Genomic DNA, 144,179 nt, shown 5'->3' on the forward strand with positions numbered 1-144,179 from the left:
GATCAAGGTTTGTTTGTTTGTTTGTTTGTTTGTTTCAAGATTGCACCTTAGAGAGCATTCTGTACATGGGATGACACTTCTTTCTTTCTCAAGCTACATGTGCAGGGAAATGTAAATGAACCTTGGTTCTTCTTGATTCTCCAAACTCATTAACTCCAGTTCAAGTGTTTGGGTAATTGTTCTGAGTGAGAAGCAGTATTTTGCTGTGTATACTTGTGTACCTAGCTAATGCTGAGTTCACAGACTAGAAGGGGAAGCCACTTTGCCAACTTCCTTCTTTCTTCATAGGGAACTATTTTCTCAAGGCGAGGTTGTGTGTTTACAATCTCTCTCTCTCTCTCTCTCTCTCTCTCTCTCTCTCTCTCTCTCTCTCTCTCTCTTACTACTATTTAATCCACTTTCTATAGAGTTCCCATTCATTGCTTTATTGACTCTTCTGTACTAATGGCATTTACACGTAACCTTGTTAATTAATACCCATCCTGCTTGGTATGACAACATTGATTCCCAGTGGCAGGGAACAAAAATGGGAAACACGTTTCAGTGGATTGCTTAGGATTCCTCCTTAGTAGAGCAGGGTTCTGGCTGGCTTTTACTTTCTTTTTACACCATTCTTTTTCTAAATTTCTATGAGTGTAAAACCAGTCATGTCCAATAGGACGGCATAATGAAGTCAGAGCCCAGGATATATCTATACCAATTGTAAAAATTACCATTGGCAATGCCTTTTACATTTTACAATGTTCTTGCACAGGGATTACCTCACTAGCTTCACACACAACAACACATTCTTATCAAGACACTATTGATGAGAAAGCTGAGGTTCAGAAACGGTGAATGGTCTGCTCAGGTTTATATAGTCAGTAGGTTGTAGAGTCAGGATATGAGTCCAGATATTTTACATCACAAAAGCCATTTTTAAAATGTCTACACAACTCTGAATTCTTCTGAAAGTAGAGTATATGTAGCAATTCTGTAATACCAGTAAGTATCCAACAAGTTCTAAATTCCACCAATAAACAGAGCCCTCAAGCAGACCTTGGAATGCGTGTGCTTAGTCAATATGGGGTAGAGTAAGCACCACAAATTAGCGATGGAGGGGTCAATTATGCAATAAATGGTACTGGGAAAATAAGCTAGGTTTATGAGAAAAAAGAAATCAATTTAGATCTTCCTCTAAAACTAAACATCAACATAAAATCTAGATGAATTAAAGACTTTCATTAGGAATAAAATAAATTGGAAAACATATAAATGAATAATTGCCCAATCCTTGATAAGGCAACATTTCCATGCTTAAAACTAATGAAAGATGTCTCAAAGGGAGCAATCAATATACTTGACTGGGTAAAATTTTAAACTTATTCATGTCAAAGACATAAACAACAAATAATAAAGAGAGAAAACATTTGCAACATGTATGGGATAAAAGCCTTAAAACCCTTAATATATGAAAAGCTCATATCAACCAATGAGAAAGTCACTAAAACAGATAATAAGAGAAAATAAAGACGGAATATAAATGTGTGAAAATGTGTTAAACTATTAATCAAAACTATGAAATCACAGCAAGAAGTTACTATTCAAAATTAGGTATAAAACGTTGTAAAGTTCAGTGAGATAAACATTCATCCCTCTACATCTACAGAAATTGATAGAGCCCTTTAAGAATACAATTAAGCAGTATGTATAAAGAATAGCCACAATATGTATGTTCTTTGGCCTAGTAATGCTGCTTTTGGGAATTTATCCCAGAATAAATTAGAGATGTGAACAAAGATGTATACATCAAGTATCGATCACAACCTAATTTAAGGTTAGAACAGAAAGCCTGACTGTCATAGTCATTATTTTATTCTCATTGCCAAGAATAGGGCCTTGCTCCAGGTAGAATATTTTATTAAAAATATATTTTTATTGATTTCAGAGAGGAAGGGGGAGGGATAGAGAGAGATAGAAATATCAATGATATTAGAGAATCATTAATAGGCTGCCCCCTGCATGACCCACACTTAGGGATCTAGCCTGCAACCCAGGCATGTGCCCTGAACAGGAATCGAACTGTGACCTCTTGGTTCATAGGTCAACACTCAACCACTGATCCATGCCAGCCAGGCTAGGTGGAATCTTCAAACAATTTGCTGAATGCTGCAACTAACAACGGGCTACAATCTAACATAGAATAGTTGAGAAATAGTTAAATCCATGCCAGTATATCCAAATAATTAAACATAACCTTTAAAATCAACAACTTGAAGCATTTTTAAATGGAAAATACTTATTGATGTAACATTTTTTTAAATGGGATACAAATTACACGTGCACCATGATAATATATGCAAATATATACATAGACATATTTAAAGAGCCAAATATCAGACAGAAATGTGATAAGATGCTAACACTGGTTATTTGCTGCAGTTAGAATTATGAATAATTGTCAGTTTTTTTAGGGTACAGTTCTGTATTTTTCAGTTTCCACATAAAGCATGTACCATATTTAATTAAAATACACACGCAAAAAATAATCTGAACAGATTTACATGAAAAGTTAATAGTTATGATCACTAGGTGGTGATACATTTTTAATTTTGTAAATTTTCTACAATAAGTCTGTATTATCTTTAATCAGAAAAAAAACTTACACTAAAAAGAAATAGAAATCATCAGTCAATAGCATGAAAAAGTTAGCAGTAAAACTTAAAAGACTGAACATCACAGAATCAAGATTAGTGATAAGTATGCAGCAGTGAGACCCTGATCATAGCACTGGATGGATTGCTTTATTGTCTGAATTTTTTGCCCTAGCCAGTTTGGCTCAGTGGATAGAGCATTGGCTCGCGGACCTAAGGGTCCTGAGTTCGATTCCAGTCAAGGGCACATACTCAGTTGCAGGCTCCTCCCTGGCCCGGGCCTGGTCAAGGCTTATGCAGGATGCAACCAATCAATGTGAGTTCTTTCTCTCTCTCCCTCTCTCTTCCACTCTCTCTAAAAAAAATCAATGGAAAAAATATCCTTAGTGAGGATTAAAAAAAAAAAGTCCCTCTATCCACTGCCTTTGCTCAGTAACTTTTAGTTAGCCCTCCCCCACTTCCTCTGCACTTGGCCAGATGACTGGCTTTGCAAATATCAAGCAGACATTGAAATGGGCAAGTACTTGGGGGCCAGTTTCCCACTGTGATCCCACTATGAGAACTGTCCTGCTGGCGATGGCAGACTTATGGCTCAGTCACCTTTGTCCCCTCAGCTCACCCACAGTTGACTGCCAGACATAAGGGCTATGGTTAGAACTGCGCCGCTAGTTCAGGCTAAATTCTGAGCCACAGAAGTGCGAGCTACATAAACGCTTATTGTTGTAATCCACCGAGTGGTGGGATAGCTTGCTATTCAGCATTATTGTGAAAACACACTTGATTCCAAGGGGTGTAATGACTGTTGATTGGAAAGGTCACAGGTGCCAGGATATCTGTCTCCTTAGAGGACAATATGAAACATTTCTCTTGACAATCAACTTCCCATTGCTCAAACGCCATTCTCTCCAGCCAACGCATAGCCCACAACTTACACAGATGTCATGGGGGAAATGCTTTTAATAAAACACTTTAACACTCTAGTTCCCAGAAAGGTTTTCATACCCATCTCTCATAGCTATAAGTACACAAGCATTCGGATTAATTTATAAATCTCTTATCAGTGTAGTTAGCATTACAATGTCTCTGTGATGCCAATCAAATTGGGGCAATGGTAGGCTGCTCTTTCCTCAAGGAAGAAGCTGAGAATAGAGTCTGAAATCTGGGAAGAATGCTGTCATTGTATGAGGCCTCCTAGTAAAGCAAAACCTAATTTTTCTCTGGCCCTTGTTATAAACTTCAGGCAATTCTTTAAACTTCAACACCAAACATTAAACCAAATGCATGAATCAGAAGAGTGCCAACATGTGAAGGCAGAAACTCACTGCTTATGAGCTTATTATACACCATTAAGTTTTTATCCAGACACTGTTTCAGGGAGAAAGAAGCCCCTCAGGCTCATGGGCACGTGAGGCTATCAGAAACTGATGTCATCATCTGTGTGAATTACAAAAGCGGTGATAGCCCGGCCAGCATGGCTCGGTGGTTGAGCATTGACCTATGAACCAGGAAATCAGGGTTCGATTCCCAGTCAAGGCACATGCTTGGGTTGTAGGCTCTATCCCCAGTGTGGGGCGTGCAGGAGGCAGCCGATCCATGATTCTCTCTCATCATTGATGTTTCTATCTCTCTCTCCATCTCTCTTCTTCTCTGAAATCAATAAAAATATATATTTTTTTTAAAAAACAGCGATAAACACTGCCCTTTACTGAGTTTCTGAGTGTGTCAATATTGTGCTATCTATTCTCTTTACACAATGCAATCAAGGTAACCCTATAGGGGAAGAGTTAGTCCCTTCATTTTACAGGTTTGTGAAACAAATGCGCCAACTGAGGCTTAGAGAGGCTAGGAAAGGTGCTGGCGCACAGGCTGGACCACACAGAGTCAGGAGTCAGGGCCACACCCACACATTGGGACTCTAAGGCCCGTCCTTCCATTTCCAGATCATTCTGCTTCCCATCGCTAACTTGCGGTGATCAGACACGTTGCTTTCCACCTGCCTTGGAAGTCACATATACCCATCATAAATCAACAGACTGGCATTCTGCTGTTAAAATAAAAGTTAGTTTCTCATTAGCCCAGTCCTCTCCTCGAAAGTCTCTTCCATTTGACACAAAATAAGGGCTTTTATACTGGCCTTTCATCCATAACAAATAATCTTTAAAACACTCCCCCAAAAATATGGAAATTTTCACCTAGCAATTTGTAGTCACTTTAGCACTTAAAGGGCAATGGATTTTCTTCGTTTGCTGCTCAACATATGGTACCTTCTGATTCTGTTAGTAAAATACGATAATTACCAAAGCACACAATTTAATTATGTTCACCAGGCTGTTTGTGGGCTCATGATTGTAAAAACCGAGAAATAAAATCCCCACATAGCTAATAAGCCTTACTTGGCATCAGAGCAAACCCCAGCCTCCCCTCATCCATCCCCCTCCTCTCTTCCATTGTCCCTTCTACTCCCCTTCCTGGGTCAGCCTTCTGGTCAAATGGATCCCATGCAGAGCGATGCCAGCTTCTCCATCAAGCCCCATACCCAGTGAGCTGTCTCTTGGAAAGATTTTCATAAGCGCCTCACATTAAGACATTCTTGTACAACTGCTTAAAATCTTACCCTCTCTGGACTACATATGTTTAAACAGGGTCTGTGATTAACTTAAAAAATGAAACTCAGGCAGAAGAAATCTTAGCACCAAATCAAAGCTATGAGTAGAAACACCTTCGGAAGTGAATCTTTCCCAGTGCCCCGGAGCTCACATTGTGTGGGTCTTGTTTCTTTCAGTGGCAAAGCATTTTCTTATACCAACATCCATAGCTATAGGGAGGCTGCAAAAAGTCACCCTTTCCCAAAGCCATTAAGACACCAAACTTGAAACTCAGAACTTTAGATTACATTCTAAGTCAGTGGTTCTCAACCTTTCTAAAGCCGCGACCCTTTAATACAGTTCCTCATATTGTGGTGACCCCCAACCATAAAATTATTTTCGTTGCTACTTCATAACTGTGATTTTGCTACTGTTATGAATCGTAATGTAAATATATGTGTTTTCCCGATGGTCTTAGGCGACCCTGCTAGCGGTTCTCAACCTGTGGGTCGCGACAGAACCACTAGCAGGGTCACCTAAGGCCATCGGAAAACACAGATATTTACATTACGATTCATAACAGCAGCAACATTATAGTTATGAAGTAGCAACAAAAATAATTGTCTGGTTGGGGGTCACCACAACATAAGGAACTGTATTAAAGGGTCGTGGCATTAGAAAGGTTGAGAACCACTGTTCTAAATGCTTTCCTACAATTTTATCTTCTGAAACTCAGAACTTTAGATTACATTCAACATGCTACAATATGAATGGACTTTAAGAATATTATGCCAAGTTAAATAAAACAGTCACCAACAAGACAAGTGCTGTATGATTCCACTTTAAAAATATATATATTTTGTGCTTGCTTCGGCAGCACATATACTAAAGTTGGAACGATACAGAGAAGATTAGCATGGCCCCTGCACAAGGATGACATGCAAATTCATGAAGCAATTCATATTTTTTAAAAAATGTTTTGCTATCAAAAAAAAAAAAAAAAATATATATATATATATATATATATATATATATATATATATATATTTGTTTATTGATTTCAGAGAGGAAGGAAAAGAGAGAAAGAGATAGAAACATCAATGATGAGAGTCAGTCATTGCATTTAATGCTATGTAGGGTTCCTTTTAAGGAACTTGACTAATTGGAACTTCATGAGCCATCATAACATTTCATGAAAAACGTGGCATTTGAAATGATATGAGTAAAGAAGTGAGGAAGTCTTTTCAGGAACAAAGATCAAAATAAGGAAATGTAAGAGAGACAGAAAGGTAACAGTTGTGTTTGGGAAGTGGCAATTAGCCCCGTTCCTTTGATTCAAAAGGAAGAGGAATAATGGGGGGTTAATAAACAAAATAAATGGGATGTAGATCATGGACAGCCTTGAAGTCATTTCCAGTTCACTTGGTAGACAATTTGAGAATTCTAATGAGCCCCAGGTGTGACTAACCCGCCAGTCCATGATGCCTGTAGGATTGCCGTTTTGCTTTATTCATCTGTGTATCCCTGGCACCTAGCCAAGCACATCTTGTCCGATGTTCACAATGCATTCATTCTTGAAAACATGGTGTTATTGAAGACATTTTAGTTAAAGACTAAGGTGTTAAATTCTCCTTTGGGAAGATTTAGAAAATTTGTTTGTAATGATGATGAGTAGAAAAAGAATTTAGAGATGAGAGTTAGCTGAATGGGCTGGAGCAATTGAAGAAGGCTTCATAGAGAAGGTGTGGCTTGGCTAAAAAATAACTGTTTCCTCTATGAGCTGTCTTAGGTAAGCCTCATAATAACCGAAAAGCAAAAATATAAGGAAAAGGAGAACAGATCACACCACCACAGAAACTCAGCAGTTTACAAAGGTGGGCAAAACAGAGAGAAAAGAAAAATATAAAACAACCAGAAAGACATTAATAAGACTGCATTAGTAAGTTTCTAAATATCAATAATAACTCTAAATATAAATGGATTGAATTCCCAATCAAAAGGCACACAGCAGCTAGAGTAATTAAAAAAAAAATACAACAATATGCCACCTACAACAGAATCACTTCAGCTTTCAAAGGTTCAAAGTGAAGGGATGCAAAAATACATTTCATGCAAGTGGAAATCAAAATGAAAGTGGGATAGCTATATTTATATGAGACCAAATAGACTCTAAGGCAAAAAAAAATATGGTAACAAGAGACAAAGAAGTCATCATATAATGATAAAGGGGCCAATTCATTATGAAAGATAAAACAATCTTCCATAAATATAAACACACACAATATCAGAGCACCTAAATACATTAAACAAATACTAATGGATCTGAACAAAGAAATAATTATACAATAATAGGAGGGGACTTCAATACCCCACTTTCAGCAATAAATAGATCAACCAGACAGAAAGTCAACAAGGAAACATAGGACTTGAACCATGTTATTTCAAATGAAACTAAGAAACATTTATAGAACTTTTCACACATCAGAAGTTAAATGCACATTCTTCTCCAAGTACCCATAAAAAAATTCTTCAGGATAGAACATTAAAAAGACATAAAACAAATCTTAGCAAATTTAATAATATAAAAATCATACTAAATATCTTTTATGATCACATTGGTATGAAACTAGAAATCAACCACAAGAGGAAAGCTGGAAAATCTACAGATATGTAGAAATTAAATTACACACTCCTGAATAACCAATGGGTCAATGAAGAAATCATATAGTCCACGCTCAAAGAGGAAGTTATTCTGTGTGGGCTGCACAGAAGGATTTCCTTACTAAGACTACAGGGTGAAAAGGGCTGGGGGAGTAACTCCACCATGGAAAACCTGGCAATCACTATGCCAAGCAGGTGGTCAAAATTAACATCACCTGTGTAAATTACATTGCTAGTATGTACCTTGACTTAATGTCATGAGAATGGCACTTCACTTCCATGGCCTTCTTCCTCATAATCCATAATCCCTACATAATCATGAGAAAATCGTCAGACAAATCTAAATTGAGTGATATTCTACAAAATGCCTGACTAGCACGCCTCAAAACTGTCAAGATCCTTACAAGCAATCCAAGTATGAGAAACTGTCACAGTCAGCAGGAGTCTACAGAGACCTGGTGACTGATTGCAATGTGGAATCCCAGAACAGAAAAGTCATTAGGCAACAACGAAGGAATCCAGAAAAACGTATGGGCTTTAATAACAATGCACTGATGTTGGTTCATTAATTAGGAGAAATGTACCATACAAATGGAAGATGCTAACATGGGAAACTAGTGGTGGGGTACACAGAAACTCATTTTCTCCTTCTAAAACAACATTCCATCTTTTCTCCTTTGGGTTGAGAAATAGCCTTTATAATTCTCTAAATCCCCTATGCATTTGTGTCTGTGTGCATCTACTCTGTTCCATTGGTCTATTTATGACTTCGTAACAAGCTATTTATTTGCCACAATTTTACAGGGTTTTTTTTTTTAATATGGTAAAGAGAGTACATCCTAATTATTCTTGTTTTTAAGAAATTTCTTGACTCTTGCCATTTGTTTCTTTTTCTGTATTTACATTCTAATCAACTCGACTAGTTTCACAAATATGTAACCAATCAGTATTGTTAATGGGTTATTAAAATTATGTTTCAACTTAAAATTGAACTCTTCTGAACATTGGTTCCTTCTGCACAATAAGACGACATATAGTTCTGCTTATACAAGTCTTGGTTTACAAACCTTAGTAGAGTTTTAGTTTTAATCAGATTCTGCAAATGTATTACATGTTTTGCAAAGTATTCTTATCTTTTTTGACTGATATCGTTCTTTGTAGCTCATCTTGCATTTATTTCCTAAGTATTTTTTGCTTGCATTTATGTTTTTATAATAAAACTGTAGCCAACCACCTCTTGTATTTACTTAACATTACAATTAGTTTTTCAGTTGACTTTCTTGAGATCTTCCAGTTTACAATAACTCATATACTTGAAAATGATAATAAATGTCCCTCCTTTATTCTAAGGACCCTCCATCATCTAGACTGGGTCTTGCCCAGCTGTCAATGGAAGGTCTCCCTTCCCCCTCACCCTGAGCAGGTCATTCCCGATCTAATCTTTTCTCCTACCTGGTTTACTCCCTAGTTTTAATCATGCATACAAACTGTAGGAATTGTCTGGTAAACAGTGTTCGGGATATACATGTTCAAGATTTTGCATGTCTAAAAAATGTCTTTATTTTCCACGTACTGACAGTTTGAGTGCTACTGAATTTGCCTTTGAATTTTGCAGGCATTTACCCATTGTCCTTTCACTTTCATGGTTGCTATGGAGAAGTCCAATGCCATTTTTTTTTTTTTAATGTACCTTTGTTGTTGATGGTATTACAGATGTCCCCTTTGTTTTGGTTTTTCCCCCTCCACCCACACCTGCCCCTCCCAGGCCTTCACCATTCTATTGTCTTTGTCCATGGCTATGCATATGTACATATAAGTTTTCTGGTTAATCTCCCCTGACCCACCTCCCCACCCCTACCTTCCCTCTGAAATTTGTCAGACAATGCCTTAAAACAATTTTTTTTTTGTATGTGATGGCTTTTTTACTCTCTTTGAAAGGTTCTAATAATTTAATTTTTCCTTTTATCCTTGAAATTTCTGTATGTTGTGGCTTGGAGCAGAACTTCTTTCGCAACTCAGAGTGCTGAGGTAAATAGCTTAGTGTCTCATTTCAAATCAGAATTTATGTTCTTCAACTCTTGCCCTTTTAAAAGATAACACTTTGCAAATTTCCTCTTTACTATTTTGTTTGCTCTTTTTTTGAAACTCCTTTAAGTTGTATGTATCACCTGCTGTATTGACCCCTGCATGTCCTTTCTCATTTATTTTCTTTTGTCTCCAGTTGCTGTCTTTTGACATTGTCTTATAGTTATCTTCCAACCCTTCTAGTAAATATTTTATTCTTGCTATCATTAAAAAATATTTTCGGCATTGCTTTTTTCGTAGCAACCTCTTCTTCTTTCATAGCTGCCATAAAGGATCTGATTACTCCAATGATAGCATTTTATTTGATTCCCCCTTCCCCCCACACACACCCCACACCCTTTGGCTCCAAGTACTGTCTCTATGTCTTGAAAGTTCTTTCCCTCTGTTATTTTTGATTCTGGCTATCCTGTTAGAAGTTTCCTTAAAGATGTGAAAACTACATGTTGTATTTATTTATAAGTAAGCCAATAAAAGCTCATTGGAAAAAATCCTACAAGTCCGGCCAAGGGTGAGAGTAAAAGCTGTACGTGGCTACAGTTTTTCCAGGACTAAAAAGAAAAAGACAGCAGCGACAGGTTGGAAGGGGAGCCTCGTGACTTGTTACACAGATGTTTGCTTTAATCATTTTGTTTCCACCGTAGAGCCTGCTTCCTCTAGCCTCTTGTTCAATTTCTCCAGAGGATAAATTTCTTACCTATTGCCAAGGGAGGAGAAATTACTGGCAGCTCAGGAAATAAAGAACATCTAGGAGTCCACCTCTTTCCTCTAAAGACTTAAAACAAATCCTTCTTTATTCAGCCCTATACTTTATGCTCTAAAATATTTAGAGGTACCTAATGCCTCCAGTTCCTGAGATTTTCTGCTGCTCTGTGGGATAGAGTCAGAACGCACCTTGGTATTCTTAACTAAAGAAGTTATGCCCAAGACAAGTGGAATATCTGTTTGTATAGAGCCTGTTATGTAAGAAACATCCATACCTGTAAAGAACTTTGAGAGTTTATTTGAGCCAAACAATTTTGGGGAAGCAAAATCTCAACAAATTAAGATAATGCTTTGGAGATTGGTGTTTTTTGTTTGTTTGTTTGTTTGTTTGTTTGTTTTTAACCTAGTTTTTATACATTACAATCAAAGGAGGAGATGTACGTGGGTTACATGAAATCCATTGGTGATAGGTTAGTGAGGCGGAAGAAAGCACTTCTGGGGAAACCTCTGGGATTGGATAAAAAGTAAAATGATAGACACATTCTTCTTTTACGTAGGTGGGTACAGGATACTTAACAGTCAACAATGAACAGATAATAATAACAATGAAGGAATGTATGAACTCTGCCCTGGTGCCCTGGCTCCTTGGTTGTGCCCTGAGGGGTCTGGAAAAAAGGGAAGTGACAAGTTACCCTGACATTCCACAGATATGTTATCTTTGATGCAAGAAGACAATAGGCTCAGTGAAGATCAAAGTTGATCTTTGCCAAGGAAGATACTGGCCTAAGACTACCCACTATAGATGGCTTTCAATTAAAGTTTTAATTTCAGACCATTCTTTGTGGTTACTTTAGGTCACTTGAGTTTGCAAGGCTGCTACGCAGGCCTTTCCTGAGCTAGTCAGGTTAGCATGTGGCCCCTTTTTGTCCACGGGCCTGAGAGAGAATCCTTTGAGAACATAGCGTAGGAAATACAGAGCCAAGCACAAAGAACTTGACACAGGAATCCCAAACCCATAGGTTGGAAAGCAGGGGTTCTTACAACCAAAGGACAGTTGCCACTGAAACCCACAATGGCTGACTCCCCTGAGCGCATGTCTAAGTGCTAGGAGCAAAGCAGACGTTAAAGTTTTAGAGATCTGTTTCACTGAATTCTATAATCCAACTAGAGGCCCGATGCACGAAGATTCATGCAAGAATGGGCCTTCTTTCCCCTGGCTGCCAGCACCACCTTCACTCCAGCCAGAGCCGCCTTTCTGCCTTCCCAAGCTGCCCAGAGGCCCGGAGTGGCTGGAGCAGTGCGGAACATCTGTATTGTCGCCATGGCCATCTTTGTTGGGTTAATTTGCATACTCACTCCTGATTGGCTGGTGGGCGTCGCGGATGTACGTTAAATTTGCATCTTTCTCTTTTATTAGTGTAGATGATGTGGAAGCAATAGTTGTTCAGGACCTTTTTAAAGGACTGCACCTCAGATGGAAAAGAACATTCTCCCCACTTGAACATAAAGTCCAACTTGAAATTCTGATGGCCTCAGGGCTCTAGGAAGCTGTTATGTTTTAGGAACGGGGATGGGTACAGTTCAGAGACTGAGGGACTGAGGGGACAATGGGCAGGGACATGGTGGTAGCTGGCAGCAGCCACACTCAGTGAGCACTGCCATGACCAGGGAACACAGCTGATTCTGACAGAAAAGCCCAGAGGATCAGGGGTATCTGAAAGTGCAGTCCACAGCAGAGGTGATACCCGGCAGAGTGGCATCGGTGCCAGGGGAGTAGCTTTGACCTAAACAGTCATGCAACAGTAACCTATGCTCTTCCAAAAATATTTGCAAGAGACTTAGCCCATTAGGCAAGACCAGAAACAGTTTGTGCTACATGACAACAGGTATTTGGACTGCAGTGTAGACACAATCCCTGCCTGTAGCCTCATCCCTAATCCACCTGGTAACCAGTCCCAGTTAAGGGGGTGGTGCTTTTGCATCTGAACGTGGCACAGTAAATGCTGTGGAGCCGCCTGCTACCCAAAAGGCCCTGCTCACGTTTGGCCCTTTGGTGAGCAAGCGTTCTTCACAGAGGGAGTGCATGTGTGGGCCTTCAAAAAAGGTTTGCAGCCATTAAAGAAGGAAAAAGACATTTTTTTTCTATAACCCATTTGCAGGAACGAGCCAAGCCGTAGGTCAGACTCAGTGCGTAGCAAGACCTAATGGGCTGTGCTTGATGGGTATGCCGATGCTGCAGGCGGTCCTCCTGCAGGTCCCCTGACCACTGCCTCTCCTCTTTCAAGCCCAGCTTCCAACTCTCACATCTGTCCGCTTCAGGGCACCAGCACTGCTGGATTGTAGTGCTGATAGCTAAAGGAAGTGAAGGAGCAGCAAGCTGCAATGTATGGTTCAATTATGTGCCCCTGCAGATAGAGTGGGCTGCTTTAAATGGGAGGAAAATGACGATCGGAGGGGAAAAATATAAATGCAAAAGTCTCATACATACACACACACACACACACACACACGCACGCACGCACGCACACACTTTGATAATAAAGTAGAAATTCTGCAACAGTGTCGTGGGGAAGAGAACACCTTAACTCACCATGTGGTGAATATGGTCCTAACCTTGTTCTTCCAAATGGAATACTGACACGTACCCAGTGAGAGCGAGAGGGAGCTATTAGCAGCTTTGGTTACTACACTGTATTCAGGCCCGTTTTCTCTGCACACAGATGATCTCACTTGCCCCAATGACAATAGACACTCGCAGTTTAGCCCATAAACAGTTCAGTCGATCATGGAGGCTAGGGGATAGGAACAGACACCAGTCATGTCCTACCTCTCAGAGCTCTTAAAGATACACAGACAAAATTAGTCAGGGATTACTTATTAAAATGTCAGGATAGGTTTTCTTAATGTATATTATTACTATAGAAATATGAGGTGATGCATAGAACAACAATTTTTGGCTCAGAAAGTTGGAGGTCCCACAAAGGTAAGTGTCTTAAAATACTCATTACATTTAAAAATCAGCATCATGTTTATGAAAAATCTAAAATAGCTCCAAAATAATGAGGATGTCTTTGAACACTGCACTCATGGTCCAACACGGCAACGATGGGAAGGATCTAGAAATCACAAATTTATTTATACAAATGTATAAGATTGAAAGAAGATGGGTCTGTTTGGATCCAAGCACTTAATGATATTAAAACCTGAAATGCAAGGTTTGTTATCCTAAGCACCTTAATAGAGGTCCAGAAATTGGGCTTCCGGATTGATTCAGATGATTGCCCACCTTAGCCCACCCAGGGACCAGCTCTGCCAGGAGGGTGCCTCCAGGGTCAGGGTTCCTTCGTGCTAGAAAAGTGGCCTCTGCCTTCCACACTAGCTGGCTCATACTGTCATTATAGGTCAGTAGGATTGCCACACATGTGAGATATTTCGTTTTGTCTGTTAGATACCCGGGGTTATGCTTGTTCATCGGTCACCCATTTTATCCTTCCATATATCGAGATTTTTTTTTTTAATGTGAAGAATGCTTCACCTAAAGAGCTTTTTGCTCACATGACTCTTTTTTTTAAAGATATTTTTATTGCTTTCAGAGAGGAAGGGAGAGGGAGAGAGAGATGGAAACATCAATGATGAGAGAGAACCATTGCTTGGCTGCCTCCTGCATGCCCCCTACTGGGGATGGAGTCTGCAACCTGGGCAAGTGCCCTTGACCAGAATTGAACCTGGGACCCTTCAGTCCGCAGGCTGATGCTCTATCCACTGAGCCAAACTCGCCAGGGCTCACATGACTTCTTTGAAGGTTTTCATTCCGCATTCTGGTTGCATAAGGATCACCTGGGGGATTTGTTCAAAATGCAATTGGAATCCTTCCCTAGGTCTCTAGAAAATGCCGAATGAGGCTGATTTAAGGGACTTCCCCAGGTGGTTCTGAAGTGTGCACCTTTTGGTTTACAAGGGGATAATCTGCAGTCCCGAGAGGTGAAGTAATTTATTTCACATTCCACCAGTAGCTTATGCACACGCCAGGACCAGAACACAGGGTTTCTTTCTCCCACTCTTCTTGGAGCAAAGACAGCTGGCTGTTTCTCCCACAGGACATCAGGAAGGTGGTGGAATACACTGGCTCTTTCTGCCTTTATGTCCTGCTCCTTAGATCTCAACCAACTTGTACTAGTCTCTTAAAGTATAACATCTTGTTTGGTCTTTTGGAACATAACTTCCCAGGTCTCCGTGCTGGGCTCTTTCGTTTGACCGTTTATCAGGCGTTTTCTGCTGAGAGCCAATGACTTGGCTCACTTCTCTACCCCACCCCAGAGAGCTTCATTTGCGCTGATTACCCTACATTTCACATAGAAGTCATTAAGAATTCTGTTTCAGTGAATAAAAGAATGTAAATGAGGTAATTATGAGCTCCACTTACCTTACTAACCCCGTGTATTGTGTAATCATTAATGCTTTCACATGATCTGTTCCCTGGCAAAATCAGGAAGATGGAAAGCGATATTCTTAGGATAGAAAATACTAATGAGGTTTATTCTGTGGTGGATTATATTTCCTCTGGGGGAAGTTAGGGAGGGTCTTTTAATGTAAGCTGTGAGCTAGACAGCTTGAGAAATGGCTGTGTATTACTGCTTTTAACTTCCACCTACCTTTTGCATAAATTAAATTCAAGTTGCAGAGGTTTTCTCATAACAACATTTCACACTTGGAAAGCAGAATTCATCTGAAAAGCTCTTTAAGATACATCCATATGATTGTTTTCACTTACTGGGCAAATGCATCTTCCTACATAACATAAGTTGGCTGTTGAGTGTTAGAGAGCATTTGGCATAGAGTGCTTAAATGATACCATGGACAGGGGGCAATGCAATAGACAAATCTGGCCTTGGCCAAGCTATTCTTCTTTTCTACCTGTGGTGAGAACATTGTTTTTGTTGTCTCAGCGGTTGTGCCTTGTGAACCTACGTCCAACTTTCATGTCATATTGATATATCTATCAAGGTGTCCCACCACCCTTGCTACAAGAGTAGGTACCACATGACCCAACTCATCTAACGATATGTATTCATGTCCTTGATCAACATGAGCTGTGCAGGTGGGAGCATGTGAACCCAGCAATTTCACTAAAATGGCTATTTGGATAGATTTGATATATGGATATGGTGGACAGATGGTCGCTCTTCCTTTTGGATTGCAAGACATAAAAAAAAAAAATGTAGACTTGGGGCTGCCAGAAACCATCCTCCCTGTCATAGGGACAGGACCTGACTGAGAATGACTCCAGCATGCAGAGCCAAGAGACAGACAAAGTCAGCATCCTGGTGACATCCTTTGCATCATGGAACTGACTGTATCCATGGATCTCACTCTGAATCCATGGATCTCACTCTGCATCCATGCATCTCACTCTACATTCTGCATCTCACACTGCATCCTGCATCTGAGTCTGCATCCATGCATCTCACACTTCATCATGTATGCATCTCACTCTGACCAGGCTTAACATCGCTAGACATCCCAGTAAAGTAGGATAATACATTACAATTTTTGGATAACCAGTTTCATTAAAGCTTTAAAAAATTACAACCAAAAGGATTCCCATTAATATAGAAATTTGTATTTCCATGTAAAATATTGCAAGCCATAGAGCCTAAAATAGGAATGAGGTAAAGGTCAGGGAGGGTAGTTTTCCATTCTCAGCTGGAAAATAGAGACTCTTGCCCTAGCTGGTTTGGCTTGGTGGATAGAGCATCAGCCTTTGGACTGAAGGGTCCCAGGTTCGATTCCAGTCAAGGGCACATGCCCAGATTGTGGGCTTGATCCCTAATGGGGGGTGTGCAAGAGGCAGCCAATCGATGATTCTCTCTCATCATTGATGTTTCTATCTCTCTCTTCCTCTCCTTCCTCTCTGAAATCAATAAAAATTTTTTTAAAAAGAACTAGATTGTTAAAAAAGAAAATAGAGGATCTTTGTCAGAGATAATCTTTGTCATCCAGGAGTGAAGTAATTGGTTAAACTTCTTATTTTTTTCTAACTTGTCCTAAGTGTTACTGAGCATAGATCACTGAGATATTGGATATAAAAAATTGATACACCAAAGTCTGCTCTGACCTTTGGTAAGGTGAAGAGAAAAAATTTATAATATTGGTCTCAATTGACCCGTTTGAAAAGGAATAGTGTGTGTCAGAATTGCTTTTCCTCCTTATAGCTAATAACACACACATTACTGCTAAAGGCCTGACGATAATAGATCAGCACCAAATTCTCTGAAGTGCAGTGCAGTTGATATGAGCAAAGGTAAGAAGCTGGAAAACAAACCAGGAAATAAGATTTAGAACCAGAAGAAATGGGAGAGGCCAAATACACAGGACCCTCCCCGAACTTTCTGTGTGCTTGAACTCATAGTCTGGTAGATAACATTCCGCTGCAAAACATCCTCCACTGTAATCTAACCCAGTGGCAGAGGACAGATGGTCTCTGCCTTAAATACAATGTGATCCCAAGATGGAAATGTTAATGGAAGGTTTAGGTGGTGGTCAAGGCCCAAAGGCTTATTGCCAAGAATATAGAAATTGTAAGGATAAATACCTCCCCACTAGACATGGGCAAAGTAGTTACTTTTACAGTTTTCAACAGGCATATTGCTAGATTTCTTCCCTTGTCAGGTAAACAAAGATGTGTGACCGCAATCTGAAACCCCATGAGTCACCACCTCATCCTTGGGTCTTGTTGTTAAGAACAACAAGCCTCAGAGAGCCTCATATTATAGAACTGGGCTCAACCAGACTGACTAGCTGACATTCCAGATTGTGTATATGACATCCATTATACTCTCCTGTCTTCTTCCTAAGAAAATCTTAATTTTGTTCCAGTATTCCTGCTTTCTCCACACAGAATATGATTCAGAGAATGCTGAACACCCTTCCAGATCTATCAGTGTGAACCAACCATAGCAAGTAATAGCATTGGCTATGATTTACTTAGATATGGGCATGTGTCCAGTTCCTGGAAACTGAATTTATTTATTTTTTTAAATTTGGTGGGTGGAATGAGAGTTATGCTGGGAAAATTCTAGAGAAAACATTTTTTATTAAGAAAGTGGCATGAAAAGATAAAGCTTCTATGGACTTTCAGACAAATAAAATCTTAAGCTATGCCTAAATGTGACACCTGAAATTATGGGAACCATCTTTCTAGAAACCTGAGAATGAAGCCATCCCTCTGAGATTGGCAAAGTTGTGACAATGGCATCTAGATCTCTCAGATACTATGACTACTTATGATTTCTTGTTTTATTAAATCATGAATTCTTTACTGTTTAGATCAATTCCCGTTAGGACTTCCTTTTTTTTTTTTAACTGTTGAAATCTTCATAATTGATAAATTATCAAGAAATTCATTCCACTTCCAAGGAATATAATCCTTGATTTCTCTATCTAGTGTGAGCTAATAAATTCTATGAACTGTTGCCACTTTCTCTTGTGATATCTCAACTAGATTTATTTTACTTCTCTCCATCACTATCTGTTGTGAATTAGGAAGTAAGTGATGTTTTCATTTACTCATCCATAAATAGCTAGATGCTAAAGAATGAAATCTATGTTTCATGAATGCAATGCACCACACTCAGAGATTCTGCATATGAAACCGAATGGAATAAAATAGTATGTCTTCGATTTCTATTTGGGAATGGAAAGGGAGCGGATGTTTCTGTGTGGTGGTGGTTTACACTGTGAAAGATAGTTAGAAGGAACTAAATGGAATTAGGCTTTATGCAGATGATACTTCAGTTTGCCAGATGGCATTCCTAGAGGAAACAGCCATTCCCCCACTCCAGGGCTCTCCATCTCAACTCTAATCCTCACTCTCACCACAGGCATGAAGCCTAAGCTAGACCAACCATTGTTCCATGAATAGAGTGATGCGTACCTGTAGATGTAGAGAGATATCCTAAGCAGGTCCAAACATAGTGCTTATTTGGGGATATTTAATATATAGATATTTGAAGACAGAATGCCTATTCATTTAGCTCAGCAGGCAATATGGGGATAGGCTTGTAGTTTTGTGCAGCCATCTTTCCTACCATTTGTAGAGAGCCAGCCTAAGGATAAATATAGCATAGAGAGAGAAGTAGAGCAAAATAATCATCATGACATTATTTGTGCTCCGGTGTGCATCCATTGCCTATTGGTCTCTAATTCTGTGGTTATATGAGACAAGGCATCCATTGTTTGGCCTGAATTACTTCTGGTTGGATTTTTTGAAACTTAAGAAAAGACAAAAACAGCCCTCGCTGGTTTGGATCAGTGGATAGAGCCTCACCTCGTGGACTGAAAGGTCGCAGGTTCAATTCCAGTCAAGGGCATGTACCTCACTTGCAGTCTCGATCCCTGGTCCTGGTTGGGGCTCGTGTGGTGGCAACCAATTAATGTGTCTCTCTCACATTGATGTTTCTGTCTCTTTCTCTCCCCCTTCCTTCAACTCTTTCTAAAAATCAATGGAAAAATATCCTCAGGTGAGGGTTAACAACAACAACAAAAAGACAAAAACATATACAGTCGTAACTGATATAAAATGAGTAAAATGCATGGGGGAAATGTCAAAATAATGACATAATGTTAAATGGAAGATCAAATAATGTTTTATTGGCTTTGATTTCATCCTCCAAACTCAACTCTCAAGTCAATAACGTCAGTAACCTGAGCTGAATGAAAGGGAGGATTATGTTTCCTTTGATAATTAGATACACACCAGCTTCCGCTGGCTCACCTTTCACTGTCAAATACAAGCATCCAATCCTGGCACTCTGATTCACAGAAAGACCAAATTCAATGCACACCCATCACACAAAGTTAAGTAAACCCAAAGAGAAGCATTTTCCCCATGTAGGCTATTTACAAGCCCAAATCATCCACTAGAAAATTTGAGCAAATAAACATCTGTAAATATTGCTCCTTAAAGGAAGAGGAAATGAGGAGCATCAAAAAAGGCTACCTGCTCTGGAATCTAACCTAGATGTGGAAAGCAGAGGATGGTTCTGATTCCTATACAAACACAAACCTTGTAGAATGAAGATTGGATCACATATCTGCCCAGACATCACAGAAATGATGGTAGAGATAAAGCCTTTGTTGCACCTGGGCTTGCCCTCTGTATTTATACATTGGAATCTGGATTCATCAAAGAGGAATCTTTGGAAGTCCTTGATTCCTCATCTGATTAAAACAAGAGAATCTACATAATCCTGTGTTTCAAAATTTTATATTCCCCTTTTGAAATTCCATATCTGTGCGAGTAAATGATTTGGTAACTAGACCTGGGAATTTTCTCAAGTGTTTTATCCCTTAATTCCCGTCCAAGATGAGCCCCATTGTTTCCAACCCCTTATCTCTGATACTTCAGCCTCTCTGCAGGCCTTGTTGCCAGGACATTTGGTGTGGAGGCACACAGGCAGGATGCTACCAGTACGCTGGGCTTTCTGCAGTGACTCATTCAAGGATTAGCAACATTACCATTACATAATGCTCCAAACGAGAAAATTCTGGTGCCCTTTTCAACGGCACTTTTCTGTTTAATAACCTCTGTTAACTTCCCACTGTTTACTGCATTCAATTTGTCTTACAAAGTCTGCTAACTATGCCCCAACATATAATTTCATTCTCATCTCTTGCCACCCACAAATGTCATATCCCTGCCAAACAGTTTCCTTGCCATATCAGTCTCTTTCACATTCGATTCTCACTACCTAGCATTTCTGTTGGCCTTATTTCTCTACGAAGGAAATGTCTGTTTGTCACTCAGAAGGCAACTTAAATGGCACCTCCTGAGTGAAGCCATCCTTCCCTTCACAGTTAATATTAGATTCTAATTTAGAAATTTACGTGTATTTTATGTGCCACGTTTACTGCAATTTATTTATTTACAGTGGCTTCCTCAATGTCTGCAGGATTATTTTATTTTTGTCTTTGCATCAACCTGTGTGATATTTGGCCCTTAAGAGAGACTTGATAAAGATTTGCTGAATTAGTGAATAGGTGAATGATTGTAAGAATTTGTGAAATACATAAAGTTTTGGAAAGACATCAAGGGGCATGGCTAACCACACAGAAGCTGCAATGAAAATAAAATGGAGGGAGATGATCCAGGAAAAAACAGAACAAAAAACATGCTTAAATATCTTCGAAAATCTTATTATCAAATGAGCCCAAAACAGTAGTTATTGAAACCTTCTGTGGGGAAGACATTTTTATTTGCCGTAAAGTGTCATTCTCTGATAACTTTTAAATTTTGTCATGGTGACCTTATTTAAGGGCATTGTAATGGAACATACATGCTAGTTGTTCAAAATAGAGAAATCAGCAAGAGTGAACATAGTCAGAATGTTATGGTAGAACTTGAGTTATAGATGGAGAGAGAGACAAGTGGATCTACAGAGAATCATTAAATAGATATTATTAAAGTTGGAAAGACCTTTAACAATTCTCTGAAGTGTAAGTTCATGACCACAGAAACTCTATTGCTTGCTGTTACATTTCTTCCATTTTCCAGACTTACACCTTCATATGGTAGATGCATAAAAAAAAAAAAACTTGCTGAAGGAAAGAATGAAAATAAACCACCTAAGGCTCTCCTTTATCTGTGCTTAAGCTAATGTTCTAGCATTAATGAGATTATGGGTGATTAGAGCAATTTCTTGAGTTAGAATACCTGGGTTCAAACTGCAACTTCACCACTTACCACATCTCTTCAAGCCTCAGCTTTTTAATCTATAAAGTGAGTATAGCAATAGCCTCTATTTATCAACATTGTATGAATGCGTATGCAGCACCTACAGTGTAGTGGACACTAAATTTATTAATGTCACAATGATAAGCAATGGCAGAACTGAGCTAGAATCCAGGTCTTCTGATTCTCAGTTCAGATAGCTTTCAAATAGAGAAAGAAAAGGATATCTTTGTGAGGGAAAAAAAAAAGGTTTTGATTGGGTTGGGTAGTTATCTATCGAGATAGTTCCTATTTGAAAACTAGAATGGAACTGCCCATTGAACAGAAATTCTACCATCCATAAGCCTGTGGAGATGCTGGATCATTTTAACTTCAATTCATCTCATTTTGTTTCTTTCATCCCTGACCTGCCTCTTCAAGGACACAGTGGTACAGACACAGTGATGCCCAAAGAGCAGCCAGAGGCCAGGGGTGGAACCAAGGCTGAAGTAAAGAATGAATGGAAGAGAAATTGAATTAAACCCAGTGACTTGACCTAAAAATTGTGAAGGTCCTAGGCACCCTTACTCAAATATGAACTTGAGATTTGAAGGCACCATGATATTGTGCACCTGATAATGAAACTATGGAAATGTCTGACATGAACCATAAGGCTGAGTTTCATATTTGTGAGAAATGCCCAAAGGAAGGGGAAGATAGATGAAAATGATGAGGGAAAACATAACAGCAAATGCTTTATACATTTGAGGGAATAGATTTTTATGGGGGAAAAAATAGACATTGAATACAATTTAAATTTATTGCTGCAGATTTGAGCTATGCTTACTTTGCATACTGAGAGAGATGGTAAGCACTCTACAATTTCCTGTTTTTTTAAGGAAAATGTAGTTTTTAAAAAAGCTCATTAAAAGGTAACCTAGTCTAGCTGGACATCAGAAAGCCCCCAGAAGCCAAAATGTTGATGATTTAAGCATAAATGAGTTAGAAATGTGTGGTTGCAATTTCATTTCAAATGAATGGGGGAAAAAAGTGCTTCTGGCAAAGCCCATTTTGCAATTCTGCTGGACCAGAACCTCTGAAAAACGCTCTGAGGCACAAATCACCTGGAGCAAAGCAAGGTGCTGGCCGAGGAGAGAGGACAGTGGGAGACAGTTACTTTGCTATGTGTCTTTCATTAAATTCTCTGAATGAGAGACTTATTCTGATAATAGCTATTTTTTTTCTACCTAACAGGAATGTGACCACATAGAATTGTTAGGTATTTTGCAGTTTTGTGGGAAACATGTTTTGAATGGAGCTATGGAAAATGCAAATTCTTAATAGCATTACTGTAATACATTATTAGAGGGCCTCGTCTTAACTTCAGCCTTCTAAAAATCAAGAGAATTAGTAACAGTTCACTTACTTTCAAGTTGGTATCTTAGGAACTTTGGAAATTATTTCTACAGCCAGTTTAAGAGACTTACTTAGAGGCACTGGGAGCCTGTCGGTAATTATCCAAATTGGGAATGGAGTTTAAAAAAAAAAAAGTTTTCGTTTTCTGTTTTCTAAATTGATTTGAGTTTTTATGGGAGATTGAAACGATATGATCCTCATGAGGTTGTGAGAGTTTATCTAATTGGATTTGAATATGATTCTGATCAAGAACCATATATTTTCCCATTTGGAGGTCAGGACTGTGGAGAATTTCAGGAGATTGAGAGTACACAGTGATGATTTTCAACAGGCACAAAGGGATTAGTACTGAGGTTAAACCTGTTCTCCGTACAGTATTTAAATGAGTTATGTGATGAAATTAGATCCCAAAGGGCATCTTAATTTGCTAATAATGGAGAGGCACATGGAGGATCAACCACAACCCATTGACATTTGAAAGGATTTGGCAGGATTTGTGCAGATTAGAAATGGCAAGTATCGAGGAACGAATGCCATTCCCTCCCAGTTTCATCAACAGGAAAAATTAAGTTCTGATATAAGAAGGCATGAGAATGTCAGTCTTGTGGTGAAAGGGTAGGGAGAGAGAAGGAGAGATGAGGGTTAAACTTGAGAAATAGAAAAAAACATATATATGTATTACGGTATCCAATTAACATCCTTTTGATTCCTCCAAATATAATATGTGAGCTATTAGGATTGTAATCTGATTTGGTATTTTGAATCTATTTTTCTAAAGAAAAACTGATAAATTAACAATCTGGTATATAGTTAGCACTCAATAAATATTTGCTGATGAAATGAGATTTATAGGATATATTTTAAATTTTATTTAGCTTTAGGAGGACATTACGAAGGATTCTCAGGATGATTTTTTTATAAGTCAAGTGGTATGTTGTATTAGTTAAGGTACAATTAGCTGCCATAGCCAGCAAACTTCCAGATTTTAAGATAGCTAGTAGCCTCATAGAACTTTGAATCTGAAACAGGTGATTGAAAGGGGGCAGCTTTCCCAGTGGTTGATATTGATTGCCCAAACTTCTTTGATTTTTTTTGTGTTTGTTTTGACATCTCTTAAGGCCTTGCATCCATTGCTGAGTCTCCTCCATCCAGGTGGCTAATGGGAGAGGAGACAGTGGAGAAGTAACACCTGCTTGGTGTCCTCAACCTGTAATTGGCATACTTCACTTCTGCTCACATCCCACAACACTAGGTACATGGCCCACATGAAGCAACAAAGCCTGGGGAATATTTTCCCTGGGTGGGTAAGCCACTTGCCAGCAATTAAAAAACAAGCAAACACAAATCATCGGTTGACATGTGTTTGTCTCTGCCACAGTCATCCCTTTGGCCACCAAATATACATGTATATGTTTTCCCTCCACACATAGAATACATGATTCACAAAGGGGAAAACCCAAAATCAAATCCAATTTTTGTTTCCTGTTCAAAGTGCAGGATTTTTCTCTCAGGGCCACATATGGCTTTTCTGACCTGGCAACTTATCATCCAAAGCATATCTTTCCCTTGAATAACTCCTAATATAAAAAGGTGGAGCAGGACCAATATAATGAAATAAAAATTCTTCTTTTTAAAGGAAGGAGGAATAGGAGACACAGAGTCATCACTGATCTATAACAATGATAAAGTCTTTTAGGGCAGGCATTCTAGAAGTAGAATAGCACCTATTTTTAAATTTAATATTACGTTACTTATCATTTGATGCCAGAGATAAATATCTGGATATTTTGACATTTGAAATATGACTATGAAGAAGCCAGTAAGTCTCCAGAATACAATACTCCATTAGACCAAATCACTTTTCAAATTAAATTGACACACCATGCACACACACACACACACACACACACACACACACACTGCATGTGCATGCGCACACACACACAGACATTTTGATAGCACTGAAAAACAAAGGAAATCTAACTGCATCATTGGTTATTGGTCCAATTTCTAAATAAGTCACTTAGGTGGATAAAAAGGAACATGCAATTTATAATGACAATGGAACCAGAAATATATGTTGTCATGCTAATCTTTCCTCTTTGTTATGCTGGGTTCTTTCACAAGGGCAAATGGGAAGCCTCTTGCTAGTTTAGTAACAGGCATTTATTCCAGAGGAATTTATACCATGGCTATTTCTGGTTCTTCGGTGCTGAATTGGCCAAGAAGCTCTTGAAAGACAAACACATTTTTATATCATTTCCAACTTTCCCCTGAAATTGGTGCCAATATTATTTGATTATCTGCCCTAACAAAATGGAATAGGGATGCAGAGAGATCCCAATGCCATTTATTTTTGGCTTTAAATATAATGATAACTTTTCGTTTTTTTTCCCCTTTTCATGTGATTTTATGTAGCCTAATATTCACATAAATCTGTGTCCCCAGAAAGGCATGCTGATTGGGTGTCAAGAAGAAATGTAGTTCAGTATTAAAATTTTGTGATAGATAATCTACAGTGTACAAAAGCTACCACAAGAGAATCAAGAATTGATAAGCCTAAACTGATTTTTTTATTGGGAGAATAAATTCCGAGCTCCTTCTGTGAAAATTGGGTCCGTGATTTGACTGAGTTGAGTCATCATCGCAGGGAAAGTCAGAGCCACCTCAACATGAACATGTCATTAGAAAATGTCTTAAATTTCCCCATCTGTTGTTGATTTGCACAAAGAAATTGAGAAATTTGAATTTTTCCTGAATTAGAAAGCAGAACAGCAGCTATCCCTCAAGGAACATATAGGTGACTGCTCAGAACGTCCTATTTTGGATAATCTCTGTTTGAATCATGTCAAAAGTATAGGCAGAGGAGTAAGAGCAAAGTACTCTGTAGATTGGCTCATAGAAGAGCAAGTTTTATCCACACAAGTTCTCTACCAATTTTCACACAATCAGTTCTTTTGAAAGGGAGAGTCTGCAGTGGTTGCCCAAGTGTCTGATTTCTGGGGTAGGGGGATGTGTCTTTCAATCATGGAGTCCTCCATTAATGCAAGAAAAATAGGACTGTTGAAGAAATTTACTTGGGGGATATGTGAAGGTTGAATGTCTTGAACATCTAGTATTACTAATGTCTGTTTCTTTCCCTAAGAGAGGTACCTTATAATATGGCTTTCTGCTATTGTTATGGCAGAATACCAGATTCCCTTCACACGTGCCAACCAACTTTTAGTTCCTACTGCCTAGTGGCTCAGTGGTTGAGCATTGACCCCATGAACCAGGAGGTCAAGGTTCAATGCCAGGTCAGGGCACATGTCTGGGTGTGGGCTCGATCCCCAGTAGAACGAGTGTAGGAGGCAGCGATGATTCTCTCATCATTGATGTTTCTACTCTCTCGCCTTCTCCCTTCCTCTCTCTGAAGTCAATAATTAAAAAATAAAAAAAATAAAATAAAATAAAAAAGCAAAGACAAAGTGGGACTGGGAAACCAATTTCTCCTGTTTCCCATTGGTATTTGTACTTCCATTCTTGAAGTTTTCCCAGTGCCTGTACAGAGTATTGCACACAGTATTGCATACCCTTAAATAGGTTAAAAACGGAAAAAATAAAGTAAAATGTGAGTAGTCATGTGTGGCTGTTAGCCAACTTAATACTAAGTTAATAAGTCTTATAAGTGCATATCCTATCTTCATAATGGGAGAAATATCAATGACTAGACTTCTAGTTTTTGAAACCTTATTTAGGAGTAAGGGAGCTCATTGTCATTTTTCTTGGTCTATCACCATCCATATTCATTTCAGCACTAATTCAAGAAAAACTAAAGCTGAAATGTTAACATTTAAAACCAAGAAAATGCAACCAAATGGAAAGTATGCAAAGGGAAATAAATTATTCACACACCCTGCAGTTTGCCTTTCTTATTTCCTAAAAAAGAGAACTTTCTAAGGAATGCAAGTTGCTAAACATTGGAACAGATAATAGAGGTGGCTGCAGACGCTCTTCAGGAGGCCATTAGGCATGGATGAATTCTTCCTGACCTCACAAATTTGCAATGTGATTTAGGGGCTAGAATAGAGAACTGTCCAGGTCCCTCAAGCTATTTACTTGTTAAATTTAATAATATCTTAGCCATTCCACCTAAATTTGATTCAATGTGTGTGTGTGTGTGTGTGTGTGTGTGTGTGTGCTGTTAAAGGGACCTTATGTCAGGGCTGGAGTGGCATAATCTGTGAACGGTGGCCAGGAGCAGAAAGAAACCAGAAGGTAACTCCCAGAACCTTTAGCACTGGCGTTTGAGACAGATCGTTAAGAGAACTATCCAGTGCAAGGAATATTAGAGGAACTGGAATCAGAAGACCCAAGTCCAGAAAGAATGTGAGCCCTTTTAGAGCAAAGGGGAGTCTTGGGTGACCTCCATGTGTGAGCATTGGGTCAATGATACACGGATGAAGCAGGTTAGACATGTTAGAATCCCCAAGAAAGACAAGGAACACCTTTTAAGTACCACACTGCAAAACTTGAACTGAACACAAGCCATTTCTCTACAAGTTATGTTTTCAAAGGATCTGTTCATTGTACTGCTGGGGTAATGCAGGGGGAAAATAGGACATGTGTGTCAAAGACCTTGGTGGCATAGTGAGTATTTTTAGCAGTGAATGGGGGACAAGAAACATATTAATATAAGTCCGTCAGAAGAAAAGGAAAACATATGACTCAAGAAAATATGTGAAAAGACAAATGGGAAGTTGAAAATATTTTGGGGAGTCCCAAAGCTAGAAGTACATTGACACAGCCTTCTACAGTAATGAGCCTTGGGGGATAGCTCTAAAGAATATGAATTTTTTTCCTACAAAGAAAGGAAGGTAACCTACAGCTAAAAATAAGCCAACCAGTGAAAGATTAAAAATAACTAATACTTAACAGTGTTTTATTGTTTATACATGCTCTAAAATACATATATTTTTTACTTTAGGAACTTGCAATTCTTGTGCCATGTAGGCAAACCAGTATCCTTATGGTGACTTAGAGATTTAAGTGAGTTGCCCAAGGTCATAGTTGACATCTAGTAGAACTGGGACTTAAGCTCAAGGCTGTTGACATATTCTTTGCTAACGTGTGTGTGTGTGTGTGTGTGTGTGTGTGTGTGTGTGTGTGTGTGTGTGTGTAAACACACATGATATGAACACATTGAAAGATAGAATTCATAGTATTTCAACTGGGATGTACTGTCAATGGTGCCAAAAGATACTGCTAAATAAAAAATTTTTAAAAAAAGGTTCAGTATCATTAAGAATTTTGTTGTTGTTGTTTTCCAGGTAAGTTACATACAACTTATAAGTAAAGGAACGTCATGCCCATATGGTAACCACTTTAGCTGCTTACAAACACATTGAACCCCAGGCCTCTAAATCTGGAATTGGAGGTGGCATGGCCTTGAAATAAGATGCAACTTAGAAAGAAAAGGGCACCTCTTCTTCCTTGATGGCCCATTCATAGAAACAGAAACTCTCCATCATGGCTATGGCCTGACCCCTCCTCCTGGCAGGCAGGTCCACCCACAGATAACATGAAAGATCTTCCCACAAGTGGGTCTCTGAGCACATAAGGTGTCTTACCATATGCAGTATCAAAACACAGTGTGTGGAAGTCTGGTCTGCTTGAATGTCAGAAGCTCAGAATTTTTAAAAAATGTTGTATTTTAAAATTTGCATCAGTCAATTTTTGGCGTTTCTGTCCTTCATATATTTTAACATTTAAATTTTACTGGGCCATTGATCATTGGTTTGAATCCCAAAGTTTGGCTTTAACACAATACATATGGAGATGGTTATATGTACGAATGCATCCTTAAATGCCTGGTATAGCATATTTATTTGAATCCTTTTTAATCCTTTTAGTAGACTATTTTTACATTTTATTTATTAGCTCATATAGTTCATTTAAAAATGTAAACACAATTACAAGTTTTGTTCTTCTCTGAACACTACTTACTAAGCCTAATTATCAATTTATGGAGAACAAAATAGAGTTTCCATAATTAAATATAGGTTCAGAGAGAATGAGAAGATTCTATCAAAAGTTCATCCCAATCAAAGCATAGAAGTGCCTGTAATCATTATAAACAACTCTACGCATAGTGTTATGTTCAAACAGAGGTTTGACCATTGCTCTCAGAAATGCTCAAGTTAATTTATAAACAGATGAGATAAATGAGTGCTCAGAAGTACAAAGAACTATTAACACTTGTGTATCACCTTCCAGTCTCACCATTTATAAGGTAACAAATATGTTTATTCACATGACCATTGAAGGCACGCTGGTGTATTAGTTGGACTGATCATATGAAACTATGTCCATCTAACCCTGAGGAAACATTTTGGATTCCTGTGAATAGATATAAAACAATTCCACTTGTTTTTCAATGGCTGTGTAAGCCATGGCAAATTTGTGGTGCATGAGCCTTTCAAACTTAATGTAGTATTAGTATTTTTCTACATCTCTTCATTTTAATTTAAAAAATCAATTAGAGTTGACCTGAAATATTATGTTAGTTTCAGGTGTACAGGAAAGAGATTAGACATTCATATAACTTATAAAGTGATCACCCTGATAAATCTAGTATCCATCTGACAGCATACATAGCTATTACAATATTATTGACTATATTCCTTATGCTGTACTTTATATCCCATGACTGTTTTTATAACTGCCAATTTGTACATCTTAATAGCATCATCTTTTTTACAATCTTTAACATTAATTTTTTAAAATAGGTAAACATGTAGATATAGGTTTATTTTTTTTAATGACAAGGTGCTAAAGGCTTTTAACTATGATAACAACAACAAAACCAACATCCTCACCCATTGTTTGTGTCCTACACAGGAACCTAAATTCAACTTTTTAAGTGGTTTTCTTGTTTTTACTTTAATATTTGTATCCATTATGATTATACCTCAATCTCTTTTATTAAAAAAATTGGGACATTGGCAGTAAACCACCTATTTGTGGTAGTTTTATTAAAACTTCCTTCCACTTCCTCATTCCTCATTTGGTTAATTCCATATTCATTATTTTGCTTTTTATTACCATGCAAATGTTATTTACTGTGGAGTCTTGTTGTTGTTGTTGTTGTTGTTGTTGTGTGTGTGTGTGTGTGTGTATATATATATATATATATATATATATATATATATATATATATATTGTTTATTATTTACTCAGGCAATTTCACTTAAACGTCAAAGTCAGAAGAAAAGAAAAATGAAGTTGACATTAGTAGTTCTGCCAAGCAAAGGTATCAAACCTCCTCCAACCAACCCAGCAGGGCATGCCTCTAATTCTTGATCACATACAGGATTCTATAGGGCAAATCAACTTGCTATCTACACTAACAAAAGAGAAAGATGCAAATTGACTGTACCTTCATGATGCCCACCAGCCAATCAGGAGTGAGTATGCAAGTTAACCCAACAAAGATGGTGGGTTCATTTGCATATGCAGGCGCCGAGCTTTGGTGTTCCACATGGCCCCAGCAGCTCCAGGCATCAGGGCAGTGTGGGAAGGTGGAAAGGCAGCTCTGGCCAGAGCCAAGGCGGTGCCGGAATCCAGGGAAAGGAAGGCCCATTCTTGCATGAATCTTCATGCATTGGGCCTCTAGTTGTTAGAATATGTCTTTGTAGGCACTTAGGCTTGGTCTTCTTCTACTTGTCTAAGATATTTATCATTTACCCAATTTATTCACAATACAGTGGTAGGAAGTGTAAGAAATTCTCAATATTTAGAAACAAGTCTTTGGAGATTTTGTGACCCGAAATCTAATTGAAGCAAGCTGATCATGTCACACCCACTCCAGCCACACAGATGCCATAGGCTTGCCTCTCTAGATTATTCCTGACTGTTTCCCAGCTTTTCTGGTGCTATCTTATGTCTAGTTTTGAGGATGTATTTTTGGTTCTTGAGCCAAGACTCCAGGTAGAAGATGGAGATGAAGCTGAATTGGCTTTTTCATATCAGGCAGTTTGAGAACCCTCAAAGAATAGAGATTCTATACCAGTGGTTCTCAACCTTTCTAATGCCGTGACCCTTTAATACAGTTCCTCATGTTGTGGTGACCCCCAACCATAAAATTATTTTCGTTGCTACTTCATAATTGTAATTTTGCTACTGTTAATGAATCATAATGTAAATATCTGTGTTTTCCGATGGTCTTAGGCTCTACGGTAGTGACCCACAGGTTGAGAACCGCTAGCAGGGTCACCTAAAACCATCGGAAAACACAGATATTTACATTATGATTCATAACAGTAGCAAAATTACAGTTATGAAGTAGCAATGAAAATAATTTTATGGTTGGGGGTCACCACAACATGAGGAACTGTATTAAAGGGTCACGGCATTAGAAAGGTTGAGAACCACTGTTCTATACATATAAATCTACAAATATGAAAAATATTAACTATATTACAATCATGCCCAGTAGGTATCTACTAACTTATGATACTGAATATAATAGAAGATAAGATAATCATATTTAAAATTGTTTTAAAGATTTAAACTGCAGAATTAGTGGATTTTTACAATAGCCATATATATTTCCTGGTCACTCTCTGTCCAATGGAAACTGAACATTAAAAAACAAAAATAGGCATGATTGTTTCCATCATATTGAGGGGCATTGGTGAATTTTTCAAAAATATTATATTAAGTGTGATTTGAAACAATATTTTTTCCTAAATTTTCAAAGAAAACAATGAAAATTTGCCAAAGACTTTGCTAAGGAGATAGTGGGATTGTTCTGTTTATCAACCTGATTTCCTAGTCATCACTCATCTAGCCTTATTTTCATGCAACTATTCACAAACTAACACAGAACATAAGTGATACTGACTTGAGTTGTCACAACTTATAGTTCCCATTCCTAATTTGATTTGTGTTCATATTTTTCTAAAGTTGGGAGTGAAAAGTCATTTTAATTAAAAGTATTTCTGCATAATAATCTCCAGACAAAACAAAAAACCAAGGCATGGATACATGGATTAGACTGACAGCTGTCAGGAGGAGGTTAAGGGTCTGGATGAAAGAAGGTAAAGGGATTAAGAAAAACAAAACAAAACAAAACAAAACAAAGCATATATGCATAACACATAGACACAGAGAACAATGTGATAGCCAAAGGGAAAGTGGATGGGGGGTAGGTGGAGGTAGGCAAAGGAGAGAGGGGGGAGGGGGGAGTGGAAATGGGGATGGAAAGAGACTTTGCTTGGGGTTATGCAGTGTGCAGATGAGGTTTTACTGAGTTGTACACTTGAAACCTGCATGATTTTATGAACCAAAGTCACCCCAATAAATTCAATTAAACAATAAAAGAAAAGTATTTTTTCGATGGATGATTAATTACTTTAAAAAATTAAAAAGAATGAATAGTAAACAAAAACTTTTACCTTATTATGTCAACAAATTATATAAAAATATTGTCCCCCAATAAAAAAGGTCATGTTGAATTTTAATGTAAACAATTATATTACTAATTAATACCCAGAAATTGGCAAAAAAGAAATTATTTGCAGGGCATGGTAAACTGTTTAGTTGTAAATGACATTTAAAAAATCCAGGGGTCTGCCCTAGCTGGTTTGGCGCAGTGGATAGAGCCTTGGCCTGCGGACTGAAGGGTCACAGGTTCAATTCCGACCAAGGGCACATGCCTGAGTTGCGGGCTCAATCCCCTGTGGGGGATGTGCTGGAGACAGCCAATCAATGATTCTCTCTCATCACTGATGTTTCTCTCTCTCCCTCTCCCTTCCTCTCTGAAATCAATAAAGAAATATATTTTTTAAAAATCCAGAGGAGGAGAAATTGGGGGAAGGCGGTTAAAAGAATACAAATTTCCAGTTATAAGATAAATAAGTACTAGGAACATAGTGCGTAACATGGTGACTTCAGTCAACTCTGCTGCATGAATTGTAGGAAAGCTATTAAAAGGGAAGATCCTAAGAGTTCTTATCAAAAGGAGAAAATTGGTTTCTTTTCCTCTTATTGTATTCACATGAGATAATGGATGTTAAGGAAAACCATTGGGATAACCACTTCACAATATATATAAACCAAGTCATCATGCTGTTTGCCTTAGACAGTGATGTATATATTGATTATTTCTCAAGAAACTCAGCAAAATTCCAAATACTTAAACAAAGGACAAATTACCTTTGATGATATAACTTTATCATTTGTAATTGATATAGTCAGTCCTGGCTCCATCTTGGGTATAGTGATGATGGGGTGTGCTGGAGAGGGGTGGGAGCCTGAGTTAAGCTTTTTTCATTATATTATTTATGTTGAATACTGAACCGTCCTACTCCATGAATACAAATACAAATAATATACATTTTATATATGCACACACATACATATACATTACTCTCAGTGGTGTTTCTAAAAGTGTGGTGCACAAATGACCTGCATCAAAATAGCTGGAAAATAAACAAAATAAACACTGATTCCTAGGCTCTATCCCTGCATGACCCAGTTATAATCTCTGAGCCCCAGGCCAGGAATCTGCACTTAGACAACAACCCTGGGTGGTTATTACGTACATTACATTTGCAAACCACCTGTGGGACAGGATAGAGGAGGACGGGTGAGCTCATCAATAGAGTTATTTTATTTGCTGAGGTTAAGAAATCCTGAGAAAGCGAGCACAGAACATGCAAATCCCTACAGTGCATCTAGACAAATTGTAATCTCTTCCCCTGCGGACATAGTTTCCTTTCTCAACAATGCTGCCTGCTGTAATCCGGAACCGTTCACACAGCTGTCCCTTCTGTGTTTATTTATTTGGGCCTATCAGCTTGGTGGATAGAGGCGCAGGCTCAGGACACAGCCACCCATGACCTACTCTGCAATCCTAGTCTTTTCTTGCCTTCACTTTTACCAATGGGGGAATCTACAGTGGACCATTAATTTTGAGTCGGTAAACACTAGAGATGGCAAAATTAGTCTTAATTTAGCCTGTGTAACCGTATTCAGTACCGATCAGGAAGGGTGTTGTGAGATACAAATATGTTTGCCATTCATATTTCTAGTTACACTAAAGATTTCAGGTTACCTCCATCCTTACTCTATACCCCCCACCCCCCAACAAACAACATCCTTGAACTTGAGTTAATTTTCCTTAGAGAACATTATCTTTTCTCCTCTTATTTTTAGCTATGGCCTCTGTTATCGAACTTGTGAATTACTGTCTCTGAAGCAATGGGAGCTTTGGGCCTTCACTGAGAGTCTCTTTACGGCATTCTTACACACATCCATCCTCACTACACCTCGTTTTTCACATTTCTAGAGCAAGCGATGTCCATTCTTGTCCTAACGCCTCCTACCTCCCTGGATTTTGCATCACTTAAGTTCATCACAGTTTAGCCTTAGGATGTATTTCCCAGTGAAATTTAAAAATGGACAGGCCATTCAATTGTTGTTAAGCAACCAAAATTTGAACACTTGTCTAAAGAATACTTTCAAAGTTCTTCTTTAGTATTGGCAGGAGGGGTGGGGATAGATGGCTGTTTTATAGCAATCGAGGCAGAAGTGAGATGAATTGGGTAAAATTTTTATTAAGATATACTTGACATATAACGTTATATTAGTTTCAGGTGTACAACAAGATGATTCAATATTTGTATGTATTGCAAAATGATTACCACAAGAAATCTAGTAAACATCCATCACTATATATAGTTCAACTTTCTTTCCTTGTGATGAGAACTTTTAGTATCTACTCAGCAAATTTCAAGTATGCAATGCAATGTCCTTAAGTCTGGTTACCATGCTGTACATTATATCCCTATAACTTGTTTATTTCATTGCTAGAGGTCAGTACCTTTTGACCACCCTCACCTATTTCCCCCACCCCCACCCTCCCACCTCTGCAACCACCAATCTGTTTACTATATCCATGAGTTCAATTATTTTGTTTTATTTTTTAGATTCCCCATATAGGTGAGATTATATGGTATATGTCTTTCTCTGCCTGGACTTATTTCACTTAGAATAATGCACTGAAGGTCCATCCATGTTATCACAATGGCAAGATTTTTTTTTTTATGGATGAATGATTTTCCATTGTATATACTCTATGCCACATCCTCTTTATCCATTCATACATCAGTGGACACTTATATTGTTTCCATATTTGTATGTAAAAAATGCTGCAGTGAACATGGGAGTGTAGATATCTTCTCAAGTTAGTGTTTTCATTTTCTTTGGATAAATCCCCAGAATACGCTGGATCAAATAGTGGTTCTATTTTTAATTTTTTGAGAAACATGCATATAGAAACATATATTCTAGAGTGGTGAAAACAACTTACATTCCCACCAACAGTGCACGCATATTCCCTTTTCTCCACATGCTCCCAAACTCTTTATTTTATTTTACTAGAGGCCCAGTGCATGAAATTCATGCATGGGTAGGGTCCCTAGGCCTGGCTGGTGATCAGGGCTGATCAGGTTCCCCGTCTCCCTGCCTCTTCCTTCCCTTGTTCCCTCAGTACCCCGCTGACACCACTGGTCACCCACCATGTTCTGCACCGTGCCCTGGTGGTCAGGGCAAATCATAGTGAGTGATCGGTCTCCTGGTCGAACTCCCGAGGGGACACTTTACATATTAGCCTTTTATATAGAGAGATAATTGCCATTCTAACAGATGTAAGGCATCTCACTGTAGTTTGAATTTGTTTTCCCTGATGGTTAGTGATACTGGGCATCTCTTCATGTGTCTCTTGTCCAGTTGTATGTCTTCTTTGGACACTACCTATGCATATCTTCTTCCCATCTTTTAAATCAATTTGTTGGTGTTTTTGCTATTGAGTTTTGCTGTTGAGTTGTAAGGAATTTATATATTTTGGATATTAACCTCTTATCAGATATATGATTTGAAAATATTTGATCTCATTTAGTAGGTTGTTGTTTTTTATTTTGTGGATGATTTCCTTTGCTCTTCAGAAGCTTTTTAGTTTGATGTAGTCCCACTAATTTCTATTTGCTCTTACTGTTTTTGCTTTTGGAATCAAATCCAAAAACTCACTGCCAAGACTAATATCAAGGAGTTTACTGCTAATGTTTTCTTCTATTTAACATGGTAAAACAGTTCTAATCTACAAAAAACAATCTTTTAAAAGTTAGGAATTAGAAAGGGGAAAATAATTCTGATTACTTATAGGTGGTATGATCACCTTCAAAGAAAACAAAAACAAAACAAAATAAAGCAGAATGCAAACAAATAATCTTAATTAATAAAATAATTTAGCAATTTTGACATTAAATTTAAGGACAAAATAATAATCCATATATCATTTTATGTTAGGAAAAAGTTTACAAAAGGTAATGAAGTTAGGAGCTTAAAAATAAATCTAATAAATATATTTGAGATTAATGTGATATAGGAAATTATAAATCTTAGTAAAAGATATTAAAGAAGTCCTAAATAAGGGGAGAGATAAATTGATAAATAGAAAAAATCAATATAAAAATATCACTTCACCTCAAAATGACCCATTGATTAAATTCAATTCCAACCAAAAAATCCTTAAATATTTTTATGAAACCTACAAGGTGATACTAAAGGTTTTTTTTGAAAAATGAAATGCCAGGACTTAATTCTCAAAAAGAAAAATAGTTTTCCCTCCTACAATTTATCATGATCTATTTAGAATCATGGACAAGTTGGCTAATGGAAGAAAAGAGAGAAACAGACCTTGCTGATATAAACTTAAAATATGATGAGATGACAATGCAGAACTTACAATATGATTTGATTACATGCAGGGAGATGGGACATTTAATTATTATTCTTTGTAATCCAGGCGAAATAAGGACTACAATGTGAAAGGCAAAGCAGTAAAAATGTAGGAGGTAAATTGATGTCATATGGATAGGCAATTGTAACCAATTCCTCAAAACACGATCCTAAAAGAACATGAATTAATTAACTACATTAAAAGTAAGAACGTATTTTCATCCAAAGTCACCATGAAGAGAGTGAAAAAGCAAGTCAAAAACAAGGAGAAATGTTTGTCACATGCTAATGACAAATGGCTTATATCTAGAACTTGTAAATAATTTATCAGGGTAAATTTTTTAAAAGGCAAGCAACCCGACAGAAAAGTTTAGCTAAAAGTCATCCTAGCCCTAGCCAGTTTGGCTCAGTGGATTGAGCGTCGGCCTGCAGACTGAAAGGCCCCGGGTTCGATTCCGGGCAAGGGCACATGCCCAGGTTGTGGGCTCAGTCCCTACTGGGGGGTGTGCAGGAGGCAGCCGATCAATGATTCTCTCTCACTGATGTTTCGGTCTCTCTCTCCCTCTCCCTTCCTCTCTGAAGTCAATAAAAACCAAGGCATTTGCGAGGTGGTAGAAATACTCCCCCTTTTCCAGGCCTGATGAGACAGGATGAGGTCATCAGGGGGTGTTCTTATGAAGCTGCTCTTAAAAGTGCTCAAGGAACATCCTCAGTGTGTGATGAAGCAGTGGGCAAACGAAAAGTGGCTAAATTTATGGATTTGTGAGATGACAACATATTTTTTTTAAAAGTATAGTAGGAAGTATTGTGGTGAGGTCAAGAGAGAAATAAATTTACAGTCATTTCACCCCGAGTCAGGAAAAGGTTTAACCCTTCTCAGCTGGTGTGGTCTGGCTTGTACTTTACAAAAAAAAAAAATGTGGTGTGTAAAAAATTTTTAACTTGCAGGAGAGGCTGGTTCTGCTATCAGGAGGCTACAGAAGAATTTTTAAAAATACCTGCTAAGTGTTATAAAGAAAAAGGGCATGTAGAAAAGTATGGGTGTTTTTTTAATGTGTGTTTTTGTTTTTGTTTTTTTTAGATTTTTTTCCTGCTTGGCCGTTTGTCTAAACATCTGTCTCAGTTTTCCTCATTCCATTTGTTGAAGAATTTTTCTAGCTTCTTACTAAACTGCCTCATATCTGTAATATAATATAATATAATATATATATATATATATATATATATATATATATATATATATATATATTACACTATATATTTCATTACCCCTTAGTACCTCCGGATGCATTTTCAAAACACAAGGATACACGCCTAGAAAGCCAAACTATTATCATCAAAGTCAGAAAATCAACATTGGGATAATACTACCTTCTAATGAGACCCATTCAACTTTTGCTGTTTGTCTTCATAAGGCCCTTACAGATTGATGGTTCTACCCAAAATCCTGTGTAGTACGTAGTTGTCAAATCTTACCTAATAATAGACAAACATGTAAATTGACCGTACCTCCGCTACGCCACCAGCCAATCAGGAGTGATATGCAAATTAATCAAACAAAGATGGCACTTACTTTGCATACTCAGCCGCCAAGTGACGGGGCAGGACGCTTGTGTCATTGTCATGGCAACGACGCAGGCGTTCTGCCCCACCCCCGGTCTCTCAGGGCCTCTGGCAGCGTGGGAAGGAGGGGCCAGAGCTGAAAGAGGCGGCTCCAGGGCCTGAGTGGAAAGGGGCTGGGCTGGAGTGGAAAGGTGGTTCTGGCAGGGGCTGGGCTGGAGTGGAAAGGAAAGCCCATTCTAGCACGAATCTTTGTGCATTGGGCTTCTAGTTTCTCTAATAACCGTCCTAGCTGGTATGGCTCAGTGGATAGAACTTTGGCCTGCAGACTGAAGGGTCCCAGGTTAGATTCCAGTCAAGGGCTGTGGCTTGATCCCCAGTCGGGGGCGTGCAGGAGGCAGCTGATAAATGATTCTCATCACTGATGTTTCTATTTCTCTCTCCCTCTCCCTTCCTCTCTGAAATTAATAAAAATATATTTTAAAAAATTTTCTCTAGTTACCTGTACTTTGGAAAATACGTTCAGTCATTTGCTTGTTTTCTCTTACCGTGCCTTTCTTGACTAGTAAAGAGCAGTATTTGCAGAGGAGCTCTCTGTTTAGGTTTGTGGAAAGTTCCTAACCATCAGGTTCAGGTTATGCAGCTTGGTAGGATGCCACCACAGCGATGCTGGCTGGTGCGATGCTGGTTCCGCTCAGGGTGTCACATTGGAAGATACTCAAGGACATACTGTGTCATTACACTCATGGTGAAATCAAGTTTGTTCACCTATTTAAAACTGTGGCTGCAAGGTTTTTCTACTCAAATATTACCTAGTAAGCATTTTCATTTGTAAGTTAATATTATTTGATATTTTACTGCCCGGCAGACTTTTCCTTTCTCCTAAGTTTACTTATTTATTCATATCATTGTGGGCACACGAGTTCCTGTTTTATTCAATATATCATAATCTTTTCAATAATTCTTTATTCGCATGGTCACATTGCCCTGTATTTGGTTTTCATACAGGTTTCCACATCCTTTTGATATGTCTGCTTTGTTTTATGGGGCAAAGCAGATGGTTATTTGTTTCATTGTAGGACCAGAGATTGAGGGGAAAGGAGGAGCAAAGGTTGGAAATGTGATCCGAATATTTCATATAGTAGAATTTTTATAACTGATCTTTTTCTGACCCAGAGCCCACACCTCCAGGTATAGATCTTGGAGCATCACTGGAGGTCTGCCTGGAAGAAGTGTCACCTCTGCAACCATCTATTTTTATTTTCTACTGACATTCTTGCCCAACGCTCTGATTTTGAGGTTTGTTTTTTTTTCTTCTTTCTTTCTATCTTCCAGAAATGTTCTGTTTTTCTTCTGCAGAGGCTCTCTAACCCATTTTTTTTTAATTGAAAGTAAACAAAACAAAACAAACAGCTACTTTTGAAACAGGGTTACTAGTAGTCTTGGTATGCAACATTGCATCATAGCTTCACATTGACATAGCATGTTTTACCGTTCCCAACGGGGATCTTTACACCTGTCTTTATACAGGTACTCTGATGAAGAAAGAAATAAAAGTCATTATTTCAAATTTAAAAAAATAAAGTTTTTTGAGATGAAATATATTTATTATATTTCCAAGTTCATAAAATAAGCAAATGATGCAGCCAGGCCCTAAAACCCATGGCTTCTGACTTTGACCTCTCTGGGCTTCCGTTTCTTTGTTTGTTGGAAAATAAGGTCAGTGTATGGTCTCCACTCTGAGGTCTTATGAGTGAATGAGTTCTTAACCAGCTATTTCCCACTCACGGTGGGCCTTCTTAACCTCATTTTTTTAAATAAAGAAAACCAGGGTTATCAAACATCTTTGGTAAGGCATACACATTATTACCCAAGTAATGTGTGTTTATTGTAGAGTGGTGCAAATTCAATAACATGATTTCAATATTCTCCTATGTGTCAAGTCAGAGAGGGGTTCATCAGGCTCTGAATCTGGCCCAGTTATTAAATTATTAAATACTGGAAATGGCTCTGTGCTCAAATGTTTGCAGGCACAACCCAATGCAATGGGTCTTCAGCCTGAACCAGCTGAGGTCAGGCACATGGTTCACCATCTCATAATACCAGCAGAATGCAATGAAGTTTGTTTTTAAAGATTAAAAACTGTTTTATCCAATAAGAAAAAGCCACACTGGTAGTGGTTGTTCTCTGGGTGTTAAAAATACTGTTCAAGTTTCAATGACGCTATTTATTATCAATAATTATTCACTGGTGCATTGGGGAAGGGGGAGATGAGAGTAGTTTTTATCTCATTAGCATGTCTTCACTGGTAACTGTTTAGAATATTAGTTCTCTTTGATCTCCCGTTTGATTATAATGTGCAAAGCCGATATCATCTGTTATTATTTCCATTAATAGCTAAGTATCTCTTGTGGTTGACAAGGCAATTTGTTATTATCAGGCTGCCTTTGTGCAGTGCAAAGAGGTTTGCACCCACTCCCCCACCCGGCCCTTGTAAAACAACAGGCGTTATCTGCTCCCGCAGCCTCCAGATGCTGCCGGCTTCACCCGGCTCTGTGAGGGCTGCAGGACAAAGACAGGGAACACTTTGGCGGAGAGATGGAGAATGGGGGGCAGCGGGGAGAAGATGCTAATCTGGACACAATTTCTACCGCAGAGGCTTTAGCAAATTGGACAACTAACCCCGAGCATATTCCGCTGACCCTGCTTTGCTTTCTTGAGGTTAAAGTTGGGCAAGAGAAGGGGCGATAAGGCCCGGATAGTGCTGCTGATGTTCCTCTTGGCAGCAAGCCAAGTGGATTTTCACGTCCTGTCCTCAGGATTTCAGGCTTGTGGATTTGGGTTTTGGCAGTTTATGAAGGTGAAAGATTTGCAACTCAGGAGGCATTATTGTCAGATTTCTATATTCGTCTTGAATTTCATGTGTTTGCCATCCTCATTCCCAGAGACGGTGAGATCTTTGACAAACTTTGACACATACCTCGGATCATTTTTTCTTCCTCCTCCAAAATGACTCCACCTCCGAGAATAAGACTGGGGTTGATTAATTAAGAGAGAAAAGACTGTGAGGGGAGTCAGTTTGGAAGAGATGACAAGTTCCTATCTTTTAAGCAGACTGGGAGCATTTCAAAACACAAACTTTTTCTAATGGATTGATTTGACACCTTGACTGTGACATATACCAGAAGTTTCTTTTTTCTCTCTCTCTCTCTTCTAAATCTATTGGTTTACATGGCAGCTTATATTCTTGGAAGCCTCACCTGTCTTATGAATATAACCAAACTGCCTCTAACAACAGCACCGAGAGGGTGAGGGAGCTATTTAAAGTGGCAGTGTCATTTGGAGGCAAGGCTTTGTCTGTAGATGAATGTTCTGCTGCATATTAGACACTGAAGACCTTTGCAGGCGATCATGGAGAGCCATGCATTGCTATGTTTGGATATGTTAGAAAGGACAGAGAGAAAAGAATGAATTAGGAATGTCAGATGGTCTTGTCAGGTCCTTTCTGGCCAGCGTTGCATTATCCTCTGCCACTGGATGCTCTTTGGACCTAGAGGTTACTGAGTGCTTGGCAGAGACCCCTCGTGGTCACATGGGTAACTGCAGTTTCAGCAGGTCTGGACCCCACACGTTACAGCTCTTTCATCCATCCCTGACCATGTCACAGTTGGTAGTGCGCCCTGGAGGCTAGGTTAGAGCAAACTAAACTCCCTTCCTACTGAGGGCTGGCGCAGTGAGAGCTCCTTTGAAGTAGAAGGGTGGGTTGCTTGGATGGTACCTGGCTGTGCTGAGAAGTGCTCACTCACCCCCTATTAGTAACAACCCAAGAAATAAATGGAAAGCACCTGCCTTTTCCTTACCGCCCAATTGGGGGGTCTTCACTGAGCTCGAAGCGTTACTCATGCTTTCAGTTTGTGCTGTGATTCGGGAGGACTCTGGTATTCTTTCTATTTTAAAATCCAGCAAGAGGCCAACATTTCAGGACTCTAAGAATCAAGACGAGTTAACGTGTTTGTTTGAGGAAACTTGGTCTTATCTATACAAAACGAGATCACACAATATTTAGATTTGATCCACATTGATTTCAGCCACTGTAACTGTAAGGTTTGTTCTTTGTCAAACCTCCAAGTTTCAAACTACCCACTTTTATTTGCGGGGGGGGGGGGGGGTGCCCACCAGAGATTTGTCTGCCTACAAGAGTATCTCAGTATTCTGACCTCTGTTACCATCTGCCTGGAGACAGAATTGATTGGCAGCTTGAGGCTCCTTCCTGACTCCTTTCACTTCCTCTCAGGGAAGTCAGTCAGCAGATCCCTTATTTACCAAGAAACAACATCACGCACTAAGCCGGGGCTGCACGTTCTATTTGTCACAAGGTGTGGAGTTGATCTGGGAAAGCGGCACAGAGTTCTTGATGTGACTCCCTTTATGATAGAAACCAGCCATGATTTGTTCATTTCATTTGTCCCTTCACAGGAAAGGAAAAATCATTAATTTGTGCTGCTGTTGGCTGACATTTTTCAGCCCAGACACTGAAATTTGGCCAATGTTCTTCCAGAATGCCGTCTTGGGAAGTAGATGCAATCGTTTGAAGCACCTTTGAACCCAAAGCTGAGATTCTCCATGCTGGCACATATCCCCCCCGCACCCCCTTATTCATTTCTTTCTTGAAAGAAGAGAAGAAAAAGCTACAATTTAGAGCGAATTAGGCTTGGGGTGATTTTTGAAGAAATAGGCTTTTGGACATGAAACATCTAACTTTTAGTGGGTTGAATCCTAACCCCTGTAGGAGGTGTCAGAAAGACTGAGCAAGACTTAGGCTAATTATTAGATGTAATTATTGTGTTGAGCTGTTCTTATTCTAAATGCATGTTCCAGAGCAACGTTTTAAATCTGTTTCCGTATATAATTGGTGAAAGCTGATTGATGTAGCCTTATTGTTTATCGGTATGAAAACACTCATTTTTAGCTTTGAGATGTGTACTCTTTCACCACTAGGAACATGAAGAATATGGGCTCTTAGAAACCATCACCACTTGGAAATATGTAAATCGGAGCTCCCGAATCTTCTTTCATCATGCCCCGCCCATGGAGAGCCTGAAGGAGCAGCCTGGCTACCCTTCAAGTGCCCCGTAAATATTAGTTCAATCTGAATCTATTTGCAAAGCAGAATTAGGTTATGTAACATTTTTTTTGGGGGGGTAACTGATTAGAGGAGCTTTTTTGGCTTTCTTTTACTTGGCAACCAAATGACATGGGTTAGCAGACAGCAGCCTCGAAGTTTAAGGAAAGCACAGAAGCTGCACGCGTTCATGTGACAGCCCAGTTGTGAGAGGACGGATGCAAAATCGTAAAACACTGAGAAAAATAATGCATCCTGGCTAAGCTGGGCCCAGATAGCCTTCCAGGAGCTCCTGTTATTAGCCAGGCTTGTCAAGAACTAATCACCAGCTTTCAAGTTTTGTAAATCCACTCTGAAGGTTTACTTTAACCTTACCATACACAAAAATGTTTGTATTGCTACCCACTGATAAGAAAACTATTAGCATTCACTAAGTAGAACCATAAATCTCTCCCTCTTGGAAGAACAATAATGCAGCCTTCCAGCTGCCATAATGAATGCCCTGTTTAATCTCTCCTTGGGAGAGTGTCCTAACTCCAGACCTCTACTAGAGTCAGACGCTCTGTGAAGAGCATGGCATTCTGGGAAGAACGTTGATGACAAAGGAATTATATATACTCTTGCTAGAATTTAGATCTGGAAAGCCTACAAGTTATAATTAAGCACAAAGCCTTATTTTTAAAAAGAAAATGAAAGCAAAAAAATGCCTTCTGCAAGAAGGCGGGGAGTTAGAATCTGTTGAGCACCTACTGCAAATGACAGGGGCTATAGAAGGGACTTTGTATCTACGGTTCATTTTTCCCTCATCACTACCCTCCAAGTTGTTGCTCTACCAATATTGCTGGGAGAGATTGACTGAGCCGTCCAACATCAGCAATAAAATGCAGCCTAAGCATCGTGGTAATTTGAATTTACTTATCTCTGATTCCAGAGCCCAGAATACTTAATGCTAGTGGATGCTGACCTCAGAGCAGTGGCTTATTTCTTCATTGTAGAAATCAGACTCCTCTGGTGAGCAGGAGTGTATGACCTTCAGGGTAGAACATGGAGGGTTGCAACCTCATTTCTGTTTCAGAGAACATCTCTAGCATATAATGCGAAGCCCGCTCTGTCACGGTTTGCTGACACACTGTCCCAGGGTTCCCATTAAAGAACAGCATCGCTGGGTTGCAGTCATCTTAAACACACTTCCTCTGTGAGCTCTGCCTTCCACTGCCAAATTCCCTGGATGGAAAACACCTGGTGTCCCATCTGATGGGTTGTGGCTGCACAGCTGAGTTAGGGAGCACCAATGGTGCAGGAACAAGGGAGGCTTTCTTTCTCTATCGACCGATAAGAAAGATACCATCTGACACTGAGCTAAACTCCCAAGGCCCAGGCAGTTGAATAGCTCCTGTCTCCCTCCTCCATTAGCTTCTTCCTCAGGAATCTAGATTTCCAACATTGTATACCATGAGTTTCTTGAGTAGATGGCAATGAATGATCTCCAATACCAAGGGGACCTGAAAAAAAGTAAAACCAACTATTCCAAGTGTGAAAATGCAACCTTCCCTAAGGCACTGTCATGTAGTGACCATCCTTACCTTTTATTGGCACTTCCCACTCACAGGAAGTAATTAAATTCAGAGGCTACCATATTGGAATTGTTGAGCCTTGGGAAGTGCCACTTTGATGATTTCATCTGGAAAAATATTGAAGGTCACCTTAACCATAGCTTCAGTCTAGAACAGCATTGTATACATTTGGTGGACATTTGCCTTCTAGTTCAATGACAAGGGAAACCAAGCCAAACCAAAGAAACAAAAAAAAACTTAAAAACTAAAAACAAGCAAATGAAGTGGCTGGGTAGTTCCAAAAGCTAAATTGAAACTGGTACCTGATAAACTTACTGACCGACCACATTAGAAGGTGGCCCTCATCTCTAAGTAGAAAGGTGGCTCAGGGATTGGGACGGTCTTCCAAGGTGACTCCATACACGGGGAGGTGGCATCTACTGGGTTCGTTTTGATTTTGTTTGACTGCCAGTTTGCACCTGGTTGAGTCAATTCGTAGAGAAGTACAAACTTTAGACAAGCGTCATGTGAGATCACTACAGTTGGTTTAATGCTTTATTTAAGCTTTTCATGTCTAGCATGCTTGAATTCACTTGCACAAGCCTTCTATTCTGTGAAAGATAGAAAAGGAAATGGAGCAATCCCAGTTAAGAGGAGCTGTTCTTATAATTATTTCATTATCTCTGCCATTTTTAATTCTCTAACTTAGCCATCATATATATATATTTAATTTCCCAAAGAAAGAATAGGGTTATCTATGCATATATAGAGAGAATATGTGGGATGTATGTGTGTGTGATGGGGTTGGGGGAGGGAGGATAAAACTCTCTCTTCAAATGAATTAAAAATACAATCTGTGCGATGTTATCATGTTGTAATAAACTATGGAAATGGTAGTTTAGTCTCAGTAGGAGTTTAACCATTTGCCTGTGTTTTCAGTTCCCTTAAGGCATTTTTAAAAAATAAGTGAATAAAAGAAGATGATTACTTTCCTCTCTAGGAGAGAGCTGGATAGAGTCCCCAGGTTGGGACGTGAGAACTCTGAAAGATCAGTGACTGCAAAGGGGCCCAGGAACAGGTCCCCGTTTCAGGTTTCTTTCCAGGTCTGACACCTGGATCCGAGAGGGCCTTTCTTCCTGTGGCTTGTGTTCCTGCTTCTTTACGGATATGCAACATATGGTAAAAAAAGAAGGACACTTGGTTCCCTCCTGTGTCCTGAGATTTTGTGAGCATTTCACAGTAGCCATCTTACCTAGTAAAAGAGAAACATGCAAATTAACCATCACTCCGCTATGCCCACAGCCAATCAGAGTGAGTATGCAAATTAACCCAACAAAGATGGAGGTTAATTTGCATATGCAGGCTCAGAGCAGTGTGAAGCCTGGGACCTATTCTTGCACAGATATCGTGCAATGGGCCTCTAGTGTTATCATAAACCTAGACAAAAACAAAATGTTTCTCGGCTCACCCCTATTATACCAGTAGAGATTTCTGTTGAGGTTTTCAGGGGCCAGAAGAAAAGCAGAGTGCTGCTGTTCAGCAGGAGGCAGGGATTTTTTTTCCAATCAACAGAGTCTATCCAATACCGGAGACAACATGGATTATAGCAGCCAGCCCCATGGAGTGCTGGGAATTGCTCCTAATAGACTTAGGCTGTGGGTTGATACTCATCAGGTAGCAGCAGCCATCATCTGATAGTGTTCTCAACCTTGAAATGCCTCTGATATGGTGTTTTATTCATCCAATTAGTTAAAAACTCTGAATATTATTTTATTTGCATTTCCTCAGAGAGCAAGGAAAGTCTGTGGAGTCAAACATTGATTTGGTTTAGGTTAGTTCAAAATATTCCCTGAATTTATCCAGTGTTACTCTCAAATCAAACGCTATTTACATTACATTTCTTATTTACATTGAGTTAATCTAACGTATGGATGATACTGAGGTGAAAGAAAAATCAATATTTGAGTACTTTCTCACATTGTCTGAATAATTCTAAGTGGCAAATAAGGTCTGTGATTCAAAGTGGTGGCTTCATAATAAAAGTGACAACAAGATGAGATTAAAAATAAGTTTCCATTTCCCCCCACCCAAGTCTTCCTTTATTCTGTGTCCAAACTTTATGGAAAGCTTTAAAATAATTACTAATGATAATTAAAAGTACTATTAAAGAGACAAAAAATATGTGCTATGGTCTTTGTTCTTTTGTATCAAAATCATAAAACTGATATTTCAATGCATGCTCATTCAGTGATAGTTTTTCAGTCAGTTTAATTTACTTGGTACAAAATATTCCTGGCCTGAAATCCTGCTAATAAATGTACATATTTGCTACCATTCTCTCTTTTGCCTTTTTAAACTGATTTATTGAAAGTATATACTAATTAGACCGGATGACTTTCCAGATGAAGCCAGGGCTGTGAGGGAAGCCTGGGTCCCGGTGCCAGAGGGAAGCCAGTGCCTGCAGCTGGGGGAAGGAAGGCCTATTCTTGCACAAATTTTGTGCATCGGGCCTCTAGTTGCTATATAAAAATTACTCAAGCTTAAACTGTACGATCTAATGTTGACACAAACATATACGTACACCTTCAAAAACATCACCACTATCCAGATAATGAAATCTCTATCACTCTAAGTTTCCCTGAGCCCCTTTGTAATCTTTCCCTCCTGCCATTCTCCTTAACTCCTCATGTCTAGGCAATTACTGATTTGCTTTCTGTTACCATAGATTTGTCAATATTTTAAAATTATTTTATATGAATGAAATCACACCTTGTATTGTCTTCCTATCCATTTTCTTTACTGCAGAGTAGTAATACATAATACAGGGTTTGGCAAAAATAGGTTTACAGTTGCTCATATGGAAAATAATACAATCATTAATAAAAAATAATTTAAGAATAAACCTATTTTTGCCCACCCTGTTTTACTCCAGCCGGTTTGTTCATCCACTTCCTATTGGATTTTTTATTTGTATACAGATTCTTTTTGTCTGATATGAGCATTCTTAAAAACAGGTCTTTGTATGGATATATCATTTCATTTCTCTTGGGTACATACCTAGGATTTGAATGGTTGAATCGTGTTAGGTAAATTATTAACTTTTTAAAGAAACTACCAAACTGCTTTCCATCAACAGGAATGAGTTAGTGTAACAGAACATCCTCTGCAATACCTGGTATGGTCAGTGTTTTAAATTCTAGATATTTTAGCAGGTGTGTATGCCATTGTGGCCTTAATGAACATTTCTCTGTTGATTACTGAAGCTGGGCATATTTACATGTGCTTACTTATAATCCATATATCCAACAGCAAGCTTTGAGAGCAAAAGTCAGACACAATGTTTATCTCACAACTTTGTGGCATTCTTTTTCGTATTCCTGGCCCCACAAGTCCCGGGTAACTTGTCAGCCATGATCTCTAATAGTTTGTTTTCTCTGTCCCATCCTATTTCCAAAAGGCTTTGTCTGTGTGTTGCTTTCCTTCTGTGTCTCATGCTATGCACTGAAAAACCCCCAAATTGGAAAAGCAGTGGAGAAATGTTTTCTCAGCTCGGTCTGTTCCGCTCTGTCCGGTCCTTCTAATCCAGCTTTAACAAGTTATTCTCAGATGAAGGATTTACTGATACAAAATACTCCACCATCCCCCAGAGAAGAAATCTGTCATTCTTTCTGTGTAATGCCATTTGATCTCAGTTTTTCTGAAAGAAACCATGTATTGTCTGCTTTTTATTTGGTTGTTGTGAGAGTTAGGCCAGGACCTTGAATCTCCACTCTATCCAGTTGCCTACTGTTTCGGAACCTAGAAGACAATGCATTCAGCCACAAGCTATTTCCAACCAACCCCGCCCCGCCCCACCCCGAAAACTCTGGCCCCCATAGGATTCAAGGCATGTCTGAGTGTTCTTATGTAAGCCTCCTTTTCCTTGTTCCTCATCCTGGTAATCCCTTGACTTTCTCTGCACAGAAGGCTCCACCCAAGACAGAGGCACCTTCGCTTTTAAAAATCAACTGCAAGGAATTTAGAAAGAGAGGCTATTCCATGGGGGTTTTAATAAGAAGAAAACAACAAGCGCACCCGATTCATTTTAGAATTTTAAACCCATGAAGCTTTATTTTCATACCTAAGGCCTTCTTCTATGGATTCATTTCAAAAGCATCATGAATCGTGCACCTGTCAAAATCCCTCTTCTCCTTTTCCCTCCTTCTTTTTCCTCTTGATTATCTTAGTGAATAATCTTTATTAGGAATCCAAGTGCGTGGGGTTGTGTAGATATTATACAGGAAAAGTTTCCTGCTCTTTCGTAGCATGTGGTCTGAAAAAACAAATGTGAGCTTGTGGGTAAGGACCCATCTCCATATAAAGGAAATGGAGCGATTGGCGAGAAAATGCGATCCCCAAGATCCACGCCTGTGATTAAATGAAATAATTCATTGTACTGGTAATAAATTCAGTGTTTTGGCTTCACGCTGAGAAACCGAGTAGGGCCTAGATGAGGAAGTAAATTGTCTCATTGGGGAAGGCTTTCGACTGCGTGAGACGTGGGCATGAGTCAGCCTTGGAAATATTTTTTATTTTTGTCTTTGTATTTCTCAGTGCTCGGTTTCCTCGGCTCCCAATCCACCCGCAGCTCTCTGTTCCCCTGCCCACTTTCATATGCAAACTCGGATTCCCCCCTTGTACAAGTTCATTATTAAGTGTGCAGAGCCGTTTAATATTAGTTCCTGAAGAGGGCTTATATGTCACATTGTCCAGGGGTGAAACGTAGGTTTTATCTCCGGCAGCAGCTCCCATGAATCAAAAGAGATTATGTGGAAAGCTGAGTTGAGAGGGTTTTAATTCCTTGTTCAAGGTCAATAGAAAAGAGTGGGTAATGATTTATAACAATACCGGCTCAGGGATTAGCGTCATGTTTGCTAAGAAGTTGCCATCCCAGATTTAACCCAACCCTTTCATTTTCCGAGTAAATAAAATGGATCCCAGAGAGTCACATGACTTCTCCAAGTCATATCGTTATTAATGGTACTATGAAAACCCAAACCCATGTCCTCTTTCTCAGTTTCTCAGTGGCACGCTCATTCTCTCATCCTTCACCTTGCAAAATAGTAAGAGGGTAAAAGCAGGCGTCAAGTGGTTGCAAACCCAGTCTATCCTGCTTTGTGTAGAGTAGATGATTGGTACTTAAAAACAATGTGATTGCTCATATTTGGATGCCAGTCTTGACACTTTCTTGCCTAATAGTGCTGGAATTTGTCTGCAAATTGAATTTATTGTATGAGTGAAATTCAGAGCACTTGGACCTGGACCTACCTTGTATTAAGTGTCCAGTACGTGTTTAGCCACAATGACTAGGTTATGGCTGAAATACTACACTTATTCAAGGTGATACTTTTCAAAATAAATGGAGTCTAAAGCCAGGTGCAATAGCATCAATTTTGCCCCTATTGAGGTCCTTTAATCTGTAAGCCTTCACACTCATCATCATCATCATCATCATCATCATCATCATCAGAATCATAGAGCGGTGATTCTCAGAATCCTGTGCTCCAAGAACCATTTTAAAGAAATCAATTTCCCACAAACATCAAGAATCCAGCCATGGACTTAAGAAAACAAGGGATTATATTTTAAAATGTCTTTTACTAGGACATTATTATGTTCTAAGAAATTGTTCTGTAGAATACTTCTTTATGTTCTATAACAAGTCAATTTTGTAAAATTATCATTGAAATCTCAAACCAAATCAGAACTTAGAGTGAGCCTTTGTGTGTATGTCCATGGTGCTTTAAGTATCAAGTACAATCAGCGCTATCATCTCATTTAATTCTTGCATCAGTGCCGTGTAACATGAAATATTGTCTTTCTGAAATCACTTGCACTATCATTGGTAGTGCTGGCAGTTTAGGTCTGATCTTATAACGTCTAGTATCACTAATAACCACACTGTCTTTCTAAGAAAAATATTTTCTTTTTTTTTTTTAAATTGACAGTTATTTTATTTATTTTTAATATATTTTTATTGATTTCATAGAGAGGAAGGGAGAGGGAGAGTCAGAAACATCAATGATGTGAGAGAATCATTGATCAGCTGCCTGCTGCATGCCTCTTACAGGGGATTGAGCCCACAACCCAGGCATGTGCCCTGGTGGGAATCAAACCCTGACCTCCTGGCATGGAGAGCGGCTACAGTGTTTGGACAGGTTTCAGCCTTGGACTAATGAGAGGGCACAGTCCTCTCATGGCCACGTGCAAGTCCCAGCTTGGAGAGCAGGGCCCTCCCAGCACAATGATAGCCAACAGCTGTAGTTGTAAGCTTGAACCTATGGTCCAAATACGTGGCCCCACCTGCCTGAGTGATGGGGGCTTGATAGAGTTCAGGTGCATGTAATTGAATAGGATCGAAACTCATGAGAATGTTGTAAACACCTTGACCACACCCTTACTTTGCCTCGTGGAATCTGCTATAAAATAAAGGCACCGCTTGTGGGCACTCTTTATCTCCATCAGAGAGGGCAGCGTCCCACCGAGACCCAGCTTTCATTGTCTCGTCTGTCTTTTCTCAATCCTTCACCGCCGCCACTCGGGTTCACCCATGGCCATGCTGGCGTGGCACATCCTGGTTCATAGGTTGACACTCAACCACTGAGCACACCAGGAGGGTGATAAAGTTCTTTTATATAATTCATCACCTGTGGGCTTCCTAATGATTGCCAGGATAATAGAGTGGGCATTATTTCCATCAGCAGATGCAGGTAAAGTTTCTGCTGTGTTTTTTGTTTGTTTTATTTTGTTTTGTTTTTAACTTTCTGGGCCCTATGCCTTATTTCATTAGGAAGATTCTCTTTTACACTGTAATTCATTTTCAGCTTTTTTATTATTATTTTTAACAAGATGTAGTATTATCCTAAATAAATAAATCAGCAGGTGCTTAGAAATTCCTCTTGTATGTTTGATTCTGAATAATATTAAAATGATCTAAAATTGTATTTCCCAGAGTACATTTCCAAAGAAAATTGGCATTCAGTTGCCCTGGAGGGAGAGAAAGGAAAATAAGTTCTCTATCAACTTTGTAAAGATTCACAATAGTACCTTAAAAACGATGAGAAGTTCTGCAGTAGAAATCTGTTTATACTCCGGAATGTACCCCATTGTATATACATATACATCAATTAGAAGTATATGTCCCTTCTGTAGGGGCTCATGACTAATGTATAATAACTCAAGGACACACTACATGAAGGTTGGTACTGCACCGTGTTTCGGAGTATCCTAAAGCCTCATATGGCCCAAGCTCATCCATTACCTGATATGTGGCTCCTCGCAATTTCAGTTCACTGAAGCTGCGAGACTAAGATAGCAATAATGACCATTCTTCCAGAAAGGGCAACCCAAACAAGGATTTGTGTTTCTCTGTTGAATGTAACATATTATCATGTGTAGTTACCTCGCTAAAGGCTAAAGTTAGCACCACTCAATTAGCAGTGTAACAACCAGGTGTTTTGAATAAACCAATGTGCCATCCAGCATTGCAACATGTTGCAAGATGGGCTTCTGTGAGGTAAGTTAGTTAAATAGATGCTAGTCATTGTTGTTATTATCATTATTAACTGTAAATTATTATATTATTTATGATCTGTAAAGATGTTAACTTCATTTTATACCATGCATGTGTTTTGAACATTTGAGTGATTTATATATTTCCATAAATGAAATATATTTAAAGACTTGAGTGTGGCTGGATGCTTAAAGGAACCAAGACTAAAACTTTTGCAAAATTAAAATGGATTATTATGTGCAATATGAGTATAACCCCATACCAAATAACTCTATACATTTTTCTATTACTTTGGGCATTCTGAAAATGGGAGTATAACAGAACTGTGACAGGGTGGTGTATGAGGTTCAAAATGGAAAAAAATATTCAATGGATAACTGACTCTACAGTGACAGAATTTTGTGGAGAAGATGAGAAGCAATTATGACTATGAGAGAAATATTAATATGTTTTGAAATTGTTTTCCTTCGGGGAAGTCTCCTGAAATTCTATAACATGTTTTATTGTTGAGGCATTTATTAAGAAAAATATCCCCAATGTCCTGTTCTCTGGATAGTCATGCCCTGGGTTTCACAAAGTCTTCACATGCATGCTATACACCAATGACACTTTCATCCCGGAAATGTATTGTCACCACAACTGAGCACCTGCCACGAGGCACAACATTAGACTCTGAGTGTGCAGTCAAATATCCTAGAGTCGGTATATTAGCCGTTATCAGAACACAGCTCAGAAACAGAAAAATTAATCAAATGTCCTATTTCAGCTTTGCCAGCAACAGCAGGGCACAGCCGACTGCAGAACTGATTAGTTACTTATTAAATAAGAACCGTGGTGACAGTTTCAAAATATCAAATTAGCCTAACGGAGCTCCCAGAACAATGGGAAAACCTAAGCACAGCTTGGGCTGTAGACACGGAGGGGGGCCATAGCCATCGATGAAAAGTAGGAATGATATTGCTGGTACCATTTCTGCAATACTCTTGGGCTTTAAGTTGTTCTAGTTGCTCTGCTTTCTGTCTTCTCCTTTTGGTAAATTTACCCACTTGTTCTGAGATGATACCCAAGAAATCAAGGGTCCTCAGGACCTGGTCCAAAAATGCTTCTCCATTTGGCACAGATTTGGCTACAGAGAAACTGGAGATGCACCCAATCTTGACCAAAAGTAAAGCCATTGGATAGCATCGCCAGATGATGTGACTAGCCTGTTTTTATCAGAGGAGTAAACAAAAGTTGTAAATAGAACCAATCACTTATTCTACTAATGTCTTACATGTACATTAATGGCTGGCAACAAACCATCGACATTGGTTGTTTGGATTGGTTAAGTAACCAATTGGTTGTTTCCAGAGGTTAAGTAACAAGAGCTTAGTATCTGTGTAGCTAGCTGCCTTATCTTGTGAGAAGAGAATCCATCTATATAGCATGCTGCCTGTGAACTCTGAGTACTGGTAGTCAATTTTAAAAGGAGACGCTTCAAGAGATAATATACATTACTTCCTCTAGAGCGAGCATGTCAAACTCAAAGGCTAACACGGGCCAAATAAACGAGGCATGCTCTAGAGTTTAGCATCATCCCAGTCTTGGGGCTAAATGTGTAATGACTAATGCCTCCATCTTATCCTCCCTAGTTTTCTTTGTGAGCATCGTGGAGAATCAACACCTGTCTATTGGCATCAAGGTGAGTCTGACAAGGCAAGTAAAGAAACAAACAAATAAACAAACATAAAACAACCCAGCAGTCTAAGAGTTGAAGAGAAAGTGTCAAGTCAATAATCCCCCTCTGTAATTCCTCCAAATGAATGCATCGTTTTATGAAGAATCCATCTCCAGGTTCCCACATGCCCTACAAGAGGTTGGATGTCTTTCCAAAGCTTTCCACCTATGTAAGGTGTTCATGAAGGGTCTAGGGTGGAAAAAATAAAGGCTGTTTATATCTCAAATTACCTTCTAGTCAAGCCCTTCTCCACAACTAATTGGCATGACTTTGGGTGTGTCTGCTCTTGAATATCCTTGACATCCATCTGCTATGAAGATGAATTAGTCATTTAGGTAGCAATCGGCTTTCCTGGTTTAGCCAAAGTGCATTCATTCCTCTTCAGGACTGTTAAGCTGGGAATGAGCTTTCAAGCTAATGCACAATGCAATCACTACCACTCTGGAGAGGCCGGGAACCTAAATATTTTGTATTCAGTAATGAAAAACTTCTTTCTAAAATAAGAGGCATAGAAAGAAGGAAGGAGGAGGGACGAGGGGGGAAAGTCAATAAAGACTTAGAGTCTCAATTAAGAGTTTAGGTAGCCGCCAGCTTTTATTAGCTCCAACTTTGACTTATAAGGCTGAGGTCAGAGAGTGGTCAGTGTGCAGGCATATAGGGAAGGTGGAGGAATCACATCAGGTCTTTGATAGTGGGAGCATCACGTCTCCTAAATGAGTAACAAGAGACAACTGGCCTTAAGGACGGGAAAAATCAGAGTTTATTCCAGGGAAAGGACACATTTCTCGGCAACTCTCTAGCCAGCCTGAGGGAATCTCCCAGTGCTACATGGCATGTCAGGCTTACAATTAAAATTCTTACTAAGTGACCATTCCCTCTCCTCATCCACACATATCCAGTCCCTAGAGAAAGAAAAGGTTTGTTGTCCATGCCTGACTTAGAAAAAGACATAACCTAAGGTTATGTGGAATTTGTGTTTAGTAACAAAGTTTGAAATAGTATCCAATTTTTAAAGATTTTTAAATTGATTTAGAGAGAGAGAGGAAGGGAGAGAGAGAGGGAGAGAAACATCTATGTGAGATTGAAACATTAACTGGCTGCCTCCTACCAGGGATTAAACCTGCAACCCCAACAATAAAAAAACCACTTCACCAGAATCACTAATGTACCCATGAGGATACTTGAAAATGTAAAAGATAGTGTAGTCATAAAATGAGAACAAATGCTATAAAAAGGAGCATTAATAGAATAAATAATCTTTGAAATGGAGAATATGAAAGATATTAAGTCTTCACAGAGGTATTAAAAATGAAGGCAACTTTTTCAGAAAACTAATAAAAAAAGACAAAGTTGAAGTTATAAAAGAGGAAAAAATTAAATTAAAGCATCAGGCTAAGATGAATAGTAATTCCAGAAAGCCAGAGAATTGAGAAAATTATCCAATTTAAAAAATAATTTGAAAGAGGCACTAAGCAACCAAAACATTAAATACTAAAAGATCCACAACATAAAAAAATTATAAAAGAAAAGCCTATATCACAAAATATTAAGGAATAAATACAAAAACCTTATAAATCTGAGAAAAGAAAATTATGTGCAACAGATCAAGAATCAGAATAGCATAAGTTTTCTCACACCATCATTTAGTTCTAGTACATAATGGAGCAATTATTTGATAATTCTCAAAGGAAATGATTGCTATCTAGAATTTCTCTCCAGAAACACACACACACACACACACACACACACACACACACACACACACACGCAAGCACGCACGCGCAATTAGTGTGTTGAGAAGAAATGCATGTGGTAAAATGTAGACCACTTTGAAGCAGTTTAACTGTGAGAGACCCCTATGCAGGGTTGACAGAGAGGTATGTGTTTGTGGGAGATCAGTGGTACCAATATTTCAAGACCCTCTCTCATTCTAGATCCACAATCAGATGGCCTTTTCTAATCCCTCAGAATTAATTATTATTTTTTTAAATAGATCTTTATTGATTTCAGAGAGGAAGGGAGAGGGAGAGAGAGACAGAAACATCAAGGATGAGAGAGAATCATCAATCTGCTGCTTCCTGCAAGTCCCCCACTGGGGATTGAGCCCACAAAATGGGCATGTGCCCTTGACTGGAATCAAACCTGGAACCATTCAGTTTGCAGGCCGACGCTCTATCCACTGAGCCAAACTGGCTAGGGCAGATCCCTCAGAATTTAGACATGGCCATCTGACTTCTTTGGCCATAACACGAAAAAAGGAAGTGGCATATGTTACTTCTAGGAAGAGTCACTTAGAATTGTTGCACGAAGCTCCACATTCTCTTTGTCTGCAGCATTAAACCTTGATGCCTTGAATTAAAGTGGTGGAGCCTTTGTTACCCACAGTCTCTGAAGGACTAGGATGAGTTAGAGCTTTGGGACTACTCACAATGGACGTGTGGAGTGGGTAGGGAGCCACAACCTGTTTGTCTTTAGACATTAAAATTTTTGAGCTATATTTCGAAGCATAATTTGGAAGCATAACTTAGCCCTCTTGATGAAAGGGGTGTGTTGTCTGTGTTACCTGTGTTTAAGATGGCAGATACTTTTATATGGTTGTATGATCTGAAAGTGCAACTGAAGAGGCAGAGATAGTAAAACAAACAATAAAGATAGAAAAGAAGGAGTGGTTGAAGGATCACAGACTAATGGAAGAATTAACTTTCAACAGGAAGAGAGCTGCCTCATCTTTTGCAATAGAAGAAAATGTGTTCAGATGGACTGTGAATGAATAGGTGATAAAAATATGAGGTCAGGATTCCTTCCATGGGTTCTGTTTCCTGGTAAGTGTGAAATGAGTCTATTTTGTGTACATTGTTGAAATCATTAAGGAGTGGGGATGTTGGAATGATAATGTATCAGGTTAGATGGGAAAAAAGTCACTGTATTCGTTCTAGGAAAACATAATTTTATTTTTAGGAAATTAATGGTTTATGCCGGCGATCTTCAACCTTTTTCATCTCATGGCACACATAAACTAATTAGTAAATTTAATTTTTATTCATTTCACACCAGGTGGCTATTGGGTTGGCTGTTGGCATTTTTTTTTTTTTTTTTTTTTTGCTTGATAATCTAAGGGAAAAGAGGTTGGTGCCCCTGACTAATAGTCAGGTAGTGCATGTTTTAAAAATTCTTGTGGCACACCATTTGAAAAATATTGTAAATGCTGAGAGAATGAAGGAAGGTCAAGTGGCCACATGAAAAAAATCTCAGCCTTCTGTTACAAAACAGCTTTCCAAGAGGTAGTATAAAAATGGTTGGAAGCCTCAGTAGCATTTAGAAAGATAAACAAATATCTAACTTTGCATGAATAAAGGGAGTGGTTAAGAAATTACTACAAATTATGTATCTTACTACACTACACCTCTCCCAGCAGCTGTCTCCATGGAATAAAGGTTGTCTGGTCCTCTCCATTCACCTCACTTGAATGCCTCTCACTGGCAGATACTGAGTGGCCAGAATTATACAGGAAAGGAGATTCTGGGAAATGTAGTTTCCTGTGGTAACTCAGTAAACATCTGTAAAGAGGATATATTGACTAAAAGATGATCAGTATGGCAAGTGTTTTGACCATGGGTAATTTGTGGAAGCATCCCATGTTTTTAAAGGACCTCTCTACATTTTTGTAGTCTCTTAGAGTATCAATCCTGCGTTAGCAGTGCAGAACGTCCCTTAAAAACTACATCTCCCAGCTTCCTGTGCTGTTACGGATGGGGGTCTATGCTTTAGAAGTCAAACATACTGTGAGACTGGTTTGGAATAGAGTTAAGTGAGGAAAGAGGCGGAACACAGAGCATTCCATTTTCCCACCCAGGTTATACCAGAAGCAGCCCAGTTCTGAGCTCGGGTGAGTGAGTTTATACACGGCTGTTTTGAAAGCTACCTGATCATGGAAGAGGCAGCAGCTCCTTTGGTTTTCTAGGCTCACAGTGTGACCATGGAAGTCATTCCTGAACCTCAGCCTAGAATCTGTCCTTCAAGCCTACCAACAACTCAGCAATATTTCTAGTCTTACTAGTATGCCCTGTCTACTTCAATATGGCTGTGTTTTTAGATGCCTTTGACTGAGAACATAGGCCGATATTCTGTAATTGAAGAGATTGCTAAAGGCGTAGAAAAGTTGCTGTTGAGGTGAAAGAAGGAGATGATTAAGAAGATCTAGAGAAGTAGATGAGCTAATGTTGTAATGAGTTGTTCAGTTGACAATGACCCCAGTCTGTGTTATTTCTCTCTGGCAGTTCTTAACAGCTTGGGTTATGGAGTAGAGAAGACAGATGTTTGGGTTCACCAGACTTGTCTGGACTTTGCAGCTGAAAGAATTAAGAACTGGATAGTTGATCCAGAGTCCCAGGCAAAGAAGTAATGGAAATGAGAATTGGAACCATATAAATGAAAGGCCACACATGCTAATACGTCTCTGGAGATGATATTTTCTCTCTTACAAACTTTAATTTCCTTCACTTGAGAACTGAAAGCCACTCCACAGAAAAGAATTCTTTGTCTCAATGATCAATTTAATGCCAGTTGACAACTGCTGCCCCATATGTGTATAAAATCAAGATATTTAATGTGGTTCAAATTTATTTACTGCTTAAATGTTTCATTCTTTGCTATCTGTATTGAAGGAATTGTAGGACTTTATCAAAAATTGTCTGACCTTTCTACCTATGCAGCATCCGTGAAAGTGGGTATCATTGTTTAGAAAGTTGCTAATAGAAAATATAATTGGACTTCTGGGTTAGGAAACCCAAGAGCTAATGTCCACAAAGGAGATTAAACAAACATAAACAAACAATCACATCACATTATCACTCCCTTATTGTATTTGAACTTGAATGTTTTTCAAGAAGATATTTAAAAAGAGGAAATGTGGAAGCTAAAGCATTATCTCTAAAATAAAATACCGTATCATTTTTTATATTCATTCCCATTTCCTCGTTCTTCATTCTCTGGCTCTCCTACATTTATACACTCAGAAACATTATTCCTTAGATGTTTCTAGGTGATGAGGAGGTAGTGGTAAACAATAAGAAAAAGGTTTCTACCTCAGTGAGATTTGCAGTTTATGGGAGAAACTGACATTTAACAAATTATTAAATATGTAAAACGTTCGAAATTGCTAAAAGAGTGCTGGAAGAAAATAAAATCAGTACAAGAGAGCACATAAGCAGCATTATGCTTTGAATTTCGGAATGAAGAAGCTCTTTCTGAGAAATTTATAGATTTGCTAAAACCTGAAAAATGAGTAGGGATTAGCCATTTAAAGGATGAGTATCACTTCATTCTAGAGAGAGGAAACCCCACGTGAAAAGGTCCTAAGGCAAGAAATAATATTTCAGTCCCTACACAAAAGCAATAATTTGAGAAAAAATTCAAACATGTAGTATTTTGACATTATCAGAAACCAAATTCCTGTAATTGCTGTAGTACGCACACATACACATGTACACACACACACACACACACATGCATAGGCGCACACATTCTTGGGCTTGCCTTGTTATGACTGCTAAGAGCTCTTATATGCTGGTACATTTGGAAAGAACAGATTTCAAAATCTCTGTTTCAGGCCCAAGAATAAATATTTTTAAAACGTTAACGAGAGAGAGAGAGAGAGAGAGAGAGAGAGAGAGAGAGAGAGAGAGACTGACTGACTATGCTAAGCTCTGGATCTGAGGAAACTGGATTTGCCAAGACAATGTGTTTTGCATGAGCTGTTTTGCACCTGGCCACCTGGTGGGTAAGCTTTCCTGTCTCCATTGCTGGGTGGGAGCCGTCTGCGTGCTTGTTTCACTTCATTTCAGATCTGCCTGGCCTCGGATTAACCTTCTTTCTCCAGCCCCAGGTTTTCTAACCGGGCAATGTTACTTCAATTGGCTACAAAGGATTTGAGAGCTTTCTAAGCCTCGCTTAAGCAAGTCCATTATGCATACACTTTAGATCTGCAGCCATGGATTGACTTGCCAGAAGTACACTGGGCTTTTAGTGCATAAACAAGAGAAATAAAACACCCCTATATGACTGGCAAAAAAAAGGGGGCAAATCTAGAGGATCCATTATGAAATTACTGATGCCAATTTAGACAAACAAGAGGTCTATGACATCTGCCAGTGAATTATAATTGATGACAAAGAAAAATAGAAATATCACCAAGTGCCATTGTTTCTAAAGCTGGTGCGGGGGGGGGGGGGGAGGGGGCATGAGAGGAGTGGTGGGTGTGGAAGAACAGGGTGAACAAATAACCTGTGCTCAACTCAGAGACCAGGAGAGAGGCGGACTGTTCATTTTATGTAAGTCTTTGAAGAATGGTCGTAGAAATGCTAATTTTGCCATTTTTAGATGTACTTAAAGCTGAAATCAATGGAGCAGAAGCAAAACCCCACAAGGCCAGCCCAGCCTTGTGGTTTGGATAATGCCCATTGTGTGTTCCATGAACTGTGCGTCTCATTCCTCATCTGTCCCTGCCCCCCGAGAGTTCCAGCGACCAGGGCTGGAGGCTCCGGTGCTGTGTGTGAAGGAACTGGGGCAAGCTTCTCCAGAGCACAGCGTAGGGCCGGGCTGTTCAACCTGACAAACCCAGCACCTCCTTTTTATCACAGGCATTTGCAAGACCCATTTACTCCGGTGAAACACAGCTCTTCATGTGCACACACAAATGCATGCTTAATTTCCAGCATAGTTGGGGAGGAAGGACTTGGCAGAAAGAGGCCATATTGGGGGGGAAACCACCAATACCTTGAAAGCCTGGGAAACGGTGCAAAACATAAATGAGAGGAAATTGCTATATAATAATGTACTGAGTATAATCCAAAGTCAAAAATAAAAAGAGCTTTTAACAAAGCAATACGTATTGTAATATGTAAATGTTCAGGTGTAATGACATTAATGGCTTAAAAGGGGAAGCTGGCTTCTATACATCGAAATGCACTGCAAGAAATAGCTCCAAGTAAGAGTAAAGGTGTGTTGCAGGTGATTCAATTACTTCAAGCAGCATTGCTGTCAGCCACACCGCTTTCCAAAACACTGAATAATTCTTTCAGAAACTTCTGAACAAAAGTAAGGGTAATATTTCTTTGATTTACATAGTAATTGTGTTCCAGGGAAATTCAATATATATTAAAACTGTGCAAGAAATCCTTTTTTATTTTTATGTAAAATGGAGTTAGAGTCTAATGCCAGATGATTATAAGTTGTTTTTCCTCCTATGCTCTATAATTATAAACCTCCATGATGGAAACTTGAGTATCTAGGAGTGAGGTGGGGGTGGGGAGGGGCATGGTCTGTGTTCATTCTGGACTTTCTCCCTGATCTCAGTACTCATTCTCCCAGATTCCCACCCAAGTATGTTTACCTGGAGGTCTGCAAGGGCATCTCAAACTTAAACATGGAAAGTGCTCTCTCGACCTTCACTTTTCTTCATCTCAGTAAAGGTCATCTTGGTGACTTAGGCCAACACTTCAGACCCTCTGGTTTCATTCTTTCCGTATGCCCTCCATCCAGTCCACCAGAAAATCCCGTAGGCTCTGCTTTCAAAACTCCCCAGATTCCAACAATTTTTCTATCACCCTGGTCCAAGAGGCTAAGGGCATTCACATGCAATCATTCAACACTCTCCTAATCTGTCCCCTTTTTTCCCCCCTGTCCCTCTAGAGAGGTATCATAGCAGAGTAGCCAATGAGCCTTTTAAATCTGAAGTCTGATCAAAGTTCCTTAACATTCTCTGGGGCTCCCATCTCCCCAGAGTCCCAGTCTAAGCTCTCATCGTCTTTCCCCTGCCTCCTCCCTTCCCTCTCTCATTTGACCTCCAATCTCCCTTCACCGCCATGCTCCAGCCACCAGGCCCCTGGTTGCCCCTCAAACACACCAGGCACACTGCCCCCCCTGGGCTTTGTTTGCACCTGCCCCAACTCTGCCCAGACTGCCCAGGCCTCACTTCCTCTTCCCCTTCAGTGTTCTGCTCAGTTAATATTTCTCATTGGGTCTTGAAGGGCTGAGGAGGAAGGACATGCCTCCATCGAAGTCCACCTGGACCATAGAAATGGCAGAGAACCAATGAGGAGTACAGGGTGACTGTGGTTGAGGGGGAGACGGAGAAATAATTCCGAAGCTGCTACTGTGAGAGACATTTGGAAGGATATTGAATCCTGGGTGAGGAGGAGTTTTAGATTTCTATCCTGTAGTTAATGGGACATTGCAGAAGCTTTCTGAGCAGGGAGTGAAATAATTCACAAAAGTCCACCTGGATCAATAGAGGGGGAGGGGTCACTGGGGGAGAGCTGGATATTGAACAGCTAAGCCACAGCGCTACTCCACTACGAAGTACTAGTGCAACGTATTAGGGCTCTAATACAGAAAATGAATCGTTGAGTTGGTTTGGAGAGACTATCCCCACCAAAATGCAACATAAAATATGTCAACCAGGTTGATTTGGAAGGTAAGTGGTATTTGCTTGGGTAACATCACCTTAGTGAGGCGTTCCCCAAGTATCACATTCATTTAGTCAGCATGCCCTATTCTATTGTTGTGTTGTTATGTTATGTTACATATTAGTGAAACCCCTCACATCCTCCCCACTTTTCGGCTTTATTTTCTCCATTGCATTTGCTGCAAACTGAAATATTATAGACCCGAGATCCACAAGCTTTTTCTGTGAAGGGCTAGATAGTAAACGTTTGAGGCTTGCAGGCCCGATAGTCTCTGTGGCAGCTACTCTGCCATTGTAGCATGAAACCAGCGATAAACAATATTTGATGCACGGGAGTGACCGTGCTCCAATAAAACTTTATTTTCAAAAACAGGTAACGGGCCACATTTGCTATGTATGCCTGACCCCTGCTCCATAGGATGATACTTGGCTGTTTTCCTTATTTGTTTGTAAATTGTCTGTAGCCCCTTCTAGAACGTGAGGACGATGAAGACAGAGACTTTTGTCTGTTTTGCTCATTATTGGGTCCTTAGTCTTTAAAACAGTGTGGGTCCCTAGGCAGCATAAGGTGGCTATTGTACAGCTCCAGTCTCCAGATATCGGGTGCGACCAAAGAAGTTTAAATGCATCCTGCAGTCTTTCTATCCACTCTCTTAGAGTTCTAAATATTTACCACAGTATGCGTGCCTAAATACCCGACCTAAAGAGTAAGTATCGGATCTCCATTGCTGACAGATGAAATTTGAACTTCCTGGCACGGTACACAAAGTGCTGATGTGAAGATAGATACCCATGAGCTGTATGGAGGGACCTAGAGAAGGTTCTCGGCTTCGTATTTTTAAGGATTAGAAGTGCAACTGTGAGTCCAACAAAACCAACTGAGTCAAGCTAACTCGACTCAAAAGGGACCGATGAACAAACTGGAATACTGATATGTTCATTTACATGAGAAAAACATCTATTAGGTGGACTGTTTTATGCACAGGTGCACCCCAGGCTCCAAGAAGAGAAGGCGACTGACTGCTTTCTGCACAGTGTATCTCCTCCCTGTCATGGAATATGTATGAAAGAAAAATTCATAATTCAAAAATTTCACAGGAAAAAATATAGTTTGTTGCAAAATTAATTGCACCATTGCTCTAGGTGTCAAAAGGATACTGACTTCCCTGGAATCAAGGTCCTCCAAGACTTCCTAATCTAAACAGCTCTGCTTTCTTTTCTGTGTTGTATATTGAATTTATGCATGGGATTTCACTGGGAAAAATGGAATTTTTGATGAAAAATGAAACTCACTGAATTTCTTAGTTTTATTATAGTACCAACAATCTCTTCGTTTTCTGATATGCTGATGAATTTGGGGTTCAGACATCCTCTCTCACCTGAATTGTGTTGTTTATAGAATGCAGTTATTTGCCTGTGAGTCTTCTCTCTGTGTAATCTAATGTTTAAACATATGTGAATGGACTTCTTAAAGAAATAGAAGTTAATATAGTTAACCATGTCACAGTCAAGTCTTAACCTTGAAAAATCAGTCTATTTAAATGCTAAAAGGTTAATGTTTATCTGCCTTGTTCCAAATTCTCATTGTTCTCCAAGTTTTGGTCCACGAATTTTTTAAATCTCATCTCCAGCTTCTCTCTTAATATAACTTACGTTTAAGCTGCTCTATAATCTTCACTTTTGCTCAACACAAAGACCCTGTATACTGACATATTTGCAATCTATTTTTCTTTTTTGGTATGCATATTCTCTCCCACACTTTTTTTATTAGTCTACCTAGAACCTGAATTCTGAAGACTGGCTGACTGAATGCATTCCCAGCCAAATGATTCTGGGCAATTTACTTGACCTGTCTCTGCCACAGTTCCTCATCTCTAAAATGGGAACACTAATAATACTAACTTACAAGTTGCTGTAAGCATTAAATGACATATTCAAATTCATGGCATATAGTATGTTCTCAATAAAATACAGCTGTAGGGATTTTTACCTGTCCAAGTCCCTCATCAAATGTTGCCTTCTGTGTGAAGCCTTCTCCAAGGATAGAAAAGATACTATTTTGATATCACCATGACTTAACAATTACACTGAGTGGCCAGATTATTATGATCTCTGAACGCATAATAATATGGCCACTCAGTGTATATCCTATATAATAAAATGCTAATATGCAAATTAGCATTTTATTATATAGGATATACACTGAGTGGCCATATTATTATGGCCAGGAGTTTGACCAGCAGGCAGGCCGGCTAACCACCCACGTTTTATTATATAGGATATACACTGAGTGGCCATATTATTATGGCCAGGAGTTTGACCAGCAGGCAGGCCGGCTAACCACCCACGTCCCCTCCCCCTGGCTAGGCTGGCAGGACCCCACCCATGCATGAATTCATGCACCGGGCCTCTAATATATATATATACATATATATATATACTGAGTGGCCAGATCACTGGGTGGCCAAATTATTATGTGTTCAGAGATCATAATAATCTGGCCACTCATTGTGTATTATTACTGTGGTGTTGAGAAAATTGAGAAAATAATGATAAAAATCAATAAAATTGACTAACCTTTAGCTAGACTGACAAAGAAAAAAGAGAAGACAGAAACAACTAAAATCATCATTGAAAATGGGGTCATTATTACCAATCTTATAGAAATAAAAAGGATTATAAGAACATACTATGAATAATTGTATGCTAATAAATTGGATCAATTAGATGAAATGAATCAACTCCTAGAAACCCACAAATCACCAAAACTGACTCAAGAATAAATAGGAAATATGAATGGATCTATAAAAAGTAAGAAGATTAAATTAGTAATAAAAATCTTCCCAACCAAAAAAAAAATAAAATAAGTTGAGGATCAGATTATTTAACTGGTAAATTCTACCAAACATATGAAGTAGAATTAACACCAAACATTCTCAAACTCTTCCAAAAATTAAAAGATGAAATAATACAGTCTCATTATATCAGGCCAATATTATCCTACTATGAAAGGCAGATAAAGACATCTCCAATAAAAATAATTATAGACAGAAGCCCCTTCTATATAAAAACAAACAAAAAATTGCAACAAAATAGTAGTGTATCAAATATAACTTTATATTGACAATATTACACACCATAATAAAATAGGATTTATCCCAGGAATGCTAGACAAATTCAACATTAAAAAATTACTCCATGTAATACACTACTTTAATAGAATGAAGGGAAAAAACAGACACATGGTTATATAAATTGATGGGGAAATGTGCTTGAATAGACCCAATACTCTTTTTTTGAGAGAAACACTCACAAAAGTTGGGATACAAAGAGACTTCCCCAACATAATGAATATTTATTTAAAAAATTCCTTCCTAACATCATACTCAATGGTAAAAAACTGAAAACTTTCTCACTATGATCAAGAACAAAGATACCAACTTTCACTACTGCTATTAATGCTGTCTTGAAGTTTTGCCAGAACCACAAGGCAAGAAAAATAAATAAAAGGCATCCAAATTGGAAAGAAATAAGTAAAACTATTTTTATTTTTAGATAACATAATCCTTTTGTATAAAATATCCCTTAGTTTCTCAAGAAAGCTATTAGAACTAATAAATTAAGTGAAATTCTAGGGCACAAAATAAACACAGAATATTAGTTGTGTTTCTATACACTAGCAATGAGCAACTTAATAAGGAAATTAAGAAAACAGTTTCATTTACAATAGCACTGAAACGAATAAAATACCTAAACTTAAATTTATCCAAAGAAGTGAAAGACTTGTCTAATGAAAACTACAAATATTCTAGAAAATAAAGGCATAAATAATTGAAAAGACATCTCATCATCATGGATTGAAAAAATATAATAGTCTGCTAATGTTTATGTTGCCCAAAAGTATCTATGTAATCAATGCAAATTTCAATGGCCTTATTTTTATAGAAATGCAAAAGCTGATCCTCAAATTTATATGAAATTTCAAAAGACTCCAATTGGCCAAAACAATATTTAAAAAATAAATCTTAGGATTTACATTTTCCAATTTAAAACTCACTACAAAGTTTTATTAATCAAAACGGGGTGGCACTGGCATAAAATAGACATGTAGAGCCATGGTATAGTATTCAGAGTACAGAATTAAACTCATACATCTATAGCCAATTGCTTTTTAACAGAGGAAGAACAGTCTCTATAGCAAATGGTGCTGGGAGAACTGGATGGTTCCACATGCTAAAGAATGAATATACAAATACACACATATTCATATATGTATACACATATAAAGTTATACACACATGCACACATACATATATATACACATCATATACATCATAACCGATGAACAACATAAATATAAGAACAAAAACCATAAAACTCTTAGAAGAAAAAATAGGGACAAATCTTCATAATTTTGAATTTGTCAATAGATTTTTTAGATATGACACCAAAAACGTGATTAACAAAAGAAAAAATTAATAAAAATTTTGTGCATCAAAGAACATTACCAACAAAGGAAAAGAACAACTTACAAAATCAGAGAAATTACTTGCAAACATATATCTGATAAGGATTTAATATTCAGAATATGTAAATAATTCATACCAAAAAAACCCCCCAAAATACCCACACAATCAATTGAAAAAGTGGGCAAAGGAGATGAATAGACATTTCTCCAAAGAAGTCATACAATTGGCCAATAAGCACATGGAATGATTCTCAGCATCCCTACTCATTAGGAAAATGCAATTCAAAATTATAATGGGGTACCACTTCCCATTCATTTTGATGATGTTATAGGTTGAATTGTGTCCTTTCAAAAATCACATGTAAGAATATTTTGTTGGAAAATTTTACATATAGGTTCATGAGAGATATTTGTCTTTTACTTTTTTTTTTTTTTCTTGTGTTGCTTTTGCTTAGTCTTGATATCAGGATTATCCTGACCTCATAAAATGAGAGAAAAGTGGGGCTACCTGTGGGGCTCCTCTCTTGTTCCTCTGTGGTACTATGGGTAATATGGGTCATTCTAACACTTTTGTTTCGAGTCTACAAAGGCGTAATTACCCATTTGATTTATCTTTACAAAGAAAATGCTTTGGTTTCATTGATATTTTCCATTGTTTTTATTGCTTTGTTTTATTTATTTATTTTTTTACTATTATCTAACTTTCTTTTTAGAAAAATAAAAGTTTATCGACAGTGTATAATCTCATGAATTTTCATTTAAATCCTTGGGATTTCTTTTTCCTCATTTGAAAATATAGAAATTAAAATACATTGTCTTTAAGATTTATCAAGCTTACACTTTCTTGGGAGAGAATTAGATAATATACAGATTCCACATTACAAACTACCTGATATTTGGTAATTGAATTTGAAATTATATAATAATTTTGAAGGATTAATAGGAAGGTAGTAGTTTCTAAGCTTTATAACTTGTATCATCCAATAAAATATCTTATAGGGCAATAAAATAAAATTTATGCTGGGTAAATTGTATGTTTTATCATCAAGTAGATCCATTATTGAAATCTTAACTTAATCACTTAACACCCATATATCCTTGAATAATTTCTCTTTATCTATACACTAGAAGCCCGGTGCACGAAATTCGTGCACGGCGAGGGGTTGTCCCTCAACCCAGCCTGTACCCTCTCCAATCTGGGACATCCCTCTCACAATCCAGGACTGCTGGCTCCCAACTGCTTGCCTGCCTGCCTTCCTGATTGCCCCTAACCGCTTCTGCCTGCCAGCCTGATCACCCCCTAACCACTCCGCTGCCAGCCTGGTTGATGCTTAACTGCTCCCCTGCCAGCCTGTTTGCCCCCAACTTCCCTCCTCTGCCAGCCTGGTCACCCCTAACTGCCCTCTCCTGCAGGGTTGATCACCTCCAATTGCCCTCCCTTGCAGGTCGGGTGCCTCCCAACTGCCCTCCCCTGCTGGCCATCTTGTAGTGGCCATCTTGTGTCCACATGGGGGCAGGATCTTTGACCACATGGGGGCAGCTATATTGTGTGTTGCAGTGATGATCAATCTGTATATTACTCTTTTATTAGATAAGATTGTATAAACTTGGGATTATAGCAACTGTATAAGAAACCCATAACTATAATTTGAGTACAGCTTTACCACCATCCCACAAATAATTTACATTACATATTTTTCAATAAATTCCAAATATATCCTCTCTTAAGACTCTAAGATTTAATCTTAAATTCAGTCTTAGACTCTTGAGGCTTCGTCTTTGAGCCATTGAATCTTTGTGTGTTTTTAAAAGTTCTCTAACTTTTAACCTGTCTATATCATCATATTTAAAGGTAAGATTTTTGTAGACATCATGTCGTTGTTTTGTTTGTTTTAAAAAAAATGAAATATGGCAATCTGTTGTTTTTTTTCTTCTGAATTGTGGTTAGACTATTTGCATTTAACATAATTATAGCTAATGATTAAGTTTAGTTCTACCATACAATTACTAGCTTTCATTTTGCCCTTTTTTCCTCCTGTCTATTCTTTGTTTACTTTATTTTGTTGTTATTTTAAATATTCAGCCATGAGAAAGAAGGAAATCCTGCCATTTGCAAAAACAGGGATGGAACTTGAGGGGATTATGCTAAGTGAGATAAATCAGACATTGAAATACAAAAACTTTGTGGTAGAAACAGAGAATAGAATGCTGGTTACCAGGGCCTCAGGGTTCGGGGATTGGGAAATGTTGGTCAATAACACTGCAGTTAGGAGATTTATAATTTCTGAAGATCTAATGTACACCAGTGTGGTTATAGTCACCAATACCCTATTACATATTTCAAAGTTGCTAAGACACTAGAACTTTCCAATGTCTTCATCATAAGAAAAAAAAAAAGTGATAATTATGTAACATGATAGAGGTGTTAGCTAATGCTAAGACAGTAATCATATGGCGATATATTTATGTATCAAATCAACACATTGCACACCTTAAACTTACACAATATTGTATATCAATTACATTTCACTTAAAAAAAGATGTGTGATTCTTTATGGAAGAAAGACAAGGCTGTTTATAAGGAAACTATATTAACTTTCTTGAAGTTGGAATTAGCGCAGAGTGTAAAAAACGGTTGGTCAGAACACAGATAAAGGACAAGCATGTGAAGAGAGTCATGGTGGCAGATGGGACATAGAGTTCTCCTGAACGGATCTGGACTCAGATGTGGTCTCTCCATTAGCCATTTCACCTCTTTGTGCCACCATTCCTATCCCTGAGAAATGAAGGCATTATGCTCCTTGGTGTTCCTTAGTACCAGCGTTTCAAGAATGGCTGGATCATAAGTGTGACACAACATTACATTTACTTTATTCATTTTTAAAAAGATATATTTATTGATTTCTGAGAGGAAAGGAGAGGGAGAGGGAAAAGGAGAGAGAGACATCAATGATGAGAGAGAATCATTGATCAGCTGCCTTCCGCACACCTGCCACTGGGGATCGAGCCCACAACCCAGGTGTATGCCCTGACCAGAATCTAACCATGACCTCCTGGTTCATAGATCAATGCTCAACCACTGAGCCACACCAGCCAGGCACCCTTTACTTTATTCTTATTTTAATTGAATGCAAACATCATGAAAGCAAGAAATACATCTATCTTCACTGCTTTTCATCTTATGCCTAGAACAGAAATAAATTCTGAATGCAAGCAAGAATGAATGTGTCTGACCTCCTTTAAAATGGCAGCTATGCTGTATTCATTCACCTGCCTCCTTCACATCCCTTAACAGCATTGTTACTTTATGCTAAGGGTTCATTCATTTTCTTCTGAATTCTAAATTTGAGTGCTAACGTCAAATTTAGATGTTATTTCTTTTTCTTCAACTGTCATATTATCTGGTTCACTGGCCCTTTGAGTTGCATGGATAATTGGGGAAGTGATTTGTCAGAAAAAAACATTTTAACTCCTCCACTCCACTGCAGGAGTTTATATATCACAAAATGTATGCAGTTGTCACTGACGGTGCTTCATTTACTGTGTCACTGATGGTGCATCATTACAGACCTACAGTCACTAGGAGAGATGGGCAACCTGGCTGCTCTTCGTTCTCAGGTTCCTCCTCAGAACAATTCAACACAACCATTTTGGAGTAAAGAGCGATCTTTTAAATATCTCCAGGTTATAATCATGTTCAGCCGAAAATGAGAACTGTGTATGTGTTCCAGACATGATATTGCTTTCATAATATTGTGCTTGTCTTTGGCTTGGCCCTGGGCTAGATCTAATCTTTGTGTTCACGTTGAAGTAGCAAGTTCAGGGGCCAGCAGCTTCATTAGCAAATAACAAAGGGTGCCCTCTCCGTGTGTTTGCAGCTTCAAACCAGCTATTCCAAGATTTAGCTGTTTGTCCTAAGCATTTGCTCAAACTCATGTAGACAGTGATGATCCGTAATCAAAGGATTGCAGCACCAGGCCACACAACATGGAGGGGAAAACTGGGCCTGGAGGGTTTGGTGAGGCATAGAGCAAGAATGTCTAGTCATCTCTAAAAGCCTTGCTCTGGCCTGGCCAGCATGGCTCAGTGGTTGAGTGTTGGCCTATGAACCAGGAGGTCACGGTTCAATTCCCAGTCAGGGCATATGTCCGGGTTGTGGGCTCAATTCCTGGTATGGGGCATGTGGGAGACAGCCTATCAGTGATTCTCTCCCATCATTGATATTTCTCTCTCTGAAATCAATACAAAATATATTTAAAAAGATAAAAGCTTTGCTCTGCCCTATTTGAAGGACAGAGAACAAAGAGCCATTAGATAATATTAGCAGACAGGATATTGATAATTGGTACACAATTACTTCACTTTGCATTCCCTGCAGCCCCAAAAATATTGGGCTAGGGTCAGCGAGTGAGCCCAAAGGTGTGGGCAGACTCCAAAGGGACCTCAGACAAGCTTTCCAACTGAGAATACCACGAATGCTATAAAGGCATCACCATCACCAAATCAACCACTCTGGACGATAAATTGCTTCCTAGAGAGACTAAGACTTCCAACCATATACAGTGTTAGTTCTAACAGGTGGTCTGAGGTGGACATCAGAGCCTTGAAGTGCTAATACCTTCTACCTCTTTCTCTTCCCTTTCTTTTCTCTTTTCCCCACATTTTAGCAAGTGTGAAAATCCAATTCTCTGAAACTTTAAGGAAAATCTTGCCATGCCTCGGAGGCCTTGCCCCACCTTATCTACAAGCTTGAAGAAGCCAAAGAGAAACTGGTAGGTGGCATGTAGTGTGAGGCCAGATGGGGAGGAGTTGGAGCTGAGGTTACTCCTCCGGGGACAGTGCCAGCACATCCCATGTCTCCCTCATGATACTGCTTGGGATTAAAAAATTGTAGATGGTGGGTGCTGGGGGTCTTAATCCAACATCTAGAAGGGTTCAGGAATCTGGAGAAGGTGCTGCATGTAAATTAATCAAGAGTCCAGAGACAAAACATAATTTTGGAAGGCATTTTGGGGAGCCAGAGAAAACTTAGCTAAAGGAACCAAGTTCTCTTGTCTCTCTGGACCTCTTGCTTTTTATTAACACAAATTGTCCTAAAGCAAGGTAGATATACAGATGAAAGGGTATACAGAATCCATTGTTAGATTGGGGGAACTGCCTTCAGCTGTTCAGGTGTTTGGCCAGCAGGAGGCAATAACATGTAGATTGAAATGCCCTCAGCTGTCTGGCAGCAAGCAATCATTTATGCATCCTTTTCAGGTTTGGGGAAATGCCCTCAGCCATTTCCAGATGATTCAGCCCTGCTGACATGCTGAAATTAGCTTCCAGCAAGTGGGTATCCATTTGCTTTAAGAACATCTTGCTTTTGTTCACCACCCCCACTCTCTGCCTCTCATCTGGACACACACACACAACAACAAAGTGCTTCATAAGTCTATCTGAAAACCTCCATGAAAGGAAGCCCCTTGAACCTACTACTGATGGTTTTTCTGAAGCTAAGAATGAGCCCCTTTTATTTGAATGAAGCCTGGCAGTCTTCAACACCCCAAGCTCCTCCCCCTTGTTTCCTTAGCCCAGTCACTCCTCTAGGTGTCCCCTCCTCTCCCCCAATCCAGTGCTCTTTTCACTTCCATCATAGGCTTAAGTTACATTGGTGTTTCCACCAGCGGCAGCCATATCTAATGGTGGAATAAGAGGCAACGAGGAGATGGATTTATCCAGATAGAGATCTTCCTGGGGCTCCTGAAGGTAAGCTCTGGATTCCTACTTTGTGTAAAACAGTTGTGTTGTTGTGTTGGCTTTACCCCCAGAGCATTTACTGGGTCAGCAACCTGAGAGAAATGTCTGTATGTTTGAATAAGATTTGTTTCTGGGTAAATATGCAGCCTGGTGATAGGCTAGTGCCGTGGTCGGCAAATTGCAGCTCGTGAGCCACATGCGGCTCTTTGGCCCCTTGAGTGTGGCTCTTCCTCAAAATACCATGGCCTGGGCGAGTCTATTTTGAAGAAGTGGCGTTAGAAGAAGTTTAAGTTTAAAAAATTTGGCTCTCAAAAGAAATTTCAATCATTGTACTGTTGATATTTGGCTCTATTGACTAATGAGTATGTCGACCACTGGAGTGGAATCCCTTGCTTGTTTATTTTGCTTTGTTTTGAGTTGTATTTCTGTTCAAATGCCAGTGATGGCTGGCATATCCTGCCAACGGCCTGGGTGCTGACTTCTTCACGCAGACTTTTAGTGTTCATACCACAGCCGTGTCCCCAGAGCGGTGAGGCCTGAGGAAAATGAGACATTAAAAAACAAGTAAACAAACAAAAACACCCAAGAGAGTGAAGATGTTTTCTAAACTCTGAAGCATGGATGAAAGTGTTTTACGATCCTCCTTTAAAGACCCTATGAGAAAGTTTTCTTCTTCCTTCCTTCCTTTCCATAAATCACATTGCAGTTGAAGTTTTAAGGCACTTTGATGGGAAAGACATGTCATAACTGCCGTATGTTTTGACAGTTTTGAGTTGACTTTTCTGCAAAGATATAAAATGCTTTGGTTTATTTCATGAAAGCCTCTGTATGCATGTGTGCCCATGTATAAATATATATGTGTGTGTAAATAAGCATATCTTATATGCATGCACATATGTATGGCTGTGTACATATGTATGTATATATGCCTATTACGTGTATATGCCTATTATATGTAACATATATTTATATATGCAGTTTTCTTATTAAATAATTTAGTCTTGTTATAGAAACAAGAACAAGCCAAAGAAAAAATAAAACTCACTCCTGGCTCCACCATACACAGTTGCAATATTGGTGTATTTCATTCCAGGACCCAATGATTAAGTCTCTCTTTTTACTTAACATTATAGACTAAGAAAAATACTTTATTTTTGGGTCTTTTTCAGTCAAGTGCCAAGTGTTAGGCTGAGCTCTGAGAATAGGACTGGAATCTCTTTTTGCAACTACAGTGGAGCCATGGAACCCCCGGGACATACATCTCTGTAGGTGACACCTCTTGAGAGCAGCTGACCCCCCTTTTCATGATGAGCCCCGTAAATATTAAAGGGAAAGGGCTTGCATTTTATCTCTTATTTCAACAGAGAACGTGTGTAAGGGCACCTCATTAGGAACCCGGGGGAAGCACTTCAGAGCAGTCCGCACCCACCTGATTGAAAGGAAAGCTTTGAAAATCAGCCCTCTCTGTAGCACCAGGCTAATCTCCCTCACACAGACAGACGCGTGGGTGAAGCCTGCGCAGGAATTACTGCAGGTTGGTGTGCCTGATGCCAAACTGCACTGACCGTCCGGATGTGACAGGATATGGAGGTGCATTCATAATTCCCTCTGAATGGGAACCCTCTCTCTCCTAGGAGCTGACAATCGTTTCTTCTCTTTCCCCCCATTTTGGCTCCATTGCAGGATCTTTTTGGTTTGTTTTTCTGCATTGTGTCAGGTGAGAACAGAGAGGAGATGCAGAGCCCAGAGCATTTTTAAAAAAATCTTTATTGTTGAAAGTGTTACATAGGTCCTCCTTTCCCCCCCCCCCCCCCCCATTCACCTCTTCCAGCCCACTCCCATCTCCTCCCTCCCCCAGGCCCTCACCTCCCCATTGTCTGTGTCCACCGGCTATGCATATGTGCATACAAGTTCCTTGGGTGATCTCTTCCCAGCCCCCCTCACTTGCCTTCCCTCTGAGGTGTTTGGTGAGATTCCAGACACTCTGGCTGCTTGGTCTCCCTGTGCAGACGGGATGAGCTGTGTTAGCCCCTCTAACCCTAATTCGTGGTGAGATGCTTTTCCCTCTCAGCCTTTTGTTGGTGGTGAGGGCAACTCTGAGTGTCCAGTACCAGCTCTGGGTTCCCAGTGTTCAGCCTTGGCCTCTGGCTGCCTTCTGTGTGTCCCGTGTGCTTCCTGGGCCCCTGTCCTCCGACACTCTTGGTTGACTACCCTCAGGCCCGCTCTTTGGCCATGAAGCCAGGGCACTCACAGGCCCTGCTCAGATTGGCCTCACACTCTGCAGTCACCATCTTGAAATTCTTAATACTTTTCTCTTCGAATTTGTGCTGTGAAGTGAAGTAGCTGGGGCAACAGAGGATGTGGAGCTCTGGTTTCTGATTTGCTGCCCCAGCTGCCTCTGTGTCTCCGCGTTAGGTTCTCAGCTGTCTGCTACCGTTCACTTGGTTCTCCCGGCCTAGCGACTCCTGCCACTCTCTGCTCTCCAGGTCAGGTGAGAGGAGGCCCATTGTCAGCCTTCCCATCTGCCCCAGTGGAAGCTTGGATGTGGGTGTGGAAAGTGTCAGGATTGGACATATACCAAAAATCTTTGGGGATGGAGCAAGGTGGGAGCCATCCTGCCCTGGGCTTATAATACCATGAGTTTTTGGCAAGTCATTGAAGGGATTGGGATGGGTGGGGTTTCACAGTATCCTTAACTCAGGTCAAGATGACAGTCCCTTGGGAGTTATCCTCTGCTATGAGTTGGGGCAGCAACCTTGGGGATGGGAGGTTGACTTCCCTGCATTTTTTATTGGCTTCACGAATTATGTAGTCAGCCTTGGTTATCTGGCATCCATTCCCCTCTTCCTGACTCTGACCAGGGCTGCAAGAGTGAGTCTGATTTGCCCAAATGTAATCCAATTTCTCTTGCCATGAGTATGCCATGAGCATATATATATATATATGCCTAATATGCAAATTGTCCCCTCGAGAGTTCGACCAGGAGACTGGGAGTTCAATCGCTTGCTATGATGTGCGTTGACCACCAGGGGGTGGCTCAGAATGAAGGAAGGCCCCGGCCGGCAGCCAGAAGGCCCAGATCGGCCTGATCTCTGGCCAGGACTAGCGACCCTGCCCGTGCATGAATTTTGTGCACCAGGCCTCTAGTAGATTTATAACATAATTATGACCTCAGGAACTTGAGAGAATGGCTCTTGAGAAATTTTAGAGGATTATTTTTAGACACAGCCACATAAAGGAGTGACTTCTCTCTTCTCTTCCCTTGGATGTTGTCAGGTTCAAATATTATGTCTGGGCCTAATGCAGCCACAGTGACAATAGCTGGAGATAAAACTATTCCTGGGAGGGCCGAGCTGAGAGATGCAAAAACCTGGCTTTTTGAGAGTGATGTGGAATTGCTAATCTTCCCCTACATTTGGACTACTGTTGTTTAAGACATATTGAATTGGGGTTTCTTTCACTTACAGTTAAATTTACTCTTTCTTCCTCTTTCCCTTTGACTTCTATTTTTAATCAGTCAATGTCATTTTCCTGTTGTAATGTGAGTTCTCAATTAGACTTATAGAAAGTTATAGGAGACATGCAATGCCTGCTTTTGTTTTTGTTTCTCTAACTGAACTAGTTGGCAGTCTCACCATAAAAGCAGCAGAAAACACACCTGGAAAAGATGAAAATACATACTTCTCAAGTAAATATGTCAGTCAGTTTTCTTATACCTCCTCCTTTCTTATTTATGTAAGCCAACATAAATATAAACCCAAATGTGTGCTTTTTCTGACACCAAACTTCTACCACCTAAAAAGAAATTCTAAGGAGAAAGAATACAATAGTTTGTGAGTGGATACATACAAGTTCTCTCTAGTTGGATTCTGTGAGTGAGCAGGTGATGCATGGGTACATGGTCTGCCTATTTCTCTCTTTTTAAAACTCCTTATATGTTTTTCTCTCCCTATGAAGTGTGACATCATTGAAGGCAGAAATAATGCCTTATTCATCTCTGTAACTCCAGAGACCAAGAGAACTTAGTACATAGAAAGCATCTAGTAATGATTTGTTGGCTAAATTAATGGATCAATAAATGAAACAGCAAATGGATGAACACATTGCATTTACTGTCTGTACATTATGATTTAACATTTTACAACATAACTAGAGGCCCAATGCACGAAATTCGTGCAAGAGTAGGCCTTCCTTCCCCCGGCTGCTGGCACCGGCTTCCCTCCGGCACCTGGGACCCGGGCTTCCCTCTGGCCACCGGCGGGCACCAGGGACCATGTCTTCGCTCCAGCCCCAGCTTCATCTGGAAGGATATCCGGTCTAATTAGCATATTACCCTTTTATTATTACTATAGATGCCATTTTCTACTGGTAAGCTATAGCTCTTCAATAAATTTTAAGTTATTTGATGGAATGGCTTCAGTTTCAAAGGAGTTAGAGTGTTTTAAGGAAAACTGTAAAAGATTTGCTTGGAAATGGCAATGAGGAGCAAGACAATTACCTACTCCAATCATCTGGTCCAAAGACTTGTTATATTGGAGGGAGAGTAGTATTCTAGGATAAGAACCTTCATTAGGGACAAGAGGTAAAAAGAGCATTTAAGGAGAGGTTGAGGATATTGGAATTTGCCAATGAAAAGCTACACATTTCATAATGAATGTAATTTGGGAAATGAGATTTTTTTAAGTGATGTTATACTCATTAAAAATTTTCAATATCTAATTAATGGCTAAATCATTTGAAATAAAAGTTAAAGAGAGAAAGGGAAACCAGAGAAGTAAATAAACAGTATTGAGGTCAACACTATTTTATTACATAAGCCAATACTGTGATTTTATTTTTTCTTTTCAAAACTCATTTGTGTGTTTATACTCGTGTTTATATTTGTGCATCCATGTCTGTGTCTTTGTTTTTTAAAAGCTCTTAAAATTTTGAAATAGTAACATGGATGCCTAGGCATTTAGGAATGTGCAGTCAAGGTCACAATCTGTGGCTTGCAATGCAGTTCAAGGTCATCAGTGCTCCTGATGATGTATATGGGCAATTATGAGTATTGTAAGGTGAAGGCACAAAAAAGGAAATGTGAAACAGCATACAATTTCTAGCTTTGTCGGTTATGCAATTGATTTTCTTTAACAAGCTAAGTAAAATTTATTAATGATACTTTCTAAGTCACAGATGCACTCTGTTGTTTGTCTAGACTGGTGTGTAATGTTTGAATAGATTGTTAAAAATTCAGATTCTAATTTAGTAGGTGTGAGATAGGACACGACATTAATGACATTTTTATTCAGCTACCATGTGATGACAGAACTGCTGACCTAAGGGTCATGCTTCAGAATCCTGTGGGAACGTTTGTAGGAAGGCTTGCTTTAAGACACTTCCTTAGTGTTTTCCAGGATATTTTCTTAAAATTACATTTTCTTACTTCTTCCAGGACCTCATTAACTTTACAGAAAGGAATTTCTTGTATCTAAACCTAGGTTTTCAAACTGTAGTAACTCATATGTTCCCCTTGTATTTCTTAGTGAAGACGGCTGGTGGCTGATTCTCTTTATCTTCTTAGTTTAGTTGAGGGTTGTCACAATACTACCCTACTCTGCCCTCTGCTCTGCCCAGTTATATGCCTCAAGCTTTCTCCCCCCCCCTCTTTCTCTTTCTCTCTCTCTCCTTCCTTTCCTTCCTTCCTTCCTTCCTTCCTTCCTTCCTTCCTTCCTTCCTTCCTTCCTTCCTTCCTTCCTTCCAAGCTTAGTACATTTCCAAGTTGATTTGGAGATATTTCTTGAAATACTTTCTTCAAATTTCCCAAATCGGTTGTTTTTTCATTGTTTATCTCTTGCCTGTCTTGGATACAGGACATTCCACCGTTGAGGAGATTCCCTGGTGGACAATATCACAAATATGCATCCCCAAGCTGCCACCATTTAGGGACATAAACATAGAAAGATGTGGAGTTTCTTTATTTATTAAGGGCACTGGGAAAATGCCAACATGGGAATGCACTGTGGTAGCATTCTCCAGATGTTGAAAAGTCTGTCTTGGTTTCGGAGCTGCTGGTAACTATTTTCTTTCCTAATGTAGTCACAGCACCTAAAGGGAATCTTGGGTCCCCAAGCATGAAAGATGCAAAGAAGTGGTGAATTGAAAGGTCCCTATGGGTGCAAGTGTATGTTGGCTGACTGTGACTGTAACGGTGACATTCATTTTCTGCCTCCTGCCAGTGCCAAAATCATTGTTAGACAGAAGAGCAGAAGTTAATTGCCTCAGGGAAAAGGTCCCTGTTTTAATTGTCACGTTAAAGTTCACATCCATTAAAGCTTTGAGCTTAGGTTTATCTTAGCAGCTGGGCCCAGAGGAGCCATGGCATCTCATGTCTGCATCTAATGACTCTTCTCCAGAGAAATTTTCCACTTCCACTGAGACCAGAATGGAACAACGTTTAGCTTAAACTATAGTTTGGAAAGCCTCAGCAGGTCCAGGGAGCCTGGAGAAAGAGGAAACTGGATTTTGTCAGAGGAGGGGAGGTTTGGGTGGGATATACCAAGAAGGATTAGCCCCCAGGTTGTGGAGATTCAGGTGGGCTCAGGTGACTGATAAAGATGGTTCTGATTTATGTTATCAACTTACCGCAATGGTTCTGATAGCAATGACATGCAGCTTAGAAAAGAAATCACTGAGGAATGCCAACACTTGGTTGATTGACTAGAGAGCAGGAAGCTGCTGATAACATTAATAACTTGGGAGTGGTAGCGAAATCTGATCTTTTTATGAGCACCTAGCATACCAATGCAGTTACCTACCCCCTTGCCTACTAGATATATCCTTCCTTCTTTACTTCAGTCTTACATTTACCAGGCAAATCTGTAGAGTTACTAAAAGTGGTGCCTGATAGCCTGGACTCTAATTATGAGCTCAAGTTAATTATTTAGGAGCACCATGTGATCTTGGACAAATCATATAGTATTTTTGAGCCTCAGTTTCCTCATTTGTCAAGTCAAAACAACATTATCCATCTTGCAACTCAAAAATTATTGAAACTATTGGTACTAAATAAAACATTGCATGCAAATCAATTTTTAACACCACGTAGATGGCAGGCCCTCAGTAATTTTGGGAGCCTGATATGACTCTACTTGATACAGCATCCTAATTCATTTGCTCTGAGTTTTCCTAATCTGGAGTTGTCTAACTGCGTCCTACTTGAGGTGTTTATATTTAGTCCTAAGTGAGTAAGAGATTTGTCTACTAAATGAAAAAAGCAAGGCCTTAAGGAATGGTATTATCTTGTCTCTTCCTTCAAATTTCCCGCAGAGACCCAGATATTTGCGTTCAATTCAATTCAGTTTATATTTATTGGGCCCCTGCCAATACTAGGCATCCTACTGGTCACTGTGAATGGCACAAGCATGAATAGGACACAGGCTCTGTCACAAGACAATGTGTGATTTGTTAGAGAACTGGCTAATTTTATTCAAAGAAGACTGTGGTCAACATCATTGAAAAGATAAGATTAATATCCAGTGAGAGTCATGAGGAAGAAATAGAACTAATTTCTTTTCATTAGATTCTACTGTGCCTTAAAGGAAAGAGATGCTTCTGTTGCAACCTCTTGTCCTTCTGGAAGAGGTAAAGGTCAATACTGAATTGCTGGTGGTCAAGGGTGAAACCAGCCCACACTGTTGGGTCCCGGCTCCTGTTTCCTCCCAGCATGGAAAGGGTATTGGGCAGGCACTTAGTCCACACTCCTATTTCCATGCAAGGCATTGACTCTTTCAACACAAGCAGTTGTCATTGGATTGTACACTTCCTTGCAACTTCTCACACTCTGGTGTGGTTCAAGGTCAAGTTCCTCTCATGCAGTGGACAGTTACTACCTGTTATCACCCTTATAACTCGGAAGAACTGACTCTCATTTTTTAATGTAGCTCCTCACAGTTCTCTTTTGCCTAATCATTTGGAAAAAAAAATACATTCTAGTTTCTGCTCATTCTTCATCTTTGAGTATCTTCCATCAACCCTATCAGCTCATCCAAATCTCCGATAAGTGGAAGCATGCAAAACTACCTTGGACACTTCGGAGGCTACAGCCAGGATTTAGAACAAAGAAACTGACAATCTCAGCTCCACTTCACCCAAGGTCTGCCCACTGTTGCATTTGAATGCAGTAAGATACAAGCTCCCTTAACAAAAGCATGGCACTGTAACTGCCAGTCAGATGGCCAACATCCCAAGTTGTTTCACTGAGAAAACGAAAGAATTTGTGTTGGCATTTAGGACTGACAACAATAGCAACAACAACTGGCCCTTTAAGTGTTTCTCTCCCTCTGAAGATTGTATCTGAATGGGCCACCCAGCCTTCTGTGTCTCTCTGGCCCCCTCAGATGTTGTGGCATTTGGGCTCTCTGTATTAGAAATAGCCGAGAAGCAAGCCAAATCCTGCTTGCTTTCTACAGGATTTCTCCCTCCTGGGTTAAATACGTTTAACCTTTGCAATAAAGCAATCCCATATTCAAACATCTCCTAATGAGGCTTTTTGACTTAGGTCTCTGAGGTTTTATTCATCTGAGTGGTTTCCCTGATGCCTGTAAAAGAAAGACAATTGCTAGGTTTCATGCCATCTCTCTTTTGTTAGGAAACCAGGAACCAAGACTGTCAGCCCGCTAAGATGATGTGATTGTGTGCGTTGTGTTAGTGTTGTGACCACATGAAAGCACAGACAAGTGGCTGCTCGGGCTCATCTGGGTTGTAGTCTAGGCTAACATCACTGACAGTATCAACAGCCTCTCATGGTTCCTCAGAACTACTTCCTAAATGTGGAGAGGGACGCGGGAGGTTATTATCTGTTCGCAGGTAATATGCATCATCTTTATTACGACTGTTAGAGGTGGGGGCAAATCAGCCACCAGAAATAAATCTATTCCCAGGTACCTCCCTAGAATCATGGGGAGGAAAACGCATCCTGGATAAGTGTGAAATGGCCTGGGCTGGGAGTCAAAACACCTGCTACTAATTAGCTAACTAAAGTCTGTTTGGGTCATGTTCCCAGACACAGACACACAGGTTGTCTCTGCATAGGTCTGAGGGATATTCTCTCTGGAGAAATAGAGAATTTGGATATTTTGCAGAGCTCCTAATAAGTCTTCTTAGAGGTAAGTACCCCTGAGAGGTAGCTATACTTGGGTTCGAATCCCAGCTCTGCCCCTTGCCAGCTGTGTGATACTACACAAGTTTCCTTGATCTCTTATTACTCATTTTCTCACCATAAAATGGAGATGATGTTAAATAACATAATTGTGTTTTTGGTTTTTTGAGATGCACAAAGGAGATAATAACTTTATTGTGCTCTGATGCCTGAAACTCAATACATAGACATTGTGCTGGTTATTAATTTTGTTAGTAGAAGTGTCTTCAGTCTGGAGCTATTACATAGCCAGCTGATCATAGAGATTAAACCTATTAAAGAGAAACAGAAACTGAACAGTATAATAGGTACAGAGTAAAGAAGGCTTGGGGAGTTGAGTGGTGTAAGCTAGTCTAAACGTTGAAGAGAGGTTGAAATGCTAAAAGGAAAGGGTTAAACCCTGGTGCTTTGGTGGAAAGTGGTACAACAAGGCTTGAAGTGTGAAAAGACATATTTAAAAGAAGCAAAGCAGATGCCTCTAACATTTCCTACCTTCCTAGCCTCAGTGGATTGGGGAATTATGAACTAATATCTGTAAAGTACTCAGAGACTATCAAATGAAAGAACTATAGAAATTCCAAGTAGTATAATAATTGTATTAAACATTTCTTAAACGTGGTAAGTATGTAGGAGTAACTATATTTTCTATCCGGACAGTTTAGAATATAATTGCAATGTTTTTATAAATCATCTTGAGGACAGAGGAAATTCTAGCTAAACAATAAGTTTGAAATATCTCTGAAGAATTCAGGTGGATATTGCATCTGGTCACCATAATTTACTTACTGAGTTCCTAGAAGATAATTGCAGTGTTGTCATTATACTGATACTAATGATAATAATAAAAACCACAACATAATATGCTAGACACTCTGGTAGCTACTTCATATATATGATAATTCTAATCCTGACAGCAAATCCTGAGAGAAAACATAAATATTCCCATTATAGAGATGAGTAAGTTGAGGTTGAGGAAAGTCATCCAGTGTTACACAGCTAGGAAGTAATGTATTTGATTCTATAAACCAGCAAAGACTAGCTCCTGCACCATGTTTTGTTCATTATCATTTAAGAGAGTTGGCTAGGCTGAGAGTATACAAGTTAATATGACCCTAACTTCTGTCTTAAACTAGAATCTTTTAACATAGAATCTGTAGACCATCTCTAAAGTCTTCACGGAGTACCATAAAATTCTTGACAACTTGTATATATAACGTGTCTATGCATTTTTCTGGGGAGTGTATCTAGAAACCTCATAGATTCTTGAAGGAGTTCAAGTTCATAATGCAAATAAAGGTAAGAACTACTGTGCCCAATTTGGGCCAAATTAATGTATTGAACAGGTTCCAGAAATATGCTTAGCATGAGCCTAATTCTTAACTGCTTAACTCAGATATCAGGATAATCAGGCATATGTGGGGGGAGGAGAGGAAGAGGGCAGTGCACGTTGTGGGATTGGCTAGCAGATTCAGCACCTTTTCCTTCTTGAAGCTTTCCTCAATTGACTCCTATTCTCCCTGTTTCTCAGGGTTATTTTTGTTTGCTTGTTTATTTGTTTGTTTTTGTGAACCAGAGGTATTGGAGAAACTACTAGTGGCTGTATCCAGCCTAGTCCCAGATCTTCTCAAACCCTAGCTCTTCTGTTATATGTCCTCTTGTTAGGGACAGAAATAGAATATTGGGGACCAGCTATAATTATAAGAAATACTAACCATGCACTGTTAGCTGTGATTGTTTTGTTCTGATTAAAGAAAGCACATTCCAACCTGGCTGGGAGTTGCCCAGGGGACCTGGGAGCTCACCTGGAAATCAGGCCCATCCCCTACACCTGGGAGCTACCCTTTATCATGGAAAGTTTAACAACCTTGTTGCAGAAACCAGAGGTGCCAGCCCCTTAGAAAATACCCAGCTCGTTGCATACCCACAGGCCTTTGCAAATCCCTAGCCCGCATTGCCTGTAAACTGCCATTTTGCATACCCATTCTTAACCCTTTGTCTCTTTACTCATGTAATCTTTGTCCTTATACCCAATATAAGGAACTGGCTTATGGGGGGTTGCGGGTGGGGAGCAGATTTTCATGGATGACCTGATGACCTGCTGCCCTCCCATACTGCTGGCATTATTGGAATAAATGCTCATATATATGATTTAACCCTGTCTCTGCTGAGTTGGCTCAAGTAGTGACAGGCAGCCCAGACCCATTGATTGTATGGTTACACCTTTACTCTCACAAAAGAGTCAACTACACCCACGTGTGTACATCTCAGTATAAATCCCCACTCACCACATTATATCGCATAGTAATTATTTGTCATGTGTTCATCCCATTTATCAGACTTTGCATTTTTCTTGGGCAAGAACTGTATCATATTTATCTTTTTTATTTTATATGTATAGCCTGGTGCCTATAATATAGTCAGCATTCAACAAAAGCTTAATAAATAGGCAAGTGGTTGGATAGATGGATGAACTGACAGCGGATATACTTATTATACTCTAGAAAGGTAAGACATTGACAAAGATGTCTTAGTAGATAAGAACTCCCTAATGCGGGTCTAGGTTATATACACAAAGACTTATGTTAGCAAAATTGATGATGAGTATGGGAAGAGGATACATATCACTCATCAATTGGTACTGTCCTTATACTAATGGGTATAGAAGGATGGTTTCGTATAAGAGAATTTTGAAAAAGATATAACTTTTTCATTTAGGGTTATAAAATTAGGTAATTGGAAAACCATAGTGTGCTGCAAAACTTAGATCAGCCCTCTGCAAAAGGCGCACCGTATGACTTCCCAGCTCCTGTTTTATGTAATTTGGTTTAATAGGGAGTGAAAGCTTTCATGCTCACAAAAGCCTAATATTAGCATCTAAGTAATGTATTCAAGTTGCCACCTACCCATATGTGCGATAGATCCTTGGAGGAGCCTAATAGGACATGAGAATTCCTGCTATTTTTTAGTACCTTTGACAGTGAAGAGAATAATAATCTTAAACAATCTGTCAGGATAGTTCAGTGAAAATTCCTGGTTTGTTAGCCTGGCTAATCTTTGAGTTAGCTGTGTTTGAGGATGCTGTTATCTCTTACCCCATCTATTCCTGTGGTGAGCACTGGGGCTGTCCTCACTGCTGGAGCCAATCCTGATGGCATCATCCTCATCACCATGGGAACACTGTCCTTTTGCAAATATGAGAGCTAAGTCCACCCTAAAAAAGTCCAAGGGCTCTCTTGAAGTATAATCAGAATTCTCCAGAAGGATTTAGGTATAATCCATAAAGGGTGACATGAGAGAATAAGCATTTCTGAATTTTACTGAAAGCCCCCTGAATTCCAAGATGTACAAAAGAAAATCCAATCTTTAATTAAAAAGATAAAAGGAATGTACTTTACAGAGGCTAACATAAGTCTTTGTGTATATAACCTAGACCCACATTAGTGACTTCTTATCTACCAAGACATCTTTGTCAATGTCTTAGATATTTGCTCAGTAGGATAACTTGTGTTTTTATGCTTTCTAGGGTATACTAGAACAATAAGCCTTGTTGCCTGGCATATCAGGAGAATGAAATTTGAGATTAGAGAGAAGTTGTCTGGACTACTTTGGCAGAACTCACCTGATCTTTCAGGGAGTGAAACCAGTTGTTTGTACATTTTGCTATGCTTTGGTAAAGCACATTGACTTGATGAGTATGTTATTTTTTTTGGTTTTGTTTTGTTTTGTCCAATTTGTTTAGTGAGGATTATAGTAGGAGAGGTCTGAGACTTTCACCTAGGGGGGAAAAAAAGAAAAATTATTTTTGTGACATGAAAAATAACACTTCAGTTTCTAAATGAGCTTGTTACACATTATTTGAATCCAGTGGCCTCTAGAGAAATTCTTGTCAATGTTGAGGCTATAAAGATATTTTCTTTCTCTTTTTGGTATTAGTTTATTAATGCCGGTGTTCTTGATCTGGCATCTAGAAGGGTTCAGCAATCTGAAGAAGGCACTGTGCGTAAATTAAATAAGAGTCTAGAGACGAAACATAATTTTGAAAGGCATTTTGGAGGCCAGAGGAAACTTAGCTAAAGGAACTAAGTTCTCCTCATCTCAGGACCCTTTGCTTTTTATTAACACAATTTGTCCTAAGGTGAGGTAAATATACACATCAAAGGCCAGGGTTTCTATACACAATCCATTGTCAGATTATCAGGTTTGGGAGAAACTGCCTTAGGCTGTTCAAGTGTTTGGCCAGCAGGAGGCAATAACATGTAGATTAAGATGCCCTGAGCTGTCTGGCAGCAAGCAATGATTTTATGCATCCTTTTCAGGTTTGGGGAAATGCCTTTTGCCATTCTCCAGATGATTCAGCCCTGCTTACATGCTGGAATTGGCTTCCGGCAGTTTATCACTAAAATTTCACATCTATAGGAAGACTATCTGTCTTGTTTAAGCCATGGGTATACCCATGGGAACTTGTCAATGTTGACATCATCTTTTTTTTTTTTGCACCCCAAGAAATTTCTTGGCCAATGGTTTCAATAGCCAGTGGAACTCTGACAGAGCAAGCAGAGTTGTATGGCTCTGCTGTGGAAGCTGATGAAGGGAGGGCAAAGGGACTAGATCCTCACCTCCTTGGGTCAAGCATAAAGGAAGGCTGACAGGTTAAAGAAATAAACCTCTTATAGGACACAACATCATTCCCCTTTCATATTTGGGACCGTTGTTTTCTAGACTCAGGCTCAGAGAAGTTCAGGAATGAACTGGGGATGAAACTGGACTTAACTCTGTACTCCACGCAAGATTCATGCTACAAAATTTCTGTTCTTTTTAGTAAAAAGGCGAGCAACTGTTTGAAGCTATTCTTAAAGTTTATCCAGATATTATTTTAGTCTGTGAGTTGCTTATTACATTTCTTTTAGTCCCCCAGCCTCACCACATGTTGCGCTTTTATATTCATAAAAGGCACAGCAGCATCAATGAAGCAAAAGTTGGTCTTTCCTTTGCCAATATTAATAAGTGACTGTAAGAGCAGAAAAGGTATATTCAGCAAGCTCAGTCTTTAAAAAACCTTAACTTTCACTTAGCTTCTACAGTGAATCCAGCTCAATTTTTTAAACCAACTAATTTTGGGAAGCTTTTGAAATTTTGCACTTACTTGAAGATTACAGGAAATTGAATTAAGAGACTCTTTGACCCTCTCCTAGCTGAGATACAGATTGAGGCTCAGACTGGATACTGCCTTATTGGGCAATTCACCCACAACCTGCCTTCTGATCTGGAACCTAGAGGTAAGAACTCATGATTGGTTTAGTCTCATTGATTGGGTGCTCAAGTGCTTGTGGGAACGAAAAAGCTGTGATATTGCAGACACAGTTCAATACCCAGTCCACAGGGTTGCTAAAATAGAATCTTACAATGCAAACCTAAGCATCCCTCCCACCCCCATCTTAATGCCCTTCACTGACTTCCTTTTACCATCAGAACTCCTCTTTGTAATGTTAAGACCCATCTCCTACCCTGCCTACCACATAGACCAGACCCTGTTTCTTTGCAAATGCTAGACTCTTCATTCAGAACTTGGTCTTTGCAACTCCTCCACTTCCAGTCAGCAACTCCAGAAAACCTCCTCCCTGTCTGCTGGAAGGTGCTTCTCTTACACTATCCCAGCACTTTCTACATGGCTCTCACCACACTGTATTCTGATCAGACTTTCTAATGCATGCACCATTATTCCAAGGGTCTTTGAGAGCAGAGACTTTCTGCTCTTCCAACAGATATTCCAAGTGCCAGCCTTGGTATACAGTAAACAGTAATGGGTACTCAGTGGATATACTCAGTGTTTGTGCTTTAAGAAGAGATTGGTGGGCACACAATGCAATATGTAGATGATGTATCATAGAATTGTACACTTGAAACCTATATCTTTGATTACCAATGTCAGCCCAATCAACTTAATAAAAAATAAAATATAATAAAAAGAAGAGATTGGGAATACAGAATATATGAGTTCACTTACTTGTCATAATCATAAAATTTTAATCTCAAATTTTGAAACCTAAGTAGCCTATAGAACACACAAAAACAAGCACATTTACTCCAGACATAGTTTGTGACTTTTGAAATTTATAAGCTGGCATTTGTGATTTAGTTCAGGTACAAACTGCATTCCCAGGTGCTGAGCTGTGGCAAGGATGAAGGTGAATAAAAAAGGGGTGAGGGGCAGCCAAGTATTGAGTCTTGAAGGGAAACATGTAAAATTCAAAAGGTTTCAGCTCATGAGCTGATAGGTAGAGACTGATATCCAAGTCCAGGAAGCCGTGGACTTTATGTTCAATGTCAACACCGGCATGCTAGTGCATAATAAAAAGAGCTGCACTATTTATTGAAATACCCACGTAGAAAACCCTCTACATAGAGAGAAACCTAGCAGACTTTAGACATTGCAGGAAAAAAAATTATCAATATTTAAGGCATACTTTCACCTCAAAAATAAATTGATTTATTTTCCCCACAAATCAATTTGTTTGCTAGATTTTACCATATCCTTCAGCATGCCACTATCCTTCCAGTCACCTAAAATATAAAACTTGAAGCCTTTGATCTTTTTGTACTCTTTTACTTCCAAACATTAATAGTAATAACAGTAATTGTAATAACAATAATAAGCAGCGTTCATTGAGGTTTACTAGGTTCCAGGCACCATTGAAGTTTGAATTCTTTTAAGCTATACAACAGTCCATTTGCGATTGATGGTCCCATATTAAAAATGAGAAAACGGAAACAAGGAGACAACAAATAACTCTCTCAAGGACACACACTTAATAAATAATGGAGCCACAATTTGTACCCAAACAGTCTGTTTCTGGAGCTCATATTCTTCAGTGCTACATTATACTGCCACCAATTCCCAGTTAAGGGAATGCTAAAATACGCTCCATTTCTTTTCTCAAGTGTGTATCTTCACATATACTGATTTTGTTCCAGTCCTGCTAACCAATCTCTGGATGAGTCTCCTGGCCTCAGTCTCCCTCTATTCTGGTTCAGTTCTTATCCCTTTGGGATCTGTAAGGCAACATACTATTGGTAGAAAGCCTATGGGCTTGAGAAGAATACAAATCAAAGTTTAGGCTATGAATCTATTATTGAGATCTTTGGCCAGTTATTTACCTTTGTAAGTAATTCTAATTTTTTACCCCATGAGGCTTTGTAAGAATTGAATTTAAAAATGTAGTGAATGGTACCTGGTATATGCCAGGTTTTCTGTCAATTTTAGTGTTTGTGCTAAAACAAACTCTATATGATAGGAAATAAATGAGCAACATATTTCCAACCCCTATTTATATTCTTCTTGGTGTTAAAAATAAACAAATCGCATTCTCTTCACCATAGTTGTGGGATTGGAGTAGCATTGGAGACTGTGATGTGGCAGGAGCACTAGCCCTCATAGTTAGATGATTTTGCCTTGTTGAGGCAGTGGTCTGCAAACTCATTAGTCAACAGAGCCAAATATCAACAGTACAACGACTGAAATTTCTTTTGAGAGCCAAATTTTTTAAACTTAAACTTCTTCTAACGCCACTTCTTCAAAATAGACTCGCCCAGGCCGTGGTATTTTGTGGAAGAGTCACACTCAAGGGGCCAAAGAGCCACATGTGGCTCGCGAGCCGCAGTTTGCCGACCACGGTTTTAAGGTATTCTGTAATACACTTTGAAGTGTGTTTTCACTCAGTTCCCAAATATTTCAGTTCTATCATATTCCTCAGACATTTTCTAGGGTGAGCATGTATTTTACTTTCCAAATCTGGACTCTTTTAAGAGTGAAAGCCATGCCCCGTTGGTGTGGCTCAGTGTATTGAGCATCATCCCATGCACCAAGAGGTCACCAGTTCTATTCCTATCAGGGCACATGCTCAGGCTTCGGGCTGGATCTCCTGTAGCGGTGTGCAAGAAGCAGCCTAGAGGATCGATATTTCCATTTCTCTCTCTTCCTCTTTTTCTAAAAAATCAATAAAAACATATTTTTAAAAAAAAAAAAAAAAGAGTGGAAGTCGTACTAGCAGTAACTCTAATAGTTCCAGGCAAACCAGAATACATGGTCTGTCCATACACACTCCTCAGGCTGCATGTGGTCACGTTTGATCATTATTTCCCCTTTAGCAGCTTCCATCTTGTAAATACAATAAGAGAAAGGAAGAGCAAACTTGTACTGGGCCCACAAAAGCCCCCGAAAATAGCCCTTTTCTTCTCAGGACCAGCAATCACAGGAGGCTTAAGTTATCCCGAGACACACAGTGAACTGGTGAAAATCTAAACCTGGCATTAACTAATAAGAGACTCATTTATCTCATTTGTGGGGAATAATAATTAGCTTATTGGTTGGTATATCATTGAACAAGTTTACCGAAGACAAAGCACCTGGAGTAGTTCACTGCACTCAAAAAGTGGTGTTATTAGTTTTTTGTTAACTCTCATTGTTATTACGTGTTTTCTTTAGTATTGACCCCCAAGGTCAGCTCGAAAACACAATCTAATTTTTCATCAATAACCCATTACAGATCAAGTCATCTATGAATTTATTGAAGCCTCTAAAGGAACGATAATTCCTGTTTCACCGCTTAAAGTAATGAGTTCCATAAACTTTATTACCTGCTGTGTACCATGGCATTCCCTTTAAGTCGTTTTTAACTTAGCTCTTCCAAACATCAACAGATTCCTCAGTTCTGAAAACCTGGTATTTTGTATAGAAGTTGATTTTTATTTAATTCACACCCTCAAATTTTTTATAGTTGTCAATCACAGCCTTTCACACTTACCATCATTCTAGACCCAGTGATTTTATTTGCATTGCTTTTAAACTCAATTTGAGTCCAGGAATCTGAAACCTAGCCCTAGTTTCATGAGTCAGATGGAGGAAGACGGTCTTTCAAGGTTTTGTCACTTATGGTCTCTATTACCTAAGCCTTTAGAAGGGGTCCCGAGGGTCTGGATGCTTTGGGTCACCAGCTCAATAGATAGATGACTTTACATGAATGATTCTTAACATGGGTCCTTACATTAATATTATTTCATTATCAGCCCAGCTGGCATGGCTCAGTGATTAAGCATCGACCTATGGAACCAGGAGGTCACAGTTCGATTCCCGGTCAGGGCACATGCCTGGGTTGTGGGCTCAATCCCCAATGTGGAGGGTGCGGGAGGCAGCCAAGCAACGATTCTTTCTCATCATTGATATTTCTATTGATATTGATATTTTTACCTTCCTCTCTGAAATCAATAAAATATATTTTAAGATATATATTAATAGATTATCAGATGGTATGGATCCTCCCCCTCAAATTGAAGGGAGGTTTTCCAGAGAGAAAAAAATAGGTTTTCTTCCTTTTTTTGTGTATTCCTTTTTATTTTAGCTTTGTCTGGGTTTCAGACAGATCATTGCTCCAAAGGGTAGAACAGTAGAATCAATAATAAACATTTCCTGAGTGCATTTTAGGGATTAGCACGGTGCTATCTCTTTGTGAGAGAGACACAAAGGAAACATGAGATGTGATTTATATCTTTGTGGCCCAAAGTCTAACAGAGTAAACTAGAAAAAGACACGTGAAAACTAGAAAACAAGACATTGCAGGCTACATGTATTATATAGTCAGAAAATAATTAGCATAAGAAAGAAACTGTTATACCTCTCTAGTATACTCAAAATCCTCAGTGAGGGGAGGAATCAAATCAGAGAAATATGTATCCTATATATTAATTTATCAAATATGTATATACATGCTATTTTATAAATAATGTCTAATGTTTAAAAGATAGCTATCAAATCTTTATAATTTAAAAAGTAGTTTCCTCTCTTCCACCTCCTCAATACCAATTCCCAGATGCAAATCATGTTCAACTCTTAGATATTTTTTCCTACTATTGGGGGCAATATTGCCAAACAGCATTTAAAGAAGTGATCTCTATTTTTTCTTTAAGTTTTACATAGGTTCTATTGACTTTCAATTTTTTAAAAGGGGATTTCACTTTCTTCAACTCTCTCAACACATATATTCTCACATAGGCACACACCCTCTTACTCGTACTAACAAATTTTCTGTTCTCACATTTTCCCAGAATAGTTATGCTATAATTTTTACTTAAAATATAGTTACTGAAATAGTATTTACTGCTGAGCTATGTAATTTTGAATGTAATATTGCTTCAAAATGTAGGTTTACATATTTTTTCTTTTAAATATTTTTATTTTACTTGGGACTGACAGGTGAATCAGTCCTGATCCTCTCCTTCTCTCCCCCTTTTCTTTCCCTCCCTCTCTCTTTCCATTTCCCCTTTCAGGGACCTAAGATCCATTTATATACAGTCTTTCAGGAGTATACATATCCTCTCAAATTTTGGTGACTAAACTCTAGTCATCGATTTTATTTCTTGGAGACACCCCTCTGGGTGCCCCTCCTCTTCACAGTGTGGGCTGGTGCTCACCAGGCTTACTGCACAGTCTGAGCGTCCAGAGGATTTGAGTTCCCAGTATAACAAATCATACACACACATGCATGCACAGGCATGCACACAGGAACATAGAGATATTATCCTGAAATTTCAGGTCCATGGGGCACAAGAGACTTAATCACACAAATGATTCTGGATTGAGAATACTGATCATCAGTAATCTGTGATTCCAGAAGTTAGTAATTGTAAGGGAGAATTATTTCCCAACTAGAAATCTTTATCTAGCTAAAATACCAACTAATGTTTAGTGCCACATCTCAAATTTTCATGTGCATACAAATCACCTGGGGCCTTTGTAAAACTGGAGATCTCTTTCAGTAGTTTGCAGGCGAGGTCTGCATTTCTAACAGAACTCCACACCCCCAAACCCAGGACCCTGCAGGTCAGTGACCCACACTTGAAGTAGCAAAGCTTTAGAAGGTGGCTGAAAAATCGAAGGGAGTTAACCAGATAAGAACAAGTCACTGACTGGCTTATTTCGCTTAGCATAATGCTCTCCAGGTCCCTCCATGCTCTTTCAAATGGTAAAGAGTTTTTTTTACAGCTGTGTAGTATTCCATTGTGTAGATGTACCAGAGTTTTTTTGTTTGTTTGTTTTTTGTTTGTTTGTTTGTTTTTTATTTGAAGGCCTGGGCTAGGGGTTGGAGGTGGGCTGAGAAAAGTCAATGGGGGGAAGGGGGACATATGTAATACTTTCAACAATATATAATCCTATATAATAAAAGCCTAATATGCAAATTGGCCGAACAGCAAAGGACCGGGTGGAACGACTAGTCGCTATTACATGCACTGACAACCAGGGGGCAGACGCTCAATGCAGGAGCTGCCCCCAGCCTGCAGGCCCCAGGCCAGCCAAGGCAGGTGCCAGAGGCCCCCCCCCAAATTGCCCCACCGGTCGCCCCACAGAGGGAGGTAACCAGTGGCAGCAGGGCGATCAGGGGGCTTCACCCTGAGAGGGAGGCTACTGGCAGCAGCAGGGCAATCAGGGGTGGGGCCAGCGGGCAGTGCCAGGCTGGCCAAGGCAGGTGCCAGCAGGGGCCCCCCGATTGCCCTGCCGGTCGCCCCACATATTGGCCCTGATCACCAGCCAGGCCTAGGGACCCTACCCGTGCATGAATTTCATTCACCAGGCCTCTAGTTTAAAAATAAAATAATAATATAAAAGAACAAGTCACAAAATACTAGAAACAGGTGAATAAATACAGGAACGTGGCAAGTGGAAAACCCAAGGCCACAAATGTGCAAAAAACCTAGAGAATAACCCTTTCAGGCTGCAGCCGATGGACAGGGTGTATGAAGTAGAGTTTCTCATGGGAAAACATGAAGAAGCAGATACATTCAGAGATTTAAGAAGAAAATTATTTTTTAGGTATTAATGATAACTGGAGGATTTGGGAAAAAAGAAAACAGCCTTAGGTGTATAGAAAATATGCAAATTTAAAAATATAAGGCAGTTATTACTTCTAGAGAGAAAAAAACATGTGTCCAGAAATAAAACATACCCATAGTATAATGCTTAGCTCAGTATCGAACTATATTTATAAGGTCATTATTTCAACCACAATTTGTGTTAGTTTGAAATGTTCGTAGGGATTGCAAAATATGTGTCGGTGGCCACTAAGGGGAAGGGAAGTAAATAGAGTCTATTTAAAATTAATACAAATGAAACCACAGAGTAAGCATATTTGTTGAAAGTTAGGAAATAACACAAAAGAAAAAGCTAAATACTTTAAAAGAGGTTGCTTCTGGGGAGATGGATGTGGGTTGTGAAGGAAGAAGGCATGGGACTGCTGGTTTTTTGCATATGTTTTTCAGCACTGTCTGACTTCAATGTCCCATAGGTATTACTTCGATAACAATTGAGTATGTGGCTGTGCCAGTGTGTGGTTCCATTGCGACAATAGAAGAAATGGTAAAACCTTATTTTTTGAGTTCATCCTGCTGGATCCTGAACTCTGGCTAATTTTATCATTTGTTACTCTTTGAAGGAGTCTAAAGGCTTGAGAACTAGACTTTGGGAACTCAGTGCCCATTCATTTCTGCTTCTTACTGTTCTGCTCATCCATCCCACCAGCAGACAGAGCCCAGGCCCCACAGGCCCAGGCAAGGAGATTAAATTGGAAATGGCAACAGATCTCGCCTGTGTACTTGACTCATTCTGACAAGCCACAGAAAAGGGCACTTGGTACTTTTAACAGGCCGGTGGCTAGATCCAGGAGAAAAGATTTTCATCTCTCTCTCTCTCTCTCTCTCTCTCTCTCTCTCTCTCTCTCTCTCTCTCTATTTTTATTGATTTCAGAGAGGAATGGAGAGGGAGAGAGTGAGATAGAAACATCAATGATGAGAGAGAATCATTGATTGGCTGCCTCCTGCATGCCCCCACTGGGCATCGAGCCAGCCATGCGAGCATGTGTCCTGACCGGAATCTAACCATGACCTCCTGGTTCATAGGTCAATGCTCAACCTCTGAGCCACACTGGCTGGGCAAGAACTGGCTCTCTTTAGGGGATGCTCCCAGATTTCCTGGCCATAATCACTCCATGCCAAGTGCTTAATAGCCATTCTCAATTGTACACATTGCATAATGAAACTGTAATGGAAGTGGATAATCCAAAATGCCTCAGAACCTCCAAACAATCATTTAAATCTACTATGGGAATTCATTTACTTTTCCAGAGGAAATTTTGGTTGGGCTAATATTCGTTTGAACACTCTGATTTTATGCTCCTGCTATTGCTCATGTAGATAAATAGCTGGACATGGGTGCAGTTTATAAATCTGGTATGAGTGGGAAAGAAGGAAAACTCACTTTGGCTTACTAATTTGTTACAGATAATTTGTAGATCTGCACATGAACTCACACAGTCTCCTTGACCCCACAATGGAGAGAATTGTAATTAAGATCAGATTTCAACTGATATAATATTTACAACAACTAAGAATCTTCACATTAGCAAATGCCCCCACATTAGTTCTTTGAATTTATCCATCCATCCATTCTGCCATTCATTCATTTGTTCCTTTATCCCTTCATGCATTCTACATCATGTATTCACTCATTCAGCAAATACATAGTGAGTACTACTATATCCCGGGATCTGTGCTCCTTACAGGGAAGATAAGGAGTGAATCATGCATGCATAATATTTCCATTTCTAAAGCTTATATGTTAGCCTAGTGCAGTGAGCACAAGATTCATCTGACGAGCCTATTAAAAATGAAGATCCCTGGGTTCTAGTCCTGTAGGCTCCAATCAGCAGATATGGATTAGACCAAAGCATGAGTTTTAACTAGTGTTCTGGGAAAGCCTGAGGGAAATAGCCTCACTCTGGGGAGCAGTGGGGGTGGAATTGTTCCAAATATCAGCATTGAAGAAGGTCACGGACTTCCTGGCATCAAAGACAGTGCTAGATTAACCTGCTACCATCTGTGTATATGCCTCCCACTGATGCCATTGCTTCTGCTGCGTGGCCAGTCAGCCCAGATGCTGTTCTGGGGCACGTGGGTACACACTCTTGGGTCTTCAGGACTGTGCTAGCAGTGTTGTGACATGAGCCTAAATAAACTACGGCTTCTACTATGCTGTAGGGGCAGCAGGTAGACCCTGCTGCAGGGGGCTGCCAATGCTGTGACCACTGCTACATCAAAGCCATCCAGCCAGCTACAGCTGCAAGGTGAAGCTACCATTTGAAGGGACTTCCACGGAGTTCTCGGTAGCTTACCACAGAACAAAATTCTGAAATGCACTGAATGGCGTAGAGGTCCTCAAATGTTAGCAGGGCTCAGAGTCACCTGAAGGGCCTGCTAAGATCAGATTTCTGGCCCACATCCCCCAGTGTTTGATTCAGAAGGTCTGGGGTGGGGTCTGTGAACCTGTATTCCTAACAAGTCCCCAGAGGGATCCTTGCTGTTGGTCCGGGAACCTTCCATTGAGAATCTCTGAGCCAGTGTGGCCAGGAAACTGCGCTTGAGCAAATTAGACTTCAATCCACTTCTATTCCATATTCTTCTATGAAAGAGACCCACCCAAATGCAAGTGACTGTAAAGTCTGGAAATTCCATTTGCAAAGGAGACAAAAGTCATCTTCTATTTGCAAGTATAATACTAATTTCTGCAGCAAGTGGAGACAATAGCCAAGTGTGTGTGTGTGTGTGTGTGTGTGTGTGTGTGTGTGTGTGTGTTTCATGACTTTGAGTTGGCTCCAACTTCCCTGTGACTCTGTGAATGAGTGATGTCCACAATGTCCTGTCCTCAACAGCTTTGCTCAGCTCCTGCAGACTCATGCCCATGGTTTCTTTTATGGAGTCAATCCATCCCAATTTGGTCTTCCTCTTTTCCTGCTGCCTTCTATTTTTCCCAGCATAACTGTCTCTTTCAAACAACCCCATCTTCTCATGATGGGTCCAAAGTGGGACGGCTTCAGTTTTGTCATTTTTGCATCTGGTGATGTTGCAGGCTTAATTTGATCTAGGACCCACTTGTTTGTTTTTCTGGCCGTCCATAGGGTGTTCATAGAGCTCTCCTCCAACACGAAGGCCAAATGGCTTGAATTTGCTTTCCCTTTTGCAACAGAGATCCCTACATTTTGGAAACAATTTTATCACCATTTTGATTAAAACCAACAGGTGCAGGTGTTTTTTCTAATGCCGCAACTGAATAGAAGGATACTTGGATTTAAACTCTGTCTTCTCACTTACCTACTTCTCCTAGTGTTTAATTTACAAAAGAGTAAGAAACCCTAACATTGACTCATTTTTAAAGCTAAATCATTTCATTTTCTCATTATGAAAGTAGTAAATGAGCATTTAAAAATAGAATGGGAAGTTACAAATAAGCTGTATATTCATGAAAATATTTTACATATTTGAGGAGAGTTTTTAACATGTGATGTTATATCATAAGCATTTTTCTCATAGTACTAAAATATTCTTTAGAGACAAAAAACATTCTATCCAAAGGACAAAGTAAAATAGGAAAAAAATATAGCTTCCCCCAAATTGTTGTATGTGTAGATAGGAAACAAGGTAAAGCTGTAGGTGGAAATTAGCTTTTATTGTTTAATCAAGCTTTACAACACCAAATGAAGAGATGGGAACACAAAATACAATTTCCAAAAATAAAGTTGCCCTGAGCTCTCATAGAAATGCAATTACATTTTATCTGCCTACAACTCCCAGGTGAAAGAGGAAATGCATCTCCCTACGCAAGTCTAACTTTTGTTGCTCCTTTACTGTATAAATATTGGATAGCTACCTTTTCCTCTCTTAAAGTTGTGTTTTCCTATCCCTCTATCCAATAAATATATCATTTTAATGTCAAGCATTACCTTGGTAACCAAGAATCAAGCTAACCCAAATCAAATATTTCTCATTCATTAACCAAGAAAGCCTTTGTTAATGGTTTTTAACTTGGGCTGGATAGCAGGGAAGCTTTTAAAAAATACTGAAACTATCCCTGGCCAGTGTAGCTCAGTTGGTTGGGGTGTCATCCTGTGCACCAAAGGTTGCTGGTTCGAATCCCGGTCAGGGCAAATGCAACCAATCAATGTTTCTTCGTTTCTCTCCCTCTTCCTTCCTCTCTCTCTAAAAATCAATAAAACATATACATTTTTTTTTTAAATACTAAAGCCAGAGACCCAACCCTCACAGAGGGGAGGTCCCTGGTCTAGCAGCTTAGGCCTTACCTGGGAAGTTGCTAAAAATAGAGAATCTCAAGCTCCATCTTGGACCCAATGAATCAGAAATTCTGGAGGTAGGATCCAGCCATAGATACTTTAAAAAGCCCTCTAGGCAATTCAGGTGCCTGCTAAAGTTCAAGAACCATTACACTGGGCCACTGAGCCATTTCGATGTGTAGAAGGGGACAAAGTATTTGTGCAACCTTTACAAAATTATTAAAAACCACTAACGGTATAAGAACTTATTTTGCACCAGGCACTGCACTAACTGTTTTACATGACTTGACGTTGCTTATGTCAAGAAGCCGCTGAGGAGATGCTAGTATCATTTCTGTAATTTCAATGAAAAAATCAGACACAAAGGTAACGTTATGCCCCAAATACACACAGCTACTAAGTGATGGATTTAGGATTTAGGTACAAGCAGTTTAATTCTACAATCTCCGTCTCTGAGCATGGCGATCACAGTATCAAGAGGATTCTGAATGCATGCCTCTGTTCTGCCCTATTTCAGCACTAGTTACCTGACCTCCAAATTATCAAAATGTTGATTGTGGTTTTAATACCTATATAAATAACCCTCTATAAGTAATAGCCCTTGTCAGCAGATTTCAGAAAGCTTCCCAGCTGGGGCCTCCTGGCTATTTTGAGTGTCTCTGCAGTCAGCAAAACAGGGAATTTGAGGTATATCTGTGAAGGGGGGAAAACTATCCCAGGGTCTGACGCAATCATCTATCATCCACATCACACTCACCTCGGGCAGTTTCTGGACCTCGGGCCCTTGCATTGTAGTCCTATGCCTCTTCATGTTCTCAAATGAACTTGTCTTGATTTCTGGACGTGATCTTGAATCACTGGCTCATGAGCGGAAGCAGTGATGCCCTAAGTAGCTCCTCAGAGAGCTGGCTAGTACTTTCTATGCAATAAGTGATGTACCGTATGGGAAATAGCCCTGTACGTAGTAAAGCTCTATCCAGCTGTAAAGGCATTATTATTAAGAACATGTACCACAAGGGAGAAACTTAGGCAATTAGGAAAGAAGAGTTTGGCTTGTTTAAAGGAAGACAGATTCTCCATAAAATAATTTTAGATGATGAGATGGATTCTTTCCATCTCCTTCCTGGCAACACATAGGACACTGGGGAAATCACCCTGTATCTTTAGGTCTCAGTTCTAGTTCTGGCCTGAAGTTAGCATTTTCACAACTGGACCTGACAAAGCTTTTTTCTCCCCCCCCCCCTCATTTTCTGAACCAAACACTGCAGTAAAACAATGTTGTCCTTGTATCTGCGACTTTCTTCCCCAGGGAAAAAACCTAAGTGAGTTTTCCTCTATTAACATCATTTCCTCCTTTGCTATGACCCAAGAGCGCATTTTTCTCCCCACTAACCCAGGAGACCCATCTCTCCCTCCTCTGTGTGCCTCATTAGTTGCCTCTGGCCTTCCCACTCGCCCATACCCTGCTGTGCTCTTGATTATGTTGACCTGGTTCACCTGAAGCTTTCTATGAGCCAGTGGTTTCTTTACTCAAGAGGACCTTTCTGCTCAACCCAGAGAATTGTTTTCCAACTCCAACACTTGCAAACTAATTTATTTGCAAGCAAGTCCTTAAATATAAAGTAACATATACATATATATATATATACATATATATATATATATATATATATATATATATATATATATATATATATATATATATATATATCAGGTATGTTAAATCCAGAACATAAAAGGAAGTGGCCGAAGGACAGTGCCAAATTGGGAAAAGGACCCAGAGGTATGGCCATCCAAAGGTAATTAGAAGACTCGGGTCTCTCCTCTTCTGCTTTGCTTTCATCAGAATGCACACTTGAATTTTGATGACCTTAATTTTACATCTGAGTTGGTTTTTATCAAATCACAGAGTTTCAACTAATATTAGCCTTTTTACTGGGTCTCAGAGCCATCTGATATTACTAAAAGGAATAAAGGGAATAGCATCAGCCCAATTCTTACACTAAATCTTTATAATACATAATATGGTCAAGGAAAGAATCGTCATAATTTCTATGCAGGATGAAAAAAAGGATTAAAGAAAATTATGCTTAGACATTTTTTAATAATACTAAAAAAAAAAAAAAGACTAGGCAGAATGGATCTTCTTCTACCTCCCCCACATAGTAACTCCTGATTCTAATATATGGCTTTATAAATGTGAACCCAGCCAAGTAGTGAAATACCTCCTTTTGTAACAGAAAGAAATTAGAAGGCTTTCATCTTTCTAAAATGGTTAAACATCTGCATAGTTTTACCAAATGGAACTGTCATACATTTCAATTACCCACATGATAGGATTTGACATTGTTCAAGGCACCTCCCCCAGCAGAGGGAGGAAAGGGAGTAAGAGAGAGAATGGTCATAACCTTTTATCTAAAGAAGCTGCAAACATGCATTTGAATGGAAAAACCAGGTGGGCTAACCTGGGAAGATAGAAAAAGCCTCTTTCTCCTTTGAACATGTTAGCTTTCAATCCAATTAAATTCGTGCTTAAAACCAAATCCACTCCGGTATATCCCCTCTGCTTCTGTATGATATCAGAACGAGGAGCGATAACTAAGGATGCCAAACGTGTCAGGCGCCCAAGAAAGAGAACTCTGACTTCCAAGACGAATGACTGACTTAAAGGCAGAATCTGTTTCTGTTTGTTTTGTTTTTTAGCTCCAGTTAGCCTTTTAGGAAGTTTGCCTCCTCTCTCTCTCTCTCGTCTCTTTCTCTTTCTTTCTTGCTTTCACATTACTGTTATTCATCCAGTACCCAAACCTTGGCCATAACTTCTCTCTTGCCTAAAATAACCAATCTTTGGTAATCCCACCTATGTTTTCGAAGTGTCTTAGCCTTCTAGTCCACCACTAATTTTTGATTCATCTTTTCCAAGCCTGGGTTGACTGCTCAAACACAGGAGTGAATGATTGCTGCCAATACAAATGTGATTGGTAACATCTTCTTTTCTTCTATGTCTAGAATCCATGAAACGGGATAAAATGAACTATGGTCTAGCCCCTGTTTACCCTGCTGCGTAGTTCAAGTATATATATATAAGTAGCGCTGTGCACAAATCCCTATGCCAGTAGCTCTCTGCGGGTCCTGGCTGCCCACTGCCCAGAGGCTCTCCGCAGCCCAGAGGCCTATCCATGGCTGTGCGTGGAACGCTTGCCTTGTAGCAAGCATTCCACCAGGCCGCTCAGGCTGCCTGCTCTCAGTGGCTGCCCCCCATCCCCTGGGACTAGGGGACTCCAGTGGGGCTGAGAGGACTGGGCGCTGCCATCTTGTGGCTATGGGTGCAGTCGTTTTGTGATGGAGTGACAGTTAATTTGCATAGCACTCTTTTATTAGATAGGATTTTAAACAGAGTTATGTGGGTTAAAATCTTAGGTATTAGGAGGAGGAATTGTGTTTCACAAAGACAATAAATGAGCTTTTTTGCTGAAGAAACACTAGGGGATGAATCTTTCACTGGGACAAGCAGTGAAATCCTCCTTCTGACTCTCTTGCGTTAGGTCCATGCTTCCTTCCCACCTTCCCCAGCTCCCCCTGTCCTCCTTCCCTCCTGCGGATGTGGCCTGGGAGACACTGCCTCTGGGAGAGCACCATTTCCTCACTCTTTGTTTGAAATAGGCACAGCTTGGAGACAGTAGACATGCTCAGGTTGCTGACCCAATGTTTAAACTTAGGTGGGGTTTTTTGTGGGTTTTTTTTTAAAATATATTTCTTTATTGATTTCAGAGAGGAAGGGAGAGGGAGAAAGAGATAGAAACATCAATGATCAGAGAGAATCATTGATTGGCTGCCTCCTGCACATCCCCTACTGGGGATCGAGCTCACAACCCAGGCATGTGCCCTTGGCCAGAATCGAACCTGGGACCCTTCAGTCCGCAGACTGACACTCTATCCACTGAGCCAAATCCGCTAGGGCAAAACTTAGGTTTTAAGCAACAAGAACAAAAGATTTCTGGAATGAGGCCTGACCCAGGTCACATTTAAAGATCACATGGGATGGGGGCCAAGTCCATGTAAAAATTAAAGAGTGGAAATTAGAGAATATTCCCTTTCGTGGATTATCCTTCTGTATGGTCATTTCACTGCCAAGGCCTGACACAATAGCAGGTACCTAGTGGGACTGTGAGGATTCGTTATCCTGGCCTGGATTTCATTCATCCTGGCTGGTCTGAAATCCCTGAGAACATGGTGACAGAGAAAAACAAAACAAACAAGCCAAAAACCTTTTCAAACAGCCAGAGGTCTTGCTTCTCGTTTAGACTGCATCATTTATTGAGCAAGTGACTTCGAGCAAATCAGGTTTTGTTTTTTTTCATGTTATGCTTTCCAAATGAAGACATAACATCCTGTTGTCATAGTTGCTCAAGTGAGACCATATATTTAAACACATTTAGGAAACTTGAAGTCCTCTGAAACACGGAGGATCATGATTTTCACTCAGCTATGCCATGTCTTTCCCACTAGACGCTAAATCTTCTGGGGGGGATATTTGCTTTATATTTGTTTGTATCCCACACAGGATGGGCCCAACAACACAGGCCTGCAACTTAATCAGCATTCAATAATTACTGCAGAGAATTGCCCAATAAATCCCCTGACTTAAACCCCAATTTTACTATTGCTTTTGCTAAAAATGGGTAGTCCCAATATGGAGTTTTTCTTAAAGAGGACAATTCCAAGCCATAATTTAATGAGGTGATCAGGTTTAAGCCACAATTTCAGCTGTCTGCTTCATCTTCCTTCCAAACTGAAAAGTACACCCTCCCTTCTCCCCTGAACAGTTTTATGCAGACTATAAAACAACTCCGGGGGGTGTGGTTATAATGAGACCGCCACCTCCCTGGAGCTTCAGGCATCAGTGATGCGCTCGGATTGCACGCCAGGGGTATGATTACATCTCCATACCCACCTCCTCTTCACTACTCAGCCCCCATGCCAGTAGTCAGACATCCTTACTGCTTACTGCATTTACATAGAATAATCATTTTTAAAAAAAAGATTTACAGAAACTGCCAGTTCATTGTGTCTTACGTGAATGCGAGGGTTTCAGGCGCTTTCATGGCAGCCTCTCTTTGGCACATTGGATCAGATGCCGCTGTCCTGAGTTCTGCCCCGGAGGCACCTGGCTCAGTGATCAGAAAATTCTACAGAGAGTGCAACTCAATTAGCTCAGATCTTTGCAGTCTTACAGCCTGAACTGAGAGAGGCGAATCCCGGGAGTCCCTCTCAGGGAAGCGGGATGTGCGCAGTGATGCAGGAAGCCTGGGATTGAGGGGCTCACTTCTTGATTACTGGTTAGTGCAGGTGCTGTGAGCTTTGAGGCGATGGAACCCCAAAGAACACTCACTGTGAGGTGATCATCCCCCCTGTGATGGTGGTTGGTGCAGGATCCGCAGAGGTCACTGCAAGGTCACTGCCCACTCCATGTGGAAACAGGGAGGTGAAGGGGGACCTCCCTGTCTCCTGGTTTCCAACAGTGCAGACGCTGAAGGAAATGCACAGTATTTGAAGAATTTCTTAATTTTCTTTAGGATACTTTCCAACCAGTCAACAAACATTTTTTTTTTTTTTTTAGCTCCCACAAAGTGCTAAGCTAAGCACTGTGTGGATATGTATAAATTAGCTAGTCCGTGACTTATACCTCTTGGGAAAACCAGAAAGGAAAACACTGAATAAAGGCAAAAAAAATGACTGAAAATTTACAACTCCCTTTTCGCCAATAAATCAAAAGTTCAATGAGAACAGAGATGGTGACTATTTTAATTTTTTATTTATTGCACCTCAGCTCTCTCAATCCAGTGCTGTAACACACGACCTAACATGTCATGGATATTCAAGAACTGCTGAATGCGCATCGGAGAGAATAATAGATAGTGTGGGGCAGATTATGAATGCTCAAGAAAATAAATGCTAAAGAAAATAATTAGTAACTAAAGTAGAATAATACAATGAGGTACAGCGAGTAGAGATCCAATATCATGGGTCTTTCTTTTCTTCCTTCCTTCCTTCCTTCCTTCCTTCCTTCCTTCCTTCCTTCCTTCCTTCCTTCCTCCTTTCCTTCCTTCCTTTCTAACAGCTTTATAAGAAATATAATCCACATACCATACAATTCACCCATTTAAATTGTTCACTACAATACTGTTTAGCATATTCATAGAGTTGTGCAATAATAATCTGATTTTTAAAACATTTTCATCCTCCCCAAAAGAAATCTTATAGCCATTAACTGTTACCTTTATTCTCTCCACCTTCAAACCCCAGCTCTACACAACCATTAATCTATTTTCTGTAATTTTAGCTTTGCCCATTCTGGACATTTCATATAAATTAAACTATACAATATTTGGACTTTTGTAACTAGCTTCTTTTATTATGTTTTTGAGATTCATTCATGCTATAGCTTATATAGTACATAATTTCATTTTATTTTAACCAAAATATATACTATCGTATGGATATATCACATTTTATTCACTCATCAGAGTTGATGGACATTTCTATTACTTCCACTTTTGACTATTATGACTAATTCAGCTATGAAAATTTGTAAATACATTTTTATTTTTTGGGGTACATGCTTGGGAATGGATTTACTGTGTAATGCAGTAGCTCTATATTTAACAGCTTGAGAAATTACAAAACTCTTTTCTAAAGTGACTGCATCATTGTATATTTTTATCAACAACATATGGGCATTCCAAATTCTCTCCATTCTTGCTAACACTTGTCATGGTCAGTGTGTGTTTTTTTTTAATATGTTTTTATTGATTTTTTTTTGTTTTTTTTTTTAGAGAAAGAGGAAGGGAAAGGGATAGAGAGATAGAAACATCGATGAGAGAGAAACATCAACCAACTGCCTCCAGCACAACCCCTCCTGGGGATCAGGCCCGCAACCCGGATATGTGCCCTGACCGGGAATCAAACCGTGACCTCCTGGCTCACAGGTCTACACTCAACTACTGAGCCACACTGGCTGGGCGAAACGTGTACTTCTTAATCTCCTTCACCTTTTTCTTCACCCTCCTTACCACAGACAACCACCAGTTTGTTCTGTGGATCTATGGATCTGTTTCCATTTTGCTTTGCTTGTTTATTTATTTTATCCTTCAGATTCCACATGTAAGAGATATATATTTTTTAATATATTTTATTGATTTTTACAGAGAGGAAGAGAGAGGGATAGAGAGTTAGAAACATCGATGAGAGAGAATCATCAATCAGCTGCCTCCTGTACACCCCCTACTGGGGATGTGCCCGCAACCAAGGTACATGCCCTTGACCGGAATCAAACCTGGGACCTTTCAGTCCGCAGGCCAACGCTCCATCCACTGAGCCAAACCGGCTTTGGCTGTAAGAGATATTATATGGCATTTGTCTTTGTCTGTCTGACTCATTTTACTTTGTATAATGCCCTCTGGGGTCCGTCCATATTGTCACAAATCCTATATAATAAAAAGCTAATATGCAAATTGTCTCCTCGGGAGTTCGACCGACCGGGAATTTGACCACTTGCTATGACGTGTGCTGACCACCCAGAGGCAGTGCAGAATGAAGGAAGGCCCCAGCTGGAAGCCAGCAACCAGGGAAGGAAGGCCCCGGTCAGCAGCCAAAAGGCCTCGATTGTCCCTGATCGCCAGCCAGGCCGAGGTACCCTACCCATGCACAAATTTCGTGCACCGACCTCTAGTAACAAATAAATGGGCAGTTAGACTACAGAGGGAGCCTAAGCTAAAATGCTGGAATTAGGTTGTTTTATAGCTTTTCTAGTCAATTGTTACCCCTGACTTATTCATGGAACTTAATATATATATCTTAGATGTATCATGATTGCCTCTGAATTCCCAACTTTACAAATTGGGAATAGATAAACCTTTATTATAAACAATCATGGGAACAAAACTGAGGCCAAGACATGTTGCCAAAGAGTAGATTGTGAAGATAATAACTAATTATTTCATTTTGATATTGATGGAAGTTATTCATGATAAAGGTAAAAGTAAGGGAAGAAAGAGGTTCTTTACTGCTTTAAAATTTGGGGTAGCCCAGCCAGCTTGGCTCAGTGGTTGAGTGTCAACCTATGAATCGGGAGGTCACAGTTCGATTCCTGGTCAGAGAACATGCCTGGGTTGTGGCATTATCCCCAATAGAAGGTGTGCAGGAGACATCATCATTGGTGTTTCTCTCTCTCTCTCTCTCTCTCTCTCTCTCTCTCTCTCTCTCTCTCTCTCTCCTTCTCCTTTACTCTCAGAAATCAATAAAATATATATTCTTTAAAAAAAGTTGGGGTACAACCATGTATACAATAGCACCATGTATCAAAGCATAACCCATTTTGGGTACTTTTTGAGATAAGAATTGGGACTATGAGTGTTATGGAGGTGATGGTTTGTGATTCCCTCTTTTCCTATCTCCCAGATATAGACAGTGATGTCTCTCTGTGGAATTATTACTCATAGTTATACCGTGGGATGTGATAAGAATAACTAGAATTTCCTCAGGTGGCACTGACTCATGGATACATGAGGAGACCCAAAACAATAATTCAAATTTCCTATAACCATTTACAAAAGACCACAATCACTTAAACCCATGTTCTCCAGCAAAAGAAAGCCCTTCCTTAATATTACTTGAAGGCTTTGCGGGTATTTCATTTCTCATTACGGATAGCCCTACGGCATTTCTCCACTCCGGCCTTCTTCAGTGTCACCTTGATTTAGGTAACTCCTCTAAAACTCCTCTATTTAGGCTACTCCTCTAATGTTATTTAAGGAGATTAAGACGTCCCGTGTTTTTAAAGTGGTAAGATCAGATAAATTAGAAAATGATGATGAAGAGCTTATAATAGTGTCTCTATATCTCTGGGAGAACCTATTATCAACTTATATATTTATTTATACCTATAGGATTTGCCATTATGTACTTTAAGGTAATACTGACTGTCTCACCTAAAGAGGTAACATATGGAGATGGGAAAGACTTTTGCCAATTCAAAGGAGGGTTATCATGGTAGGAACTGTGTCAAACATGTCTATCTTTTTTATTTGAAGGTGCGAGCCCGAGGGAAGCTTGTTTTACCTGGCTGATTCTGTCTCTCCCAACCTTCTCTTGTTCTCCCATAGATAGACTCATTCACACACACAGGTGTCCATGAGAAGTCCTGTAGGAGCACATTGTGCCGGGAAAGTCACCAGCCAGTTTTCCAGCTCCCAAGCAAGAAACCCTGTCCCATTCCTTCATAGGTTGTCCTTGTTCTACGCAATCCTCTGGGACCTACCCCACTCTTTTCCTTTGTACTTCCTCCAGTCTCCAGATCTCTAGCCGATTTCTCTCCCTCGAGGGGAGAATTTTCCCTCAGTAAATCCCTAAGGTGGAAACAAATCTTCAGGGGGCAAAGGTGAGAACCTTGTGTCCATAAACTTTGAGGAGGACCCCCATCCCAGGAGTCCAGGCTGATAAACAAGCGATAAAACCAGGAGATGCACCTGCGTCCAGCTGGGCCTCCCCCACCCCAACCTCCCCAGGCCCTGCTGCCAATTTCTAATCAGGCTCCAACTACAGAGAGAATGCTCCTTGAGTCCCTAAGAAGAAAATGAAAGTGTCGCATAGAGGTTAAAAGAGCAGAAATGAACAGCTGTGAGATATTTAGTGACAAAGTCAGTGTCTGTGTGCCCTAGGCATGAGGGGGAGGGTGGAGGCAGGAGTAGGAAGTAGGTGTAGCAATGAAGGATGCTCAGTTAATTTATCTCTCTCCTGATTGTCACATTATTTTGATGGAAACCCGTGTCACTGGCACCCTTTCCTCCGCACCCAAAATCAAGTAAAAAGGAAACACATAGGTGATTGGTATTCCTATCTTGCTTGTTTGAATTATTTTCATATAACCCACGCTATTTTTACTGTGAACAATTATTATCGCTAATAGATTTTAAAGTGTCTTGCTAAATTTGTGTTGTTGATTTAAGGGGAAAGTGGCATCATGCCTCCTTCTGAGGTGCGTGGAGAGCCTCCAGCAAGTGCTGCTCCAACCTAATTTATACACTTGCCGGGAGGCTGACGTTCCAAGGCCTCCTCAGGCTATTAACCTAAACTGGGTTTCAGAGAAGAGAATCCTACGCGTGCAAGTCAGAAGGCTGACTCTGTGCTATTGCAACTTGATTTTTTTGAAAGCTTTGACTCCTTACAAGACACTCCTTGCTTCCTGCATTGTCTTCTCTGTCTCAGCTCCATTCCTTCTTTTCCCAGGACGCATGCCTATTTATACCCACACTCTGGCATGAAGGTACACCAGGAAGGACTATATCCCACACAATAACTGTGGGTTGCTTATTATTCAATCATGACTTCTCTTATTTCTCTCAGGATTACTTAGGATTCTTTCTTGGCTGCTGTTGGGTTCCTCGTGCAATCATTGCAGGCAAGAGGGTAAAATGGCAATGCATTAAAATTTTTTTAATAAAAACAGAAATGAAAGACAATCCCTATAGCTTCATTTCCAAAAGAGGGTAGAGGGGTGAACTTTTAATAGCCAATGGAAGCTCACTAGTCAGGAAACGGATGGCTTGATAGTAGTTGAGGCCCTGATTCAGATCCCCAGAAAATAATAGAATAGCTTCTGCACACACGAGGACTCCCAGGAATGGGAAAAGTAGGTATGATTCCCTTATATGATCCATTAAAAAAAAACAAAAAAACTTTTTGCCCTAAATTAGTGAAGTCCTTTCAATATTCCTAATGGGAGAGATGAAGGCGAAATGACATAGGGAAAATAAAGTTATAACAAGTTAGGGCAAATGCCTGCAAAATGAGAAATTTTCACTTTTAATCGCGTACTAGTCATGTTCCTATCATGTGATCTGGGAAGAATGAGACTCTTGCTGTTTAGCATTGACACCTTTAGGAAGGTATAGTAAGACATTAGGAAATGTTAAATTAATCCTCTCCATTATCATTCTCTTCTCTGTAGTTAACTTATTTGTTAACTCTCATTCTTCTTGCGTCTGCCTTGCTTTTCTTTTCCCGTGTTGTCTTCTGCAGCCCAGACATCGGAAAAGGCAATAAAGGAAATAAAAGGACCAATATCCCCCTGCTGGTAGAAAAAGTTACCTTGCAGGTCGCATGGACAAGTCGGGTTGAGAAAGATTTAATCAAACCGAGCAAACACGGTTAAGACCCGAATGCTAAATAAATATCCATACATGTGAAGTCTTGTTGCATACAGGTCACAAACCAATTACACCAGTAAAAGAGAGAAAAAAATCGTTCATTTGCAAGAGGTAACCCGGTAAGTGTATAAATTACGTTTAGCTGATGTTAAATATAATAAGTCAGCAGTATGACGTATCTTACATACGATAGAACTACATCTGGAATTAGGGGGATAGAAATCTCACTTTGTTCCATGCAATCAGACTGTATCGAGAGGATTCGGTATATTGTGCGCATCACACTTTAAGGAGACTGACTGAGACAAGGTGAGGTTTTATATAAGGGAGACTAGAATGGATACCCTAAAATGGAGACTTTTACCTGATAATGAGCAGACACAAGTTGGGGAAGGTGAGAAACAGCCAGAACCCTCACAGTCCTCCTCTATAGGTTTCTATTACCTCCTGGACTGTGAAATCACCCAACTGCTACTCCTCCAAAGAATAGAACGAAAGCCAGGGGTGGACAATTCTTCTTGTGTTTTTTTTTTTCTTTCAGAAAAATAGCAAATACTTTTTATTAAATATTTTAAAACTACAGCAGATTTTGTGGCAACTTATAAATAAATTGATACTTTGAACCTAGAAAGTATTATAACCAAAAATTCACTTTCAAATGCAAAGCAAATACCCTTTGTTCAGGGGTGGTTCAGATGAATGCATAGTTTATTTTATTGTATTTTTTTTAAATCCTCACCCAAGCATACTCTTTCACCAATTTTTGAGAGAGAGAAAGGGAAGGAGGGAGGGAGGGAGGGAGGGAGGGAGGGAGGGAGAGAGAGAGAGAGAGAGAGAGAGGGAGGGAGGGAGGGAGGGAGACATCAATCAGTTGTCTTCCTCAGGTGCTCTGACTGATAATAAAAACTAGGGAAATGGGTTCACATCTTTAAACCAGTTTTTTCCATCATTGAAAGGAGACTCAATGAGCCAATCGTCTTTGCTGTTGGATATCCTGCTTCGGGGAACATTTTTGAAGGGAACAAAATGGCATGTACATGCCAGGATTTAATTATCACTGGCATCTGCACGGGCCTCGGAAATCTGTGGAAGGCCGGGAGTCATTGCTCCACGGAGGGGCCTGGGGAGCAGGGAGGAATGGGAAGGTGCTCTCCCCTCTCAGGCACAGTGGCGCTTTTCAATTATTTATGCAGTTTAATCCAATTGAAAAAGCACACACTCCAAAGAACACCCCCAGGTCCTCTGCGTGCGGGGAGCTGGCAGAAAGTAATACGGGGAAAATGAGAGTCAGGCCTGTGCTTCGGGCAGGTTGTCTGACCTTCCCAGAGACCCTCCGTATTAAAACAGGCAGTTTGCTTAGTTAATAATAACTCTGCTCTGGACTTGTCATCTTCAAAGAACTTTAATTAATCCTTATAACACCCTGGTGGGCTCAGGAAGGTAAGTGTTATTATCGCTGTTTCGTATGAGGCAAATGCAGGCACAAACAGAGGAGGGGAATGGTCTGCCGGAGATAGCGAGTGTGAAGTTAAATTTAGCACTAAGGGACACCTCAGGCCACAGGCCTTCTCGCTGCAGATTCCCGTTAGTAATGTATCTGGGACAGAACACATGGGGGCCGATGTTGAGAGCTACTGAGGGGCAGGCGCGGAGCACAGCCTGACCGAAGTGTCTTACCTGAGACACAAGGGGAGAGAAAAGGATGAAGACGGAGAGCCCAGGGGATTGGATCTGGGGCAGAGAGCTTCATAGAAAAAGAAAAGGGAGGGAGAAAGTGAAAGCCTCCCGTTTTTCTCTGAGCCCACAAAATTATTCGTCTCTGATTCAGTGAGATCCTAGCCCCAAATAAAACAAGTAAAGTAAAATGCTATTATAACTGCAAAGTCTTAACTGCAGTATATAAACAGAGAGGAGGAAGAACTTGGCATTGAGCTATTTGAGAACAGCATGTTATGGTGTCTCTGAATGGGCAGGTGCGTGACTGGGGACCAGTGTGGACTGATCTCTGGCTTTTCCTTCTAAATCATGAAATTTTTCTATTATCTGCGTGACAATGTCTGCCACTGCGATTTCAGCCCATAGAGTTCATTGCATGCAGTTTTCGCAACTATCTTTAGTTCACTTTTTCTTTTCAAATTAAAACTTTTTGGCATAACGTTGGTTAATAAAATTATATGTTTTAGGTACACAACTTTATAATACATCATCTATATATCCCATTCTATGCTTACCACCCAAGTCTCCTTTTGTCACCATATATTTGATCCCCTTTGCCCTCCTCATTCTCCCTCTTGTAAGCACTGTATTTTTGTCTGTCTACTTGTTTATATGTTTTCTTTGTTCATTTGTTGCTTTTTGTTTTTTTCTCACTTATGAATGAAATCAAATGGTTCCTGATCTTTTCAAGATTCATTCATGTTGTTGCAAAAGGTAATTTTATATAATAAAAGCCCAGCCATCGAACAGCAGAACAACCGGTCAACCAGTCGCTGTAATGTGCACTGACCACCAGGGGGCAGATGCTTAACACAGGAGCTGCCCCCTGGTGGTCAGTGTACTCCCACAGTGGGAGCGCCACTGGCTGACCAAGATGAGTGGCACTCCCACAGTAGGCTGATCCCCACAGGCCACGCCCCCCCCACCAGTGCACGATTCCTATACACCAGGCCTCTAGTATTTAATATTTTTTTATGATGAGCAGTATTCCATTGTACATATGTACCACATCTTCTTTATTCAGGCATTGGTCAAAGGACACTTAGGTTGTTTCCATGTCTTGACTGTTATAAATAATGCTACAATAAAGATAGGACTACATATGACTTTAGATAAGTGTTTTCACATTTTTCAGGTTGATACCTAGAGAAAGGATTGCTGGGTCTTATGGTAGCTTTATTCTTCATTGTTTTCCCCCAGGAAACTTCATAATTTTTCCCATAGAGGCTACACCAATTTACATTTTCACCAGAAGTGTGTGAGGGTTCTCTTTTCTCCACATTCTCTCCAACACTTCTTATTTCTTGCCTCATTGATAATAACCATCCTAACAGGTGTGAGGTGGAACCTCATGTTGGTTTATAATTTGCATTTCCTTTACGGCTAGTGAAGTTGTATACCTTTTCCTATATTTGTTGGCCATGTGTATGTCTTGGGAAAAGTGTCTGTTCATATCTTCTGCCCGTTTTTTAAAAATTGGATTTGTTGTTGATGGTGGTGCTGTTGTTGAGTTGTATGAGTTCTTTATATATTTTGGATATTAGTCCCTCATTGAAGGTATCATTTGCAAATATCTTCTCCCAGTTGATTGGCTGCCTGTTTTGTTGATGGTTTCATTTGCTCTGCAAAATCTTTTTAGTTTGACAGTAAATAAGGAAATATTGGGCTTAAATGACACATTAGATCAAGTGGACATAACCAATATTTATAGAGCTTTCTATCCCAAAACAATAGAATGTACATTTTTCTCATGTACACATCGAAAATTTTCAAGAATGGACCAAATGTTGGGGCTCAAAACTAGTCCCTAAAATTTTAAGAAAACTGAAATCATATCAAGCATATATTCTCATCACAATGGTATAAAACTGGAAATTAACTACAAGAAGAAAGCTTAAATACACCCACAAATACAGAGATTAAATAGCATGCTACTGAACAACCATTGGACAAAAGAAGAAATTTAAAAAAAGAGAGAGAAGATGAATGATACATAGAGACAAAGTTGACAACAAAATATATCAAATTTTTTGGAATGTGGCAACTAAGAAGGAAGTTTATGGTACTACTATGGTGCCTCAGCCTGGCCTGCACCCTCTCGCAATCTGGGACTCCTTGGGGGATGTCGGACTGCTGGTTTTGGCCTGATCTCCACAGGCCAGGCTGAGGGACCCCACCAGTGCACAGATTCATGCCTGGTACTGGGCCTCTAGTATGCATAGAAGATCTTTGGTTAATCTTTTCCCACCCTCGCCCCTCTCCCCTTCCCTCTGAGATTCATCAGTCTATTCCATGTTTCTATGCCTGTGTGTTGAGCATCTACCCCCTGGTGGTCATTGTGCGTCATAGCTACCAGTCGAATGGTCAGATGGTCAGATGATCACTTAGATATATATATCTAACTCAAGAAATAAGAAAAACCTCAAACAATCTAACAGAATACCCTTAAAATACTAGAAAATTAAGAATAAACCAAGCTCAAAGTCAGTGGAAGGAAGGAAATAATCAAAATTAGAGCAGAATTAATTTTGCCTTCCCCCAAATGTTTAGTACGCTTCTCCTTGAAGGGTCCAGTGAAAGGAAGATCAGGTGAAAGCTTTGGTAATTCCCCAGATGTATGCCCATCTCTGGAGTCCAGACTCACTGTCTTATGAATACCTCTTCAGGAATCTGTAGATTTCTAATACAAAATATATATTACTATTCTCCCCAAACCAACATTCTTTTCTACAAAAGAAATTACAGTGAATCATACATTTTTTTAAGTCAGTAGGTTTGGACTGAATCAAAGAAAATAACATTTCTCCTAGGGTTTTGTTTCTTATTTTATATTTGCTGTGGCAGAATGCCCCATTTTGGAATGAGCATTTACTCATTTTCTCATATTCACTATGTTAGGAAAGGCATTTTCCCAAAGCCATTCCACTCCCAATACTTGAAACAATTCAATTTACCCTTCAAATATTAGCACCCACTCCTTAATGCCCCTAACAGTTATAATTGCTTCTATGTCTGTCTTCCTATAATAATGTGTTGATGAGAGTACCATTAATGTCAAGTAAGGAAGTAAATTGATGAATGAGCACAACTGTCATACACCACTGTGAGGAGGATGACCTTGGGATAAAAAGAACCTGGATTTGAACCCTGCCTTCACCTCTCACTAGACCTTTGACCCTTGGAACCTCGGATCCCTCATCTGTACAATGGGAATAACAATATGGAACCTGCAGCCTCGTTGTGAGATGTAGATACCACAGATATAATGTGCTCAGCACAGAGCACTTACAAGGGCCCAATAAATGCTAGCTATTATTAGCTTACTGTATTCTAGTTAATCGTTCATGCAATTTTATCTTATGGGCAATGAGGGGCCATTAACGCTTATTGAGAAGGGAAGTGACATTAGAAAGGTGTTTTAGAATCCACACTAGAAAATGAGTAGAGGAATAAAGAGCTAAAGGTGATGTAGAGGAGAAATAAGACAATCAAAATCATGCCCTTGGATATATCAGGACCAGATGTCACCCTGGTGAGCTGAGCGGGGGCTGAGGGAAAATGCCCAGCAATAGACAAAAGCTATTCTGGGGACCCTGCCCACTTCCCTGTAATTCTCCTTGCCCACTGACTGCTCCTTGTTGTGTGTTTACTTTCTCTTCTACTTCCTGTGTCTGAGCACAGGGTTCAATATCAGTATATCCACTGAGTTGAAGGCCTATTCCTTTCTTAGTCTCAAAAAAGCAGCACATCTGGTAACAAAGTAAGCCACTTCTCAATTTTATAATTCTCTTTCATTTTACTTCAATATTTGTAGCACAAAAGCCGACAAAATTATGAGCATGAGGTTTTCTGGGTATAAACTATACAGTGCTGTCTTCTTTGTTGTTGTCAAATTCTCTTCATAGGGAAAGAAGAGAATAGATTTGACTAGGGCATAGTGAGTGAAGGACTGACATATACTGTTTTATTGTGAAGAGGAGAAAAGGAGGGCAGAACCAGCAGAAATGAAAATAAAGAGGGATTAAAATAAAGTTAGATTTATGGGGAATCCCCTGACTTTCAGGATGAACGTATAATGGAGTACATTACACAGAACAGTTCTCAGAATCTTCTTCCCTCATATGTGGAGACCAGGAGAAAGAGTTCCACAGTCAGGCAGCTTTAGGTAACTAGGTCTGATGTTACTGGAGCATTCTGAAGGGCCCTTGGCAGCCCCGCTCTCCCGTGCCTTTGGATGTGAACCTAAGAATAGAAGCTACATTTCTAGTGGGAATGAAAAGCCTACCTTGCACGCCTCTCAGCCCAGCCTGGGCTCTCAGAATCCAGAGACATAGCAGGCCTTGCAGGTTTTCCATCACCGATGATGCGCTGATGCTACTTCAATAAAATCAGCGCCCCCCAGACTCCATTACTGCACTTCCCAAATCTCTGTGACCTTACTTGGCAACAGGATGTAGATCGCAGGGAGCTGAAGTAACCCAATAAAACAGGCATCTTCGCCATTTGAGGAGAGAGTGAAAACCATTTAACCCCCAATGTAATGGCTGTGACATCTGTCGGAGAAAGAAATAAATTGGTTTTAACGTATGTTGCTTGGGCTTCAGAGAGAAATAAAAAAGGCAAAATGGAAAGACAAAATTGTTGAGCATCTCTCCGATCTACCTTTTAGCAGTCTGTGCCTCCAGACACAAGAAGCTCGGGCACAGGGTAAATCTAATCACATTTAGACACAACCCTGCAGTAAATAGAGGGAAGAAGAAAAACATCACAAGACTATAATCTCCTTGGAGAGATGAAAGCGGGGAAGAAAAACCTAGTGAAGTATTATGAAGTTAGCTGACCTGCTGGTAAACAGAGAGGAGTCACAGAGGTGAACATGGCCTGGACAAGCCCAGCGTGTACCTGGTATTTATGGGTTTTTGGTGACAAAGTCTGCAGGGCTGGTGGTGGCTGCCAGAGCTTAACAGAGAGCCTTGGGCTGCATCTGCCTTTAGTGCCACCTGCAAATGAATACAAAGGAGTCACTTTAGAGACGGCTGCCAGGACTTGCCAAAATCCTCGTCTTGAGATGCTCATTTCTATTCTGTTACAGCCACTTGATCTCCATATGCAGGCTACAGTGCCAATCCTGTTCTTAGCCAGGGATGGAAGAGCACTGGTGAGATGCTCAGTACTCAGCTTCAAGGCTGTCTGGCCACTGATTCACTCTGACCTTGTACTAGGTTTGATCCTGGTTAGTTCTTATTGAAAACTAGTGACCCGGTGCACAGATTTGTGCACATTGAAAGGAAATTAATTAGAAGATGGCCGACAGGGCAGGACTGGACAAGATGGGCTGGACATGCCCTGGAGCCAACCTCTCTTGGACCCTCCTGGGTATCTGCTGGGGACCGTTGGCCTGGCCTGCAGGGATCCAGATGAAATTGGCTCTCCAACATCCCCTGAGGGGTCTCAGAGTACGAGAGGGCACTCTGCATAGTTACTGTCGTACAGGGTGTGGAACACAAACGCATGTGTGCAGTAAATCAGATTCAGAGCCAACAGTGCCCCAGCAACAACATAACCCACAGCTGAAGGTAGAATCATGCAGCCCCGTGAGGAATCGGGCTCCCTCCTCTCTGGTTTTAGGTGCATCAGGGAACCATCACTGCAAAGTCACTACAGCTTAGCAGCTCCTGTGCTGAGAGTCTGCCCCCTGGTGGTCAGTACACATCCTAGCGACCAGTTGGGCAGTAGGAGGGACACTTAGCATATTAGCCTTTTATATATAGAGAGATTGTCTCCTCAACTGTGTCTAATTTATTAATTCAGGGTGGATGTTCTCCAATTTAGTTGCTTTTCTGGCCTGGCCCTAGGAGGAGGTGCACGACACTGCTACCTACTTGGCCACCATTTTTCTCTCTCTGACCCTTGTTAGTTCTCAGACTAGCTCCATTATGATAATATATATAACATATTACAGATAGTATATGTAATATATTTATAACATTATATATCATATATAACCACAAGAACAACTAATCTGAGAAGTAGCCTAGATACACACACAGACACACACACAGGCACTCAAGTAGAAGTTTATGACTTGCTCAAATACATTTCAAAACAAGTAACTCATTCACACAGTGGTGTGAGGATCCAGGCTCTCCCATTCCGGGCTCCATCACCTTCCACCATGGCTTCCAGGTCTCCATCTTCATCTGCATCAAGTCAGCAGAAGGTGGAAGAGCACATAGTTGCTGGAGGGGAAATTTCTATGGGCCAGGCCCAGGTGAGCATTCTGAGCCTAAAATCAAGGCCTTGTCTCCTTCAGTGTTTCTGTCTCATTTTAGGTATTAGTCCCCCACACGATTTTCATCCTCTTGTGAACTACATTTGAAAGATCTTTTTGGATTAGGACCTGGTCCAAATAAGAGAGACCTTGACAGATTGCCCTGGTTCTCAATCCTGTGGAAGATTCTGCCATGGTAAATAGCTAGGGTTGTTAACATGAATAGTTTCAGTTTAAGTCACAGCCTGGAGTCCTCTCTCTCTCTGCATGGAATTAAAAAGGAAGTTACCCCACCCCCTAATTTGATGATGCACTTTTGTGATTGTGCAAAGATAAGAAGCACTGCTTCAAAATAAGATTCCAAGTCATCTAGGCTTTTAAATATATATATATATTTTTATTGATTTCAGAGAGGGAGAAGGAGAGAGAGATAGAAACATCAATGATGAGAGAGAGAATCATTGATCGGCTGACTCCTGCACTTCCCACACTGGGAATCAAGCCCACAACCCAGGCATGTGCCCTTGACCAGAATCAAACTCAGGACCCTTCAGTCTGCAGGCGGACACTCTATCCACTGAGCCAAACTGGCCAGGACCAAGTAGTCTAGGCTTTTAATTACACTTAATAAAACTATCATTACTAATGCTACTTATATAACACATTTTATTTGCAACATACTCTGTAAACACTAGAGCCTAAATAAAAACATGAACTAACACACCTTAGTTACAAAGTCAATAAATGAAGAATAGTTTATTTGGGACTTCAACTTGAGGTTAGAAGACCAAATCTTATTGGGGTGCCTCTCCCGAACCCTGATGCTGTCTCTTTGGATTCTGTAATAGCCTTACCTACCTGAAAATGGAAGTCTGTAAAAATGCAGTGAACATTGAAAGGATCAGATTTTGTTTGAGCATTAAGAATAGTTCATATTAAGGGCCTGTTACATATTCATAGTTTTGAAGCACGAAGATAAAAATATGACTTTTGAAATTTTGATTTGTGATCATTTCTGAATCCATATGTACTCATTAAATGCCATTGAATGCATTTTTAATAATGAGGAGGAATTTGACAAACGACCTGTCTGAGCTGAACAAAGAGATTTAACGCAGCAGATCTCAGCAGGGAAGATACCTGGAGAGTGTTAAAATCCCATTAGTTAAAGTACATTGTATTATGTTCAAACTGTCCATTTTAAGAATGGTTGCTTATAAAAAATCATTGTCATGCTGCCTTATAGTTCTTTCTTGGTAACCAAAAGGGCAATTTACCCCATTTTTGCAAAATAAATAGGTTTAATGCTATTTCTGAGTGCACACATTTTCTAATAACACTCTTACAGGAAGGGAAAACCATTCTTATGGTTGCCTTATGCTCCCCTATAGAGCAAGACTTCAACATTTCCTCTTGTATTTGTGATCCCTTTATTCTCCAAAGATTGAAATCAATTGAGAAGGTAAGAAATGACCTTCAGCCTTGGCTGGTTTGGCTCAGTGGATAGAGCGTCGGCCTGTGGACTGAAGGGTCCAAGGTTCGATTCCGGTCAAGGGCATGTACCTTGGTTGCGGGCACATCCCCAATAGGAGGTGTGCAGGAGGCGGCTGATTGATGTTTCTCTCTCATCGATGTGTATGAATCTCTGTCCCTCTCCCTTCCTCTCTGTAAAAAAATCAATAAAATATATTTTTTTAAAAAGGAATGACCTTTATATAAACTAGTTAGAGAAAGGAAACAAAGACATCTCTACATTCATGATCAACAAAAGAAAGAATTAAATCAGTATTCATTGTGTAGTTTTGTGCCAGGCACTGTGCTAGGACATTTACACTAGGTTATTTAAATTTGGGGATGGTCAAACAGAGCTAAGCTCATTTAGTTAAGTGTCTGTTATTTAGTGGATTCCTTTCTTAATTATCTTTGAAAATCTTTCTTTCCCCATTAGTGCAAGTCCAGAACTCATTATCCCTAAGCTTCCTAGCTGGTAATTACCTGAAGAATTCAAACTTTGTTTAGTTACAGGAGGAAAATACACTTGCAATCAACAAAGTCACAGTGTGGTCCAAATTAAAAAATTTATGGCTTTTTTATTATCTGGCGTTCAAATTATTATAAATTATGCTAAACTCCATCTGTCTGGCTAACCAAAAGTTATCAGTATAGATTACTGTATTTCCACCTATTTTGTCTTTTGAAAAGCAAATGAAAACCATGTGTTTTTCCGTTATTGAAAGTTCATTTTTAGCAAATAGCAGATATAATTCCAAAATAATTGAAAGCTGGTAAAAGAGAGAAGGCAGTGTGATTACTTATGATGAATACAAAAGGGGAAGATCCTAATCCTAGGTAAATGCTGAGAAATTACCTAGTTAGTCCAGCTTATTGTATAGGCTGAAAATTCATAACAAGGTATATTAAATGACTCTTCCAAAGTCACTCAGCAGAGAATGCCACATGCAGGCCCTCTGAATTTTCTCCCGGAAACCTGAGGGTACTGTTTCGTTTGCCATCTCCCAAAAAGAGATTGCTGGTCTACTAGATTCCATTTCTTCACGGCAGAAAGTGAGGCGAGTATAGTTCCCAGATGTCCCTCATCCCCATATATTCCTGAAATAAAACAAAACGAAATAAAAATAAAGACCCTATATATTAGTGACACCATTCCCTTTCTAGTTATTTCCTCTTACTGTCCTATTTCCTCTTACTGTATTCCTTAAGGATTTTCTTCTTTCTCCTGAGAACACAACCCCTGTAATTATTCTCTTATATAATTCAATATTCTGATCTTTTCTTTTTCAATAACCTTTCTACACTCTTTTTCAGTCATCCAATCCATGGTATCTGGTATTCCATCTTAGAAAGCTCTAGATCAAATGTTCCTTTCTCTGATTTTCATCTTTTAGCTCAGTTACTCTGAAGCTTACTTAGCTATAAATCACCTCACATCTAAATCTTTAATTCACTAACACTCCCAATTTTTCACTAACTTGAACCTCCCTTCTATCTTCACTTTTCTCTTTGCTCACCTTATATTCCATGATCCACTATTAGGTGTAACCATCACATGCAAACACCATCTGCTCTAGTCTCTCTGTCTAGGTCTGTCATACTCCAGTGACAAAGCCGAGTGGAACCAACAAATCTCCTCTTCTGTGCCCACACTCAAGAAGTCAAACATAACAAGAGAAAATGATATGATTGGGATGACTAGATTAAATATAAAGTCATAATTATGATAATGGGCACTAAACTGCCCTAAACATCTGTTCTTGCCTCATACTTATCTCACATTCCACTCATTCTATCAGGTGCTAACCTTACCTAATACTTCACTGAACTAAGGAAGACCTTCAAAAAAGGAAATCCTTTATCCTTCTTCTTTCAAACTATTAATCAACTGCTCTATCCTCTTTTTTGTTATATAAGAGAGTAAGAGAGAAATTTCTTACCTCCTGTTAAAGGTTAGTTTCTCTCAAATGCTCATCACCGTTACCACTTCAGGTTTCTTACTCCCTCAGTGATCCTTTCCCTATTAATTTACTCACCCAATAAGCGTATATTTTAGATTACATAAAATAGAAAAATATCTTTGGCTTCATGGGAGCCATAAAAAGGAATCTGCATTTTATTTCAAGTGTGAATTTGAGCATGTTGGAGACATGATGTGATCAACATTTTATGTTATTTAAATGTTTTTATTGATTTCAGAGAGGAAGGGAGAGGGAGAGAAATAGAAATATCAAAGATGAGAGAGAATTATTAATCAGCTGCTCCTACACCCCCCACACTGGGGATCAAGCCTGCAACCTGGGCGATGGGAATCGAACCGTGACCTCCTGGTTCATAGGTCAATGCTCAACCATTGAGCCACACGAGCTGGGTATGTTTAACATTTTAAACAATAACAAGGCCATTGTTGAACTCTAGAGAGAGCAAGAGAATAATGGCCACTGGTATCTGTTGCAGCAGAGTAGGGAAGACAAATTGTGGCTTGGACTGTAATCCAATAGTTGAAGTGCTGGAAAGTGGTAAAATCTGAGATACATATTTTAAGCTAAAACCAAAATGACTTGCTGACACAGTGAATGCAGGACGATGAGAGAGAGAATGGAATTATGAAGGAAACCTAGATTTGGGGCCAGAGAAACTGGGAAGATAGTGGAATTGGTTACAGAGAAGCAATAACAGGAAAGGAACAGGCTTCATTGAGAGCAAGAATGAGGAATCAAAAACTTTTTTGTCTAAGTTACATTTGGGGTGTCCATTGGATACCCATATGGAGATGTAGAATAGATTGTTGTGTGTACATATGTCTACCACTCATGGAAGAGGTTAGAGTCGGAAACAAAAATCTTGATGTTCTCAGTATACAGATGACAGTTAAAGTTAGACATATGGATGAGATCAGCCATAGTGGAAATTTTCTCATCAAGTGACCTATGACAATTTTTATGACTTTCTCAACTATTACTCATTTCTAAATGAATTATGAAATGTTGCAAATATATAGAAAACTACAGAAAATAATATAATAACATTCAAGTAGCCACTACCAAGATTTAAATATATTAACATTTTTGTCATATTTGTTCAGGTGTCTGTTTTAGGAATTAAAATAGTACAGAAATAGCTAAACATCTGTGCTGCTATTTCTTCACCCCTTCCCCTGAAGTTTTTATCCTTCCTGTGGAAATGTTTAAAATTTTATTTTATGTACATATTGATCCACACATTTATAAATACTGTACCGTGTTTAAACATTTACATCACCAGCATAACTCTTTGCAACTATATGGCAACTCTTTTCACTCAAAATCTTGTTTTGAAAATTATCCATGCTAATGTAGACTAATTTCTTCTATTTCACTTACTATGCTTAGTATAATATTGTTTAAATAAACTCATTGTCTTCCTTCCCCAGGAATGGAAGCTTAGACTATCTCCCTCAATCTCTCTTACAACAGGACTTCAATGAACACCTCTATAGATGTTATGCTATGCATGTAGACACGTTTCTCCAGGATTAATTCTAAGAAATAAAGTAGTTGGCTCATAAGGATAGACATCATTTGCTTTTTTTAAAAAGTATTGTCCCATTGATTTCTAAAAAGGTTTTCCTAATTTATAAAGTCACCTAAAGTGTCTGAGCATTCCTGTTTCCTTACAGCTTCCGTAGTGTTTGGTATTTTGGCTTTGTGTAATTTTCCCCCAATCTGTTACATGTGAAATGATGCTTTAATGTAGTCCTTTTCTCTTTTCTCTGTATACTCGAGCTTTCAAGCTTGTCACTCCACTAAATCTGCTGCTTTCACTCATGAAGGATCTCCATGCTATGGAATCGAAATGATGATCCTTTGTCTTCAATGGACTCTATATTGCAGAGCGTGGCTCAGTTGACCGTTCTCTGTTTGAAACATTGTCCTCTCAATCATCTTGACAGGTCACTTTTGCCCTACTTTCCTGAGAGCTAGGGTTTTCGTTTCTTTTTTTACTGTCTTCTAGAGAGCTGTTCCTAATAACCTGGCTTTGGCCTTCAATAACTGTTTATCATTTCTTTCTAGGCAATATATTATTTCCCATGACTTTAATATGTTTTTGTGCATTTTTAATTGATTTTAGAGAGAGAGGAAGGGAGAGGAATAGAGACATAGAAATGATGAGTGGGGAACATCATTAATCATTGATCCGCTGCCTCCTGCACGCCCCCTACTAGGGATCAAGCTCGAAACCCAGGCATGTGCCCTGATCAGGAATGGAACCTCTTGGTTCCTGGGTGGACACTCAACCACTGAGCCACACCGGCCGGGCTCTCATTACTTTAAATACCAACTTAATGATGATGCTTACCATTTATTTTGCTCTGCATCTTTGTGCTTCTAACTTCTGTTTGATATTTCTAATTTTTATTTATATATTTATTTCAATTAAATTTATTGAGGTAACATTGGCTAATAGCATTTATAAGTTTCAGGTATACAACTTTATGATACATTATATGCATATACACTGCATTGTGTGTTCACCACCCAAAGTCTAGTCCTTGTCTATCACCATATACTAGTATTTGACTCCATTTACCTTGACACCTGCTACAATGGCTATTATCAATAAGCTAAGACATAATAAGTGTTGGATAAAATGTGGAGAAAAGGGAACCCTCCTAAACTGCTGATGGGAATGCAATTTAGTGCATCCACTATGGAAAATAGTATGGAAGTTTCCCCAAAATAAAGACTAGAGCTACTATATGACCCAGCAATCCCTCTTCTGTGTATCTATCCCCCCCAACCCCCAATTGAAAATACTTGTTCATAAAGATATATGTACTCCTATGTTCATTGCAACATTATTCACAATAATGATGACATGGAAACAACCTAAGTGTCCTATGACTGGTGATTGGGTAAAGAAGTGGTACATATATACAATGGAATACTACTCATCCATAAAATGATGAAATATTGCCATTTGCAACAACATGGATGGGTTTTAAGAGTATCCTGCTAAGTGAAAGAGTCAGGTGGAAAAGAACCACTTGATTTCACTCATATATGGGATGAAACAATAAGCAACAAATGGACAAAGAAAAATAAACAAACTCATTGATACAAACAATGGTATGGTGGTTACCAGAGGAGAAGGGAAGTGGAGGAGGATGAAGAGGATATTTCTATTTTGATGTATATTGCAAGCACCTCAAACTCAACATGTCAAAAAATGGAATCCTTTATTTCTAGAACTTGGATTTCACTATTATGCCCCTCTTTCAATAAATAACCCATCATCATCAATAGATTTACTCCTTCTAACACCTATTGTCAGACTCTGAACTTCTATTTCTCTCAACCCTCATATCCAATATATAACCTGGATATTTTGTGTTTTCCTCTGGAAGGTATTTTGTGTCTCTCTGCTTCTCTCTTTGGTTTCTGCCACCACTCTAATTCAAGTTTACCACAATCTTTAAGAGTATACTCCCAATTGATTTCCTCATTTCAGCTTAGTAGCAGCCAAAGTGAGGTTTTAAGTTTGAAATCAATGTATGACTCTTTCCTGCTTAAACTTGTCAAATGACTCTATTTCACCTACTGCACTTAGACTAAATCTAAAATCATTACTGTGGCCTGGATACCGCTCCCAGCTTCTCAGCTTTAGTGCACGGCCCTGTGCCTGTTCCTCACTGAGCTTCCCTGGACTGCTCTTCTGATGGTTCCTCAAACATGCTCTTTCCTGCCATGACTTATGGTTATTTCTCTTCTCTTTGATCAAGTTATTACTGATACGGCTTCCGGTTTTCATAACTCAGTGTAAATGCAACATCCTCATAGAGATCTACCTGGACCATAGTATCGAAGGAAGACTTCCTGTTATCATTAAACACATGACCTTAATCTTTGAAAACTGAGTCTACATAGTGTGTTAATGCTTTCTTTAGAAAGTGCCACACCAAGCCATGAGAATAAAGGTAGGAAAGTGAATCAGGGAAGAATGGGGATCAGACAGAGGGATGTGTGTTTTGTACCAGCCACTGCTTCACTGCTGCCCGACCATGAAGAGACACAACCACCATGCCAGCCTGCTCAGCCAGGCATCTTCGAACAGGCGGGCCATTGAAACCGTGCATCAGAGGGGTAAAAGAAGGGGTGTCTGCTCTGTTTTCTCTGCTCCCGTCACAGGGGAGTTACTCTCCTGCATTTCTAGGTTATGCCATCGGTTTGTAAGCCAGGCCCACACGGTGGCTTTTGGAATTTCACCAAGTCCTGGAAGTGGTAAAAGGAGCCAGAGAGAGAGAGAGCATGTGTCTGGAGACTTTAAAAGCTGGAATCATGCGGACTCCTGGGGAATTCGTCTGCTGTGGCATTTTCTTTGTCATAAGAAGTGTTGAGAGTATGAGCCACAGGTGAGGCCAACATAATCAGAAGCGGTACTTAAGATGCATCAGATACACATCTTGCTGATTTTAGTTCTAGTACTGATTATAAATTGTAAGCAGCTGGTATACTCGGAAATTTTAACTGAAGAGAGAGAAGAACTAAGAGGATAAAGAAGGGATGGCAAAGCTCCCAGGACTAGGAAGAGTGGAAAGCTGTTTCCACTCCTCATCCTGGAAGAGAAAAGGGTGGGGCCAGAAATGTCAAAACCTGGCAGGAGCTGGAGCTATGCAGAGACATCTAACGAGTGTTGCAGTCATATATGATCTCTCCTGAAACTGTATGATCTCTACAGAAAAATACAGGAACCTCAGCAAGGCAGAGAGGGAATGAGAGGGGGTAATATTTTAACCTGTAATCATCCATTCTTTTCACAGTGCCTTAAGCTAAATCCAACTAGAAGCTGGAGGGTAAGGGTTCCTAGGTCAAGCAGTTTGTAAAGGTTAGGACCTCAGGGTATAAAGTGGGACAAAGAAGAGGGGAAAAGTGGATCTGGGAGTGGAATGCTGTCAAGACTCTATAGCATAGAAGGCTAGACTTCGTTATAAGTGTAGAGGGCTCATTCACTGTCAGGTCACTCTATACAAGTTTACCAAGTTTCATTTGAATGAATGAATGAGTGAATGAATGGACCCGGAAAGTATGGAAAAACAATCAGGATTTTAAATATGTAAATTTTTAATACTTCTGTATATACCCATTTTTACATTATTGAATTATATGATATATAAAACAGATGTGTTTGCATATTTTCATACATATGTATGCATACATACACATGCACATGTATGCATACATTTACATGCACACACTGTTTAAGGAAAGGCATGAAATATACATTTCTGTACTCATAATGCAGTTTAACAAGTAAAACCTGATTTGGGAAGCATTCATGTGCTTCTCCCTCATTACATATCTTTTTATATTTAAATCATTAATCCACCTGGAAGTAATTGTTCTATAACATGTGAGGAAGGAAGGCATGTTTTTCTCTTTAAGAATATACAAATTAGCCCTAACCGGTTTGGCTCAGTGGATAGAGAGTCGGCCTGCGGACTGAAGGGTCCCAGGTTTGATTCTGGTCAAGGGCATGTACCTTGGTTGTGGGCACATCCCCAGTAGGGGGTTTGCAGGAGGAAGCTCATTGATGTTTCTCTCTCATCAATGTTTCTAACTCTCTATCCTTTTCCCTTCCTCTCTGTAAAAAATCAATAAAATATTTTAAAAAGAATATACAAATTATACAATTAGCAATTTTCTTAAATAGACATTACTTTATCATTTATCTGCAGTATCAGCTCTCTCCTAGCAGAATTCCACTTATGCATGGCTCTTCTAGGTTCTCCATTCTGTTCTGTTGGTTTATTTGTCTAAGCTTTATCAATCCTATACTATCTTAATTTTAACAGTTTTTAAATTATCCTTGTTATCTGTGGGGTAAAGTCTCTTGCTTAGTTCCTGTGTTTTAGAGATGCCTTAGCAATTCTTAACTCTTTATCTGTCTTTATAATCAGCTTGTCCAATTCCATGAAAATAATTTTGTTGGGATTTTAAAATTGGAATTGTATTTTGAGGAAAACAAATAACAGTGCCTTGTATTGTTTTCTCTCCATTTAAGTCTCCTTTAATGTCTTTCCATTGTTTACATCAGGCGTCCTCAAACTACGGCCCGTGGGCCACATGTGGGTGTTTTTGCCGTTTTGTTTTTTTACTTCAAAATAAGATATGTGCAGTGTGCATAGGAATTTGTTCATAGTATTTTTTAAACTATAGTCCGGCCCTCCAACGGTCTGAGGGACAGTGAACTGGCCCCCTGTTTAAAAAGTTTGAGGACCCCTGGAAACTTTACATGTATAATGATTTTCACAAAAGTCTTGGACATCTATTGAAAATAATTTTCTCTAAGAAACTTATATTTTATGTTTCCATCGGAATTGGGCTTCTTTTCAACCCTGAACAGCCCATGTTCTAACTATTGACTTTTTTTTTAAATATATATTTTATTGATTTTTTACAGAGAGTAAGGGAGAGGGATAGAGAGCTAGAAACATCCTGCACACCTCCTACTGGGGATGTGCCCGCAACCAAGGTACATGCCCTTGACTGGAATCGAACCTGGGACCTTTCAGTTCATAGGCCGACTCTCTATCCACTGAGCCAAACCGGGTAGGGCTAACTGTTGACTTTTGATTCTTGATCTTATATTAGCCAGCACAGATAAACTTCGTATTAACTTTACTACGTCTACCTGTATGGTTGGTCTTCTGTTTAAATTGTCGTATCATTTGATAAAAAAAATTATACTTCTCTTTCTTTCATTCTAATCATTTTTGCTTCTTTTTACTTTGTACTGACCAGATCCTCTGATATGACGTTGTTCGTTACTTTTCATTTTTTAAAAATTACTGTTTTCTTGCCAATTTTCCATGTTTAGATTTACTTCCTAGATTTCCTAAAGTGATTCATGTACTTAGTTAAGAATTCAAAGCAGAGCCAAAGTGATGCAGCCTTTGCCTGTGGTAGAGGCAGAGGTGTGCCATTGGACTTGGCCCCACATCCACACACCTCCCTCTCGCTGACTGAAGCAACCACAGAGTTTGGTGCCTCTGGAGCCCAAGTTCTAAAAACAATGACCTCAGCTTCATTCCTGCACCCTCTAATTTTCAGCCAAACACATTAAGAAATTAAGTGATGGAGGTGGTGGCAGGCGGAAGGACAGTTCCCTTATCCACCCACAGATTGATGAGAAGAAGGCTTAACTTCTTTCAAGCAGGACAATTTTCTATAGGATAAGCAATGCTTTTAGAAAGAGAAGAAGCCATTCAAAGGAGGGAAGGAGGCAGAGGCAGGCATGGAAAAAGAAAAACACTGAGGAAGCTATTCGTTACTAGATCAGTTGTTTACTTTCCATCATTTATATTTTAAATTTTCCGCTGTTTAGAAAACATATACTTTCTTTCGTGTCCACTCCTTTGTCTATATACCAACGGCCCCTGTTCATCTCTACTCACATGAGTTGGGAAGACCCAAGCACACTCGTTCTTAGTACAAGAGGAATTAACATCTGCCAGGCCAGTAAGCAATCAAGGGACCTCCCAGAACCCACCTTTAGTTGTTGTTGTTTTTTTTCTTTTTAATATATTTTTATTGATTTCAGAGAGGAAGGGAGAGGGAGAGATAGATAGAAACATCAATGATAAGAGAGAATCATTGATCGACTGCCTCCTGCACACCCCCCACTGGGGATGAAGCCCGCAACCCAGGCCTGTGCCCTTGACCAGAATCGAACCTGAGACCCCTCAGTCCACAGGCCAACGTTCTATCCACTGAGCCAAACCAGCTAAGGCATCCATCTTTAGTTTGTTTTTTGTTTTTGTTTTTTTAAATATATTTTATTGATTTTTTACAGAGAGGAAGAGAGAGGGATAGAGAGCTAGAATCATCAATGAGAGAGAAACATCGATCAGCTGCCTCTTGCACACCCCCTACTGGGGATGTGCCCGCAACCAAGGTACATGCACTTGACCGGAATCGAACCTGGGACCTTTCAGTCCGCAGGCCGATGCTCTATCCACTGAGCCAAACCGGTTTCGGCCATCTTTAGTTTTGATTAGAAATAATCTTACATAAATCAAAGACTTATTTTCAATTTCTAAATGTTGTCTATAGGTGAATTTTTAGGTAACTAAAGAGTAAGGCTTAATTATTTAAGTATACTACATATATCATCATTTTTGATGGAAGTGTTTCTAAAATGTATTGCAAACTTATTTTCCTTACTAAACAAAATAGTCTTGACAAAAGTTCATCTTTTCTTGACGACTCAGGGCCATTGGTATGGCTCAAATATAGTGATGCCCTCAGGGATGGTTGTGGTACTAAAGGCTGAGTGGCCAACACTTACTGCCGTAGGCGGCCAGACATTTCCAGTTAGTGTACGCCCTGTCTCCTCTCTTTCTGACACCTGTCACTTTTGAGTGTGCCTGCTTCTAACAGCCCCCTGCTTTGCTGTTGCTAATTTGTTATCCACTGCAACCTTGGAAGAACTGGTGGTTGCCATGGGAAACTAGGTAACCGAGGTTATAAAATCAGTAACCTGAATATCCCTGGCTCTGGCCTGAAGAGTTGTATCCTTTGCCTCCAGAGTAGAGTACAACATGGGACAACTCTCTTTCTTGAGGTTCAGAGGTGCAGTTAGAGTACTTAAGACATTGTGCTTTTGAAACTATAGCAAAGGGAAGAGGACTCTATTATATAAAATCCTGGCAATCTTTGACTCACTTTTTGGGAAAAACAAACAGGGATTCTTTCTTTTTTGTAATATATATATATATATATATATATATATATATATATATATATATATTATTGATTTCAGAGAGGAAGGGAAAGGGAGAGAGAGATAGAAACATCAATGATGAGAATCATTGTTCAGCTGCCTCCTGCAGGCCACACACTGGGGATGGAGCCTGCAACCTGGGCATATGCCCTGACCTAGAATTGAACAGTGACCTCCTGGTTCATAGGTCGATGCTCAACCACTGAGCCATGTTGGCTGGGCTTTGCATAAAGTATTGGTGAAGGCTCAGCATATCTGTTATGCAGACATTGTCCTATGTCAGGGCCCATATTAAGTATAATTAGTAAAAGAGGGCCATACTCCAGCATGTTCAAAATAAGAATCTAGTGAGCATCAGGCCCTGATCAGAAATGTTCCTTCCAGCAAGCCAGTCTCTTAAAGTCATCTGAGGGTCACCCAACTTGAAGAAAATAACTGATTATGTCCACAGTTTTTGTTCTTGTTGTAGATATCTGGAAATACTAAGTTAAAGTTAAAAATTGACTTGCTTGAAAATGTAGCAAAGGTATTTCAACAGATTTGGAGGATGGCAAATAATCTCAAAAAAACCATTCTTGGATTAATTAATTTTTATACATAGCTATATGCTGCCTATAATCTTTCCATGTTAGTGTGGGGATTTTTCTTGAATTAATTTGGAGATTCACAAAATATGAACTCTAAAAGACTGGCAAAAAAAATTCCAAATACTATGTAAGAAGTAGTATTTGATCATTGGATTATTCTTTTTCTTTCCCCTTCTTTTGACCTCTTTCTGCCTTTGCCTCTTTCTTCTTTACTTGGGCACAGAATAATGACAGAAACCCAGTTATGGAGACTTGTGTACTGGAGCAGAAAAAGACAGAAACCTAATTAATTAGGCATTTTCTGACCTTAAGGACAAAATATGGAAGAAACGGCAGCAAGTTGGCCCCATCGCGTTGGTGCTAAGATGATGCAAGTCTCTCCCACCTAAGGTGCAAGTAGGTGCAGCTTGAGACTGAGGTGAACATCAAATGGTACATTTCTTGCAGAAATAAGTGCACCCAGGAGGTGATTGGAACCAGGTGAGACTGACATAATTCTCATTACTGGCTGCTACTTCCACTGCTAGTTAAAATGTAAAGCCGATTCCGAGACACCCTTCATTATAAGACAGGTTGTTTAGGATGCTCAGAGAATTATCATCCTGAAAAACACAGAAAAATATGGTTCCCAGATTTTCTCCTCCAGCTAACTTAGGGGTGGCAGTTAAATCTCTAAGGCCCGCCCTTTTAATGTGTTGATGGAGTTTGATAACCTTGATTACCTGGTGTGCTGGATAGCTTCCATTTCTCCTTCAGTGTCAGGTGACACCCTTTTTCACAGTCCTGCTCTGTGACCTTGTAGGCTGACTTTTGTGGACCGTATCAATGGAAATCCTTTTCCTTTGACTTCTTGCTGATTTGGGCTAATTGCAGGGACTATCGGGGGATGAAACAGTGAGAGGAGAATGAAATCAGGGGACCAGTTTCCTCTTTTCACTTCATTCTGTTTCACCCCAACTTGGCTGCTTCCTTTGGTTGGAAATCCTCCCTAAACAGCTACTCCCCTCAGGCGTCAGCACCTCTCCATCTTCTTGCTTTTTCAGTCATTGTGGTAAGAGCTCTTAGCTATCGCTAACCCTGGGAGACTAACCTTACTCCTTTGGTTTCCCATAGTCTTCTCCTCATCTTTGTAAAGAGTTTCTTTATTAAAATTCTTTCATTTCTTGCGTTGAGTATGTCATTTATTTCTGCTAACATACTGAGCCGTCTGGCAAAGGAGGAAAAATAAAAAGGGAAGATTCCTGGGGGAAGAAGGAGGAGGCTGGGGACATATACTCACGGAACTTGCTCTGGGACAGGAAGTCTAGCTATTCCACCACTGAGAAATATAATTTAGGATTATCCCTCTGCAAAATTAGAAACAACATTTATTATGTATTCACTAACAGTGAAACGTGTTTTTGATCTCAAGTCAGAAGACCTAAAGCCAAGTCAAAACTTCCTTTTTATAACTGTACAAATTTTGGGAAGGCACGTTAAAGTTCTTGAGTAATTTTTCCCTTATAAATTGTTTGACCTGAGAATCAAAAGAGATAATAAGGAATCACTTTATAAACTGGAAGGCACTGTACAAATAATCATTATTATTGTTATTTCCCCTTTCCACATTCTTTTTCTAGCACTTCCTATATTATATGCTGCAGAAGACTCATTTTGATTGATCATTTTGATCATTTTTTTAAAAAAAGGTCTTAAATCCTAGTGGGTTTGAGAAATACTGAATATTATAGTCTGTTTGGAGAGTCATAATACACCATAATATGCTAAAGACTGATAATTATAGTAATAAGGAAACTCATTTAACTTAGTTTAATTTAGTAATTCCCAAATTGATATACCCAGAAACTCTTATCACCTGCAACGTATGTGATCATACGGTAGAATGAGTATTGCGTGGAGTAGGCCTGGTAAATGCAAGGATCTCTCTATTTACCCAAGATTCTTAGTGCCTTACCACTCCAGACTTATCTCTATGGGATCATAGATATAAATTCCTCAAAGTTCAAGGTACCATTAATCCATTGTGCCACAACCATACCCCCCCCCAACAACAAAATCCATTTTAAAAATCACATAGATGTTATAGTCAGCTGGACTTAGATGATTTACCCATATCTTGGTGACTCTCCTCCCTGAAACTTCCCAAAAGGAAGTAAATGACATTTACAACTGTTTACCATCACCACAATCAAATGCAACTCAAAGAGTGGATAAGCCATGTCATGTCACATATGTATACCAGGTTGGAGCATATACCATTTCCATGCCACTATGCAGAGTGCAAATGTCAACAGATTTTTTTTTTATTCTAGCAAAGAAGTACAAATGAGCAGGTGTAATATCAACATGAATTTAATGTTGATCCAATTTCCATTCATTTTTAAAGTAAAAATTTTATAAACCCCAGTACTTTGTAGTTAAACACATTCTTTGCTATGCACCTATCCATTCATTTCACAATTCAGAAAAAAATTAAATAGCTGACATTAGGGTCCTCTGAGGTGGTGATGATGAGGCTGTGATGCATACACTTAGCCACAGTGATTAGAAATATAACAGTACTTTCTCCAAAAGGTTTTGGGTGTACACAGGAAGAGCAGAAACAGCTGGTGAAAGTCTGGCTTGTATCACCCAGATGCTCATTTGTTCAAAATGAGGGTTTATTTCTCAATAACTTTTTTTCACTCCGTAAGTTTCTATTTTAGTTGTTTCCACTGTTTCTTCTTTTCTCAGAAGCTTCTTGGCATTTTGGTTAAAAAAGAGAAATAAGCCCAGCTGATGTGGCTCAGTGGTTGAGCATTGACCCATGAACCAGGAGATAAAGGTTTGATTCCTGATCAGGATACATGCCAGGGTTGTGAGCTCCACTCCCAGTAGGGGGCGTGCAGGAGGCAGCTGATCAATGATTCTCATCACCGATGTTTCTATCTCTCCCTCTTCCTTCCTCTCTGAAATCAATAAAAACGTATTTTTAAAGAAGAAAAAAGAGAACTAACCTTTGAGGAATAAATGAGAATAAAACCAAGAAAGTATTTGAGCTTGAAAGGTAGATGTCATCATCCCTCCATCTTTTATAAATCTCTATCTACTGACTCTTCAACACTGTGAAACCCTGTGGTGATACACATGGACTTGGCTCTGTGATGGTCAAATAACAACCTGAACTTCTGAATTTCCTGAAAGATTTTCCTGGGAACAGCATCGCACTGAACTATACTCAGATTCTGGTTCATGTCACTGTAAGTTTTGTGTGTACTTCCCATATGCCTATATGAATAGTCCAGCTGTTCATGGGAATTTTCCTAATGAAGATCTTGCACAGAACATCTTGAAGGTTGTGTCATTATGATTCTTGATTTGTCTCTTCTTTGACTCTCACCTACCCTATCATTTTGCACGTTTAGGATCAACATAGGAATGTGAATTTTCCAGAGGAACACACCCATTATCTGACTCTATTCTTTCACTACCCGACTCTGACAGTGATTTTTCAAGGCGCAGATACAGTTCATTAGGATTCCAGGCTTTCCCACGTCCACTCTGTGTGCTTATCAATGGAAATGACCTTTTAGAGACAGCCTTGACACATTCTTCAGCCTAGAGTTGGGGTGCAGTGTTTAGAAAGTAATAAGAGGCCACCCATGTCAGAGCGAGAAGACTTATTTATAGATTCCTGGAATCTGTGGGCTCTCTACATTGCTGTGCTTGCAACTGGATGAGGTGACAAACAGAAATAAGGTCACTGCTTTGCCATTTATTATGGGAAGTGACAAGGTGGGTTTATCACCAAGTAGACAGGAGAGACCTTATGAAGTCAAAAATAAAATAAAATACTTGCTTGTCTTAGAAATGTCAATATCTCTTTAAGTGAAAACTTGCTCTATAGCAGGTCTGCTGGAAAAGATTAGATTAGTTTCCTATTTATTCCATTTGGCAAAATAAGGTCCTGAAAATGAATATGGAGGTTTGGGGTATGGGCATAATTTTACACAATTGATGACTTGCCCCGTCCCCAGTAGTGACTCACCTTTTCATTAAAATGCCATTTAGCTTTAGAGTATCAACAGCCAGCTGTTCCCAGTAACTTTCTGACTTAGGGGTTTGAAGTATAGAGGCTAAGCCCTTTCAGGAAGTAATTTTGCTTATCCTCATTATGAATGATCGCTGCATTAAAATACATGTGTGTTTTGCTGATATCATTATTACACAGGAACTAGCTTATTATAAAGACTTTCACTTAAGTGATCACTGTTCAAATCACAATGATCATAACTAAATTATTCTTAAGGGATTATTTACACATGTCAATATAATAGCGGCAATATAAGCCTTGACTTCATTCAACTAGCAAAATTAAAATAACCAATTTTGTCAAGGCAAAATGGGTTAATTAGCTCTCCATTCTCTCTCTGTCTCTCTCTGTCTCTCTCTCTCTCTCTCTCTCTCTCTCTCTCTATATATATATATATATATATATATATATATATATATATATATATAAAACATTTGATAAGCATTAGCTATTATTATTACGAACAGAAATATGGAAGAATAAGTTAGGAACTTATAAAAAACTAAGGCTGCCCTATGATGTCTATATCTTTATCAATTAAAAAAACCTTTATCAGGTTATATCACAGAATATTAGATAAATAGAAATCAATAAAAATAAAAATACTGCCATTTTTGTGAGTCCTATTATTAAAAAGATTGCATATATGACAGAAATAAATGTAAAACAGGCAAAAAGATTTACAAAAGTTCTGCAATCTGAGGTCATTTAGTTGTTGGATCACAAACAGGCCCCTGTACACAGAGGGCAAGAGAGACTTCAGATAAAGGCAGACCCCTCCAGACTGGAGGTTGCAGGTTTAGTAAGCAAGGGAACTGATATACAAGGTTTGACTTTGGGGCATCTACAAGATCAGTAGATCCATGCACCTGCCCACCCGAATCTTATAGAGGAGCCATAGCTGGGTTTAGTCACAGATATCATCCAGATGGTCTCAACAATGGCTGACTCTCTGAAAGCAATGTCCTTGGAACAGCTCCCGCTCTGGGGACAGCAGGCAGAGTTGCATTCCAAGGACAGAGGATGGAGTGAGGAGCCTCTGATTGCCTGCATTCAGCTCAAGGGTCAACAGGCAGTCATTACAATGACCTCAATGACCTCCTCCAATGCTCCACCCCTCATGGCTGGCTCTTACAACTGTAAACACCTCCTCTGTCCTGAGCAGTCAGCAAGGGTTTCACTAGCATGGAGGTGGCTTGTCTGGCAGCTACCTGGCTGCACTGGAGGCAGATCCAACAGCAACAATAACACCAATTAAGATGATTCCCAAAACAACCATTTCTACCAAAAGCCCCTGGATCCTAACCGCTGATATATCAAGTCCCCCAGCCTGGGCCCAGATTATGCAGGTCACTCCCTTGTGTCCTCATGTGATTTAATAAAGCCGATACATTAGTAGACTCATCAGGTATGAACACAACATTCTGTTTAGATAATGGGCACAGGTGCCTCTTTGTGAGGGAGCAACAATGCCCAAGGCCATTCTATTTTTGGAGGACAGCTTTTCTCATTAGAAACATTTCAGTGTTCAGTAAGGAAAGCTTTGTCGGGTGAATTTAGTAAGGGCCTGTATGTGTGTTATAATGTCCACCAAATCAACAGAAGGGACATACAAAGTGGCGAGATGATTGTACCAGTGGAAAACAGAATATGTCTATCTGACCTTGAGGAGATGGATGTTGGCAGCTTTTGGAACTTGACCTGGAACTCTGCATGTTGGTGGGGAGAAAACACTGTCAGGGATGAGAAGATAAACTCAGAGAGGGATATACCAGACCAGGACTCCTATTTTCTCCCTTCTCTTAATGGTGCATTTCAGACATAGTGCATTGGACCAGGTCCAGCTTGCAGCAGGACAATGGGATCCCTGTGGAGACTGAGTAGTTCTCCTCCAGCCAGTGGTACTCATCCATCCGGGTGGGATGTTCCATGGCAAATTTCAGTAGATGACTTCATTCCCAGGTGTGATAGAGCTTGGTGTTTTTAGTAGCAGCATGTTGACTCATGGCAAGGGTAGGGGCAATGCCATGAATTCTATATCTTTAATGTATTGAGTGCTGGGGTGCCTTGGCAGGGGTATGGGACAATAGGCCCTATTGATCAATCTCTCAAGTGTATTAAAGCCTAGGACAGTCACCTGGCCAATGTGGTTTTACTTCTTAATAATTTAATCTGCTGCTTCAATATTTTATTTTTTTTCTTTCCATTAACCCTGTTGACTGTGCGTTATGAGAAGTTGGAACCTCCATTCAGTGTCATGAGTCCAGTTATGCATACCATGACCTTTGAAATGTGACCTCTGATCACTGTCTATTTGGTGAAGGTATCAGTACATAGTCCTCCGTTTCTCTGATTCCTAATGGTCATAGCCTTCTTTGCTCTATGACAGGCAAAAGCTTGGGTTAAGTCAGATGAAGTAACCACATAAACCAAGGCATGCTCAGAACCTTCATTCAGTAGAATGAAGTCAATAAAATCAATTTTCCAATCCCTCATGTACTGGGAACACTGTGGATGATTCCAGACTGCTTTGGTGGTTGCCCTGGGTGTTGTTTAGAACACATGGACATGGTGTTACTGCATTAACCAAAGTCACTATTTCAGGGGTAGCCCGGCACCCATGGCAACATGCCATCCCATCCAGGCACCACAGTGGCTGCTCTTTTTTTTAAATTAAATTTATTGATATAATATTGGTTACCAATTATATAAATTTCAGTTGTACAACTTTGTAATACACATATGTGTGTTCTATTGCATGCTTATTACCTGAAATCTCTCCTCCTTCCCTCACTGTATTGTTGGCTCTCTTCATCCTCTTCCTACCATTCTTCCCCTGTGGTAACCCCCATTCTGTTGTACTATATCTATGAGTTTGTTTTAATTTCTTTGTTGATTTTTTAAATATCTCTCATATGAGTGAAATCACACAGTTTTTATTTTTTTCTGTTTGACATTTCACTTACGATACTTTCAAGATCTACCCATGTTGTTGCAAAGGGCAGTATTTCATCTCCTTATGGATGAGTAGTATTCCATAGTACTAGTATATATGTGCCACATTTTCTTTATCCAATCATTCATTGAAGGACTCTTAGGGTGCATCCATGTTTTTGCTATTATAAATAATGCCACAATGAACATAGGGGTACATATGTCTTCACAAATAAGTGTTTTCAAAAATGGGGGGTAGATACTCAGAAGAGGGATTATTAAGTCATCAGATAGCTCTATTTTTAATGTTTTGAGGAACCTCTATACTGTTTTCCATAGTGGATTCACTAATTTACATTCCCACCAGCAGTGTACAAGGGCTCCCTTTTCTCCACATTCTCTCTAACACTCATTACTTCTTGTCTTATTGATAACTAGAGGCCTGGTGCATGAAATTCGTGCATGGGGGGGGTGTCCCTCAGCCCAGCCTGCACCCTCTCCAATCTGGGACCCCTCGAGGGATGTCCAACTGCCCGTTTAGGCCCGATCCCAGTAGAATTGGGCCTAAACGGGCAGTTGGACATCCCTCTCACAATCCAGGACTGATGGCTCCCAACTGCTCGCCTGCCTGCCTTCCTGATTGCCCCTAACCGCTTCTGCCTGCCAGCCTGATCACCCCTAACCACTCCCCTGCCAGCCTGATTGATGCCTAACTGCTCCCCTGTCAGCCTGTTTGCCCCTAACTGCCCTCCCCTGTAGGCCTGGTCATCCCTAACTGCCCTCCCCTGCAGGCCTGGTCACCCCTAACTGCCCTCCCCTGCACGCTTGATCGCTTCCAACTTCCCTCCCCTGCTGGCCTGATCACCCACAACTGCCCCCGCTTGCAGGCCTGGTCCCTCCCAACTGCCCTCTCCTGCTGGCCATCTTGTGGCGGCCATCTTGTGTCCACATGGGGGCAAGATCTTTGACGACACAGGGGCAGCCATCTTGTGTGTTGGAGTGATAGTCAATTTTCATATTACTCTTTTATTAGATAGGATAGCTACTCTAACAGGTGTGAGGTGGTATCCCGTTGTGGTATTGATATGCATTTTACTTATAGATTGTGATATACACCATTTTTTAGTATATCTGTTGACCATCTTGTATGTATTCCTTGGAAAAATGTCTATTTAGGTCTTTTGCCCACTTTTAATTGGATAATATATTTGTTGTTGAGTTGTATGCAGTCTTTATATATTTTGGATATTAGTCTCTTATCTAAAGTAATTCTTTGCAAATAACTTCTATTGTGTTGTTTGCCCTTTTTGTTTGTTGATGGTTTTTTGTGCTGTGCAGAATAGTTTTAGTTTGATATAGTCCCATTTATTTATTTTAGCTTTTACTCCTTTGTCTTTTATGGTCAAGTGCACATAAAGCCCCCTGAATCTAAAGTCCATAAGTTTAGTGCCTGTTTTCTTCTACGTACTATATTGTTTCAGGTCTTATATTTAAATCTGAAGCATTGATTGCTGCCCCCTATATACTCCCTACTGGGGATTGAGCCCACAACCTGGGCTTGTGCTCTGACTGGGAATTGAATTATGACCTCCTGGTTCATAGGTCGATGCTCAACCACTGAGCATCACCAGCTGGGCCTTAATCAATTTTGAGTTAATTTTTGTGTATGGTGTGAGATAGCAGTCTAGTTTAATTTTTTTGCATGTGGTTTTCCAGTTTTCCCAATACCATTTATTGAAGAGGCTTTTCTTTCTCCTTTATGTTTTGGGCCCATTTGTAACAAGTTAGCTATCTATATTTGTGTGGGTTTATTCCTGAGATCTCAGTCCTTTTTCATTGGTCTGTGTTCCAATACCACTGCTTTGACTACTGTAACTTGGTAGTTTAGTTTGAAGTCAGGGAGCATGATACCTTCAGCTTTGTTTCTTTCTCTCAGGATTGCTTTGGCTATTCAGGGTCTGCCGTGACCTTCACAGCGGGGTTCAGGATCTAAAGGAAGGGCCGACTCACAAATGAAAATGATATACAAGCAATATGAATTTAGGAGGTACTAGGGACCAGGTGGAGCCTCTTTCTTAAAGTGACACACCAACTTCTGGCCTGGTCCACTATTTATTTGCTTGAATACACATTTGTCCTTTAGCAATACATACAGGCATATCAAAGGTTAAGTTTGGACAACAGTTAAAAGATTATCAGGTTAGGGAATTGCCTTGAGCCACCCCTATCCCAACAGAGGAGGTGCTTAACATCAGCCCTGCTAATGCCCAAGGTCCATCGGCCTTCCATATTCCTTGGTGCACTCTCCTGACAGTATCAACAAGTGGTGGCTTCCCGCAAGGGTCTTTTGTGATTTCATGCAAGTTTGAGGATTTTTTTGGTTCTATTTCTGTGAAAAATGCCATTGGGAGTTTGATAGGAAGTGAATTAAATCTGTATAATTTTTTAGGTAATATGGCCATTTTAACAATGTTAATTCTTCCACCTGTTGTATCTACTGAAGGCTGAGTTCTTAAGCCTTAAACCTAGGCTAGGGCATCCGTTTTCTCGTTGTCAGTGGGTGTCAGCAACAAAATGGTGAGGATATCCTCATGATCTTGGGGGGAAAATATCCCAAATGTCTCCTTATGTATTCTGACCCACGAGGGCTTCTTCATGACCATCCACTTCTTAGCTTCCCATTTACCAAGCTACAGAGTTAATTCCTTTAGGACAGCCCAACTGTCAGAGCAGAGCTCCATCAACCAGGGCTCTTGAGTGGTCACCAGCCAGAAGGCTCTGAATTTAGAGAATCCAAATCCCTACAAAGGCATGTATCTCTCTCATGTTCTGAGGGGTTGATAGGTTTGCACCTCATCAATCACAGCTTCTAGGACAACATACATCTCACCAGATGATGTAAATCTCAAAAGCTTTACAGTGGTACCTGGACCTTGAATTTTCTCTAGGTTCACCATGTCTCCTCATTCTCACAGATGTTTCAGCAAAGCCTGCAGGCAAAGGCAAGTTTTCACATGTTAACATTATATCACCGAAATAATGGGCTCCTTTTACTGATATGAGAAAAGAGAATATGGACAGATCTTGGGCTACCATCTAATGACATTTATGGGTCTGTTCCTGTAGCTTTGGTAAAATACTGGATTATCTATGATTGCCCCTCCCACATGAAGCAAATTTGATCTTTGTTATCAGAAACCTGTACTCCTCAGAGTTTTTCCATTAATCTTCTTGAAGATGAAGCACTTTTGCCGGAACACTTTTGTAAAAGCATTAGAGTGAAACAATAACTGTCTGAAAATGACAAAAGACTCAAATAATATCCATGCTTAAAGATCTAATAAGAGTTCATTATCATTCACTTGCCAAAAAAATACATATTTCTATGACAAACCTTTTAAAATTATGACTGAAAACATTATACCAGGACATATCAGGTTTTATGAATTTTATGCAAAGAACATTTAGCATTATTTCTTATTTGACAATGCTTCCCATGTAATTTAACATATCATATAAGCCTAATTAGTTACTATCTCTCTCTTATAATAATAGAGAACACATCTTTTGAAATGTTTCTGGGGACCCTCTGGGAAATTCCCAAAATAGTTCAAAGTCAATAAGACTTCATTTAGAATTTGATTTCTGAGGAGTTTGTACAAAAAAGAAAAAACATCAAAATGTATAAAACAATTAATTAAACAGGATCATAGGTCACTGTAAAATAATACTTAGCCAAAGTGACAAATACTTCAAAGGCAAATAGAGAAAGTACACAGTTACAAAAAACTTATCTCTCTTAGTTCAGTAGAGGAGACTCAGTTTTCTTAAGTAATCAAAGCCTCGACAAAGACAATTAAAACACAAAAATTATTTTGTTAAACACAGAATCTTTGTTTTCTAAGCAAATAACCTAAAAAGTAAAGGAAATCCCTTCATAATCCCATCAAAAACAGACCGATAGTCTAAGAGAACTTTCTTTTAGCAGATGAAAAAATTAAATTAGATAGAATTCAATTTTTTAAATATATTTTATTGATTTTTTACAGAGAGGAAGGGAGAGGGATAGAGAGTCAGAAACATCGATCAGCTGCCTCCTGCACACCTCCCACTGGGGGTGTGCCCACAACCAAGGTACATGCCCTTGACCGGAATCCAACCTGGGACCTTTCAGTTCGCAGGCTGACGCTCTATCCACTGAGCCAAACCGGGTAGGGCATATTCAATTTTATAAAGAACAGCATAAGGCTCATCTCATTTAGTGCAGTACTCATGTTTAATGTTTTTAAAACAATGATATCAAGAAAATAACAAATATAAAGTTACTACTTTTAAAACTTATTGCATAATTTTAAACTACATCTTATATACAATATTATATTAGTTATCCATGTATAACCCTGTGATTAGGCATTTAGATAATCTACAAAGTGATGGCCCCAATAAATCCAGCACACATCTGACACCATACATAGTCATTACAATATTATTGACTATATTCCCTATGCTGTACTTTACATCCCTATGATCATTCTGCAACCACCAATTTGCACTTTTGGATTCCTTTACCTCATTCACCCATCCCCAAAACCCCTCCCCCATATGAGAACAGTCAAAATGTTACCCTATAAGTCTACCTCTGTTTTGCTTTTTTGCCTATTCTAGATCCCACATATAAGCAAAACAATCTGGAATTTTTTGTCTGTGTTATTTTACTCAGCACAATGCCCCCTAGACCCATCCATGTACCACAGAAAGAAAGATTTCATTCTTTTTTATGGCTGGGTTATATTCCATTATATATATGCACCACTTCTTTTTTTATCCATTCATCTATTAATGGAAACTTAGGTTATTTCCATATCTTAGCTACTGTAAATGATACTACAATAAATATATGACAGTATATGTCTTTTTGATTTAGTGTTTTGGGTTTCTTAGAATAAATCTACACAAGTGGAGTTGCTGGGTCCTTCTTTGTTTAAAGTCTACTTTGTCTGGTATAAGTATTGCTAACCCAACTTTTTTGTTTTGTTTTGTTTCCATTTTCATTAAATATCTTTTTTTTAATCCCTTGACTTTCAATCTGTGTGTGTCTTTTTATCTGAAGTGTGTCTCTTATAGACAGCATATGTAAAGGTCTTGTTTTGTTATCCATTCAACCACCATTCAAAAGACCATATGTTTTTTGATTGGAGCATTTAAAGTAATTATTGATAGATATGACTTTGTTGCCATTTTATTATTTATATTTTTGAACTTTTTTTCTTCTTTTAAAATAAACCCCTTTAAAATCTCCTGTAATACTGATTTTGTGGTGATGAACTCATCCAGCTATTTCTTGTATGTAAGCTCTTTGTCTATTTTTCTATTCTAAATGATAGCTTTGCTGGGTAGAAGAACCTTGATTGTAGATCTTTGCTTTTCATCACTTTGAATATTTTGTGCCAGTCCCTTCTTATCTGTAAAGTTTCCATTGAAAAATCAGCTGACAGTCTTATAGAGACTCCCTTGAAGGTAACTAAGTGTTTTCTCTTGCTGCTTTTAAGATTTTTCTCTATCTTTAACCTTTGGCATTTTCATTAGGAAGTGGCTTGGTGTGGGGCCTCATTGAGTTCATCTTATTTGGGACTCTTTGTGCTTCATCGACTTGTATGTCTATTTTCTTCACCAGGTTAGGGAACTTTTCTATCATTATTTTTTTCAAATAGGTTTTCAATTACTTGCTTTTCCTCTTCTCTTTCAAGCACCCCATGATGCGAATGTTGTTATTTTTGAAGTTGTCCCACAGGTATCCTTATTATATTTGGATTCTTTTCTCTATTTGCTGTTCTCATTAGGCGTTTTCTGCTTTCTTATTTTCCAAATCACTGATTTGATTATCTGATTCATCTACTCTACTTACTGTTGAGTCCCTATAATTTACTATTCATTTCAGGATGTGTAGCCTTCATTTCTGACTCATTCTTTTTTTATAGTTTCTATGTCCTTTTTTTATGCAGTTGAAGTTCTTACTAAGTTCCTTCAGCATATTATTACCATTATTTTGAACTCTTTATTGGTATTCTTAGAACGATTATGTTGCTTGCCTACATTTAATTTGGTTCTTTTTGTGGAGATATCCCCTTGTCTTTCATTTGGGACATGTTTCTTTGTCTCCTCATTTTGGCGGCTTCCTTGTGTTTGTTTCTATGTATTAGGTAGAGCTGCTACATCTCCCAGACTTGTTTGAGTAGTTCTATATAGTAGGTATCCTGTAGGTTTCAGTGGCATAGCCTTTCCAGTCACCTGAGCTGGGCTCTCCAGATGCATCCTCTGTGTGGGCTGTGTGCACTGTCCTATTGTATTTGAGCCTTGATTGTTGTTGGCATGTCACTGGGAGGTATTGCCTCCCAAGCTGATTGGATGCATGAGTTAACGATGTAATTAGCTAGTCATTAACATTAATAATTGGAAGAAAACAAAGGGAAGGCAAGATATTGTAAGCATGGCCATCTGGGCAACTTCACCAGGAAGATGCAATTTCACACTCCCCAGGGAACCACCAGTCCATTCCCTGCAGATCACTGGGTGAAGGGACTGGACAAAGGGAAAGATGGGCACATGTGCAGTGAGTTGGTTGATGTAAAAAAAGTGTTTGTCTATCAGACTAACCTGGGAACAAAGATAACTGGCTAGAGGGGGTAGAGCAACTGCAAGTGCATCTTGGAAGCTTAAAATCCACAGACAAAATAATTCTCTCTCTTGTTCCTCTTCCTTTGCTCCTGTTTCCTTGTACCCACCTGTGCACAGGGGTGCAGATGTTTCTCGATGTAAGTCAGCACAACTCTGGTTTGGGAAGTGCATTTTCCCTTTCCACGGAAAACTAAAGATTGCATATTCCCAGCTGGAACTGAAACACCAAAGACCTCTCACTGGACTAGAGTGGAGCAGACCAGAGCAGACCAGTGCAGACCAGAGCAGACCAGAGCAGACCAGCACAGACCAGAGCAGAGCAGAACAGCTTAGCCAGAGAGGGGCGTCACCCAAAG

This window comes from Cnephaeus nilssonii, assembly GCF_951640355.1.
Source record: "Cnephaeus nilssonii genome assembly, chromosome: 22".
Taxonomy (NCBI): domain Eukaryota; kingdom Metazoa; phylum Chordata; class Mammalia; order Chiroptera; family Vespertilionidae; genus Cnephaeus; species Cnephaeus nilssonii.